Below are 122,500 nucleotides of genomic sequence, written 5' to 3'. Positions count from 1 at the left end.
AGACAATTTTTTATAGCCTTCTTTGCTCATATTTACCACCAAGGGTGCCAATATTAGTGGAGGACACTGTAGCTTTTAATTTAACACAAATGGTATTTTGATTTATTTATTTGATATCGATATACTTGGTCCTTTATGAATTATACTCTCCATTATTCTCTTACAGTATGTCTGTTTCTAGTGTATAGCAGTTAGTTCTTGGTAAAATTGAGGGGAAAAACCAAACAATTTAGAAGTTTCTTAATTGATACAATAAAATAAAAAACAAAATAATAAGAAGTAGAAGAAGAAGAAGAAGAAGAAGAAGAAGAAGAAGAAGAAGAAGAAGCAACACTTTTTGGCCCCAGACTTACAAACGTCTATAAAAATAAATGTCCAGTTATGTTTGATTGCAACATGCAATAACGTGCTTTCCCACTGCGTGTTCCACAGAGCGATGCAGGTGAAGGTGTGGAGGCCTCCGTGGTGTTTGTGGGTGAGTGATTGTAGATTATATTCATTTTATATCCCTTTAACATGTAATGTAAGAAAATCCATCCTTTGTGTGAATTTATTTCATAAGATAGAACACGATCAAGCTGAAATCACAAGATTGTATGCTCCTTGTCCAGAAATTATATGTTACAGCTGAAAAGAAGTTATAAAATATGATTTTAAAGTTTCCTAGTTTTATGTTTTTAATTAAAGGTTAGATTTCTCTCAGTTCAGTGGGAGGTGAAGTTAATTAACTGCAAAGGCATTTTTCCATTTTTTGAACGCATCTTTGTTAAGAGTGGCCATAATTCTGGACCTGAATGTCTTGTGTATATATAGGTTATGAAATAGATGCATGAATTTTTCAGGGACTCTGGACTTCCTGGAAAAGCTGACCATGGCATTTGTCCGCCTGAAGGAAGCCCGAGTTCTCGAGACGTCTCTGGAGACTTCCGTTCCCGTTCGCTTCATCTTTGTGCTGATCGGATCGACCCAAAACGACGTGGACTACCACGAGATCGGACGAGCTATGAGCGCACTTCTGGCAGATAATGTAAGAGTGATTCCAAATGGTTAACCGGTTGAGTATACTGCTTTACTTACGTTACTGCTTCACTGCTACTGATTTCTAACATATCTATACACTCTTAGGTGTTCAAGCAGGCAGCGTTAAAAGCTCAGAACGATAAAGAGCTGAATGATGCATTGACTGACTTCCTGGATTGCAGCGTGGTGATCCCTCCCACAGAGATTCAGGACGAAACCATGCTTGCGCCCATCATTGGCTTCCAGAAGAAGCTCCTGCAGGAGAGACTCCACCCCTCTGAGCCTCAGAGCCACCTCAACCCCAAAGCAGATAGGAGATGTATTGAAATGCTAATGAGCAATACGTAACTTGCTCCTTTTTCATGATTTATCTACTAGGCCACACGATTAGCATAGCTAGGTATCTAATGCTAGTTAGGGTTTTAGAGATTATATGAAACAAATCTACAAATGTCATTATATGTTCCAAATAAGCAAGTAATAATAACGTATCTTTCCACATAGCGTCTATTTCCAAAGTGCCTCCGCCGGAGGATCCGCTGGTGCGCACTGGGATACCGTTCGGAGGACTGATCCGAGATTTGAGAAGACGCTACAAACACTACAAGAGTGACATCACTGACGCCAGGAACGCTCAAGTCCTTGCTGCCGTAATCTTTATTTACTTTGCTGCCCTCTCCCCTGCTATCACCTTCGGCGGTCTGCTAGGTGAGCACGAGTGTGTGTATGTACAGTATGAATGATGTTGGGCATCCAGAGTGTGACAATGTGTTTGCACCATGGGAAATATAACTATGTTACCATTTTGCCCCGCCTCCTGCCTCAGGTGATAAAGTGGATAATATGATGGGCGTCTCGGAGCTCATGCTGTCTACAGCAGTGCAAGGTGTCATTTTCTGCCTCATTTCCGCCCAGCCGGTCCTCGTCATCGGCTTCTCGGGACCGCTGCTGGTTTTCGAAGAGGCCTTCTACGGGGTAACAGTCCCATACGCCCTTACATGTACATACTAGTATTGCGTAACATATTTTAAATATCTGTTTTCACCAGCCTGTATCATCATAAAGATCCATTCAGGCATAGTTTAAATAAGGCAGCGAGGAACGGAACGCCATCATGGACAGTTTTTTGAATGAAACATTTTGTGTGTGTCACGTTTTCCGCCAGTTCTGTAAGTCTCGGGACATCGAGTACATCGTAGGTAGAGTGTGGATCGGGGTGTGGCTCGTTGTCATCGTCTTGCTGATGGTAGCGATAGAGGGCAGCTTCCTGGTGCGCTTCATCTCCCGCTTCACCCAAGAGATCTTCTCCATCCTTATCTCCCTCATCTTCATTTACGAGACCTTCGCCAAACTCGGCAGTGTACAAGACGCTATAATATCCGTTGCTAATGTTTAATGATTCACAATCAGTTAGTAACTGTCATAGCATGATACAAAAATTTTAAAAATAAGAAGAAAATGCAATATAATAGGATGCGCTGGATCAAGTGCTATTTTCTAAGTTGCTGAATAATGAGTGTGGAAGCCATATAGTTAAATCAAACCAAATTTGCAGTGATGTAATGCAATATTTACATTATATATATATATATATATATATATATATATATATATATATATATATATATATATATATATATATATCCTAAAATAGAATTAAAAGACTAATATAATTTAATGAATCATCATTCATTCCTTCATTACCTTACACTGCCTTAATTATGTTATGTGTATGTACAATGTTACTATCACTTATTCATTACTTGTTCATTTTACTAATCTGACTAGTTATACGAGTATTTTAAATGCTACTAGTTGTAGTAATAAGAGTAATAAATAGTACAGAAATATTGCTAATGATGCTAATTAATAATGGCAATATTAATGTTACGTTTAGGAAATAAAAATAAAGCGCTAGTCTAATTAGTCACGTTTGCAACCTTTAAAGAATAAATATATCTATATATGTTTCTAATTACTAATATTAATAAGTAATAATAACAGTAAACATGCTGAAACCGCGCTAACCATAATTACTACTCGAATTAGTCATATTTTTGTTATTGTAATGCTGTGCATGCTATAAAAAAAAGAATTTGCTGTTACAAAGCTTGTATGATACTGTAATTAACGTCCGTAAATCAATAGTAATACTAAAGATATAGAGAATATTAATATATCGTAGTATAGTAGTATTATATTTATAAAATAATACCAGAATTAAAATAACGGCTTTTCTTACTGTCCTATCCTGATAGATTTTCAAGGCCCACCCTCTTAATCTCAACTACGAGCACTTGAACACCTCAGTTGCAGATCCTTGGCATCCCATCGTCATCCATCACACAACTGTAAATAATTCTACAGGCAACATCACCACAGTCACTACAATCCGTTACCGTGCCTACCCCAACACAGCGCTGCTCTCCATGTGCTTGATGTTCGGCTGCTTCTCCATCGCTTACTTCCTGCGCATGTTCAAGAACGGGTACTTCCTGCCTGGCAAGGTTAGGTCCTGGTTCAGGTTTTGGTAGTTATAAAGGCCATTAATTAATATAAAGGGCAATAAATTACAAGTGATTTATTTTTACTTCAGATTTATTTTAGTGTTTTAGTTTCATTTCATTTTTTTTTTCGCCTCTCAGGTCCGCCGTTTGATGGGTGATTTTGGTGTCCCCATTGCTATTTTCCTCATGGTAGCTGTGGATATCAGCATTAATGACACCTACACACAAGTAAGTTTCGTGTGAAAGATACATTCATTCTTATCGATTCATTTTCTTAACGGCAGTTCTGACAGAAAAGCGTCCGCAAATCACAGACTTTTATTCATGTGCTTCTTCAAATATGTTGTCTTTTCTATAGTAACAGCTTGATATGGTGAATCTTTCTGTAAGAACATGTTTACTTAACGTTTAAGGAAGGAGTCTCCAGTGTCAGCGCTTTGTAACAGTCAGAGGTAAAGCTGTAACTTTACGTTTTCTGACACGGCAGAGTTTTCAGGAGAGAGGAGTTTGCTCTTTGAGAGGCTGGTGAGGGAATGACTGTTTGTAGCTACTATAACGTAAGTGAGAATAGGAACTAGATTGTTTCGTGGCTGCTCCACAGCATTAAATGTAACTACAAATGGTAACATGTATGACTCCTTGTTCTTTAAGTAATAAAAAATAATAATAATTGGCAAATTGCTGTGGTATGAGTGACCTTGTGACCTTGATGTTTTGTAGAAACTAGTGGTGCCTAAGGGCTTGCAGGTGTCTAACCCTGCCATGCGAGGTTGGCTCATTAACCCCATGGGCGAGCACAAGCCCTTCCCCACCTGGATGATGTTCGCTTGCGCCGTGCCCGCCATTCTGGTCTTCATCCTCATCTTCCTTGAATCGCAGATCACTACGTTAGTTCCAGTTTTCTATCTAGGGTTCTCATTTACTAAGATCCAAAATAAAGAGGCTAAAATTTTAAATAATTTAAATATTATTTAAATCTGTTGTTTTTATAGTCATGGCAAGTTCAGATCTCAAAGAACTGTTCAGTTGCACACCGAGTGCAATGTGTAAAAATGCATCAAAAAATGCTCAAAATACAATGTGAATGAACATAGGCCTCAGTATGTTCTGTTTAAAATGGTAATCGTAAAGAAAACCTTTTTACAGGCCTGTTAATTACTGTCAGCATCAAAGGTGAGAAAGTACAGGGAATATCAAATTAAGCAACTTTATGCGGGTAATATTAAATCATTATGTTAAGAAACTCTTATTTTGATATACTGAGACATTTAGAAGAACTCAAAAGGTACCGGGTATTTTTTGTTTAAAAAATGCAATCCTCTGTAGACTCTATGAGTAAATTTGCTTGCCGGAATTTTTTGACAATCTGCTAGGGGTTCTTCAAGCTAAATAAAAAACTAGTTAAGTTAGCGTGATGTCAGATCCACCACTTTGCCTCCTATGAACTTGTTCTTATTGTGCTCTGTAGGTTAATTGTTAGTAAACCTGAGAGAAAGATGGTGAAAGGTTCAGGCTTCCATCTGGACCTTCTGATTTTGGTGTGCATGGGAGGGTTCAGTGCTTTCTTCGGAATGCCATGGCTCAGTGCTGCCACAGTTCGCTCTGTAACACACGCCAATGCCCTGACGGTCATGAGCAAAGGGCCCAAACCGGAGATCGAGAAGGTTCTGGAACAGAGGATTAGTGGTGTATTGGTGGCCCTCCTCGTGGGTAGGTCCCTCTTTTAAGAGTTCTATTTTCATGCAGACACAAGTGTAATTTTCTGGCATAACAGGCATACTGATTATGTCCTACGTATGCCAGTTTTCCTTGTTTACACTAAACTCTGCTGGTGCAATGATGTTTTAGAACTGCAGGTGTAGTTCTGTATTTTCCTGTCTTTAAACAATACTGTTTAACATGCCCTCTTCGATTCCTCTTTGGGGAATCATGGGTAAAGACTTGGGTGACATTTAGGGAATCCTTTGGGTCTTTGGGGGCACCTTGGGGGAATTCCTTGGGGGAATCTCTCAGTGGCATTTTGGGGGAAACTTTTGAGGGATTCTTGGAGGAATTGATTGGGGAATCTCTTAGAGGAAGCTTTTCTGGGAATCTTGGGGGAATCCTTGTAGGAATCATGGTAGAATTAGGAGAATCCTGGGGGAATTTCTTAGAGGAATCAAAGGGGAACTTGGATAATTATTTGGTGGAATCTTGGGGGAATCCCTTTGGGGGGAATCTTTCAGGAGAATCTTGGGGGAGTCCCTTGAGGGATTCTTGAGAATCAATTGGGAACATCACTTCTAGGGAATCCCTTGATTGGAACCTCTTTTTGGAATCTTGTGGGAATCCTGGGAGAGTGTCTCATTGGAAACTTGGGGGAATCATTTGTGGAATTGCTCAGTGGAATCTTGGGGGAATCCTGTGGGAATCTTGGGGGAAATCCCTTGAGAGAATCTCTGAGAAATCCATTGGGTGAAACAATGGAGGAATGCCTGCCTCGGGGGAACATTGGGGAATTCTTGGGGGAATCTTTGGGGAATCCTGGGGGAACCTTGAGGAAATCCCTTGGGGGACTCTTAGGGGAATTCCTTGGTGGAATCTTGGGGGAATCACTTGGGGAAATCTCTTGTAATATAAATAAATAAATAAAGTCATTGTGGGAATATTGGGGGAATCTTAGGAAATCTCTTGGGAGATCTTTCTGTGGACTCTTCAGGGAATTCCTTGAAGGAATCATGGGAAGCCCTTGACGTAATCTTGGGAGAATCCCTTGAGGGAATTTTGCGTGAATCTCTCAGTGGATTCTAGGGGGGACTTGAGGGAATTTCTTGTAGGAATCTCTCAGTGGAATCTTGGGGGATTCCTGAGGGAATCTCAAGGCATTCTTGGGGAAATCAAGTTTGGGAATTGAAATTCTTTTGAGGGAATCTTGGGAGAATCCCTTGAGGGGACTGTCTCTGTGATTTGGGGAATCTTGGGGAATTCTGTGGGTGAATTGATGGAATTCTTTGGGGACAATTGGGGGACTCCCTTGGTGGGATCTTGAGAACCCATAAAGGAATCTTGGGGTAATCCTAGGGGGATCCCTCGGGGGACTCTTAAGACAATCACTTGGAGGAATCTTAGAGAAATCCATTGGGAGAATTCCTTGCAGGATTCTTGGGGAATTCTTGGAGGGAGTCCCTTTCTGAAATCTTGGGGAATCCCTTGGTTATATTCCTGATATAACCAAACCCGAGAGTGAAGGAAAATGGACATCGGGTCATTGACATCCTCGATCTCTTCTCTCCTGGGTTACTTAATTAGGTATGTAATGTATATTTTAATAAATTGATCCCTGTTGCTCTTCTGAACTCTTGCCAGGCCTGTCCATCCTCATGGAGCCCATTCTGAAGATGATCCCCATGGCAGCTTTGTTTGGAATCTTCCTCTACATGGGAGTAACATCTCTGAGTGGCATTCAGCTGTGGGATCGCATGCTGCTGCTCCTTATTCCAAAGAAGTACCACCCCAATGAACCGTATGCTCAAAGAGTATGTTTCATTGATAAATAAACCTGGGCCCTTTCAGGAAAACTTCTCAATGTTATGATTATATTGTAAACATAGCATGCTTGGCTATTCAAGATGAGGCATATATTGATATTTCAGTTTTTCTTGCCTCTTTATCACTATAATGTGTGCTGTATATTTACTTGTACCTCTTGTGTTAAGCATGGTAGCTTCTAGATTTCATAACTAGATTTAAATAGAGCCCACACTTAGACAATATATATATACAATGATAGTAAAGTACAATAAATGATCTGCACAATAAGCAAATTATACACTGTTTTTCAATGACGCATTAGCCATTTTACAGGAGTGATGTTTGCTGAAAATGGGCCTGTGTATGCCTATGTAGATATTCCATTAAAAATCAGCTGTTTCCAGCCATGATAGTCATTTACGACATCAATATCTAGATTGTATTTCAGATCAATCTAATGTCATTTTAATTGAAAAAAATAGTCAATTTCTCTCAAAAACAAGGCAATTTCTGAGCGATTACAAACTTTTGAATGGTAGTGTAAATCAATCACTTTCACAGCTCCTGGCATTATGCCATTTTATAAGGCTAATCTTATAAGACCTTTGCTAGAGGTTTAAGCTTTAGCAAAACCCTGACAAGTTTTCTTGAAATAATGTTGTTTCTTCTGTCTCTGGGCATGGTTTCCCATGATGCTTTAGGTGAAGATGAGCAGGATGCATATGTTCACAGGCATCCAGATAGTGTGCCTGGCCGTGCTGTGGATAGTGAAGTCAAGCCTGTTGTCACTCGCCCTGCCCTTCATCCTCATCCTGACCATCCCACTGCGTGTGTTCCTCAGTCGCCGCGTCTTCACCAAGCTCGAGATGAAATGTGTAAGCTACAAATCACATCATCGGCCAACAAAGGACTTATAGTATATACTATAGACTTATGTTATAATGTAGGCAATAGTTACAATATGAATTAAATATGAGAAGCCAGAATTCAACAGCGACATACTAATTCACTGATTCTAATTATTCGAAATTACATGAATTATTATTTAAAACTGTAATACATTTTTTACCTTTAGGAAATCTGGGAATCCACTTATATAAAACTGATATCTTCCTGTTTAATAGGTTCATTTGGTAATTTTTAGGGGGTTATTTTGTGGGGAATGCTCTACATTACTTTTTAAATGGGTTTAATAAAGTGTACTAATTCCTCTCATTTCATTTCTGTCAGCTGGATGCTGATGATGCCAAAGTGACATTTGAGGAGGAGCCCGGCGTGGACGTGTACTCAGAGACTATGATGCCATCGTAAATGTGTTACCCCAATGATGCCAAAGCTACATTCAGTCCCATATTGACTTGTGATATAGAGATGCTTAATGAAAGCAATATGTACAACAAACAAAAAAATAATCCTTGCTAAGACTTTCTCTGTGGCACTCCAAATGTAATTTTAAATATAAAATGACTTTGAGAAATACCTCAGAGAAGAAATTTGTCTTTATGTGTCTATTAGAAAAAAAAACAGACATATGATGTAAAAATCATAACATCAAATTGTGTGCTTTGTGGCAGAAAAGTTTTGGAGTCACTGGTAACCAGCTATCTGATGTATTTTATTGTACATTTCTCTTTATTTAAGAGTAAAATGCACTTCACATTATATTATATAGACCAATAATGGATCAGTATGCTGAACAGTTGTAATATTAACCTTCTGAAGTCGGAAAAATGTAAACGTTTTGCCATAGATTTTATTTTGCTGTATTAAACCACTGTTAAAATGTTTTTAACTCAAATTTTTGGTCTAATTTTTTTTTTCTGCACGATTTCAGCTTTAAGAATTATTTTGCTTTTTTTAATTTAAGATACCGTATTGATTTAAGTGCTTCCACAACATGCCACAAATAAGAAAAAAATTACATTTTTATTTAATAATTAAGAAAACAAGCTAAATTATTATTTTTTTTAATCACATGTAAATTTCGTGTTAGTTATCTATACTAGTTAGTGAATAATGCCATTAGTTAATTTGTACTAAATCAGCTGGGTATCATGTGATCACCATTGTTCCTAAAGACCAATCACTGATCACTATTGCTCCTAAAGACCAATCACTGATCACTATTGCTCCTAAAGACCAATCACTGATCACTATTGCTCCTAAAGACCAATCACTGATCACTATTGCTCCTAAAGACCAATCACTGATCACTATTGTTCCTAAAGACCAATCACTGATCACTATTGCTCCTAAGAAAAGATTTTAGGTCCTAAGATTTTCCTAAGAAAACCATTCAATCCAGTACGGGTCATTTTGACCGCCTTTATGCATTCGTGAAGGTTTTTTTGTTTCATGCATTGTAGGATTAAATATCAAAAATCTAAAAGGTGTGTGTCATACCTAACACCTAGATGAACACTTTAGTTAGTTTTGGGACTGTACGTCATTCCCTCCAAATGCTATTGAGCTTTAAATCATGGTATATTTTGTGTATGAGCCCATGCAGTAATAAAATACATGGCAATTTTTATAAATGATTTAATAGCTTATTTTAATAAATATCAGAAATCTAAAAGGTGTGCATCATACCTGACACCTAGATGAACACTTTAGTTAGTTTTGGGACTGTACGTCATTCCCTCCAAATGCTATTGAGCTTTAAATCATGGTATATTTTGTGTATGAGCCCATGCAGTAATAAAATACATGGCAATTTTTATAAATGATTTAATAGCTTATTTTAATAAATATCAGAAATCTAAAAGGTGTGCATCATACCTGACACCTAGATGAACACTTTACAGTCGGTTATATGACTGTAAGTCATTCCCTTCAAATGCTATTGAAGTTAGAATTGTGTTTAACAATGTCGTATGTAACTTTAGAGACGGTCCCTTAATTTCCGCATATCTGAGAATATCGAACCTCCAACATCACACCGACTTTATTCCAGTTCTGAGATCAAATCCCAGCACTGCTAAGCTTCCACCGCTGAGCCCTTAACCCTTAAATACTCAGTTATTTAATAGAGATCAATGTAAGTCGCCAAATGCCTTAGATGTACACTAATGCAGCCACTCAGTGGTCACGCCCATGGTTCATTCCCGTAAAACGTCTTGGCTCCGCCCATCTTCGATCGACTCTGTGCTAGCAGCAGGATCGATTACTCCGGCCTGAGTGCGGTGGAGAATGGACGGAGTGAGCGCACGCAATGTCGCGATTTAAACCCGCTTTCATAAATCTGTGAAGAAATGCTTTAAGGAGGAATGTTGTGTAGGGGTTGTTTTTTTTTCCTGCGGTGCTTTGAACTCGTCTTTGGGACTGAATGCGCGCGGATTTAGGAGTTAGACATAGTGGATCCTTTTGATCAGATGAGCAGCAGGACTGTGAATAAAAGGCGGCCTTTCTGCAGAAGGTAACAAATAAAAGATGAAAGGCTCGACAATACAACGCTCTGTTTGTGTTGGTGTTGGTGTTGGTGTTTGTGTTTGTGTTTGTGTTGCATGGAGATGTTCAGGGCGGTGTGTGATCTTGTGTGTTTGAAAGCGGGATCTTGCGGTCACGTTTTGATCACAAAAATAAGTGGAAAAAGAGACCATGTTTGTTGCATTTGCAGTGAATGTTGTGGCTCATTGCTGTAGATGATTACATTAAGATTCTGTGTGTGTGTGTGGGCTACGCTATATGTTTTGCTGGCTTTAAAGCTGTTTTAAAGCTGTTTTTTCTGCAGTGTGTGATCAAAGCTTTTGTAGTTGGTGTGTGTGCGTGTGTGTGTCTTTGTTGTAAGAGCTACAGACATAATACTGCTGTCTTACAGGTTTGTGCACATCTCTGTCTTAGTAAGCGTAATGGTGTGTGTGTGTGTGTGTGTGTGTGTGTGTGTGTGTGTGTGTGTTTTCCTTTACATCTATAAGGCGTAATTAGAGGACATTGCTGTCTTGTGCAGTCTTATACATTTCAAGACATTTGCTAACATAATTGTCATATTACGCATATTATAAATCTAATGATGTGTGTGTGTGTGTGTGTGTGTGTGTGTGTGTGTTCCACAGCCCTGTGCTCCAGCATGTAGACGCCTCTTCCTGTAGTCTTCGCCAATGAAAATGGAGGAGACGGCCCTGTCCGGCACGGACAACAGCAAAATGGAGGTGTGTGTTCCACCACACGTGTTTTGCTCACATAAGAGTGTGTGATGTGATGTGATGTTCCACTGGTGCGCACACACGCTCGACCGCCTTGCTGCCGGAGAGAGCGTACACCGCCGGCTCTGGTTATGCCGTCGTACAGAAAGCTGCGATGATGTCGTGCCAGCGTAGAGGATGACGCTCTGGCTGTGACGTCATTTCATGCGGACTTTAAATGGCTTCTTGGCAGCGATTAGATTCCGTGTGTTGACGTGTTTCCTTTACAGGAAGTCAGAGTGACGTCACGGTATGAACGACACGACTCCTTATAGCGTTCCAGACACGCCACACCCACACTGAATCGAATACTTAACAGTGAGTTAGAGAAATACTGATGGAGAATCATGGCGGTGTATTAAAAAGGATGAAACCGCAACGTTCCAGGTTGGTCAAACACTAATCTGGGTTTGAGGCTCACACTTGCACCGTTTATTCTCTACTAAGCGGTGGATGGAAACTTTTTTGAACTGGTTCATTTGTGTAAATTCAGTTATCATGTCTTGTGGACTATACAGGTATATATTGTACAGGTAAAATGCTATTTTTATTATTAACATTTTGCAGATTCTGCAACATGTACATGTTCTAGAGAGCATTTAATTGGATGACACGAGGTTGTGCATAGATATGAGGCATCAATCATTTGGGATCGTTTTCCCAGAAGTGATGAGCGATACGATTTAAATCTAACGATTCGAGCCTCCATGCAGAGCGTCAACGGGATTTCGTCTTCATCCTGGTTAAAGTGGGTGAGAAATCCTCGTCAAACTCTTGACTGGTCTCCTGTCAGGTTTGTTTAGATTGAGAGGGGGTGTGGCATATTATCTCAAATGCTATGGACTGCTTAAAGTACAGTTCCTCTGATTTCCTGCTTCAAATGGAAACACGTCAGCATACGGGATCAAATCACGACTCTCGGGCTGTTTCAGTGGGACTTCAGTGTCATCCTGGGATACTGTAAAGTATATTGAAACATGCTTTGGCGGTTGTAACGGAACGGTACAATGCTGTATGTTTTGCTGCAGGGCATTGCTCAGGAGATCCTCTCCGATCTGGTGGAGGACGCATGTCTGGGGCTTTGCTTCGAAGTTCACCGGGCCGTCAAGCAAGGCTACTTCTTCCTGGACGACACGGACCAGGAGAGCATGAAGGACTTCGGTACTGGCCGATAAATCGATAGATAAATCCATAAAAGTGATGCGTGGAATAGCGAAGGGGCAATTCTTGAAATGATACGATGCCCATAAGGGTTAGTTGGGTTAAAGAGAGAAATATAGAGTGAAAACTTACTACAAAATATTTCCCAGTAGGTTCTTTATTAATCAAGAACCCAGAGACGCCAACATTCACAATTTACCCGTAGCATTTACGATTTTTCTTTTATGATTTACCGATACGGGAAACAGTTGAAAACTACGCTTTTTATCCCGTAGTACGTGCGGTCCGACGTTTCTTCAGTTCCCTGCTCGCAACTTTAGTTCCTACCTTCAATTAGCTCTCATTTACTGTTTGACTCCCAAAAATGGAAGAAAGTAAAACTTATACGATTGGTTTCACCCGTATCCTGTCGTTTAATGTTTTAAATCTCATCGAATGTTTACGGAGACAGTACGAGGAGAAATAAAGCTTGGGATGAAAGTAGCAGAGATTGTTGATACCTCGGGTGAGTGTACATAGCTAGCACGGTTTGCTTGCATTTGCTAATCTGAGAGTGAAGATAGTATGAAGGCGAAGACATTAAGTTTTTTTTTTTTTAATAGGCCACGCCCACTCCTACAGTATAAGTCGCTACATGCAAAATAATAAAAAATACAAGTGTTGAATTGCTTGCTAGAGTGAACGCAGGGTTAGCAGGTACTCTCGACATTTATCTAGGTGAACTTGGACCTCTACGTTTGCTAACCTAATTATTAAGTAGCTGGGATTTTTCACGATCGGTGATGTAAACAAAAAAAAGTGCAACAACTCATTCCTAAAATTCTGCAGTTATTCCGTATTAGTAAGTGGTTCTTATTTATCGTCTTGCGTGACAGAAATCGTGGACCAGCCCGGAGTGGACATCTTCGGCCAGGTTTATAACCAGTGGAAGAATAAGGAGTGTGTGTGTCCCAACTGCAGCCGGAGCATCGCCGCCTCGCGCTTCGCCCCTCACCTAGAGAAGTGCCTGGGCATGGGTCGCAACAGCAGCCGCATCGCCAACCGCAGGTCAGGTGCCTCAACACGCCACAGGATGCAATTATTCGATTCGACACACTCGCTAGCTTTGTTTGCGATGTTCTAGATATAAAAGGTTTACAGACTAATCACAAATTAGTATAGGATTTTTAACAAAGCCAAATCACTTCTTCGTTTGTTTGTTTATTTCTTTCAGATTTTTCCAAACTCATATTTATGTATTTTCTTTACCAGAGTTAAAGAAGGTCAATTTGGGGCACATCATCATCATCATCATCATTCGTTCATTTAATTTACTGAATTAGTTTAAAGATTAGAAATGTAATAATTAAGTTTTACATTTTAAAATTTTGATTTAATAGGAAAATAAAACACGTTTTAATAGTATATTAAATTAGTATAGTTTAGTTTTGTTTGTTTTTTAGAGAGAGAGATATCCAAGATCATTTATAATCACTTAAATCTAAACAAATTTGAGTATAACGAAATTAGCATTCTTTACAACTAAATTGGTTATTGAATTTCCAAACTTAAATCATTTGTAATTTATTTATTTACGTACGTTCTCATTTATCTCCCGAGGTTTGGCTGGGGTTTAGTTAGTAGCCACACTGAGAATAGCAATTAGTATATGCCATTTAATTTTTTTTTTTTTTTTAATGTAAATAATATCTATATATATTTTTGGATTTATTATCTAGTTGTTTTTGCCAAACTAGTTAGTTTAGTCCAACCTTTACTAACTTTTGGTCAAATCTAAGTAGATGTTTTACATGTGTGCAGAATGTGGACACTTTTGGGGGGGGGGGGGGACTCTTATTGTTTAGTGTTGTTTTTGTAACGTAAAAATTAAAAAAAGTTAAAAAAAAAAAAAAAAAAGCTAGACTATTTACAAGTGAAATCAAACAGTTTTTTTTTACTCCCGACAAATCAGGTTGCAAGTTGGAGGCCAAACGTACCGGTGAAACATCAGGAGTGTGTCAAATTTAAAATATATTGTAATGCAGCTACAAATAACGCGACGGTGGCCCCCTAGTGGCACAGGGCGGAAAAACGTCCGTCTGCAGATCGCGAGTTCGCAGTGGCCCGAAGACAAGTGGATCAAATTTGTCCGTGTTCTCTGGGTGGGAGGGGCATGCACAATCCCCTGTCAATCACAGCGACATTAGCCAACCATAGACATCTGTGAGCTCATGTAGGTGGAAGAGTGAATTTGGATAGAAAATTGTATCTTTTGTAAATGAAGATATTCGATGCACCGTCGCATGAATGCCTAGCTTTCAGCCGCATCAGTACCTTTTTCAGAAAGTTAACAAACCGGATCTGACCGTTTTCCTGACTGGTTTGCCCGTCGTTCGCTATGTAATCCTGCTGGAGTGAACGATCTCGTCTCAACTGCGGTCCTCAAGCTGAACACTTCCTGGCTAAGGGCATGGATTATTGATGCACACTTCTCACGTTTCCTCTCCTCCGCCACTCAGGATAGCCAGCGGCAACAACACGAACAAATCCGAGAGCGATCAGGAGGACAACGACGACGTTAACGACAACGACTGGTCCTACGGGGCAGAAAAGAAAGGTGAGGGCCCTGTTTATTAGCCTGCTTATTGGAGCGTTTGGAATTCGCGTAGTCTATAAGCGAACCCGGAAGCCGGCTTACAGATAAAGAAAGGATTAATAACGGATTAAATGACGTACTGGCGCTTAGAACATTTTTTTTACAGATTTACAGTGTATCTAGGTAATATATTAGCTATACAGTAATTCCAGATAACTATTTATTTATTTATTGAATTTTTTACGCTCATTTTAACAACCCAGTGCACCCTGAGGTTTAACGACTAGCTAGCTACGTATCATGACGCTAGCTTTGGATTGCGATGTTTCACGATGCTCCTGAAGACCGACGCCGTTTACATTTCCTTCAAACGACTGTGTAAAGGTCATGTGTTCTGTGGTTTTTTGTTGTTGTTTTTTTTTTTTGAAGAAATGATCTCGAGTTTCATTTAAACCTAAAACTCTTCTTTTGTATTGCAGCCAAGAAGAGAAAGGCAGATAAGGTATTTTTACATTCTTTGAAACGTCCTGTTTTCTATCGGTAAGTTGGTTGTTTTTGTTTTTTCTTTCTGCCGTCACACCCGTAATTTCTAGATTTTTAGACGCGCCACTTGCACAATTTTAGCCTTTTCTAGCGTCTTTTCTTTTATTTATTTTTCTCCCTGGCAGTACCGTACATGATCTTATCATTCAACTCTCTAGCATCCTTTGTAATCTTTTTCTCTTTATAGAAAATTGAACTCACAAATTTTGGAATATTGGAATAAGGTTGTTTTTTGTTTGTTTGTTTGTTTGTTTTTGTTTGTTTGTTCGTTTCACTTCACAGAATCCAAATTCACCAAGACGATCCAAATCGCTAAAACACAAAAACAGTAAGTATCTGTAGATTTACTGAGCTGTAGCTAGTAAAGGTTGGGGGCACTGTGACGGGATGATCTCAGTAATCGTGATGAAGATGTAGAATGTGAAAATACGTCGTGTCATTGTTGATGTGGGAAGTTTTCTGTAAGGAGATTGTTTGTTTGTTTGTTTATTTATTTAACGTCTCTACATGCGCTGTGGTTTCTCTGTAACATGACCAGCTGCGATTTTTGTTGTTGTTGTTGTTGTTGTCTTATTAACTTCAAAAGAAAGGAAAAAAAGAGGCTGGTGAGGGAACGACTGTTTATAGCTGCCATAACATAAGTGAGAACAGGAACGAACTTGTTTCATAGACGTTCCACAACGTTAAATGTAACTTTTTATCAAAAGTATGACGTGTCGTTCTTAAATAAATGCTACATGCGTAGTTGTTTCTACGGAAACGACTTATAGCTAAAACAACGAATGAACTGCAGTGTTAGTTCTTTACACGATGAGGAACACGACACGGATTAAGTAACGTCAGGATTTAACTTTATTTCGGAGTGCGAGTTTTGTTTTTTTGTTTTTTTTAAGTTTTATTTGTTTGGAACGTGACGTTACGTGAGGTCACTTCGAGACGTGCGGAAAATTCTCGACTTTCAACGAAGATACAAAGACTTTTTACACATCGAACGCTTATAATCATCTACTATCGGTAATATTGTTTTATTTATTTATGTCAATATCCTGTCCACGTATCTGTATTGTGTATCGCGAAATCATCTTCACGTATTGTGACATGATCTTTGTGATGATAACTACCGTCGCAACATTTGCTCTTTCTTGTACAATTAACTAAATAATGGAGTATCACAAAGGGGGGGGGGGATCTCGAGTTATATGGACTTACTCTTTAGTGTTTCATTTTTAGTAATAAATCCAGAGTCAATTGAATCTATTGTTTTATTGGGATTTTCTTTAAAAGCCAAAGATCTGTCTTCGTCCTTCAGCTTCGCTGGATCCTAAGCAGCGCCCAGAGTGAAGTTGTCGTTGCCGGGAGATGGGTTTCCACAGCAGCGTTGCCGAGAGCTACCCACGATGCCATTAGGGTTCGACATAAGGATGGAACGAGGAACTAACCCAGCATCGATTCTTCATTCGGTTTACACAACTGTCCTGTCGTGTTTTCGGGGGTTTTAGTTTCCTTTACTTTTCTGGAATATTTGCACAGTAAATCCATGTCCTCGTGTCGATCGTGTAGCTGCGACCCCTCGGCACGAAGGTAAACGTGACGAAACGATCAGCGGAGGAAGTAAGGACACGGGCAGGCAGAAGTAGGCGCATGAAGAGTTGCTGGCGTGCTTTCGGACGGTCCTGCTCCTGCTGCAATGATTCTCAATGAGGAGAAGAAGAGTGATCAAAATCAGTCTTAATGCTGCTTATTTCACCTTTTTTTTTCCTGAGTTTTAATCATATTTTTTGTGCAGAACCAAGATTCAGAACTATACATTGTGCTTGGACTATGAGTAATTATGATCATGTTATTATACCAGGAACAACTGGATTATTATGAACTATATCTGGCGACTTGAAAAACATACATATTCATCTTTGGAGAATGAACGAATTCTCACTTTTCTCCGATTTTTTTTTTTTTTTTCGTTTCTTCTCCCCCTCATCTGTATACTTGATGTTTACAGTGTAAAGGAATTATGTGTCTTGGCTGTGTTGTAACTGTAAATATATTTGATTCATCGGGGAAAATGCTGCTACACTGGCCATGAGCCACATGCTTACAGGCATGTCACACACATAATAAACATGACTCGATACGCCGTGTGTTTGCATCTCTTATGGACGGACTCGGGTACGAACGTGAGCCGAAACATCTTCCGGGAAGTGTAGGAAAAAAAAAAAACTTGGAATAAGTTAAGTAAAAAAAACTAATCACAGTTCTAAATCAATGTGCCGGATCCGGTATAACCATGATAACTGCCACTGGCTAAATAAGGGTATTAATAGTGGTATTAAATAATAAAAATGCTACATTTAACTTTCGTTAGCTGTCTGTTTACCCTGAGCTAATAAATGTAGATATACTTTTGAATTTTAAGGGGTATAAAAAAAAAAATGAAATAATAATAATAATGGCAGGCTACGTAGCAACTATAGCACGTGGGCACAAGGGACAAGTAAGTTAGTTAGTTTATAACTGAATCATTTGAGTCAATAAGAGTCGACTCGTTCAGCTCCCAAACGGCTCCTTTTTTTTGTTTGTTTTTTTTCTAAACCGGAAACAGTTCAATATAGGGACCCGTGATTGTTGCTCTTTGCCTAACAAAAGCTGTAGAAACCGTTTCATCAAATCTTTCTAACTAACAAAGCGTTCCCGAAGGAACGACATAGGGATAGAATCATGCGAACAGAGATCAGTGGGACAAAACTAGTTGAGTTGCTTGTATTCCCTCATTTCTAAGTGTCTTTTGATAAAAAAAACCGTCAGCTAAATTAATAAATGTAAATGTAGTATAATAGTACAAGTCAAAATTTCACCATCTGAAGTGTTTTCCCAAGCCGACGCACATTTATTCGCTACTTTCAATAAAATGTTAAACGCAGATACGCCTTGACACTGAGAGTACGGGTTACTGCAGGTCATAGATTTTGAGGTGTGGATGGGGTCACGTTTGATTTTTACATCTCCTGATTCGGATACGCTGCAGTGCGCCGCACAATCCCAGTCCTCTCGTTAGATGTGCAGAGTGCCTGCGGTTGTGTTTTCTTTGTTATGCACACCGATTCCTAAAAGCATCGTTTGGTGTGTGTATATAAAAACGTGTGTGTATGCTAGCCTCGCACTAACGTGTTTACGTTCCCCAGATTTCAGGGGAACATTTTCCGAACCATCCCTTTACATTTCCACTTGTATTTCACACTGGTCTTCTTCAAGCAACTCAGATTCTGTGCCTCTCCACTCTTCCTCCAGACTCTGGGACCTTGATTTCCAAATGAAATGCAAAATTTACTTTGATAAATGTTTGAGAAAACTTTGCAAAAAAAAAAATCAACTTTTCCACGATATTCTAACCTTTTTGAGATGCACCTGTACACACAGAACAGAATATTGCTAATATTGTGTTTAGACTAGTTCCAATATTAAGTCCAAAATGTGTTTTGAATGCCTCATAGTCTTTCTCCACATCATTACATCATTTTTTAGCTCTAACCAATAAAAGGGCAGCACTGTTTAGGTCACAATAACCGCGCATTATTTATAATATATATGTAGTATACAGTATATTCTTGTACATCATGTATATAGGACACAGCCACTGTTTCATTAAAACTCGATTCACGTAATCGGTTACTTCAAAAGATTCGAGTCACTTAAATGAATCATTGAGTCAGTTGGAGGACGGATCTACCACGCCCACCCGTGCTCGCGCTCTGCTAGTGCGCCGCCATTGGTCGAAACTGTTAAAACGGTTCTTACGAACCAACCATTGCGACAGAAAGTAGGGGGGAGGCGGTTTGACAAGACTCTTCATGGAAAGAAGAGATGACACTCAGAGACTGCTGAGAGCTATCGAAATCAGGAAATTAGGACTTTGTTTTAATATTAAATTTAATACTGGGGCGACTTTTTCTTTTTAGTCGTAGAATTAGGCGAAAATGGCGTCCAGAGCGGCGTTCCCTGCTACACCGGGCGCCCCGGTGATGAATCCCGGGATGAACTCTCCCGGCCACCCGCGGATGGCAGCGATGAATCCGGCCTACCGAGCAATGCCCAACCCGGCTAACCAGTATCCGGTAAACGCCCGTGTTGTTGATGTATTATCCCAAAGTTTTTATTTATTTATTTTTTTTAAAAAACGGCTAATCGTTGTCATTAACGCGATTCTCCGTTTAACTTCGTGTTTTTGTTTAGAAAGTTCCTTAGTTAAAATTGCTAAACTAAATCTCTAACGCCACATATTACTTAACTAAACAACACAAAAGTCATTCAGCAGTAATATTATTATTCCACAGTTCTCAATCCGTGCTGGGAAACAGATATAAACATCCTTTTTAAAAAAAAAAAAAACTTTCGCTTATCTGCACGTCTTCGCTCCAACTTCCGCATTTAAGACGGATTTTCTGTCGAGTCCCAAAGCGGCTCCGTGATCCCTACACAAGTGCACTTACTCGGGCTGTGTAACGATGCTCCCTGCACCCTTCATAGTCCCCTATATAGCCGAAAAAGGAGCCGTTTGGAACACGACCTCGTACATTGGAGAACAATACGTTGATTGAATATGGTACACATTTACAGCAAGCGGAATTTTTTTATGTCATTAAAGTATGAATTTTGACATAAAGTATGTTTTGCAAGTCAATAAAAAAAATTAAACCTTGTTCGTGTGCTGGTTTGTTGGTTTTTTTGGCATCGTGTTATAACCGTTGGGTCACGTGGTATGAAAAAAGGATCACAACAAGAAGAATAAGTCGTTTGGGACAAATATTCACATTTATGCAGATTTTTAACTTCAAACGAAGGCAAATATAATGGTGGAGGCTAACTCAGGTGTAGCATTTTCGATTCTAACAAATGAAATAGGACCTAATAGCTAACAATTAGCGTCATGCATAAATAATGAGCACGTGCCCAATGGAAACCCTTATAGAGTTTGTAATAAGATAATACTTTATTAATCCCCAGATGGAGGAATTAGGGAGGGTTTTAATGGAAACTGTACTGGTCCTTGTGGGTCTCTACTGGTGATTTACTAGCCTTCTATGACACATTTACTTTAAAATATTTCAAAAAACACCTTAGAGGGGGCGTGGCTGTCAGGAGATCTCAGGTGTCTCCTGATGAGTTCTCTTCCTTGTAACTGATCATCCAATGTTGGAGTGGCTAGTAAGCGGAAATGCAATCGAGACGCGTCCGGTGTGAAAAGTCTGAGGTTACTCTATAGCTAAAGAAAGAACATCAGGATACAAGAAGTATGTCTTGGTGTATATGCTTTCTTATGCTCATAGTGTGTGTGTGTGTGTGTGTGTGTGTGTGTGTGTGTACGTAGCGTCCTGGTGTCCCTCCTGGCCGTAACATGCCCATGGGAGGGATGGGTTCCATGGGTTCGCCGATGCCCGGGCCGTCGTACGGCGGCACCATGACCGTTCGTCCCGGCATGCCCCAAACCGCCATGGACCCGGCGCGCAAGAGACTCCTGCAGCAACAGCATCAGCAGCAGGCGGGGGGGATGATGGGACCTCGGAGAGGGTGCGTACCAGCAGCATGTTGATCATACTTGTAGTAAAGTTTTCCCTGTAGAACGCCACCAAACGTAACAGATTAAAAAGCATGACGTCGTTCTGCAAGAAATAATCATTATCAGGACATGCTGTTAGAGGAAACTAATCAACCTCTGGACTGTGAAGGACACTGTTCATCACACCACCCCATCGTGTCTGTATTCACTGCATTGCATGTTGTATATCAAATGTCTTCACGTATCACGTACGATATTTTTGTCTTGTGGTTTTTAGGCTGAAACGGCGCAAAATGGCCGACAAAGTTCTACCCCAGAGGGTAAGTTTTAGCAGCGGCCCGTATCACGTGTGCTTGTGTGTGTGTGTGTGTGTGTTTTGATGGTTTTTTTTGGTTTTTTTTGGCTGTGACATGTGATGAAGATCCGGGACCTGGTTCCTGAGTCTCAGGCCTACATGGACCTTCTGGCATTTGAGAGGAAGCTGGACCAAACCATTGCTCGCAAGCGCATGGAGATCCAGGAGGCCATCAAGAAGCCCATCACGGTAACCAGAACGAGCACACTGTGTGTGTGTGTGTGTGTGTGTGTGTATGTGTGTGTGTATGTGTGGATCAGGATCAAAGTAAGAAAGTGCCGTTCCGTAATTCTAATTGAAACGAGATGTTAAATTATGTTAATAATAAATAATGCTTTACTGACGCATTCGCAAACCTAAGTATTGCGATACATATTGCGTATCGTAGAAACGTGTACGTGATGACGTTTGAACGGTAAGCCGTGTCTCATCTTCTGTCCTGTTTGTTTGTTTGTTTATTTATTTATTTATTTTTTGTCCACTGAAGCAAAAGCGTAAGCTGAGGATCTACATCTCAAACACCTGCACACCTGCCAAACCTGAGGGGGAGGAGTCAGAGAAAGTGGCATCATGGGAGCTCAGAGTGGAGGGCAAACTCCTGGAGGATGTAAGTTACAGAGCTGTTAATATAGAAACGATAACGTATTAGAACGAGCGCGTTGATATAAACCTGTACTGTTCTATTTAGCGGTTAATGCTAAATTGTAAGTCTAGTGTAATTTTAGTCCTTCTGCGGGTTTTATTATTAATTTAACATTAAATCTGAGGTAAATGTTGACGTTCTGGAGACTTCCGTCTCGTTTTTACGCTCACTATGTGATTCCGTTGTTATGTACCAGCTTTCTAAATCGTTATCTTCACTCGTTAGTTGATGCTAAAAGTCATTACAGTGTAATTTTAGTCCTTCTGAGTGTTTTCTCAGTAAATTAACATCAAATCTGAGGTAAATGTTGATGTTCTGGATACTTCCGTCACCGTGTCTTTCCTTTGCTTTGTGCCAGCTTCCTAAATCATTGTCTTCTGTTATTAGAAAGCTTATGCTCAGTATACATATATCCATGTTGCCTAGCAACAGTGTTCTCATGATTTAAGCACTTGAATGGTGAATGCGTTGTGTTTATTGGCTCAGAGTTGTCCCCATGTGTACAAGATGGCTAATTTTAACATCTAACACCAGCGAGATGTGCTAAATAGCTACGCTACAAAAAATTATTATTTCTGCTTTTTTTCGCACTTAAACAGCAAGATTTTTTATTTTTTTTTGCTAATAATGAAGAATGGTAAAAGGTGAGATAACTATCGCAGGGGAGAACGATCATGTCAGAATGGGTGTTGCTCGATGACTCAAGGAGCCAAGTCGCCACGGAGCATCGCGATGTATCCAAATATAGCAGTGCAGTGTCAAACAACGGCTCCTAACATGTCCGAGCTGTTCTTCATCTCTCACCGTGCCCCTCGGACAAACTCTCAGAACCGGACGTGCTGTGGAAATCTCCTAAGACGACGACGCCCTGGCTCGAAGGCTTTAACAGGGGATAAAAAAAAAAGAAAGAAAGAATTGAAACTTTGTGTGAAACACGTGGGCATGAAATGATCACACACACACACACACAGAGCCACCTGAAGGAAAAAATAGAGGAACTGCTCTTCTGTTTACTTCTCTCTCTCTCTCTCTCTCTCTCTCTCTCTCTGCTTCAGTGGTTAAGAAGGCATGAGTGAGTGGTGGAAGCTGAAACGAGGGAAATTGTTGCGCAAGTGCTGGAAGGGGTGTGTGTGTTTAGGCTTAAACAATGCAACATCAGTCCATAGTGTGCTAACCGAGAACATAACTGCCATCTCTCTCTCTCTCTCTCTCTCTCTCTCTCTCTCTCTCTCTCTCTCTCTCACACCCTCCATCCGTAGCCTGGGAAACAGAAAAGAAAGTTTTCTTCCTTCTTCAAAAGTCTGGTCATTGAGCTGGATAAGGAGCTGTATGGTCCAGACAACCACCTGGTGGAGGTAAAGTGATAGAGACACACACACACACACACACACACACACATATATTAAAATATTAAAATTCTGTTTGAAAAAAAAAAAGATGATTAAAATAACGCCGGTGTCCACTGTGTCGCCAAACTCGAGCCAAACACACCCTAGGGTGCCAATACTTTAAATAAATACTTACTACGAATAAACGCACAGTTACAAAGTCTGTAAAATCAATTTAAATATCGGACAAAAATCAAAAATACCAAAGATAAATAAATATTTAAAATATAGAGAGATTTCTTTAAAATAATAATAATAATAATGTGGGTAAATAAATATACAAGAAAATACTGGAGGTAAAATTTAAAAATAAATAAACATCTGGATACATAAATATAAACAATATTGCTATGGGTAAATAAGTATATTTTAATGTTACTGTGGGTAAATAGATTTTTTTTTTTTTTTTAAATAAGTAATATAAATAAATATATGTAGAAAACAAAAGAATATATATGTATATAAATATATAAAAGTGCAGGTAAATGGTGCATCGTGTCACTGATGATCAGGGAAAGGGGAAATTTGCAGGAATGAGGAGGTATTAGGAGATGACGGGAAGCTCGTCAGGGAAGTGTGTTGTTTAAACGTGTTCCTGTTTGCGTCGTCAGTGGCACAGGATGCCCACCACTCAGGAGACGGACGGCTTTCAGGTGAAGCGGCCCGGAGACGTGAGTGTGAAGTGCACACTGTTGCTCATGCTGGACCATCAGGTAACCCGTGCAATGACGCCGATCTGATTTATTGTGTACGCTGTGCCGAAGATTCGGTGCGTATCGGGGTAGTTCTCGTCCTAATGTAATACGTTAACACTGTTCTCTCCGTCTGTGTCGGCGTTGTCGCCCGTCCACCCCCCCCCCCCCCCACACACACAAAAGCCGCCGCAGTACAAACTGGACCCACGGTTAGCACGTCTCCTGGGTGTCCACACGCAGACCCGAGCCAGCATCATGCAGGCGCTCTGGCTCTACATCAAAAACAACAAGCTGCAGGACTGCCACGAGAAAGAATACATCAACTGCAACCGCTACTTCCGACAGGTACGTACGTGTACGTGTGTGCGTGCGTCGAGCACAAGCGGTTAGTTAGCGCACGACTAACACGCCAGCGTCCCGTTTCAGATCTTCACCTGCTCCAGAATGAGGTTCTCAGAGATCCCCATGAAGCTGGCGGGACTCCTGCAGCTCCCGGATCCCATCGTCATCAACCACGTCATCAGGTGCGTACGCGCGCTGCTTTTACCCCCTCGCTGCGTTCGATGAGGCGCAACACAAAATTAAAAAGCCGGTTTCTCGTGGGCAGCGTGGACCCTAACGACCAAAAGAAGACGGCGTGCTTCGACATCGACGTAGAAGTGGACGATCCGCTGAAGAGCCAGATGAGCAGCTTCCTGTCCTCCACCACCAACCAGCAGGAAATCGCAGCCCTGGAGATGAAGGTGGGTGTGCGAGAGTTGGTTAGCTCGGTTTGTCCTGTCATACCGGGACCCTCACAGTTTCCTCACAAAAAGAAGGTTTGTTTTTATTATTTGCTCGCCAGATCCATGAGACCATTGAGTCGATAAACCAGCTGAAAACGCAGCGGGACTTCATGCTGAGCTTCAGCAACAACCCCCAGGACTTCATCCAGGACTGGCTCAAGTCTCAGAGCCGAGACCTCAAGGTACCCACGATCCCCTTCTAAATCTACGGGATCATAAACGTTCTAATCGTACGTTTTCTGGATATCGCACAGGAACGACTAGGAATGTGTATTAAAGGAATAGTTTTGACTCCAACTAAGCCCCACCTCCCGAGAAGTGCGAAGGTATTGTAGCGAAAAGCTGGAAGTGATGACAACTAGTCTCAGAGCACTAGCACAGTCTCTAGCACAAATAATATATATATTTTACACCAAATATGACTTAGCTGATGGACTTGTGTGCGTAATATTGTCGCCATGGTGATAATTATTGTCTCATGGTGTTTGGCTGTAACTGTGTGGTGTTTGGAATGCGCCAAATGTCAATGCCAAGAACTCTGAGTTACTCAGCCGCTGAGCTTGTGAGATCGGGACTGGTTTTCATTAAAAAGTCATTTGGTCCGGCTGAGTGGCGCTGCTACAGTGTGTGTGCGTGTGTGTGTGTGTGCGCGTGTGTGTTGTCTGATCCAGCTGATGACTGACACTGCCGGGAACCCGGAGGAGGAGAGGAGGAGCGAGTTCTACCAGGCTCCCTGGATCCAGGAGGCCGTGGGCCGCTACGTATTCTCCAAGGTACGTGTTCCGACATATCTGATCATCTCGGGCATTAAAAATACGTTCTTGTGGTTACCCCGCCTCCCCGGGCCAGATATTAGCGCATCCCTATACGGCTCCACCCTTTTTCCTTAAAAGGCAAGCCTTGCACTGTTTCCGCAGGCTTGGGAATGTTTTTGTGCAGTTCACCTCGCAGGCAGCAGAGGGCGGCAGAGGCCATGAAAAATTCCAAATGTCTCCTTTAAAAACGTGTTTGTTTTTTGGGGTTTTTTAAAAAAATGTTTTTAATTAAACAATCGACAAAAGTATGGTGTGAGAAACCGCATTTTCCGAAACGTTACAGCTTTTTACCTGTGACCATTTACAAAGCGCTCGCACTGGAGACTCCTTCTGTTAAATAAATAAATCGACTTCTCTTTTGGTGGTTCTCAGGTCCAGCAGAGGAGACAGGAGCTGGAGCAGGTCCTCGGTATCCGCCTCACCTAAACCTCCGAGGAAACGGTTTGGGATGGAGGCGTCGCTGCAAGTCTTCCAATTATTATGCGTCTTTTTTTTTCTGCTTAAAATTTGACGTGGGATTTCCTCAGGTCACGGATTTGTCGCTATTTTCAATTATTTTCCATATTGTTCAGTTCACATCCTAGTGTGTATTTGCCTTTTCTTTGGTATTGCATACCAAATTTGGATTGTGTGTGTGTGTGGCCATTTTGTTTCTAAGCCATAACTGCCTTGTTTCATATTTTTGCCAATGAGATAAAATGGAGGGTGGGAGTTTTATACAGGTGTCTCTGATTGATTTAAGAGACTTAATCCAAAATGTAGTGTTTACATTGTTTGCGTGTGTTTAGCATCACTGTGCCAGACGTAAAAGTCTACATACATTTACATGGACAACAATAGTCCGATATGTACCCGATTAAGACGATACTCTGATTAAGAAACTAGCATGTAAACAGCGATTTTTTTATTACCTTAATCCGATTAAAGTCATACTCGAAGTAAACACAAATGGATTTAAGACGTGTGGAGTATTCCTGTTTTAATCGCATTATCGACGTGCGTTACAGACACGTACACACCTTAATCACACTGTTAACGTCGTGTGGGAGTTTTCACCGCATTTTGCGACAGGACACGTACACACACGGCAGCGCTCAACCGTTTTACGGCAAACAAGAGAGCACGGCCGCGTCCCAAACCGCGTACTTACCTATTATATAGTAGGTGAAATACATGTATCTCAGCTACTATATAGTAGGTAAGTATGTGGTTTGGGACGCAGCCCACGGCTTCAAACCGACGTCTAGTTGCACGTATATTGAAGCGTTCGTAAAAATAAAAACACCCCAAACTGTATACGTTCCCATGACGAAGACGAACTGTATGTCGATACGTGAAATTCTAGACGTCAGACGACGTGGCGTGGGGACGTAATGACGTGTGCAGTTAATTGATCTATGTTCTATAACATGTAAAACGGGAACATGAAAGGAATATTCTAAAAGCGACTCATGTAAACACCTTAATCAGAATATTGTCTTATTCAGAATAAGGTCAATAATTAGATTACTGCTGTCCATGTAAACGTAGTCAGTGAGAGAACACGCACGTGTGTTTTTATAAACAGCAGGTAGGATCGTAAGCCATTTCTAACTGATGTCGGATGGTCTTAAATGTAAAAAGTCCGATTGCTGTTCATCTAAAAGATCAGACGACGTTCCGGATTTACAAATCCGGATCATTCCGATCAGAGAGCTGGATTAGTTTAGCCGGATGTTTATGTCTCTACAGTGTATATAGATAACCGCGTGCCTGGTACGAGCCCTAGGTAGATCGAGACTTGAAACTTGATCACTGATTTGGATAAAGAGAACGGTACGGAAGCCTGGAGAGGACATTTTAAAGGTTTTTTTTTACTCTTGTGCACAATCTTTAGTTTTAACGTGGTACTAAACCAGAGTCAGGAAATCTGCTTCTTTAATTTGAGCTCCGTTTGCTACGTCGGGTTTGAAATCGATACAATCGTTCCCACGTTTTGGTTCATTTTTTATTTTTTGAATAAAGTGCACGTCTTACAGTAATGCACTGGAAACACAACACACGTTACGTCACGTTAAAACCATATCGATTGCACCGTATTCTACGATAAAAATGGCCGCGCTTTTTCGGATCCATCCTCCTGGCCTCAGCCGTGACCAGTTTCTCAGGCCCTGCTCATCCCCATGACTTGATGCTACCACCACCACGCTTCACAGTGCGAGGACGATGTTCTCAGTTTGATGAGCAGCATTGCATTTCTCTCGCCAACTAACCGAAGCCTTCGAATACTTTTCCAGAGCTTCGTCTTGGAGCTGTTTCGCCAGGTCCTTGGCCTTTATGATGCGGTTCGTTTAGGGGAGGGACTCCTCCAGAAACGGGCGTATTTCTACTGAGATCATGTGACACGCTGCCGATCTAACGATGCAGCTCTTTCCAGTAAACATTTCCTGAAAATGTACTGGTATTCTAATAACTTTTTATTTGTAAATAATTTTGTGTAAATCGCTGACACCATCCCAATAAAGTCCATTTCGGTTCTATATAACGTGGAAAAGTTACGGAAAAAAGGGGCAGGGGATGGGGGGTGAAAACTTCTCTCCCTCTCTCCTTCTGCCGAGCCACACACGATTTTATGGAGATACTAGAGATCCTGATCCGTTTCGGATGTCCTACCTCTGGATGGAGCTCAGATCTTCTCCAATTCCAGACTGCTGGGACTACGGCTGCTTCTAAGGCCAAACAGACTTCATATAAATCCATAATGAACTTTTTCACACTATCCGTTGTTACCCAGATGAGGATGGGTTCCCTTCTGAGTCGGGTTCCTCTCAAGGTTTCTTCCTCTTAAAACATCTTAGGGAGTTTTTCCTCACCACCGTCACCACCGGCTCACTCAATTGGGATAAATTCACACCTTTAATATCTGTATACCGTGTTGATATATTTCTGTAAAGCTGCTTTGAGACAATGTCTATTGAGGCTTAGCGGTTAGCACGTTCGCCTCACACCTCTAGGGTTGGGGGTTCGATTCCCACCGTTGCCCTGTGTGTGTGTGTGGAGTTTGCATGTTCTCCCCGTGCTGCGGGGGTTTCCTCCGGGTACTCCGGTTTCCTCCCCCAGTCATGCATGGTAGAATGATTGGCGTGTCTAAAGTGTCCGTAGTGTATGAATGGGTTTCTATGAATGAGTGTGTATGTGATTGTGCCCTGCAATGGATTGGCACCCTGTCCAGGGTGTACCCCGCCTTGTACCCGATGCTCCCTGGGATAGGCTCCAGGTTTCCCCGTGACCCTGAGGCAGGATAAGCGGTATAGAAGAGGGATGGATGGATGGATGAATTGAAGTTATGCACAGCACTGTATATCATACAAGCGAATACGTTAATTAAAGACATCCATCCACAGTGCAGACTTGAGCTGTGTTCTTGTTCGTATGAACCAAAGCGTGGAAATGATCGATTTAATTCGAGGACTCGCACGATGTAATGTTTACACTTAATATGCTTGCGCTTACCAGCTTGTTGCCTTGGTAACAAACCCGACAACGGCGCTTCTCAGCCATATTAAAGCCATACTGTGTGTTTAGTTCAAGCGTGTTTGCTCTAGTTTCAACTTCATACATTCCGTGTGTGTGTGTGTGTGTGTGTATGTATATATATATATATATATATATATATATATATATATATATATATATATATGTATATGTATGTGTGTGTGTGTATAAACTTTGCGTTGTCAAATAGACTCAGGAGGAGAGATGATGATGATCTGAACATGGACGCTTTAAAGGGACGATTTGGGCTAAAATCAAATTACTTTAAATGCAAGTCCAAAGAAATTCGCTGATGTTGAACTAGCAAACTATTTCGTTTATGTAGGTAATATTTATCTACTCCGTCGTGTCAAGGGCGCTAACTCGATATGTCGCTATTTTATATTCAGCTAGTCTAAAGGTACAAGGAGATCAAATCCTCTACATAGCTATTTATATTTAGCTAACACACACACACACACACACACACACACACACAGATAACCTACAGCGAAACAGTTAGTATTATTTAAAACAATGACTTAACATCGTGTTGGTTTTAAGAAGACATTTCCGCAGTAGACGTGGACGACGTGACGAAAACGGTCGTCACGTTACGTTGAATACGTATTTATGCCATTTCCAATAAAACAATTTTTTTAAAAAAAAAAGACAGCTACAGGTTTTGCCCAGTGTTTCGAAAACATTTTAAGTATTCAAGAAATAAATAGTCGGAGATGAAGCTTTGGGGCAAAAATAGTTTTTAATAGTGTTCACGTAGCGAGTTACAAAAGCACCGGAACTTGACGAGAACGACGTTGTGTAGAAAAGGTCATAAGGAAAGCCGCAGGAAGTGGTGCTCAGAAATGACTGCTTCCTGCCGTTCCTATTTGTTCCTTCCTGCTGTATTTTGTATTTTCCAAAATATAAACAAACTAGTCACGTAAACCACAAACGCGTAATCAATGCGTAGCACGAGCACAGTGTGCGACTGCTATTGTTGTTGTTGCTTGTGGGCGTGGCCTGTCCAGGGTCTTTTCATTTCGTTTCGGTCCATCGCTGACATTTTAGCTGTGTGGAAAATGTATTTAAATTTGATTTTTGCCCTGAACAATCCCTTTAAGTTCATAACAGCCATTATTAATATTATTATTATTATTATTATTATTATTATTGCTTTACAAGTATTTTTAAAACCTGTCTGTGGCTTTATTACAGTTAGTATAACTTCCTGTGTTAAACGTGCCATTGTCTTTCAAATAATTTTCCTTTTTTATAACCTGTTTATAATCGAAATATTTCGATTTTTATATGACAAAAAGAGCATGTTCTGTTTTCTAGTTTTTGACTTGTGATCTGTACTTTTTTTAAAATACTTTTTAAAGCGATCTTTTGTATTTTTTCTCTTCCCCTTTTTGTACAATAAAATTGTACAAAGGCATGGCGTTGTCCTTTGTGGATCGTTTTGAAATGACGGTATCGTATCTGGTCAGTGGGATTCCTGCAATACAGTAACAAAATGTGCTATACAGGAGCGAGAGAGAGCACACACACACTTCTCTACATGGATCATATTAAGTGGTGTTGGAGATGTTTGGCCAAACCGGTCGATCCGATGTTACTCATCAGTCTTAGTGTCGGCTCACGTTGTCCTGATGTTTGCTCGGAATAAGCCTCAACAAGCTCGCATCATTCCTCAGCACTGCTGTAAAATAAAATATATATAAATTAACCACAGTCTACAGATACTAATCCAGATAGTGTATGACAGCCATCCTACAAATATGTATAAAAACACGATTTTATTTCCTTTTGAAACAGGAAGTCTGCGTGTTCAAGTGCAGGAATGACTTACACAACAGCCAATAGTGTTTGAGATGTAACACACACACACCCTGACAAATCAAAACAGAGTAGTAGTAGTAACTAACTATGTATAGATAAAAGCGAAGCCCGAAACGAACAATGTTTACTGTGCCTGTAGAGCAAGACACGTCCCTGGGGGCGGGATATACAGTATCTCACAAAAGTGAGTACACCCCTCACATTTTTGTAAATATTTGATTATATCTTTTCATGTGGCAACACGGAAGAAATGACACGTTGCTACAATGTAAAGTGGTGAGTGTACAGCTTGTGTAACAGTGTAAATTTGCTGTCCCCTCAAAATAACTCAACACACAGCCATTAATGTCTAAACCGCTGGCAACAAAAGTGAGTACACCCCTAAGTGAAAATGTCCAAATTGGGCCCAAAGTGTCAATATTTTGTGTGGCCACCATTATTTTCCAGCACTGCCTTAACCCTCTTGGGCACGGAGTTCACCAGAGCTTCACAGGTTGCCACTGGAGTCCTCTTCCACTCCTCCATGACGACATCACGGAGCTGGTGGATGTTAGAGACCTTGTGCTCCTCCACCTTCTGTTTGAGGATGCCCCACAGATGCTCAATAGGGTTTAGGTCTGGAGACATGCTTGGCCAGTCCATCACCTTCACCCTCAGCTTCTTTAGCAAGGTAGTGGTCGTCTTGGAGGTGTGTTTAGGGTCGTTATCATGCTGGAACACTGCATACTGATCATGCTCTGCGTCAGTATGTCACAGTACATGTTGGCATTCATGCTTCCCTCAATGAACTGTAGCTCCCCAGTGCCAGCAGCACTCATGCAGCCCCAGACCATGACACTCCCACCACCATGCTTGACTGTAGGCAAGACACACTTGTCTTTGTACTCCTCACCTGGTTGCCGCCACACACGCTTGACACCATCTGAACCAAATAAGTTTATCTTGGTCTCATCAGACCACAGGACATGGTTCCAGTAATCCATGTCCTTAGTCTGCTTGTCTTCAGCAAACTGTTTGTGGGCTTTCTTGTGCATCATCTTTAGAAGAGGCTTCCTTCTGGGACGACAGCCATGCAGACCAATTCGATGCAGTGTGCGGCGTATGGTCTGAGCACTGACAGGCTGAACCCCCACCCCTTCAACCTCTGCAGCAATGCTGGCAGCACTCATACGTCTATTTCCCAAACACAACCTCTGGATGTGACGCTGAGCACGTGCACTCAACTTCTTTGGTGGACCATGGCGAGGCCTGTTCTGAGTGGAACCTGTCCTGTCAAACCACTGTATGGTCTTGGCCACCGTGCTGCAGCTCAGTGTCAGGGTCTTGGCAATCTTCTTATAGCCTAGGCCATCTTAATGTAGAGCAACAATTCCTTTTTTCAGATCCTCAGAGAGTTCTTTGCCATGAGGTGCCATGTTGAACTTCCAGTGACCAGTATGAGGGAGTGTGAGAGCGATGACACCAAATTTAACACACCTGATCCCCATTCACACCTGAGACCTTGTAACACTAACAAGTCACATGACACCGGGGAGGGAAAATGGCTAATTGGGCCCAATTTGGACATTTTCACTTATGGATGTACTCACTTTTGTTGCCAGCGGTTTAGACATTAATGGCTGTGTGGTGAGTTATTTTGAGGGGACAGCAAATTTACACTGTTACACAAGCTGTACACTCACTACTTTACATTGTAGCAAAGTGTCATTTCTTCAGTGTTGTCACATCAAAAGATCTAATCAAATATTTACAAAAATGTGAGGGGTGTACTCACTTTTGTGAGATACTGTATACGTTATAGACAGCGTTTAATTGGACAAACACAAGAATGGTACACGATGAGTCAGCAAAAATATTTAACGCGTTCCTGGAAGTGACAAAGTATAAAATTACATTTTAAATATTATTTATTAATTTATTTATATATATATATATATATATATATATATATATATATATATATATATATATATATTCTGTCGTGTTGTTATCTTAAAAGAATTTGCAGAGCATATTCGTACTTTCACATCAGCTACTGCACCGAGCTTCATAAATAACCTCGCAGAAACATCAATTAGATTTGGATCACCGTCAGATCCGATAGAACTCGATCAGGCGACTGAATGCTTGGAGTCAACTCTCCGCTACACGCTAGATAGAGTGGCTCCACTGAAAAGGAAAATAATTAGAGTAAAAAAATTAGCACCCTGGTATAACGATCAAACGCAAACCTTAAAACAGACAACTCGACAATTAGAACGTAAATGGCGTCAAACCAAACTGGTGATATTCCAAACAGCCTGGAAGGAGAGCCTCCTGAAATATAGAAAATCTCTTAGCAATGCTAGAAAAATCTATCTCTCCACCTTAATAGGAGACAACAAAAACAATTCTAGATTCCTTTTCAACACGGTAGCAAAATTAACTAGGAATAAAACCACTACAGAGAGAAACACTCAATCATTACATAGCAGTGAAGATTTCATGAAATTTTTCATCGATAAGGTTGAAAATATTAGATGTGAAATTCAGGCTATTAAATTAAAACCAGACAGTGTTGTATCAAACCCATTAGATGATAATGTAGCAATATCAGATCAATGTTTAGAGTGTTTTACTCCCCTTAGAGAGACCGAACTAGCTTCATTAATCTCTTCAGCCAATTCATCAACTTGCATACTAGATCCCGTACCTACATGTTTCTTTAAACAGATTTGTCCTGGAGTAATTGAACCACTTTTAAATATAATAAGTTCTTCCCTTAGCACTGGCTATGTACCTAAATCACTTAAATTAGCAGTTATTAAACCCCTGTTAAAAAAACCTGACCTTGACCCCTCTCAACTGTCCAGCTATAGACCTATATCAAATCTCCCCTTCATCTCTAAGATTTTAGAAAAGGTTGTACACAGCAGCTCTGCTCATACTTACATAGGAACAACATTCATGAAATGTATCAGTCAGGATTTAGACCTCATCATAGCACAGAGACAGCGTTAGTTAAAGTAGTAAATGACCTACTACTGACCTCTGATCAGGGTTGTGTCTCATTGCTTGTGTTACTCGACCTTAGTGGAGCTTTTGATACTATAGATCACACTATTCTCCTTGATAGACTAGAAAACGTTGTTGGCATTAAGGGAACAGTCCTCTCCTGGCTCAGGTCTTATCTGACCGATCGTTATCAGGTCGTAGATGTAAATGGAGACGTCTCCACGCATACCGAGGTTACCTTTGGAGTTCCACAGGGTTCTGTTTTAGGCCCACTGCTTTTTACATTATATATGTTACCTCTAGGTCAAATTATTCGTAAACATGGAATTATCTTCCACTGTTATGCTGATGATACACAGCTGTATGTTTAAGCGAAGCCAGAGGACAGACAGCAGCTTAGTAAAGTTGAGGATTGTGTAAAGGACATTAGACGTTGGATGTTTATTAACTTCCTCTTACTTAATTCTGATAAGACAGAAGTACTTGTATTAGGACCACGTGTAGCTAGAAATAATCTTTCTGATCTCACAGTAACTCTGGATGGACTTTCTGTGTCATCATGTGCAGCAGTAAAAGACATTGGTGTAATTATTGACTCCAGTCTATCATTCGATGCTCATGTAGATAATATTACTAGGATAGCCTTCTCTCATCTCAGAAATATTTCTATGATAAGAAATATATTGTCACTACATGATGCAGAAATATTAGTTCATGCTTTCGTCACCTCTAGATTAGATTACTGTAATGCCTTATTGTCTGGATGTTCCAGCAGGAGCATAAACAAACTCCAGTTAGTCCAGAATGCAGCTGCTAGAGTCCTAACTAGAACCAGAAGATACGACCACATCACCCCAATCTTATCCACACTGCACTGGCTCCCAGTGAAATCTCACATGGATTATAAAATACTATTATTGACCTATAAAGCACTAAACGGTCTTGCGCCACGGTACCTAAGCGACCTTTTGGTTTTCTATGATCCGCCACGCCTACTTAGATCAAAAGATGCAGGCTATTTGACGGTACCTTGAATAGTGAAGGCTACAGCAGGGGGGAGAGCTTTCTCTTATAGAGCCCCACAGTTATGGAACAGTCTTCCAATTAGTGTTCGGGACTCAGACACAGTCTCAGTGTTTAAGTCTAGGCTTAAAACGTATTTGTTTACTCAAGCCTACCCTGACTAGACTTTCTGTTACGCTAAGCACAGTCCTAATAATCTTTTCTCTCCCTCTCTCCTTCTGCCGAGCCACACACGATTTTATGGAGATACTAGAGATCCCGATCCTCTCTGCTCTCCGGACCTGCCTGATCCGTTTCGGATGTCCTACCTCTGGATGGAGCTCAAATCTTCTCCAATTCCAGACTGCTGGGACTGCGGCTGCTAAACAGACTACATATAAATCAATAATGAACTTTTTCACACTATCCGTTGTTACCCAGATGAGGATGGGTTCCCTTCTGAGTCTGGTTCCTCTCAAGGTTTCTTCCTCTTAAAACATCTTAGGGAGTTTTTCCTCACCACCGTCGCCACTCAGTGGCTTGCTCAGTTGGGATAAATTCGCACCTTTAATATCTGTATACCGTGTTAATATTTCTGTAAAGCTGCTTTGAGACAATGTCTATTGTAAAAAGCGCTATACAAATAAAACTGAATTGAATTGAATATTTTTCCTCATTTACTTATTTAAATAATACGTTTTAGATGTTGTAGTTTCTTTCTTTATTTTGTTTATTTATTTATTTATTTATTTATTAGCTATTATTAACAACATTTAGATATCTTTTTTTTAAACAAGAATCCAATCCAACAACGGCAGCGACCGGAAATACGTAATAATCCAGCGGAAATTGTCATAAGTTTTCAAGATGGCACTAGACGGAATCAACCATGTAAGTTGTGAATCCCCTGAATGAAACAAATCGCAGATGCGTTTTACTAATGTATGTGTTAGTTTGCATTATATTTACTTAAAAGACGTTTCGCTAGATGTCCGGTGTTGTGTAGAAGAAGGAGAAAATGTCGGATTTTTATGTTTTTTTTATTTTTTAAACATTTTCCTTAGATCGAATTCAGTTTGCTGTCTCATTGTTATTACTAGCTGAAAGCGGTTCTTTCCCCGCCTGTATTCTGATTTATCCCGCCTTTTCTACTGGGATTGGATAGTTTTTCATGTCGTTTTCTCTGACTGGTCAGCTACTTCTGTGCACGACCTACGTAGCCAATCCTAGCCCAGGAGGCGGGACTTGTTTTAATACGGGTAGGAAGTCTAGAACGGTTTGCTTGCTAACGTTAGAAAAATGCTAGTACTGAGTGTCGGCGTTCAGATTGTTGTTTTTAATTCCTGAATAATTTCATTTAGAGGAGGAAACGAATCGCGTTCGTAATTTTATTGTTGTAGTTTTATAAATAAATGTAGTTGTACTGCCACTGTTAGCTTTTTAACGTTTGAGCTGTTTTAGCTAGCCGGAGCTTGGAGCTTTTCACACGAGATAATATGCAGAACGAGTTGTTGATTTGATTCTTTTTTTCTTGCTCTGTATTTCTCTCTTAGATGGAGTTGGAGGACAGTAAAGGAGGCTCAGGTCTCCGGCAGTATTACCTGTCCAAAATCGAGGAGTTACAGGTAAGACTAGCAGTGTGTGTCATTCTCGCACGAGTCGACTCTTTGAGTCGGAACTTTTCCGTGAGCCGACTCGCTCATTTGCGCCATGTGTTTTGAGCATGTTTGTTTTTTTCTACTTTTGTTGCTACTGTAATCAATTTCTTTTTACACTGTTGTCGTCTAATTCAATCAAAATCCTTCCATTTTTACCATCTACTCTTTTCTTTAGCATGAATATTTGAAAGAGTCGGCCCGTATTGGTGAGCCGAGCCAAAATCATCCGACTCACTGTAAAGATCCAGAACTCCTCCGTGTCCTTATTTGAATTCTAGCTGCTCTCATTAGTTTACCAGATTAAGTGATAATTCATTGCACAACTTTAACCATGACGGGTTAAGGAGGCGATTAAACATCTCCTTTATCCAGTGTAACAAACAAAATCATCAAATCTTGCTGGTTTTTGTGTTGTTTTATTTGTCTGTAGCTGACCGTGAACGAGAAGAGCCAGAATCTCCGGCGTCTGCAGGCCCAGAGGAACGAGCTCAATGCTAAAGGTAGCACCCATCATCGCTAGTGTTTACAGCGTCTTTGTTCAGGCCACCGTGTTTGATTAAAGTGTGTACGCTACGTGGACCAGGAGCCGTCAGAGGTGGCGCTTGTCGTACTGCTTTCCTCTGTGTTGATCATAAATTTATTTTGGGTGGAAGTTTGATCACTCTAGATGGTTGTATGCGGTCGATATTATTAAATAAGCTTGTGCGTGCGGTTCCTGGTCAGTATGAGGTTTTAATGTCTCTGTGCAGTGCGTCTGCTTCGTGAGGAGCTGCAGCTGCTGCAGGAACAGGGCTCGTACGTGGGCGAGGTGGTCCGAGCCATGGACAAGAAGAAAGTGCTGGTGAAGGTGAGTTTACACGCGTTGAGCTAACGAGACACAGCACCAGGGAAATGTTTTCGACATTTTTAAATGACTCATAGTGGTATATGTGACTCGGTTTGTTGAAACGGTGCCTCTGATGTCTGTAGGTTCACCCCGAGGGGAAATTCGTGGTGGACGTGGATAAGAACATCGACATTAACGACGTGAGTGTTAGGGATCAATCGAGTTGCTCTGTCCTGTCCTTGTTTTTGCGATGATTCGACGTGTGAAATTTGAACCGTCCAATGCAGGTGACCCCGAACTGCCGGGTAGCGCTGCGTAACGACAGCTACACACTGCACAAGATCCTCCCCAACAAGGTGGACCCTCTGGTGTCGCTCATGATGGTTGAGAAGGTACTTTTAAATTCCTGTGTGTGTGTGTGTGAGATGTGTATGTGTGATGTGTATGTGTGATGTGTAATGTGTAAAAACATTTTTTGTCTGACCTATAGGTGCCTGACTCTACCTATGAGATGATCGGTGGTCTGGACAAGCAGATCAAAGAGATCAAGGAGGTGATCGAGCTGCCCGTCAAGCACCCAGAGCTCTTCGAGGCCCTCGGAATCGCACAGCCGAAGGTGGGTGGGGCCAAAAATCCCGCTACTCAGTTTTCCGTCTGAAGTTCTCAACGTTTTGCTCACTCACAATGTGTTGACCTGTAGGGGGTGCTGCTGTACGGCCCTCCCGGTACCGGGAAGACGCTGCTGGCCCGAGCCGTGGCTCACCACACCGACTGCACCTTCATCCGCGTGTCCGGCTCCGAGCTCGTGCAGAAGTTCATCGGAGAGGGTGAGGACCGAGCACGCCTTTAAATCGCTGTGCTAGATTCTCCTTGCCTATAACGGTCTTTTCTGGCTGTCTTGCAGGCGCGCGAATGGTGCGTGAGCTCTTCGTGATGGCACGTGAGCATGCGCCATCCATCATCTTCATGGACGAGATCGACTCCATCGGCTCCTCGCGTCTCGAGGGAGGCTCCGGCGGAGACAGCGAGGTGCAGCGCACCATGCTCGAGCTCCTCAACCAGCTCGACGGCTTCGAGGCCACCAAGAACATCAAGGTGCGTGAACAAGACCCATCACTGCGAGAACCCTTTTTATTCGTTAGTTTTGGTGCAGTGAGACTTCTAGACCTGTCTGTGACCAATTAAGAATCTGTCAGATGTTTGGGTGCTACATTGAAATGTGATAGTTCCTAAGACTCTTGTGTCCTGCAGGTCATCATGGCCACCAACCGCATAGACATCCTCGACTCGGCTCTGCTCCGGCCCGGACGCATCGACCGGAAGATCGAGTTCCCTCCTCCCAACGAGGAGGTCTTGTGATTATTATCCTAAACCGTGAATAGATGTTTGGCTGATGGTTGTTGTCTTAGTGCGTGTAGCAGCATACAGGCACAGCGCTCAATGTCCTCTTCCTTGACAGGCCCGTCTGGACATCCTGAAGATCCATTCGCGCAAAATGAATCTGACGCGTGGCATCAACCTTCGCAAAATCGCTGAGCTCATGCCAGGGGCATCGGGTGCTGAGGTTAAGGTAAGGTCAGCAGCAAGACTGGAAAATATAGTGCTACGGTAATGGTATGAAGAATATGATCCATTTCTATGACTACGGGCCTCTTCCTGTGGCTCCACCTTAAACTTGACCATGACTACTGGCCTCTTCCTGTGGCTCCGCCCTAAACTTGACCACGACTACTGGCCTCTTCCTTTGGCTCCGCCTTAAACCTGACCATGACTACTGGCCTCTTCCTGTGGCTCCGCTCTAAACCTGACCGTGACTCCATCCCAACTGTTACCATGACAACTGGCCCCACCTTCATCCTAAACGTCCTGTCACCCTGTGTGAACCCTGACCTCAAACCTAGCGTCACTGTCTTGCTCCCTATTTTTGTGATTTACCAGTAAATTGCTACATTTTTGCCGCTGCACGTCGTGTGTCATCGCTAAATTCTTTCACGTAGGGCGTTTGTACAGAAGCCGGCATGTACGCCCTGCGAGAGAGGAGGGTCCACGTCACCCAGGAAGATTTCGAGATGGCTGTCGCGAAGGTACGCTCGTTTTCATTTGTAGTCGGGACAAAAACTTTAGTACATTTTTAGTGGCTTTCTAAAGGCTGCTTGCAGTATTCCGCATCATACAGAAGTTCTGTAGTAAATTCTCGGTCATCGTCTACGTACACATAAAAAGAATTAAACTGTGATTACACTCTTCTTCGTCAACAGGTGATGCAGAAGGACAGCGAGAAGAACATGTCTATCAAGAAGCTCTGGAAGTAGAGCCTATATTGCCTCCCCTGAATTGTATTGGGGGTTTTTTTTTCCTCCTTTGGTTTATAAATGTGCCCTGAATTTATTTTAAATAAACGGTATCTCCTGTTCAGATTCATGCCTCGTCTGTTTTATATGATGCATGACACGCATAATTTATTATTTATTTATTTACTTACTTACTTACTTGTATCCAATTGCAGACAAAGTGAGAATGTAATCCTAGCGTGTAACAGCAGTTTGGATGGTGTTCTTTTTTTAATTAAATCCTTAAAACGTACATTTTTGGCATCAAAAAGGAGTAGGTCTTTCTCCTGGTGATCTCCTGCACCACAGCCTTTCAGGTCATGGTGATGTCGGACTCTCTTATTGGTGGATGGATACATATTTGGTATCTGATACCTCCAACATCATCACCAGTTCCTTTGGTGCTGTCTTGGGGTCGAATCCCTGAGAGTTAATTTGTGGCTCTTTCCTGAATGACTTTTAATACTTCTATCTATACAATTGTTTGTACAGATGTTTCTGGTACGTTCAGTTGTTTAGAAATTGCTCCTAAGGATGAACCAAACTCTTCCCCCTCCCTGAGGTCTTGGATTTTCACCTGGTTTCAAAAGCCCTGGCTCTAAATATTTTCAAGGCACTAACATGAAACGAAGCACGATTTGCTTCCTCACGTTAGATCTTCCATTTTTGTTCTCATGATTTTCCAAATGAGTAAATCGAACATCTGGATGAAGATCTGACTTCACAGGACTTCACCTGTAGGCTCCACAAGACGTAATGCCATCAGTCCTGATGCCATCACCAGGTCCTACAGACCTTTTGCCATGTTCTCATGTCTCCAACATAATTTCATGACCTCTCGTCTTATGGATGTGTAGATTCACCAAGAACTTTAAGAACACCAAGAAGCTAACCAATATTAACATGCAGGTAGAAACGTCATGGAACCACGTGACTGGTGCGCCATGCGATCTCAGACTAATCGTTAGAAAGGTAAGAGAGAAGAGTTGCAGGACGACCTGAAAGCAGCAGGAGCAGCAGTTACACACACGGTTGAGATTAATGTGACGGCATGCTGCTGCAGGAAGTGATGTCATTTTTTTTTCTTTTTTTTTACATGCACATAATAAATGGGGTAAATTTTCTATATTTGTCCAATCAAAATAAATTATATATATATATATATATATACATACATACATACATACATTTTGTTGTAATTAATTTAATTATTAATTTATTGTCTTCATTTTTAGTTTGTTTTTTCATTGTTCATTCATTCATTTCTGACATTTACTTGTCCTCCCTATCTAAAAAAATAATAAATTACCTTAATCTTTGGAGAAAAGTTCAAATTCTTTGCGTTATATATTAGTTTATTCGTGAAGATGTTAAAATTTTACATACGTGAACAATTCCGTAATTGTTTTATATATATTTTTATAGGGAAAAAAAAAGTGCCTAATTTTTGTGTAACTGAATCTGTTTTTTAATCATTTACTACCCTGGTCTCGTTTCAGAGCGTTCTGTTATTGTTGACTTATTACTGGAGCGAAAACAAGCTTTCTTATAATTATTAACCCGTCGTTACGGCCTTGAGTGTCCTCGTAAGGAATGTTGTTCTGTCTTTTCTACTTGAACTCGTCCTCGTGTCCGGCACGTCATCTTGTCTTGCGTCTCCTTCAGCTTTTCCAGGCAGTAAACCTTTGTTACGTCAGCGACCTGCTCAAAGTCCTTATGTACTGTTTTACCGTCGCATTGGGACACCTCGGATACTGTAGGCGCAGTCTGAGGAAGTTCTTCGAACGTATTTCGACTTCATTTCGATTCGTTTGTAAGTATTCGCTATTATGTTTCGTATATCAACACGCTCGTGCGTTTAGATAATTAGTGTCAAGTCCAATGGACCATGATTACGGTTAAGTTTACAGTGTAACGGCCCAGGAAAAGGTAGCTGTGAAAGGTTTTTTCATCTGTAAAGATGTATTTTGTGTGTGAAACATTTACGATAGAATTCGAAGCGGTAATTCTACTCTAAAGTGGCGTTTTCCGGGACAGACTTGACAGGTTGTCGAGCAGTCTCGAGACATTCCTGTCTCTTGACGCACCTCGAACCTGATGAACTTCTACTGGGGGGAAAAGAAAAACAAAAAGCGTCGTCATAGACGCTGAGGTGCCAATACTAACGACTGATCTGAGGATGTTAATTTATATAGGGTTTAATTTATATAGTTTTGTATAGCGAACTTTAAACAATCTTCTTTTTAAAAGCTTTGTTGTTTCCTTTTCATAGACCAGCAACAGGAAAGATGGAGATTGATTACTACTATTTAAAGTAAGTTTATTAACGTCTCAAACTCTTTTTATTTATTTATTTATTTATTTATTTATTTAAAATGCTGAAATGTTGTTGCTTGGAATGTAATAGTTTATTTTGAATAATAGCTAGACTAAACATTCTTTCATTAGGCATTTAATTAGACATCTTAAGTTTGGTAGAAAGTGACATTTGTGGTAACGACAAAGACCAAAAACACCGGCGATATGTCGCAAAACCTGACGAAATTAACGTTTTTCTTTACGGCGAAAATCAGCTTCATCGGTAAAATAACAGCCACAGTCGACAACGGCTCGAAAAATAAGTCGGAATTATACTCGAGGAAACGTTTAAAAGAGCGTTTTAAAACGTTTAAAAGAAAGGTTTTTTTTTTTTTTTTCAACGTACTCGAGTTTTTAATAGTAAAAATAAATCAATTGTTTCAACTGAAATTTGAAGTCAGGACTTTAAAAAAAAAAAAAAGAAAAAAAGAAGAAAGAAAGAAAAGTTAGCTACAAAAGCAGTAAAAGTTAAAGGTTAGAGCTAAGGTTCGTATTTTTTATTACAATGTTTTATGATCGCGTTTTGGTTTTTTTTGCTTTTTAATAAATGTAAATTTTATTTCATGGAGAGTGCTTAAATGGCACAACGTATTAAACATAAAAGTTTTGGTGTCAGTGTTCACGAGTACCAAAAAAACGTTTACGCGTACTCGGTACTCTACGGCAGAATGGTTTGTTTTAGTTTTTTTAATGGAAATGTAATTGAGTAAGAGTATTATATCCAGGTTAAGCGGAGTAACATTATGCAGTTAGTTCGTTAGAAAGACATTTATATAGCGCTTTTACATTGTATTCTCAACCAGCACTAGGATGATGAGACGCAGACATAGTGCTCCAGAACTCCCAGCACACACCAGCTATTAGTGGAGAGGAGAGAGTGATGAAGCCAGTTCAGAGATGGAGAGTATTAGGGGATGATAGAGAAGGGTCAGTGGGGGAATTTGGGCAGGACACCGGGGTTATACCTCTACTCTTTTACCATAAGTGTTCTGGGATTTTTAATGGCCACAGAGAGTCAGGACCTCGGTTTAACGTCTCATCCGAAAGACAGTGCTGTTTTTACAGTATAGTGTCCACACAGGGTGAGCGCCCCCTGCTGGCCTTCCAGCAGCAACCTTAGTTTTCCTCCAGGAGGTCTCCCATCCAGGTACTGCCCAGTCTCAACCCTGCTTAGCTTCAGTGGGAAACCAGACAACAACTGCAGGGATTTCTGAACCATGTGTAAAGTACGTAATGTAGTGTAATGTGATGCGATGTTTATTTGCCACAACACACAGGATCTTCTTAACGCCATTCCTGGGGGTCTCCGTGGCTATTCTCATGACGAAATTCTGCTGTAAGTGTCGGTGCTTCAGCCGTTCGGGTGGGAGCGAGCTGCAGAGTTATTCCCCCTCCATCTACGTCATTCCCTTTCCTGTTAACGACGATAACGTCGACGAAGGTTCGCTGTCGTCTGTGGCGGCGTTCGAACCCCCTGCGTACGACTCCATCGCCCCCGGCAACCCTCCACCACCGTATTCAGAGGTAAACTCCTACCACACACACGAGTCCAACAAAGCTAAGACACTGTATCGCGCTAGCAAGTTACTATTCACAACAATCAGTACCAGAGAGTGGCTGTGAGGAAAGGCGGAGCCAAACCTCCCCCCCTCCAGAAATATTCATTGAAAAACGTTAATAAACATGAGTAACATTGTTAGAACGGCGTGTTTTGTAACGTATTAAAGCTATTTCAATTTCACACAAAATTTGTAGATTTCGTAGCAAAAAAAACATTTTTTATTTCTTTTCTTTTTTTTTTTAAAGTCGCATGAAAATCTACAGCGGCTAAAATCTGTCGGTTACAATATTGCTTATGCTAATTCTTACGCACTTTCGTACAATAGCGGTTACGCTACTTCATATACATTTTCATATGATTTTGCTTTACGCTAATTTTTACAAATCTCCGTACAATATTGCTCAGGCCGTTTCTTACGTACTTTCATACAATAGTCTGTTCATTCTTTACGCATTTTTACAGTAGTTTAATTCTAACGCACTTTCATACAGTATTGTTTGTTCATTCTTACACGTTCTTTACAATATTGCTTATGCCAACTCTGACGCACTTTCACTCAATATTGTTTATGCAAATTTTGACTTGTTTTTGTCAACACGTTTTTGTATAATATTGTTTACGTTAATTCTTACCCATTTTCGTACTATATTGCTTATGCAAAACATTTTTGTACCATATTGTTTGTAATGCTAATTCCTATTGCTAAAATATTTTTGCTTTGTTTGTTGAAAGGAAGCTGTAATGAGGATCACGGACGTTTTTTTTTGTTTGTTTTGCAGTGGAAAATAAGCGTTCCTGACGAGGAGCTGCCGGCGTATACTGAAATCGTGGAGGAGCCGTCGTTAATTCTACCTCCACAGACGCGACACACCTAACAGACACTGAATACATACTGACAAACACAAAAGCCAGGACCAACTCCCAGATAGACAGATTTATAGTTATTATCTGTCGATAACGTGAAGTTTACAATTATTATACAAGGGCTTGATGATCCATAGTCCATGAGTTCAGTACAGTGGAGTGGAGTGTGTCCCTTGTCCTACTGTGTGTGTGTGTGTGTGTGTGTGTGTGTGTGTGTGTGTGTGTGTGTGTGTGTGTGTGTGTGAATACACTGTGAAAAGACAATACTAATGCACTTTACCAGTTGTTAAACCTCCGCCTCTGGTGGGCGGGGTTTGAGATTGACGTGTGGCGTAACTCGCTCTGGAGCTCGTTATTAAACTTCTATAAACATTCTGGAGATTTAAACTTTCCTGGGGAAGTCTATTTAATTTAGGAATCAGGAAAAAGTTTTTAATTTTTAAGTGTTTATTTTTGTTTCTTTCCTTTTTTTTTCCTTCTTTCTGTCTTTTATCGCTCGAGCTTTTTCTTTCTTTCTTTCACTGTTTCGTTTCCTTTACTTCTTTCGTTCTTTCTTTCACTGTTTGTCTGTCCTTTTTTCTTTGTTTCTTTTATTCTTTCTTTCTTTCCTTATTTATTTCACTGCTTGTTCTTTCTTTCGCTGTTTTTGTCTTTCACTTGTTCCCTTTCTTCTGTTTTTCTTTCACACTTTCTTTTAATCTTTCACTGTTTTGGTCTGTCCTTTCTTTCTTTCCATTTCTCTTAATGCTTCATTCTTTTGTTATTTATTTCACTGTTTGTTTTTCTTTCTTTCGCTGTTTTTGTCTTTCACTTGTTCCTGTCTTTCATTCCTTGATTTTCTTTTTCTTTCAGTTTTTGTCTGTCCTTCTTTCTTTCTATTTCTCTTAATGCTTCTTTCTTTCGTTATTTATTTCACAGCTTGTTCTTCTTTCTTTCACTCATTCCTTTTTCTCCCTTTTATTCTATTTCTTTCTCTTTCACTTGTTCTTTTCATTTTTTTCTGTCCCTCTTTCGCTTATTTTCCCTTTCTGACTTTCTTTCTTTCCCTGTAGATTTTTTTTTTTTTTTACCTTCGCTTTCACTGTACCTTTCTTTCTTTCTGACTCTTTTTTGTTTTTCCCATGAGCACGCTGTGTTTCCTTCAGGAAGTGCCTCTCTAATAAACTGTGTTAAATATCATTACCACACACACACACACACACACACACGTCTCTCTTTCACCCACAGATGAATCAGTCATTATGGGGTTTGATCAGGTTTATTAGACAGACGACTGTGATTAGTGATCAGTGAGACCCGATCCGAGCCGAATCAGAACCGAACTTCAATCGGGTTGTTTTAGGGAAGTCTCTGTGTAACAGGACACTTATTGCTGATTTATTTCCAGGACGTTGTGTTATAGTACGAGCTCGTAATTATTTACAGTCGGCATGACGTCGATTTAAAGCACAACATGTACAGGAATATTCCCCTCTTTCTCTTCTTCCACCGCCATAAACCATATAAACCAACATCTACAGTTCACACAGAGTCTGTACAAATATACACCGCTGTTCAGTCTCCATTAACACACACACACACACACACATTTAAACTACATCTCAGCTCCATCACTTCTTTAGGAATTTAATAGGAACGGTTTTTATATAATATAATAAATAAATAAACTTTGAAGGCGCAGTTTAATTTGGTCATGGTCTGTGCTGTTTGTATTTTATTCTATATTATTGAACTGAATTATACTTAGACTAAATTCTTCCCATCTGACCTGCACGTCTAATCTTCCTCCTCATCTGCTCCTGCTTCAGAAATCACGTCAATCATCATTAAAAGGTTTAATCCCATCCTGGACACTATTTATTTATTTGTTTGTTTACTTTTCTTTCGAATCGCTAGAAATACAAAGCAATAGTGTAGTTACAGTGTCCGGTTGTAACAGTATTACTGGAATAAGGGTATATGTGTAATATATATATATATATAAGCATGTAGTTCTCTTCCCAACCATCAAGACCTTCTCAAACACGTTCGACCTAGGCCAGAGTGTGACCTTTAACCCTATTCTGAGGAACGTTATGGTTCTGTTGCGTTCCAGAGCCTTCAATAGATTCAAATGGACGTATCCACACCTTTTTCCACCGTGTTTTCTCCGGACTGTCTGTGAGCTGAATGCGAAAACTTCCTTCCGATGGTCTTCTCATGCCCCGGATTCAGGACGTCTTCGAGTCCCTGTACGGCGCGGCGGTCTTCACCGACGTAGACCTGCGTAGCGGATGTTGGCGGATCGGCATGGATGACTCCAGAAAACCGCTTTTGCGACTAAGAAGGGTTAATCCGAGTTCCTGTGCTTCTTACTCTTTGGACTTAAGAGCGCTGCTGCTACCTTCTATAAACCTTCTATATGACTTAAGGTACTGGAAGATCCTCGTCGTCATTTACTCTAAGGACGTCCATAAAAGATTTTCAGAGATCTAAAATGGCTGCTCAGGAAGTTGGACTCAACCTGAAGACGTACATGCTAAATATACCTTTTATATATATATATAAAAATATTATAAACATATACTCGTCTTGGTCACGTCATTTGGATCAAGGGGGTCTTTTGACTGTTTTCCTTTCGAGTCCGCCATTTTCTTATAATCGCAATTACGGTCACGGCTGATGCGTTCACAAAAAGAAAAAAAAAGGCGGGGCTCGTAAATGATAAAATGTAAAACTTCACCCACGAGTACAGTCTCGTATGGTTTTACCGTTTAAGGGAAAAAGTAAACCTGCACAATTAGTAAGATCGTATTAGGTGAATGAATGAATGTCCCTGGACATTGCGGCAGTGTAAAATTGTAGGATGTAGTAAGATATAGGATTGGTTCAATTGTTATAATCGCACAAGCCTGGCATGCGTGACTGAATGAGTGAGTGGTCATCTTTAAATTCTAGGTAAACACAGGTGAGGGTTAATTTACTGCATGGCCACTAGAGGGCGCATAGCACGTGTTGGTAAATACGCACCAAAAACCAAAAAAAAAAAAAAAAACGTGGTGGGTTTTTTGGTAGCATTTAAAACAGGTTTGTTTAGGAGCTGCTCACATTTCACCACACTCTCGTATAAACACATGGAATCTTAACGAGGCTCAGAAAACCCAGCTCACAGGAACCCACTGGTGCTCGGCGCTCAGTCTCTCTAGCGCCACCTTCAGGCTGCGATACGCGGCGTCCAGGTTATCGTTGACGATGGTGAGGTCGAAGTAGTGACCGTAAGCTCTCTGGATCCTCTCGCTCTCCTCCACCGTCCTCTTCAGCTCGCAGTCCTGCACGCACACACACACACACACACACACGCACACACACACACACACACACACGTATAAACACACATCCAAACATAAAAACACTGGATTTCATCATTCCTTGAGATTATTATCGTTTAATTTTTTTTTTTTTTGCAAAACGCACAGTGAGCTGTTTGGTGACGACTCTGGCCTCGATCGCAGATCTGTTCATGTCCTTGAGCACTTCGAAGTCAGGGGCTTCAATGAACACGACGTAGGGCAGGAACTCCGCTGTCCGCAGCACTTTGAGAGCCTGAAATAATAGAAATCCGTCGAATATTTACAGTGCTCATATAAAAAAAATAATAATAAATAAAAAGTCACCCTTAGTGGTTTAAAAACTCCAAGTGCTTTTACTTCCTGTTGAAATTATTTCACCTGCGGGTTGACGTCCAGGATGCAGACCTTTCCGGACTCGATGACCTCGTGGATGGAGTTGATCTTGGTGCCGTACAGGTTACCGTCGTACTCGCCGTGCTCCAGGAAGCGGCCGCTCTTGATGTCCGCCTCCATCTCGCTGCGCGACATGAACAGGTACATCTGTCCCTCCTTCTCGTCCACTTTGGGCTTACGGGACGTGTCTACGGGGCAGGATTACGTATTAGTAGTCGTACAGCACAGCGGGAGGGGGGAGGGAGGTGGATTGGGAAACGGCTACTGGACTGTACTCATATCTTACAGGGTGTCGTTGTGCCGTAGCGATGAGGTTGTGACATCAGCAGCTTGTTTTTCAGGTTCCGCCGTCCGACTCCCTGGGCGCCGATCAGCACCAGGGTCTTTCTCCGGAACGGCGGCACTTTCGCCACTTCCTCGTAGATCAGCAGCTCGTGTCGGTCAAACTCTGACACACAGAGACAGAGAGAGAAAGGAATCGTGTTAAAACCTACAAAATATTTCAGGGTTCTAGTGAACTGAGTTGAATTTGCACCTCACTGAGGTGTCGAATGATTTAAAACCGTCACTTTAAGTCTTGTTTAAGGCATTAAAAAGTTCAAAACCACTCTCAAGCAGTTGAAAGCCACTGGGTATCGGGAAAACAGCCACAACGTGACCTAAAACTCAACCGGAAAGGAGAAAAGGATGAAAGATTAACTCTATAGCACTATAATCAACAATATCGACAATAAACAAAATGAGAAAAAACAATTAATCGAGTTTAATTAACCAAGCAAGCCAATTAAATAGCGCACAAGTCAAGATATCTTACATCGCACATTTCCAAAGCACAAAGTTGTGTCAGAAATATTAATAAAAAGATAAATACAAGCAGATCGATACAATTTTAACACAATGAAGAATGCAGATTACACACACACACACACACACACACCACAAATTAAGAAGAAGAAAAAAAAAGTCTCATGCACAAGGAACCAACTTGGTTGAAATGAGTTAGAATTTCTTCATGCTGTTGGTGCATGTTGCATTTGAGACAAGGACAGTTTGGACTGGGAAGATGGTTCTTGAGTGGGGGGTTTTGCACCAGGTGAGATGGGCTTGGACTGAGGGGAACAGTAGGTATGGTTTATGACTGGGGAACTGCTTGGAGGGAAGGTTTTAGATGGAGAGAAGGGTTTGGGTTAAGGGGATTGGTTTGGACAGGTGGAATGGTTCGGACTTGGAGGGACAGGATGGACTGGGGATGATTTTGGAATGGGGTACAGTTTTAGATTTGGGGACAGTTTTGGACGAGGAAAGGGTTTGGACTGGGGACAGTTGTGGACTGGGGATGGTTTAGGGCTAGGGAGGGGTTCGAACTGGGGGCCAGTTTGGACTGTTGGATGGTCTTAGAATTGGGGATGATTTTGGAATAGGGGATGGTTCTAGACTGAGGAAGGGTTTAGACTGGGGATCATTTTGGACTGGTGGATGTTTTTAAACTAAGGGACTATTTTGGACTTGGGGTGGATTTTGGACTGGGGTATTGAGTGGACTAAGTGAAAGATTGAACTGAAGGACAATTTTGTACTGGGAGTGCTTTTACACTGGGGATGGTTTTGAACTAGGGGAAGGTTCCGGACTGGTAAAAGGTTTTAGGCTGGGGAAGCAATTTTGGCATAAAGGATGGGGTGAGTTTGGAATGGGGGAACATTTCAGACAAGGAAAGGGGACTGGTTTGGACAGATGGAATGGTTTGGACTTGGAGGGACAGGATGGACTTTGGCTGGGGTACAGTTTTAGATTGGGGGACGGTTTTGGACTGAAGGGAGGTTTTGGACTAGGAAAGGGTTTGGACTGGAGATGGTTTAGGACTAGGGAGGGGTTTAGACTGGGGATGGTTTTAGACTGGGGGACAGTCTGAACTGTCGGATGGTTTCAGACCTGGGGGACAGTCTGGACTGTCGGATGGTTTTAGACTGGGGGACAGTCTGAACTGTCGGATGGTTTCAGACCTGGGGATGGATCTAGACTGAGGAAGGATTTAGACTGGGGATCATTTTGGACTGGTGAATGGTTTTGGATCGAGGGACTATTTAGACTTGGTTTTGCACTGGGTTGATTTTGGACTTGGGTGTTTTGTACACTAAGTGACAGTTTGAACTGAGGGACAGTTTTGGACTGGGAGTGCTTTTACACTGGGGATGTTTTTAAACTAGGGGAAGGTTCCGGACTGGTGAAAGGTTTTGTACTGGAGATGGTTTTGGACTGGGGGATAGTTTTAGACCAGGAAGGCAGTTTTGGCGTAATGGATGGGGGCGAGTTTGGAATGGGGACCGTTTCTGACGAGGAAAGGTTTTGGATTGGGGGTGGTTTTACACTGGAAGATGGTTTTGGACTTGGAAAGGGTTTGCATTCAGGGATGCTGGAGGCAGGAGAGTCACATTGCCACAAAAGAACAGGAGGGAAAGAGGGAGAGGAGAAAGGATGCAGTGTTACCTGCATTCTTGGTGGTCAGGTACATCATTCTCTTCTTCTTCTTCCCACCCATGCCTGCACACAGAGGTCCTGCAGACATCAGCACACAACCCGGTAACACACACACGTCCACCATAACAACACTACAGGACATACACACTTGTGTTTTGTTTTATTTTTTTTTTCCTCGAGACTCATGGCTATTCGGGGCCAAGAGTGCAGTCCAATTGGTGGAGTGTGAACCTGGGAGTGGCCCAGAGAGCCAGTTCCTGCTCCTCTTGAAAAGTGTGGTCTGGGGGTTCTCTTCCGCAGAACATGGTGCAGATCTTTCCACACTCGGAGCCATATACCGAGTAACACGATCGGCTCCGTTTGTCACGCTACTTCCTGTTTCGACTTTCAGACGTTCTTATTCTGATTATTACAATGTTTCATGTATTAAAGAACGATACATCATACTTTTCATCCATGTATAAGTATGTTAATGAAATATAAGTATAAGTATGTTCTGAAACGTCTTTGTCTCACTTACGTTATAGCAGCTATGCATCTGAAAACTTACAAACTGAAGCTGTCGAGTGGAATTTAAGATTTTAAGAGCAAATAAGGACAATTCAAGACTCGTTCAGGCGTTTAACTGGTCAATTGTAATTTCACATTCATTCAGACATTCAGTTATTTAGATGTCCACTAGGGGGTGATGTTTGCTTTCGAGCAGTACAACAACAACAACAAAATTATGTCATGCCAAATGCACCTGTTATATTAAGAAATATCTTAAGAAAGAAGAACAGTCAGCAGATTTTTTTAAAATCTTTTTTTGTTTGTTTTCTTTTTCATTTTAGTAACCGCACAGAGTGAGCGTTAGAGCTGGGGAAACACTACACTGTAGAAAAGAGAAGGTTCGCCAGGACCAGGGCTGCGAATTTGTGTTCTAGAAGATCAGCCTGGTCTGGTGTGTGCTCCTACCTGCCGTGTTTAGCTCCAGGTCTCTCTTTACGAACGCTTTTCTCTTCTCCTCAAGCAGCTGGCTGGGGATGAGACCCGCGCTGCCGCCCTCCAGGTGACACGCCTGCGGCACAGACAGGGCCGAGATGTGGCTTCAGGAATTAAACCACCTCCCCCCACACACACCCACCCCCCCAACACATACACACCATTAACATTCATGACTTCTACTAAATCCTATGACTTGCACCCACCTGCCACCAGTTCGGGTCATCCTGGTTGAAGATCTGCAGGATTTCGCCGCTGTGGAACCGAAGTCCAGCCTCCTTGCAGGGGATCAGATTATCGTGAGCGGGGTCGTAATCGAAGTGGCATTTCACGAACGCCTGATGGTGCGGAAACACACACGGTTCAGATCAGTACTCAGCCGGGATGCTTTTATTTACCTCGGTCTGTTCGGAACTAAATTCTGGATTCTGATTGGCCAGCGGATCTGACAGCAGTGCAGATGCAAATCACAAGTTTATATTCACTATTAATGCGCACGTTATCGTAAACACCGCAACACACGTCAGTAACGTTATCTCTACTTTAGATCGTGTCGGAGTGTGTGAGTCAGCATTCACACTCACACACTAAACATATTTAACACACGGGGGATCTGTGAGAGTGTGTGTGTGTGTGTGTGTGTGTGTGTATGTGTCGGTCGGATAGAAACACACACACACACTGAGTGAGTCTGGTGACATTTCTTACACAAGGTCCATACAGAGCATTAAAAAAATAAATAAAAAAAAGGAAAGTGTTCAGGCGGAACAAAGGGTCAGAATGGGGGGGGGGGGCCTAAACTGTGTCACCGTGGCAACCCAGTGGCCATGAAGCACTACAGCATAAACATGTAGGAAAATTACTGTTCGTTCTCCTCTCTCTTTCTCTCTCTCTCTCGGTTTTTCTCCTGGACGAGCAGCAAGTCATTCCTCGTGTTTCAGTAATATATAAAAATATAACGATGATTAAAATCCACACACGACGGGCTGAGTGGTGTCGTGCAGGTTAATAATACCGCCATGTGATTGATTATGTGCCTAGAAAATCATATCCTGAAGAGTTTTATTCCTCTTATACAACAGCAATTGTCCAACGATGATGACTTTTCATGTATTTTTTTTGTCCATTTGTAGTTACAGCCGATGTTGTTCTCCCTTGCAGCTCTAAACAAACGGTTTAGCTGTTACTATGGCGACGGTAACGTATTGGAACGAGCGCATTAATATAAACCGGTGATTTATAGTGGCGCTACTGCTGTTAACCCGACAGGAACCCGACAGGAACCGGCCTGGGCCGTGCGGAACATGGGCAGGAGGTCAGGATGACAGGAAGTGTGACTCAGGTGAGCACAGATGGGGCAGCCACATGGGGGAGGAGAAACGCAGACGTGGCCTAGATTTCCATCATACAGGACACGGGTCCAGGAAATCTTCATAAAACGGACCGAGCTGTTAGAGCGGTTCTTTAACCCCACACACACACACGGCGCACGCACGCGCACACACACACACATATATACACATACAAGGGACATGTGATTGCAGCAGGATGGGGGTGAATACTTATGTAATCACAACATTTTATATTGTAGCATTGTAACACAACAAAGTGTGAACAGGTTCAACGTGGGGGTGAATATTTATGCTCGGCACTGTTTTAAAGTCGTAAAACAGTCACGAAGTGCCTCCAGCTCACAGCTTACCGGGCCCACCCCCTGCTCATTAATATTCATTAAGCAGACCTTAATTATTATTCACGAGTTGACTCCATTTTGCATGTGCTCTTTGAAATCAGTCGTTCCTGCTTTAAATCGACGCAGAAATATACCGATTTATTTATATATCGATCATTATTGAATGCCACGGAGCTACAAGATGTCCACAACGCAGTCCGTCAATCCCATCTTTAAGATGAGCCCCACCCACTGCTGGAACAGAGCCGCTCGGTCCCGCCCATTTTACATAAAAGGCGACGAAGCTATAGATGGTTTGAAACAGAGGGGGCGGAGTCAGTCGGAGACTAGGTAAAAGCTCGTCATCGGAATTGCGAAGTAACTAAAGTATATAACGTATAAATGTGTGTGTGTGTGTGTGTGTGTGTGTGTGTTGCTGACCTGGCGGGGTGTGTGCGGTTCCTGGTAACTGGGCAGGATCTTAAGCACGACACTGCCGCTGGCCTCCTTTAGCATGTCCTGCAGCACTTTGGGGTCGCTGCCCACCTCCTTCCCGTTGACCTCTTTGATGATGTCACCGACGTGCAGGAGGCCCTGCTGATCGATCATACCGCCATGCAGGATGCGTGCGATCACCAGCTCTCCGCCCTCCACGCGGAACGTCACGCCCTGGGCACCAAATACGACTTGCTGAGCAGGCCGATATCGACTACACTTAACAGGCGGTCGTGAAGTATCAGCTTGTATCACGGCACTCTTAAACGCTCTATTCTGATTGGTCAGGAGGATTCATTTCCTAACAGCAGCTCTAATTTTTGTTCTAATACGTTACTCTTATTCACAGGGAATTGTATGGTAGATGCTAAAACACTCCAGGTTGACGTGGATTAATTTCCTACAACAACACGACACGCTCAGTTTAGAATCAGTTTAGAAGCCCAGGTCTTACCAGATGTTCTCCGGAGACTTTGCGTATGCCGACCATCCTGACAGCATCGGGAGGGACGGGCTGGTTGTTGAAGGCAGGGTCCATGAAGACACAGGGGCTGGGTGGTGGAGTCTCGTAGCTTTTGGAGGCTACAGAGTCGTGCGTTTCCAGCAGGGACTGGGAACCAATGAGAAAATAACTTGGTCTTTTCTTACGGTTTTGCCCGGCTGTGACGGACGTGACCTTTTGTGTTTGTGTGTATACCTGAAAGTGTGGCTCACTGAGTATGCGGGCAAGTTCATGTGCTGCCTGGCTTTGTTGGGTGAGCGGTGTGAGATCTTTCAGGATGTCCTGCACCAGTTCCACGTTGTTCTCCCTCACTGCCTCCAGCTTCGGCTCCTCGAACTGCTCGTGGGCCTGTTCCACATTAAAACGTCAACACAAATTAAATACGAGAAACTTCCAAAAACGTGCGACGCAGACAGATGGAGGATTCATAACCTCAAAGAAAAGAGATGACTGCAATTTATACACGTGGGAGACAAGAAATTTAAACCAATACAAAAGAAATTGGGATTGGGATTGGCAGGAAAGAGGGGAACGGTGGGTAAATCATGGGACTCAGGATGGAACGGAAGGTAAAAGGTGGGGCAGAGTTAAAGGTGGGATGGGGTAAAGGAAGGGATTGGGGTGGGACTGGCATTAAGGGTAGGATGGGTTAAAATGTGAAATGGGGTAAAGTGTGGGGTACAGTAAAAGAAAGGATGAAGTGGGGTTGAGCTGAAGGGAGGGATTGGGGTAAGACTGATATAAAAGGTCGGACTGGGAATAAAAGGTGAGACTGGTGTAATGGTTAGGACTGGGGATAAAAGTTAGGATGGAGAAAATTGGTGGGATTGGGGTGAATCTGGTGTAAAGGGTACGCCAGGTCATAAGGCTGAGAAGGAGTCAAAGGCGGGACAGAGACGAAGGTGGAATGACGTGAAGGGAGGGAATGGAGTCAGACTGATGTAAAGGGTAAGGACTGGGGGTTGGAAATAATAAATGCATTCCTTACATTTGAGGCATAATTTGTATAATCTTGAAAAAAACCAAAACAACCAACGACCACAAAATTATCATTAAACCCGTCATGGTTTTCCAGAAAGTCCTCCTGAGGACTCTAAAGAGTGCGAACTGCACCTTCTGCTTCTCTTTTATCCAGTCTCTATTTTCTTTACACCCATGTGAGTTTCCATGTAATTGGTTCCTAACAACCACAGTCAAGGAAAAATGGTCGAAATGTCTTTGTGTTTTGTGAGTGCACCTTCCCCCCCCCCGACATCATACCTTTTCAAATGGGACATAATGCGCTGACAATCATAAAGTAGGTCAGGCCAAAGTAAGAGCATGTCAAAAAAACAATGATCCAGCAGACATGAGGTGAGATAACGCTTCTCAGTAGAGGGTATGCACTGACGTCACTTCCCCGTGCGAAACATCCAGCAAAATGGCTGGTTTTAATAGAGGAAGCTGCGAAAACGCTAGTATACCTAACGATCATCAGCTTTAATTAATTAATTAATCGGCTCCAATACCTTTACCTACTAAATGCTAAGGCTGAATGCGAAGGTTAGGACTGGTGACATGAAGTGTTTTATTTCCTAACATTATGACCTATATATATTATATATATATATATATACACATATATATAAAAACAACAACAAAGAAACACAAATCTATCATTACGTCTGTCAAAAGGGCTTTTCATAAAGCTCCCCTGACGTTCAGTGGCATCTAAAGAAGGACGATGCCTCCTGCTTGTCTTTTATCTAGTCTCTTTTCTTTACACCATTGTGAGTTTCCCTCGTGATCGTTCTCTAACAATCACAGTAAAGGAAATTTCATCAAAAGGTTTTTGTGGGGTTTTTTGAGTGCACGCTTTTTTCCCCAAAATGGTCCGAAAGGGACACGGTGCATTGTCCATCAGGAAGGAGGTCAGGCCAAGGTAAGAGCATGTCTTGCTGTAGAATTGAGGTCAGGAACAGAAGGAAAACAACATCCTTGAGACAGAATAGAGGAAGAGGAGGAGGAAGGTTTAAGGTAGAGACACTGGATGCTGCAGCATCATGCTAACTAAAAGCCAGATCCGGACTCGCTCGCTCGCTCATCTGGATTCACAGACTGCATTTGCAGGAAGTCCCACTGGGAGATATTCTCAAGCTTGGGCTCTCTTTACACGCCACGCATTTATATTCCAATCTTTTCTCTCTTCCAGTCGAGACGAAGCACCAGAAACACCAGTTATGATTCAGCATACATGTTTCCCTTACCGTACCATTTAGGAATCGATCCTAAAGTCCCCCGAAACCCATCGTTTGTGAAATACTGGTCTTGAGAATGCAATCTCACTCGCTTCGTTTCACTTTCCAGTACCAGCTTGCTATGGGTATCAGGCTTGCTACGGGATCCTGGAGCACTTTGAATAAGTGGGCGGGGCAAATCTTGGGTAAGGTGCACGTGAGATTCCTTCTCATCAGATACTAAAAGGCACTAAGCGAGCGGTAATGCACTTAAAGCTGTACACACAACAAGCGTTTACATTTTTTTGTCATCGTGAAAAATCCCATATAAACAATTGGGACTTGTGAGCGATATCTGATTGGTCCATTTTTAAAGAGGCAGGCCAGGTAAAATAAATAAATAAATAAAAATGATATTATAATTAAATACTGTCTAAAGCTGTACTTCCTGTTTTTCTTTCACTTTAATGCACTTTTAATCACTGAGTTTAAACCACGCCCACATAGAGGCCTAATACAACACTGAGGTTCGAGATGATCGGTAGGACATGCTGAAACTCCACGTTGAAAATAAATGTGAATTTAGATTATAGCTTAAATCTCAGCCCTGAAATCTTCACGCGACTGTCGAACGCCATCGTCCGTCCACCTGACGAGGGAAGATGATGTGAAAACAGCAATACCTGGACTTCTGGAAGATTAGCGTGGAACAGAAATACAACATTGCTCACCACAGGACTCTCCATGATGCCCTTCAGGAAGATGAGGTCCAGATCGTTGGCCATGGTGGAGCCGGTGCTGTCGCTCAGTGTGTCCAGGACGCTGTGCATCGCTGGAGAGGAAAACAGAGGGGAAGTCGGAGAACAATCAAACACACTACGGCTATAAATAAATAAATAAATAAATAAATAGAAACTCAAGGAAAGCTTTTCCATGGAAAATTAGATTCATTACACACCAACCCACTTCAGCCTTCCTGTCTAACACGGAGATAAAAATAATTCTAGGATTTTTCACTCTGGTGGAACTGAAGTGGTTTGTGAAACACGGTTAATATATTTCTCTTAGTAAGAGAACAGAATTTAAGCTGTAGCATCGTGACACTGCTCGCACACCAGTGTCCCTCGGCTCATTAAAACGCATGTTAATTAACGCTAACTAAATCAGGCGTATTAAGAAAAAGGAGTTCTCCATGTTCTCATCTGTAGCTAAACTGAACCGCCTGAAAGACCAAAAGCAGCAGTGGAGAGAACTTTGATGCTCTCGTGCCTTCCTGTAGAGTGTGCGTGCGTCCGTCATGTCGAGTGACGTGTGAATGGGGAGGGATTTGGAGGATGACACGTGAGTGCGCCGTGTTGAAGCTCACAGCTGCTACATAATTGGATTTAATTACGCAATCCACTCGTCTTCCTCTCACTCGCATCCTCTCCCGTGTTGTCTCTGATTGCTGCTCTGTCTGGTGCGTCCCTGGCTTTCTCGCGCTGGCACGAATCAGTGAGCCCGCTTTTCATTTGAACTGAACAGATGTGTTCGGCGTTGAAAAGGCAAGATTAAAATAAACACGTGCGGTTCTTCATAAAATACCGAGCTTTCGGAGATTACGGATTCATGCTGATCTTTTCCTTCACGGAGCACTAGACACGATTACGTGCCAGCGATGAGTTTTATACCACGATGGGGTCTTTTCTTATATTGAAACACCTCCAAATGTAGAGCCCGTGAACCATCTCACCAATAAGAGTCAACTGTTTCTGCTCCCAAACACGGCTATGAGAAACTAGCACAAGCATTGAAAACGCCCATTTCCACCATCAGGGCTATAATTAAGAAGTTCCAGTCAACTGGAAATGTTATGAATCGACCTGGAATTGGACGTGTGTCTGTATCGTCTCAACGCACTGTGAAGAGGACGGTTCGAGTGGATAAAAAATCTCCAAGGATCATAGCTGGAGAACTGCAGAAGTTAGTTAACGTCTTGGGGTCAAAAAGTCTCCAAAACTACAATCTGAAGTCACCTACATCAGAAAAAAGCCTCTACTCTCATCCAAAACAAACTCGAGCGTCTTCAGTGTGCAGACACTACTGGAACTTCAAATGGGATCGGGTTCTATGGTCAGATGAAACCAAAATAGAGCTTTTTGGTAATAAACACCAGAGGTGGTTTTGGAGCACACAGAGAGGTAGCCGTATGGAAAAGTACCTCATGCCCACGGTTAAATATGGAGGAGGATCTTTAATGTTTTGGGACTGTTTTTCTGCCAGAGGACCTGGACATTTTGTTAGGATACATGGCATCATGGACTCCATCAAATATCAACTGATATTAAATGAAAACCTGACTGCCTCTGACAGAAAGCTTCAAATGGGCCGTGGATGGATCTTCCAGCAGGACGATGATCCAAAACATACATCAAAATCAACACAGAAATGTTTTACTGACCACAAAATCAAGGTCCTGCCATGACCATCCCAGTCCCCTGACCTGAACCCCATAGAACACCTGTGGGGTGAACTGAAGAGGAGAGTCCACCAGCGTGGACCTCGAAATGTGAAGGATCTGGAGAGGTTCTGTATGGAGGAACGGTCTCAGATCCCTCACCATGTATTCTCCAACCTCATCAGGCGTTATAGGAGAAGACTCAGAGCTGTTATCTTGGCAAAGGGAGCTAGCACAAAGTACTGACTAAAAGGGTGCCAATATTTATTGCACACCTGTATTTAACAATTTTTTTTTTGGATAAACCTGTGTTGTGTCTGCGATTGTTTGATATCCATGAGAGAAAGGTATTTTTGTGAATTTTTTGAACAAATGGTGAAACAATAAAGACAATTTTTCACAGCCTTCTTTGCTCATATTTACCACCAAGGGTGCCAATATTAATGGAGAGCACTGTAGCTTTGTGATTTAAAATTCTTACTTTGTTAATTTATTATTATTATTATATTTTTTAAATTGCCAGACCTGCTCATGCATACATAATGCTTTCAGGCATGTAATTAATACATTCCAGGTAGATTATGAAGGGGTTTTATGTGCTCGTGCAAACACGCACACACACACACACACACACACACACACACACACACACACAGTACAATCCAGGGTGAAAAGAAGGCTGATAAAGAGCCACGACAGGAAGCGGCTTAGCACATTCCCCTTCACTAATTAACACACAGAACATGCTGGAGAGATGAACAGCAGCCAAGCAGAGCAGGTAAATAATCTGCTTTCTCTTCTCACACATCCTCTACCAACCCATTCAATCACGCCTCACACATCACACGTAAACAAACATACACACAGATGCAAACTAGCACACACACACTTACTGCACTGTCAATCACTTTTGTAGGTGTTCAGTTACAGAAACGAGTTACTTCCTGTCCTTGACAATGTTCTAGCAGCTGGAGACGCCTTCCAAAAACGTTAAATATCTCTTACTGATGAAGAAGCCCTGATTGTGTACAAACACAGACTTGCGTTCTCCATCAGGTACTGACATTCCAGTGCGTGTGCACTTCGATAAAAGAAAATCCTACAATGTTGTCTGAAAAACGTTCAGAGAGCAGGTTTTTAGGGAAACACCTTGGCAAGACACTAAAGGAAACAGGAAACTTGAGCAGAATGCGTGACCTGGTGATACTTTTGTTGGCGCATCTACAAGCATGTGGCTTCATTTCCTCATAACCTCCTTCGTGACGATGAAAACTTTCTTTAATCTTGGTGCAACAGCCACAAGAACCGAAAAATCCTTCATTCTGAAAATGCTAAACTGAGGAGTGAATTTTAATTCGTTAACTACGACACAAACATGAGTGGCTTCACGACATGGTTCACAACAGCCAATAGCATTCGAGACACCAGGACAATATCCTAGATGCAGATTTTTGCATTTTACGTTTACAGCATTTGGAAGACGCAGTTATCCAGAGGGACCTACAATCATCTCATTTATAGAACTGAGCAGTTGAGGGTTAAGGGCCTTGCTCGAGGGCCCAACAGTGGCTTGGCAGTGCTGGGATTTGATCTCACGACCTTCTAATCGGAAGTTCAACTTTGTAACCACAGAGATACCATGGCTCCGTCAGATGGCGACTGAGAGCCACAGGGTCGTCCCCGGAATACATCTGATTACTGCAAGAAATTCCAAAATGAGAGCGACAACTTGTTCAGGATACCTAATAATAACTGGTGGTAGGAGGGGAAACCTTTGGGGTAGGTAGGGTGCATGGTTTGGGGACTATCGAATGCCATTCAGCACCCAGGACCCAGGAAATAAAGCGGCAACTGATAGTCCTCAATCCCCGAATCTTTTACTTCGTTCTCATCCACATATCTGTTCATTAAAAACTCTTTATAAGAACTTTAAACGCCATTTGGACTAAGGGAGAGAGTGATACCCAGTGCCAGGATATTTTATGAGATACTGGAAAGAACAGAAATCAAAACTTTGGATCTTGTGATGAAATGAATATAGTTCCCAGAGGTACAGTATACCTAAAAGTGAGGTCTATGGTTTGCCGAAGTTGGAGTGGAAGAACTCAGGTGGCCTGCACAGAGCTCTGACCTCAACTCCACTAAACAGCTTTGGGATGAACTGGAATACCAACTACGCCCAAGGTCTCCTGGGTCACATATGGGTGTGGTGGTCAGGTGTCTACAAACTTTTGGCCAAATAGTGTACATACTGTATGGTTAGATAGAAAGGTACTTGATTTCAAAAGGTTGAGGAAAATATGACTGGAGGAAATATTACAGGCCATGGTCAAGCTGCCTTTGAACAACTTTTCCAAATATGATGCCACTGATGCCTGAAAGAATTCTGCTTTGGTCACATCACAGTGACTACATTCGGACCACGCACCTGCACACCAGTTTTGATGGGTCGAGTAATCAGACCACCAGCGAAACATGTTTCGTCGCCCAACACAAGATGGGAAAGTAATTTTAAAAAAGGCAGGAAGATGTTTTCCTGCTTTCCTGGATGATCTATCTAGTCAGACCAGCAGCGAGCCAACTCTAGAAGATCTGTGTGGAATGTCGGGACAGGGTCTTCTTCCTTTCAACCTCAACACGGGCAGTTCCAGGTTTTCCAATGCAGAAATGATATAAATCATGTACAATTGGGAAACAGCTCACAAACACAACTATCTAGGATTTGAACATTGATGATACCAGAGTTATCCATAGCCAGGAGACCAAAAGGAAGGGCAGGAAGTTCTACAGTCCATTCAGGATGAGGTTCCTGCCTACTTTACTGAAATGTTTCGCTTGCTGCATATTGTTTTGACGCAACTGAAGGCAAGGCAATGGTTCCATTTGATTCGATCTGTTGCACATGGTGGCCATTAATAACCCTAGGCAGATGGTTATAAGAAGCCAGTCAATGGGTCATGCAAGAAGATCAAGAACAAATGGAAGATGCTTCTCAGGTTTGGTGAGCTGCTTCCCCGTTGTGGACAGCCTGAGATTTTTTATGGCCTTTTAAGAGACGCAGTCCTGATGTGTAGTGGGATGTGTTTAAGGAACAAGAAGGTTTGCCGTGGTCGTCTTGCAAAACACAAGGGGTGTCATGTCATATATAGGTCAAGTAAGTAGACAATATGATTTGTGTATTTCTTTTCTTCATTCCAAGATTCTAGGCAACACAACTGATGTGGCGAGCCTCACCGGATGCTGTGCTGGTGCAGACGAATGTAGAGAGGCTTATTTCTGCCTTCCAAATGTCAAGACACTGGGGATTTCAGAGGTCCAGAATTTCGATGAGAAAAGGAGGGTGAAATGTTCCAGACATGATGATTGCCCTTATGACCACTGGGCTACCGCTCTACACATGCACCCTACCTCAATGCCCCTGAATGTTTTGTAAGCATTTTGTACATTATAGGTACATTACAAATTTGAATTACAAATCACAGCGTTGTCGACAAGTCAAAAACTGTTTCAGGACACACAGGCTACAAATGATATTTCCAGCTTCAGTCTTTTTTAAGCTACACTAATCACACTGTTAATTCAATTCAATAAAATTTTATTTATAAAGCGCTTTTTACAATGGTCAATGTCTCAAAGCAGCTTTACAGAAACATATAAACACAGGATAGAGATTTTAAGTGTGTGAATTTATCCCTATTGAGCGAGACGGTGGCGACGGTGGTGAGGAAAAACTCGAGATGATATGAGGAAGAAACCTTGAGAGGAACCGGACTCAGAAGGGAACCCGTCCTCATCTGGGTGACGACGGATAGTGTGAAAGTAAAAGAAAGTTCATTATGGTTTTATACGAAGTCTGTTTTGTTTAACTAGTCCACTGTTCAAAGGAGACCCGAGTGTAAAACTGCATGTGGTAATTGCAGTCCCCGGGCCTTTGAAGCAACCCTAGTCCCAGCAACCACAGCGAGAACGTCCATCTGGAATTGGAGTTGATGAGAGCTCCATCCAGAGTTATGGCATCCGAACGGATCAGGCAGGTCCGGAGAGCAGAAAGGATCAGGATCACTAGCATTAATAGCGAAAGTCAATCAGAAAGCGCCTTAATGCTTAATGATGGACGAAGGATGTGATGTCTACAGCAGAGCTGTTGTTTTTTTGCGTTTTTACGCAATGTTTAACTCTAGCCTCGGTCCGAAAACTCTAGCCTCGGATCCTCGTGTCTGGATCTGACTCTTTGAGCCAACTGATCTGACGCTAAACTAGCTGAGTGAGATAATAATGATAATGAGTCTTTTATTAGTCACATGTACATTACAGCACAGTGAAACTCTTCTTTTTGCATATCCAACCACGTTCAGAAGTTGGATTCAGAGCGCATGCTCAGCCATGACACAGCGCCCCCCGGAGCAGAAAGGGTTACGGGCCTCGCTCAAGGGCAGCGCTTGGGCTTGAACCCCCGACCTTCCGATCAGTGACCCAGAGCCTTAACCGTCAAGCCACCACTGCCCCTGAACAGATAAGATGGTGATACGCAACCCGCGGCTCTCATAGCGCTCGTTCTCAGTGTGCTGGTTTGTTTCTCCACAGCGGCGACACGTGAATGTATTAGTCTACTAGTCTACACAACCCATGTTATACATTATAATGCTCTTCCTATGCAATGTTAAATTCTCCTTTTATTAACCTCACGTTCCACGTCACTGTCCACAGAATAACATACCGTTCTTTGAAACCTGTAGCCTCCCCCTTCCCCCATCACCCACCACCAAAGTGATGAAACACTCCAGAGAAAACTTTGTGATGGTTATCTCTACGTCACGCACCTTCACCACGGACTTATAACCGGTGTATACGACTCGCTATAAGCTTACACAGCCTTTCCACAGACCTTAATTATAGACCGTAGATCTTCACCTTAGACCTTAATTACAGACTGACACCCTCGCTCGCTCTAGACTTTTGTTAAAGACCTTTACAATATACAGTGGTGCTTAAAAGTTTGTGAACCCCTAGAATTTTCTATATAGCTGCATAAATATGACCTAAAATATCATCAGACTTTCTCAAAAAGTCCTAAGAGTAGATAAAGAGAACCCAATTAAATAAATGAGACAAAATTATTATACTTGGTCATTTATTCATTGAGGAAAAATCTCTGCGAGTGGCAAAAGTATGTGCACGTCTAGGATTAGCAGTTTAATTTGAAGGTGAGATTAGACTCGGGTGATTTCAATCAGTGGGATGACGATCAGGTGAAACAACTCGTGTGAAAATAAGATGCAATGAAGAGGTGAAATTTTAGCCACGGTTTAGCCTCTAAAGTCTTGCCATAACACGATTTTTCCAAAAGACGCCGTGACAAACCTCATTAGGATGAAATAAAAGAAAGAAAATTCCTTTGAAAGTTCCGTTCAGTCAGAAACGCAACAACCGTCACGCCGAGTAATTATCCCGAAGGCCATTCATATATTTCTGCTTAATACATAATTTAACAGTGTGGTGAAATATGTACGAGGTGCATGAGTATGCTTTCTTCTTTCTTCTGCTTGACGTGCTGCTAATACGAGCATTTCCTGTGCGTTTAGTCGTCTCAGACGGGAACGTTTTATTTTAAAGCGATTCCACTGCTATTACGTTTATAAATATGGAAGAAAAGGTTCAAAAAGACATTCTGAAACACAGGTAAAGGTTTTCGGCGTTAACGCGTGAATCCGCGTTGACGCGCGAGTCGTCGACCCGGTCACCCGAACACATCTACCCCAATGTAATACATACATAACGGACCGGTTTCCACAAGTCACATGTTTGGCTATTTTCTAAAGATCACGGGAAGAAGAAAAGAAAGTTGTCCCATTGTTTTTTTTCCCCTTTCATTTGTGTAACATTCAGTGATATCGCCTGACGAGGTCATTTGTGCAACACAATTCACGTGAACATGAATTATTAATGATACAACGTCATCGTAAATAAATCCATAGTCTATTAGCGTGGACGCTAGTTAACCGCACACATTGTCTGTAAATCCATACGTTTTTAAAAAAATAAATCAACGCTGCAGTCCATCAAAAAGAAGCAGCTTTGATTGTTTTCCGAGCTACGGTTAACAAAATGGTGAAACGCCGTACGTTTTCTTCGAATTCAGCGTGAAAATTATTATTATTATTATTATTTCTTATCAAAAGTTTAATCGTTGAGTGTCGAGCTTTAAAAACGGTGCCCACGATTCTGCAAGCGCAGAAACGAACGCAGAATCGCGGAAACGGCGCAATTTTCCACGCAAAGGAGCGTGCGAATTTTCTAAATTACTACAGGATCGGGCTGAGACGCGTCATGTCACGTCAAAGCCAGCCCTCTTCGATTCACGTGCGTCGAACGTGAGTACAGCTAAACGCTCTCGTTTACCGACAAACATCGCTGCGAAAGGCCGTGCGAAAGTTTTTTTTTTTTTTTAACGTTGCACAAATTTATTTTTTTATTTTTAAATGATCCGTATGAACGTGGACGGGCCTCGGAAAATAACACACACACACACACACACTTTCTCTACACTCAGGAAGCTTCATCAGGTACTTGTCTGTCACTTTTTTACCCCCCCCCCATTTCTTCTTTCTTCACTTAAAACCCAGAGCTGGTAAACATTACCATTATATACACAATACTTAATATTTAACGACATAAAAATACTCAGAGCGACATTAACGCCAGTATTACGCCAAACAATGTCTTCATCGTAATCGTATACCCGAGTTCCCTTTCTTCTCCCTTTCTCTCTCACTCTCTCTCTCTCTCTCTCTCTCTCTCTCTCTCACCCTCACCTCCTGGGCTCCTGAGAGAGTTAAGAGAGCCAGCCTCCTCCAGAGACAGCCTGTTAAAGAGACTCCCAGCCATGCTTCCTCCGTCGCTCTCGCCTTCTCTGCCTCGCGCTCGCTCTCCTCCTCCCGTTCCCTCACTTTTTTTCACCTCTCTGACGTCAGCCACGCTTGCCGGCAGCCCTTCCCTTCCTGAATTCCCTCCTCTCGCAGTCTCTCGGTCTTCCTCTCCTCATTAGTTCCCGTCACCTGCTTCTCAGCTCGATCCTTCTTGACAATAGCTGGGAGGGTTTGGAAGAAAACGAGGCTCCTCTGTGTCAGCTCTCTCTTGTAGCTCACAGCTTCGTTTCAGTATTTTTTTTTTTTTAAATCTCAGAAGCTGGGTTTATCACAAAGCACCTCTGATGCTTCTGCTGGGAATTCCAGATCTTTTCAGATCAAGACTCGGCTCCCAAAAACGACTCCTCGCTATTTCGTCACAAACCAAACTGGACAGAGTTTGTGACTAGTAACTAGATATCTCCAAAATGTGTTTCGGTATTATAAGCGCACATTGAACCGTGAAGATGCTGTAAAACGTCAATCGTTACTCTGCGAACCTGAAGCTCCAGAGATCCCAAACTGGATTCACGACTCCTCCAAAACTTCTTCGGAAATACAGGCGAATTCCTCTCTCATTTCTCTTTATTCGATTGTTTTCAAACAAATATACAACGTTAAAATCCCCTCTCCCCATATGACTCATTCCGAGCTTAACAATGTCTGCTAATTTCAAACGTTTATTTCTAGAAAGAAGCAAAAACGATCCGCTTTTAAGCTGGAAATTAGTAAATAGGTCTTTAATGTTCTTGTATTTGTTATGAAAGAATCTCACGATGAGAAATATCAGATAAGTTTTCCTATAATCAAGATTTTTTTTGTCCATTTTCAGCCATTTAACCAGAAGTGGGCGTGGCATAAACATTTGTTTTTGGGTTGTTGTTTTTTTTAACTGGGAAACAAAATGGCAGCTGGAAGGAAAAAAAGAAAGAAAGAAAGAAAGAAAGAAAGAGAGGTAATATTTTCAACTAAATAGCACATTATATACTGTATTTAACGCCGGTATGATTTTTTTTTAAGTAAGATTTTCTTTTAATAACACTGAAGAACAATGAAAAACCTTCTCAATGAGCATACAAGTCAAATTTAACATTTAAAAAAATAATAATTGGACTCAATTCATTTGTATGAGACCGCGACAGTGAAATGCTTCCCTGTCTTTGCACTGTATCCATGACTAGAGCGAACGAATCGCTGTGAGAAGATCACGTTTCCGGAGAAATCCGCCACCTGTGCTTAGACCTGGAGCTCTGCAACAACCCGAGAACTATCAACAAATGTATTTGTATCTGTTTAGAACAGATAAATCATGATCCCTGGGCCACGGACATCACCGTGGCCCTGAGCACTCGCTGAAGATGAATGAATTCGTGCCTGTGATCAGGTCAGATGTTGAAATGAGGTTTCCATGGAAGCGTTTTTGACTAGACGACACGGCCAGAGTAACGGGATTGCCTTTAATCTATAATAGAAGAAGAGGGACCAAAAAAACCTGATTCATATAGACTCAACATTCGCCTAAAAGAATCCGAATCAGAATTGACTCATTTCGTGACTCGTCTTCCTCCTGAGGGGGCTTGTCGGTGCAGCTGAGATCCAGGAGACAGTGTAGCGTAATGACTCCTCAGAGGAAGCAGAGGAGAAAAATGAGGAGTGATAGTTCTCTCTCCACTTCCCCCGAAGCCATCCTGAGGAAACTGATCTTAATCTGAGGAAAGGAATCGCTGTCGATTCATCGCCGCTTGAATCCAACCGTTTAAATTAGGTGCAAACGAGAGGAAAAGAGTAAAGCCAAGAGCAAAAGTCTGACATGTCGAGCGCTTATTGCTAATCCTGCCTTCGTTAGGACAGCGAGATTTCTGTACCGATCCGAGTCTGAGGTCTGGAGTTCAAACACAAAAAAAAGCAAATCCTGAACCAAAAACCTTTGATCTTCAGGGTAATATCGATCATGTAAAAGAATGACCTCAGAAGAAAGAGCCACACACTTTCTTTCTGCTTCACCGTAGAGACGAGGACACAATAACTGTTCCATAATTCCATGCCATTAGCAATCAGGATTCAGGCCTGATACTAATCTGCGTTTTTCCCTCTCCCTTACCTTGCTTCGTAAACCAGGAAATGGCTTAATGCAATGTGTTGGCAGAAAGCTCTGAAGCAAGCGTACGCGTCCAGGGATTTATTAGAGAGAGAAAGATGGGGGGGCAAAAAAAACAAAACAGGAGGCTCACCTGAGTCAGAGCTGGATGATGCAACAGGCATGGCTGGTATCTTGGGACTTCTGGGCTTTCTAAGATAAGGAGAGTTAGAGGGTTAGGGTTAGGAGAGAGAGAGAGAGAGAGAGAGAGCGAGAGAGAGAGAGCTAGAGGGAGGGAGGAGAACGAAACACAGACACCAAGCATTTAATAATAATTGTAGAGTTCATAATTGACGAAATAATCGGAAAACGTTAATAATCGTTAGTTAGGAATAAAAGCGCCGTTAATGTACTATCAGTTATTAATTCATTATCAGTTACTAATGTATTATCAGTTATTAATGTATTATCAGTTATTAATTCATTATCAGTCATTAATGTATTATCAGTTATTAATGTATTATCAGTTATTAATTCATTATCAGTCATTAATGTATTATCAGTTATTAATTCATTATCAGTTACTAATGTATTATCAGTTATTAATTCATTATCAGTTACTAATGTATTATCAGTTATTAATGTATTATCAGTTATTAATTCATTATCAGTCATTAATGTATTATCAGTCATTAATGTATTATCAGTTATTAATTCATTATCAGTTACTAATGTATTATCAGTTATTAATTCATTATCAGTTACTAATGTATTATCAGTTATTAATGTATTATCAGTTATTAATTCATTATCAGTCATTAATGTATTATCAGTCATTAATGTATTATCAGTCATTAATGCATTATCAGTCATTAATTCATTATCAGTCATTAATGTATTATCAGTCATTAATGCATTATCAGTCATTAATGTATTATCAGTTATTAATGCATTATCAGTCATTAATGTATTATCAGTCATTAATGTATTATCAGTCATTAATGTATTATCAGTTATTAATGCATTATCAGTTATTAATTCATTATCAGTCATTAATGTATTATCAGTCATTAATGCATTATCAGTTATTAATTCATTATCAGTCATTAATGTATTATCAGTCATTAATGTATTATCAGTTATTAATTCATTATCAGTCATTAATGTATTATCAGTCATTAATGCATTATCAGTCATTAATGTATTCAGTCATTAATGTATTATCAGTTATTAATTCATTATCAGTCATTAATGTATTATCAGTCATTAATGTATTATCAGTTATTAATTCATTATCAGTCATTAATGTATTATCAGTCATTAATGTATTATCAGTCGTTAATGTATTATCAGTTATTAATGCATTATCAGTCATTAATGTATTATCAGTCATTAATGCATTATCAGTTATTAATTCATTATCAGTCATTAATGTATTATCAGTCATTAATGTATTATCAGTTATTAATTCATTATCAGTCATTAATGTATTATCAGTCATTAATGTATTATCAGTTATTAATTCATTATCAGTTATTAATTCATTATCAGTCATTAATGTATTATCAGTCATTAATGTATTATCAGTCATTAATGTATTATCAGTTATTAATTCATTATCAGTCATTAATGTATTATCAATTAATGTATTATCAGTTATTAATGTATTATCAGTCATTAATGCATTATCAGTCATCAATGTATTATCAGTCATCAATGCATTATCAGTCATCAATGCATTATCAGTCATTAATGTATTATCAGTCATTAATGTATTATCAGTTATTAATGTATTATCAGTCATTAATGTATTATCAGTCATCAATGTATTATCAGTCATCAATGCATTATCAGTCATCAATGTATTATCAGTTATTAATTCATTATCAGTCATTAATGTATTACCAGTTATTAATGCATTATCAGTCATTAATGTATTATCAGTTATTAATTCATTATCAGTCATTAATGTATTATCAGTCATTAATGCATTATCAGTCATTAATGTATTATCAGTCATCAATGCATTATCAGTCATCAATGCATTATCAGTCATTAATGTATTATCAGTCATTAATGTATTATCAGTTATTAATGTATTATCAGTCATCAATGTATTATCAGTCATCAATGCATTATCAGTCATTAATGTATTATCAGTCATTAATGTATTATCAGTTATTAATGTATTATCAGTCATTAATGCATTATCAGTCATCAATGCATTATCAGTCATCAATGTATTATCAGTTATTAATTCATTATCAGTCATTAATGTATTATCAGTCATTAATGCATTATCAGTCATTAATGTATTCAGTCATTAATGTATTATCAGTTATTAATTCATTATCAGTCATTAATGTATTATCAGTCATTAATGTATTATCAGTTATTAATTCATTATCAGTCATTAATGTATTATCAGTCATTAATGTATTATCAGTCGTTAATGTATTATCAGTTATTAATGCATTATCAGTCATTAATGTATTATCAGTTATTAATTCATTATCAGTCATTAATGTATTATCAGTCATTAATGCATTATCAGTTATTAATTCATTATCAGTCATTAATGTATTATCAGTCATTAATGTATTATCAGTTATTAATTCATTATCAGTTATTAATTCATTATCAGTCATTAATGTATTATCAGTCATTAATGTATTATCAGTCATTAATGTATTATCAGTTATTAATTCATTATCAGTCATTAATGTATTATCAATTAATGTATTATCAGTTATTAATGTATTATCAGTCATTAATGCATTATCAGTCATCAATGTATTATCAGTCATCAATGCATTATCAGTCATTAATGTATTATCAGTCATTAATGTATTATCAGTTATTAATGTATTATCAGTCATCAATGTATTATCAGTCATCAATGCATTATCAGTCATTAATGTATTATCAGTCATTAATGTATTATCAGTCATTAATGTATTACCAGTTATTAATGTATTATCAGTCATTAATGTATTATCAGTCATTAATGCATTATCAGTCATTAATGTATTATCAGTTATTAATTCATTATCAGTCATTAATGCATTATCAGTCATTAATGCATTATCAGTCATTAATGCATTATCAGTTATTAATGCATTATCAGTTATTAATTCATTATCAGTCATTAATGTATTATCAGTCATTAATGCATTATCAGTCATTAATGTATTATCAGTCATTAATGTATTATCAGTTATTAATGCATTATCAGTCATTAATGTATTATCAGTCATTAATGTATTATCAGACAGGACGCAAGAATTGAGGTGAGGATCAAATATTACATGGGAGTTTCTGGGTATGTAAAACACTAAAAACGCACTGCACAATGACATCATAGCTAGTAAAATATCTTCAGTATAGGAAAATTCAACTCCTAACTACAATATAAAACCATTAAGCCAATTTCTAGACATGTTTACTCATTTCAAGCATAAAAAGCATTTTTATTCTATTGGCAGATTCAATAAAATTCAATAAAAATGTTTACTTGTTTATATATTTGGGGGGGGGGGGGATTTTGGTGTACATTGGCAAATGGCAACACTGTACAACAATATCAATAGGCGTATTGAATATTGAATCATTTTTCTTTACATACGCTGGTGTTTAGAGAATTTTTGGAGAATTCTGGCACTTTTCTTTTGTTAACTGGAATTTTCTATTTCACAAACTTGTCTGTGCTTACTGTCTTTCCATCTCTAGCTCACTATTATCAGATGAGACCAAAATAGAACTTTTTGGTTTAAATGAGAAGTGTTATGTTTGGAGAAAGGAAAACACTGCATTCCAGCATAAGAACCTTATCCCATCTGTGAAACATGGTGGTGGTAGTGTCATGGTTTGGGTCTGTTTTGCTGCATCTGGACCAGGACGACTCGCCATCACTGATGGAACAATGAATTGTGAATGATACCAGCCAACTCTAAAGGAAAATATCAGGACATCTGTTCATGATCTGAATCTGAAGAGAAAGTGGGTCATGCAGCAAGACAACGATCCTAAACACACGAGTCGTTCTACCAAAGAACAGTTAAAGAAGAATAAAGTTAATGTTCTGGAACGGCCGAGTCAACGTCCTGACCTTAATCCAGTAGAAATGTTGTGGAAGAACCTGAAGCAGGCAGTTCATGTGAGGAAACCCACCAACATCCCAGAGTTGAAGCTGTTCTGTACTGAGGAACGGGATAAAACTCCTCCGAGACGATCTGCAGGACTGATCAACAGTTACCCCAAACGTTTATCTGCAGTTATTACTGCACAAGGAGTCACACCACATACTGAAAGTAAAGGTGCACATACTTTTACCCCTCACAGATATGTAATACTGGATCATTTTCCTCAATAAATAAATGACCGAGTATAATATTTCTGTCTCGTTTGTTTAATTGCGTTCGTTTTAGGTCACATTTCTGCAGAAATCTAGAAAATTCTTCCAGCAACACAGCATGCGATCATTAAGAACATTTGTGGAACAGTCTGAACACTACAGTCGCTGCTGTAAGGCAGTAAAGGGACTCCTAAGGGAACCGTTCACAGACCACAAAGGCCGTAGTTATGCGTGATTGACACAAACACAGCAGCTAATTATAACGGAGGAAGTTTCTTTCAGGAAATTGATTTTTAAATAAATAAATAAATAAATAAAATGTCCGGGCTGAATGATATCATCCCTGAAAGACCGAGACGGTAATCTGATGCAAGCAGAATGAAGTACAGGAGCGAAACAGCAGCATCTCCCAACTGATTCATACAAATGAAGTCTTGCCTTAATTGACAGAGCGCCGAACGCTCGTCCGTGCTGCAGACAGAAATAACCAGAAATCCATAAAAAAAAAAAAGAACACGCATGAGCAGAAAATGATCAACATTACAGCGATGCGTCGGTGCAGCGCTCGATCAATATCCTATCTGCAGCGCTGTAAGGGTTCTGAGTGAAACGCAATTCAGCTCTGAATCGACCTGGCTGCAGGAAGTGACCCAAAAATGCAGCGTTTTAGGACATCAGATGCTAAACATAGAAATGCCATGTTCTACAGTTACAGAATAGAAAAGATGGGTGCGATACACAAAATATTTGAACATTTATCGTTATATAATTATCTAATCATTTATTTAGTGCCAATTCTGTACTCAAGTAATTGCTGTGATTAGGGGGCCAAGCACTGTAGGTGTATAGGCACCCTATTGAAATTGTATGTTTTCTCTTCATCATTATTATTAATATTAGTAGTACTAGTACGAGTAGTAGTAGTTTTATACTTCTTATGAAAGTTTATGGTATCCTATAGAACGCTTCAAAGGCTTTTTATGCTACCGAACCAGCAGTTTTGGTGGCCACTCAAGCCCTCTAGGCCAATTTTGGACATATCTTTAGAATAATAATGCCGCAGCACAATGTTATTCACTTTCCTACAAATCTTGCCTAAATCGTCCCCCGATTCGGATTCGGATCGCGGCATCGAGAGACCAACCTGAACGGATTATCTAGATACAGGACGGTTCGTGTGTACAAAATTTGTCGCCAAACAGGCAGTGAAGAGATTTTGCTTTTAAATTCTGTATTTGTTCTTGGGAACAAGTGCTGGTGGGTCCCAAAGGCTTCCTTCTGGGTTTCCTCCATTGCTAAGGGGTGGGGCCAAAAAGGTGCTTGGCCCCCTTAATCGCTACTTGCAAACAATTTCAGGTTTTCTGTACGTTGTCTTTTTACCTACATAATTTTTTTTTTAAGTGCTTCAGTTTTTTGTCCCCCCCCCCCCCCACGCCCCGCCCCGCCCCGCCCCACTGTAGTTCTTAGTAGAAAAAATATCGGTTGTGTATTGAGATCAGCTGATACTCAAGGTTTCAGTATCGGTATCAGACGATAAAAAGTGGCACCATGCCATGCCTTAAGAGTGCTTTCACACCTATTATCCAAATCAGAGATAAATCAATTCTTTGGTTTGATTCACTTCCTGTAGCGAGTCGATTCAGAGTCGAATTTCAGAGTCGGGTTCATTTGGAATTGGATCGAGACCACCTCGCTCAGATGGACCGGAGTGTGTGGGTGTGTGTGTGGGTGTGTGTGTGTGCGCATTATTGTGTGTGTCATTTTTCTGTGTTCTACTTAAAATAGCTCATATTTTAAGTTACGACATGAACCACTCCTTAAACACTCATCTCTCACACACACTGTATGAAAATATACACTCTGCAAATATATATAATTACACTCAGAGAGGGTGTGTGTGTGATGCTCTAAATGGGCAAGTCCTTAAACTCATCATCTCACACACACACACACACACACACACACACACACACACACACACATCCGAAGGCGCACAACATTAATTACAGCTCACATCAGCTTCCTGACTGAAGTGTGAACACACACAGAACCATAAATACAGACCGGAGAAGAGCTTTTAAACACTGACTTGTGTGTGTGTGTGTGTGTGTGTGTGTGTGTGAGAGAGAGAGACAGAGAGAGAGTGAGAGAGAGAGAGAGCGAGAGAGAGAGAGATGGACAGATTCAGCCACTAAAATCTCAATAAGGGATGTTATGATTTGATTACACGGCCACAATGATGATAATTAGAAATTGATTCATTTTTCTCAGTAAACTCAATTCATGACTCGTTTTTTTTTTCCGTCCAACAGAATGGCTTGCTGCTTTAAAAGACTCACAAACAAAACGTTATCCCGTACTCCACTTCGAGTCTTTAAGATCTCATCTTCTATTCTCAGTCACCGAAAGCCCGAGTTTCAGTCCACATAAACAACAACTTTTTTTCCCCTTCCCTAAACGTCTCCTGAGTCGCTTCATAAATGATTCGCTGGTTCCAGTTTGATGTGAATAAAGTAGATAATGCAGACACAACACACACTCTCTCACTCTCTGGGTCTCTATTTCAGTCTCTTTGTCTCCGTGTCTCTCTCGGATCGATCGTCTCCGGTGTGGTTGCTGTGAAATCAGACTTCCTGTTGCGTGCCCAGAAATCACCACACCACCAAACACAGCTGTGTGTGTGTGTGTGATTATAGAGAAGACATGTGTGTGTGTGATTACAGCGTGGGCATGTGGTGCTATGTGTTTGAATTAGGACAGCTAGTTATTCGCATTCCCTCTGTTTATCATCGCAGAGACACACGTAGAAGTTCGACCAAATCTCTTTCCTATAAAGTGTTCAGGACCCGAGATACGAGGTGCTAGCTAAACCCGTCAGATACACCACACTTCCTTCTTAGTCTAGAAGATGCTGCTTCCAGATTAGCAGCGTCTTCTCATGAATATTCCGTTAATTAATCCAGTTGTGGCCTGCTGGACCAATCAGGGCAGTCGGTCTTGAGTATAAAGAAAGCCTTATCGTTCATTGTTGAAAATAGACCACGTTTCTTTGCTTTGTGAGACTCATTCTGAGTCGTTTTGTTTTCGTAAATGATTCAGGAACTTCGTTAAGTGCCAGAACCCTTTGTAGATTGACCTCAGCTGTTTCCACGACGTGACGTCACGTAGTGTCAGTATTCCCGAAGTGCACTAAACACCGAATGAAACGTCCTAAGAATAGCCTCCTGCTCTCCCACGAGTCCACTTCCTCATTATATCACAGGGGAAACGGCTGTATCCAAGACAACCATAGCAGCAACCCCCCCCACCCCCCCCACACCCCAACCTGCCCCATCCACCCCATCCACGTTCTTCTCCCTCTTTTCGCCATGGCAACTAGAGAAAGGGAATCAAATAATTATAAGTCAGCCTTATTATTTAACAGCAGAGGGGTTAAAACTCATCCTGCTTTCATTAACGTCCCAAGTACTTACGCTACTTTGTTAAATTAACCCGACGTGACGCGAAGATCGTTTAATAATTCATTAAAAGGTAATCATTTCTCCGATATCGCGCTCTTCACGCTCAAGGTCGACACCCGATTCAAATAAATTCAGTTACCTTTATGCTAATTCTGACCCCGATTGGTCCCGCAGGCTACAGCTGGATTAATTATTCGCCTGTGCTCATGAATATTAAAGCGAAGAAGCTGTTACTACGGAACGTCAAAAAGCTTTGCAGCTTCACAGCTTCAAGTTAATTCAACCCGTGTGCATCAATTAGCCTCCACTCTTGGGGTCAGCTGAGGAGAGAATTTTTAATTACCCTGATTTTTTTTTTCTTTCATGCTTGAGTGCACTGCTTCATCTCTAAAATGAAAAGAAAGGGGAAGAAAAAAAAAAAAAAGCTGTAAAATTTCCTGAGTCACGTTTATCAGTAGCCAAATCATACCCAAAAGGCAGATAACATTCAAAATAACACTTACAGGGCGGTCCAAAATAGGCACTGTTTACTTATTTCCCCTCAGACCATGGAGGTTTCCAAGGAAACGACCCTGAAGGTGCCAGGTGGGGTAATGTTTATAAAAGAGAGGGCAAGAGGGGAATGCAAAGGATTGACACGCACTCGCTGTCTCTTCACTTCAGAGTTAATATAATATACACCGATCAGCCTGAACATTAAAACCACCTGCCTAATATTGTGGGGGTTCCCCCTCGTTTTGTGCCTCCAAAACAGCTCTGACTCGTCGAGGCATGGACTCGACAAGACCTCTGAAGGTGTGCTGTGGTATCTGGCACCAAGACGTTAGCAGCAGATCTTTTATGTCCTGAAAGTTGCCATGTGTGGTCTCTGTGGATCGGACTTGTTTGTCCAGAACATCCCACAGACGTTTGATCGGATCGAGATCTGGGGAATTTGGAGGGCGAGTCAACACCGTGAAGTCTTTGTCATGTTCCTCAAACCGTTCCTGAACAATGTTTTGCAGTGTGTCAGGGAGCGTTATCCTGCTGAGAGATGCCAGACGGGCTAGCCTTCGCTCAACACATGGATCAATGTGTCTTGGGCGTCCATGACCCTGTCGCCGGGTGTCCTTCATTGGTCCACTTTTGGTAGGTACTAACCACTGCATACCGGGAACACCCAACAAGACCTGCTGTTTTGGAGATACTCCGACCCAGTCGTCTAACCATCACAATTTTTGTCAAAGTTGCTCAGATCCTTACGCTTGCCCATTTTTCCTGCTTCCAACACATCAACTTCGAGAACTGACTGTTCACCTGCTGCCTAATACAGTATATCCCACCGCTCGACAGGTGACACTGTAACGAGATAATCAATGTTATGTTTTGATGTATTAGCTGATTGGTGTATATATCAGACGTGACTAATAAAAAATGTTCTATTTTACGTGACAAAAAAGGTCTACTTGACATAATAAAGAGCCCAAATAAAAACGATTGCATTTAGTCATCAAGACTCCATAAGAACTGTAGCTGAACAATTGGGGTCCTTGTCAAGTATTACACAAAACGCCGCAAATACTCTTGGTGCTAGTTTCGAGTCCGACCTTAAATTTGACAAGCAGGTAAACTCAGCCGTAAGAGAAGAGAACAACTGCCAAATGAAAATATATCTTAGCATTTAATGATCTGGAGACTGTTAATCACGCTTTCATTTCCTCTCGAGTTGATTATTGCAGGAACGTCTACGTGGGACTCAACAGCCCTGTCAGTCAACCCTGTCCCGTCATTAGAAAGTCAGGCGCGCTTCTGCTTGGAGCTTGCTGCGGAAAAAAACAAAACAGTTTATATCCAAGTTTCACGTTTCTTCAGTGGATTATTTCACCTGGATACTACAGATTTATAGCTAAGCTGATGCTAATCATAAAGACTGTCCTTATTCGCAATATTCTCATACTGAACATCCTGTAAACACTCTCAGTTCTCCACGTTTGTAGCCTACACTGTCCATCCATCCATCCATCCATCTTCTGTACCGCTTACTCCTTTTCAGGGTCGCGGGGAACCTGGAGCCTATCCCAGGGAGCATGGGGCACAAGGCGGGGTACACCCTGGACAGGGTGCCAATCCATCACAGGGCACAATCACATACACATTCACACACTCATTCATACACTACGGACACTTTAGACACGTCAATCATCCTACCATGCATGTCTTTGGACTGGGGGAGGAAACCGGAGTACCCGGAGGAAACCCCCGCAGCACGGGGAAAACATGCAAACTCCACACACACAGGGCCACGGTGGGAATCGAACCCCCGACCCTGGAGGTGTGAGGCGAACGTGCTAGCCTACACTGTAATAATTAGTAATCTGGTGTGACCCAGTAGAACAAAACAGGATCCATTTTGAGTCTCAGGGTTGCTTCCTCATGGCTTCTCAGGGAGTTTTTCCCTCACCGCAGGCTTGTTCGGCAGCAATCTAAATCTAGCTACATCTGGATTTCTTGAGGCAGTGGATGTTGTGAAAAGTGCTGTATGAATACACACCAGCTTCCGGATAGAAAATGACCTGAAAACTGGCCTTTTTTTTTCTTGACTTGATTAATAGCTCTGTCTAATTCTCCTCACAGTCAGAAAACCAGAAAGCTCTGACGTCCTACAAGGAACTGAATATCAGCATGTTATATCGTGTTCCTGAAAGAAAACTGGTACAAATATAATCGTGTTTGTGAACAGAAGGTTAATTAGCAGAGTGATGCTCTTGGATGGGATCTGTGATCGCCTAGACAACAGGCCACGCCCCCTGACAACCACCGCATACTACCGTGTATGTCCTATGACCTATTGCGGAGGGTCTTGGGACCAGACGTGGATAGTGTAATACGGTTGCATGTTGATTTCAGATGTAATAAAAGATTTCTTTTTTTTAAATCATTATAAAGCCTCACCGTAGCGTTTATAGATGCGCGCGACCTACCCGTATTGCTGATGTGATCCAGTGTGAGATTACGTCCAGATTGGAGACTGCTTTCCAACACAACCGCCCGCTGACAAACCTTCCTAAGCCGTAAAATATAACTGTAAATACAGTAAGAGCCTGGTGTTAATAGAAAGAAAGAAATACACAGGTAATTTTTTTTATCAAGAAAAACGACGCTCCAATCAGCTCCCACTGATTCCTGGGTGATCCATTCGGTCAGCGCGCTGCTGGGTTCTTAAAGCGGAAACGCACCGAGTGGTGGGGCCCACCTGCGCCACTTCTGCAGCCTCTAGCGTCACGCTCACGTGTGTTGCCGTTTTAAACAGCACTGCATACAAAAAAATAACCCGCAGCGTGTAGTGTAGCGTTTAATTAAAGCGTTTTCAGATAAACGCTCCAAAATGTCATATTGTTATTCTCTATTTATTTGTTGTTGTTGTTTTTTTTTTTTAAAGAAGAAGAAATAAATTCGTTTCTACCTTGGGTCCGTTTAAACAGCTGAAATAATACAGCTATAAATGAGTGGTCGTCAACGTTCTTCCTGGAGATCTACCTTCCTGCAGGTTTCATCTCAAAACACAATCTAACACCTGTTTTAGTTGCTCAAGAACTTCTTAAGGCGATGATTAGATGGTCAGGTGGACAAGATTATGGTTGGAGCTCAAGTCTTCAGGAAGGTACATCTACAGGAACAGGGTGGGTGAGAACTGCTCTAGACAGTTCCAGTTTGCAGTGAATCAGATTGTTGTATAGTGCATCTTTATTGGTCACATGTACATTACAGCACAGTGAAATGTTAGGAGGTTGGGCTCTGAGCACAGGGTCAGCGACGATGCGGCACCCCTGGAGCAGAGAGGGATAAGGGCCCAACAGTGGCAGCTGGGCAGTACTGGGGCTTGAACCCCAGACCTTCCGATCAGTAATCCAGAGCCTTAACCGTCAAGCCACCACCATAATTTGCTCATAGTATTTTCGTATATTCCTATAAATTATGTATATCAGTCGCATCACCAGTAAACCACCAGATCGAGTCACTATCAGAGACCAGGAGGCTTCTGTAGGACACTTTGAATCCCATGAGTAAGGAACAAAAACACACCGAGCATGCTGTTATGGGAAAATAATCAACGACGGGGTGCTGCGATGAAAGCCGGGTTAGTGCTACAACCTTGAAGATGAGTCTTTTCCTATAACAGCACGTTCTACGGTGTTTCACTCCTCATACCGTAGCAGTGTGCCAGCGTTAACGTTGAGGAAAACAAGTTCGTTCCCATTATCACAAGTTCTCTCGTCAGGCTTATGTTAATGATAATGAGTCTTTATTGGTCACATATACAGTAGAGCACAGTGAAATTGTTTTCTTCACATACCCCATCCTGTCAGGAAGCTCAGGTCAGAGCGCAGGGTAGCCATGATACAGCACCCCTGGAGCAGAGAGGGTTAAGGACCTAAGGATCAAGGGTTCAACAGTGGCAGCTTGGCAGTGCTGGGGCTTGAACCCCAGTATCCCAGAGCCTTAACCGCTAAGCCACCACTGCACCATGTTACTGAGAAACCACACGGCATTAGGGGATTCCTCTGTCCTAAAATCATTCCCGTGTCAGAAAATCGATTAAACTGTTGTTATAAAACCCCGACAGTGGAGACTCCTTAAAGGAAGCCTGACCATATCAACGCTCACACATTTTTAGTCTGTTTATGTGGAGCGCTCAGTCTGCTGTACATGTCCCTGTGAAAAGCCACTTAAAACTGTTGAATTAGCTCAGATGGTTCAAACATAAACACTTGACATCTATATCTAGCTATGTAGCACACTTGTACACTTGAACAGATTTGGTATTTAGTGTTTATTTTACGACGTAAACTTTATTCACTAGCCAGGTCGCAAACTAATGTTGGACCAATGTTAACCCAAGATCAACCATTTGGTTGGGTGCCAATGTTGGCCCAACGTAATTTTGTCCGTCAGGCCGATTTTAGGCCGTCAAAATTTCGGCCATGTTTAAATCCACCGTGCCAACACTGGCCCGATATAATATTGTCCACTGGGTCAATGGTGGACCAAGAGATTTTCAGCCTCTTTAACTCCACCTTGCCCAACGTTGGCAGGGTTATGAAATGTGCTCCTTTTGCCAACAGTGCCACCCAAAATAGACATTGGGCCAATGTCAAATATCTCGCCAGGTTTTTTGTTGCTACATTTGTGTACATTGATGACTAACACTTAGCAAAGTTCCTAAGGTAAATGCTGTTCTATTCTTTAGACATTTTAGTAACCCAAAATTCAGCCTCCAGAAAGCCGAGCAGAGCGCTTAACAAACAATTACCACCTCGATTGATTGTGACTGAAAGTAAATTACAATTAAATATCAAACTTTTGTTTACAAGTATTATTTTGATATAGAATATCATGAAGGGGTTTTATTTTGTTACTAGGGCCAAAGGGGGGGACAAAAAAAGTTAAGCACCTCAGTGTTCAACTTTAGGTCATGGCTGTTTTAGAGCATTTTATGCTAGTTGATGAAACGCTTAGGTTAGCCGGAATGCTAACGTTGCATATGGAAAACTAAAAGAAATAATAATAAATTTAAAAAAAAAAAAAAAAACCCCACTTTATTTCAGTTAGCAGTCTTTGCTAAGTGTAACTACATGGAATCTTAAGTCATATAGAGTCATTTCTAAGTAATTTACCAACATATCTGAGGAAAATGTTGATATTTCTGACAGTTTTGTCTCAATACTAGCGAGCTGGTTTATTAGCTGCTCTGTTTAGCTAGTTTGTGCTCAACGTCCAAGTTCGTATGCCTAAAATGGCGTCTAATACTTAAAGAAAATTAGCACACAGAACAGAATTTTATCTGGGTCTGTATATAAACAGTTCGTTAAATCCTCAGTAAGAAGTTTGTAAGAAAGGGAAATTGTGTTTAGAAAGGAATACTCGGCAGATTTGTAAACTCGAACAGTGAGTACTGTATATGTGTGTGTGTGTGCTTGGAGTCCCAGCGGTGTGGAATTAAATAAATAAAACTGTTCTAATATCGCCATCTAGTCGCTAAAGAGTGTAATGGCACTCAGAGTGGTCAGGAAAGCTTTCAACAAGTCTTTTGTTTATGTTAATCATGATCATTTATTGATCTGACCTCAAGCTCCTGTGAGTCTGATGAGTAATACGTGATTAGTTTTCATGAAGTCAAAGCCCATTTTAAACATTTAGTCATTCTTTATTATTCGCAATTGGGTGAGTAACAAATTATTTACAATTGTCGCTCCACAGAAAACTTTTTAAAACAGACGGATACAGATACACAGAGAGAGAGAGAGAGAGAGGGAGAGACAGAGAGAGATGTGCCAATATTTTGATGCTACTTTGGCTGTTTGGTATAACCTCCGGAGAGACGGCGGAGAGAGAAACGGGATGAAGAAGGATGACAAACGAGGAATGCAGTGAGAGACGACTACCAGGTCAAACCGTCATCCATTCTGTCCATTCTGGAAGAAACAGGGCGTGAGAGTCAGACTCTGTGTGCGACACTAATAATCAACATCAACATCATACGTTTATTATCCGTCTCTCACCGCGGCCTCACGTCCTGTTCCTCATCACCGAAGAGCAGCTCGGCCATCTCTACCTGAGGAGAGGATCTCTTCCCATATCTGAGAGAGAGAGAGAGAGAGAGAGAGAGAGAGAATTAAGGAAAAACAGAATGAGAGGAGAGTAAAAGCGAGAGAGTAAGGGAGAGAGACAGATGGGGGAAAACATAATAATGGATGAAAAGAGAGAGGGGAGAAGAATGAAAAGAGAAAAGGAAAAAAATGAAATGAATGAGAGAGTGAGAGAGAGAAGTAAGGAGACAGGACGAGAGGAGAATAAGAGCCAGCGAGAAAGGTAGAGAGACAGAGTGAGAGTAAGGGACAGGGATATAGAGAAAGGACGGAAGAAGAGAGAAAGAAAAAAATTGGGAGATGGAAGAGAAGGAAAGAAAGAGGCATGAGAGAGAGAGAAGGAAAGAATGTGAAAGCAAGAAAAAACATAACAGAAGGAAAGAGTGAGGAAACGGAATGAAAAGAACAAAAAGAAAATGAGAGTGAGGGAGAGAGAAAGAAATAGAATAGAAGGGAAAAAAAACGAAAAAAAAAACGTGAAGAGGGGGGAAAGGATTTTTTTTTTTTTTAAAGAAATTTTAAGAATTAAATGTAAACGTGAAGAAATGTACAGGAAAAGAGAATGAAAAGAAAGAGGAAAAAATAATAAATATCTGCCTTACAGGTCAGAGCATCAAAAGACAATAGCTCAATGGTAAATGTGTGTGTGTGTGTGTGTGTGTGTGTGTGTGTGTGTGTGTGTGTGTAAAACTGATAAATACAACAAGTTAAGCCCACTTAATAGCTTAGCGAGGTTAGAAGTGTGTGAAGGAGAGTAAATGAGGCTGAAGTGTGTATACACTACTCTCATTCTTTTACACGTTTCTATAGTAACAGGGACATTGATACGGTGGTGCCGTTTTCTTTAAGCGTAACAGGAAGTGTGTTTATGTCAGGAAGGAGTCTCCAGCGTCAGCGTTTTGTAAAGGCGGTGGAAGACGAATAAAACTGACAGGGATGTGCTGTTGTAAGAAAACAGAGATCCGGTAGAGATCCGGCACCGCTCTGGCAGAACAGAAGCGGCCCAAATTTAGGCCAAATGGAACTCGTTGATTGGGTGATGAATACAAATCTATATGTAATGTGTAATAATGGTGTAACAGCTCACCTCTGCCTGGTGATCAGGTTGATGTAGTGGCGCAGCGCCGTGTGATACTTGGCCAGTTCCTCGGGTCCCGCGTCTCCCGCCGGAGGTTCGGGTTTGGGCGGGTATGCCTCCGCCACACACACCAGGACACACAGCACCATGGCTACGGGCGCCAAACAAGACTTCATCGTGTCAGCTGAGTCTGAGAGGGACACAGTAATGAGGACGATCATGGACAGTGGAATGGAATTAGTGGCTGTTCACAGTAAACACGCCAGGTGTTCATTTCACCCTGCAACAGTCTACAGTCGCTGGGTTCTACGAAACGTCAGCGTTTTATCAACACAGGAAAAATTCCCCGGAAGGATCCGATTTATCGACGCAGTTTGAATGAAAATGTAAATGACCGAGTGGCTATGCCGATTTTTTTTCCCCCCCTCTCAAAGTATTAACGTGTCGTTCGTGAAAGACTCTCCTACATATAAGCAATTACTCATTCATTCACTCGTTTATCGTCTGTAACCGAGTCACCGGTCGTCACATTTATTTATTTTTTAAAATGCCAATGAACCGATTGAGAGCCAAAAGAATCGACTTTCACCGGGTGAGGCGAGTCAAATGATAAAACAGTGAATTCCCGTCACAGAATTACACGGCTATCAAGGACTAAGTTTTAGCTCAGATTTTAGATCTTCAACAGGACAGTAAAATAAATAAATAAATAAATAAAAGGCTATTTAAATTTAAGGTGCGTGAAAAAAAATTACGAGTTTTTTTTTTTTTTGTAGTGAAAATTATTTATACTTTTAGATTATTGTGCTTTACATTAAAACGCATTCAATTCCAGCGGCCGGTCACAATTAAGTCTTCTAATGACTATAACTGACACTGGAGACTCCTTCCGTAAAAAATGTTACATAAACAACCGGCTTACAGAAAACGTCGCCGTGGAAATTAGTTACCGTAGAAACGATAACGTAGAGCTGCTGTTAGAGAAAACGAAGCGCCGAAAGCCGTAACCTTGTCGAGTCCTGTGACAGAAATTCGATGAATAAAGAATAATATTTTTTTTTTAAAAAAAAAAGAGGGATAGGTTGACTCACTGTGTAGTGGACGTGGAGGGTCGGAGCAGAGGTGCAGCTCAAACGTAGCTCTCGTGTCTCGTGTCTGCCGTCTCGAACGCTGCTGCTTATATACAGGCAGGGAGGGAAGGGAACGAGGGAACACTCCACCCTCTCCAAGTCAACAATGGGGGGAGGAAAATCACGCACGAACACAAATGACACTGAAACATTGACAAATTTTATAAGCATTAAAAGAAAAGGGGTCATGCTGGGGCAATTCCAACAGAGGGGAAATACATTACTTACATTAAGACTGAAATGACTTTGTGAAGGTCTAGAGCTTCAGTTAAGAGTTTATTTCCACAAAAATAAAAATAAAAAGTACAAAAAAAAAAAGATCTGATTCCCTTCTTTATGTCTGGAGGTCTTGGAAAGCTTTTAAATAGTGTGAAAGTGTAGATTGTCTTCACTTTCGTTAAGTTAAATTCTTTATTTAGGGGTCAGATTTTTTATTTATAAAATATATATATATATATATTTCCCTTTTTGACATTTGGATTGTTTTCGTTAATCTCATTTATTTTAAAAATGTATTTTCTTTTTTTTTTTTTTTAAAGAATTTATTTAGTAAATATGATTCTCTTGACTGTGGTCAAGCATTGCACATAAATAAATGCATTAACTGTGTGTTTACACACTGTGTGATGCACATTTCAGATCAAGGGGTCGGATTTGTTTTTTTTTTTAAAGACTGATTTACGTTTTAATGGGGGTAAAAAAGATCAAGTGTTGACATTTGAACTGTTTTTGAAGAAATGTTTACATTATACATTAATACTAATCCATAAGAAGTTAAGGTATATATATACACACCGTGGTTAATATGAAGCAAACAAGGCTCTGCTCTCATGGATATCAAACAATTGCGAACACAAACACAGGTTTATTAAAAAAATATACATCTTTGTTAAATATAGGTGTGCAACAAATATTGGCACGATTTTAGTCGATACTTTGTGCTAGCTCCCTTTACCAAGATAACAGCTCTGAGTCTTCTCCTATAACGCCTGATGAGGTTGGAGAATACATGGCGAGGGATCTGAGACCGTTCCTCCATACAGAACCTCTCCAGATCCTTCACATTTCAGGTCCACGCTGGTGGACTCTCCTCTTCAGTTCACCCCACAGGTTTTGTATGGGGTTCAGGTCAGGGGACTGGGATGGTCATGGCAGGACCTTGATTTTGTGGTCAGTAAACCATGTTTGTGTTGATTTTGATGATGTTTTGGATCATTGTCCTGCTGGAAGATCCAACCACGGCCCATTTGAAGCTTTCTGGCAGAGGCAGTCAGGTTTTCATTTAATATCTGTTGGTATTTGATAGAGTCCATGATGCCATGTATCCTAACAAAATGTCCAGGTCCTCTGGCAGAAAAACAGCCCCAAAACATTAAAGATCCTCCACCATATTTAACCGTGGACATGAGGTACTTTTCCATATGGCTACCTCTCTGTGTGCTCCAAAACCACCTCTGGTGTTTATTACCAAAAAGCTCTATTCTGGTTTCATCTGGCCACAGAACCCGATCCCATTTGAAGTTCCAGTAGTGTCTGGCACACTGAAGACGCTCGAGTTTGTTTTTGGATGAGAGTAGAGGATTTTTTCTTGAAACCCTTCCAAACAGCTTGTGGTGATGTAGGTGACTTCAGATTGTAGTTTTGGAGACTTTCTGATCCCAAGACACAACTAACTTCTGCAGTTCTCCAGCTGTGATCCTTGGAGATGTTTTATCCACTCGAACCGTCCTCTTCACAGTGCGTTGAGACGATATAGACACACGTCCAATTCCAGGTCGATTCATAACATTTCCAGTTGACTGGAACTTCTTAATTATTGCCCTGATGGTGGAAATGGGCGTTTTCAATGCTTGTGCTATTTTCTTATAGACACTTCCCATTGTGTGAAGCTCAACAACCTTTTGCTGCACATCACAGCTATATTCCTCATTCTTACCCATTGTTATGAATGACTAAGGGAATTAGGCCTGTGTGTTACCTCATATTTATACCCCTGTGAATCAGGAAGTCATGGCTGAACAATTTCCTGTTCCTAGTCACCAAAAATAATCAACAGGAATATACTTCAAATCTATTTTTCTCATATGAATTCATGGGGGTGCCAATAACTGTCACACCCCTATATTTAATAAAAGATATATATATATTTTTTGATAAACCTGTGTTTGTGTTCACAATTGTTTGATATACATGAAAGCAGAGTATTTTTGTGCTTCTTTTTTTTTAACAAAAACAACATTATTTAAACAAAAAAATGTTTATGATCTGATCCGTGAGGAGAATTGATTTCACTTTTGCATGGTTTTGGAGGCAATTGTGCATCTTGTTTTTTTAAACTTAAATTTCCGAGTCGTCCTGCATGATAAAAGAAGAATTTTCCCTTCAGCGGTGTTGCGTTCAAGACGCACTTCATACTGACGTTGAAAAGGTTTCTATATCGTCATTCATTTCAGGAGAAGTGAGACAAATCAACAATAGTGTCTCGCCTTAAACCAAACCAAACCATAATTCCAGTCACACCACATCATACATCACGATATCGTCTGGTGGAGAGCGTGGTAGTTTCCCCCCCATGATGGCGATTCCCCAAACGCTTTCAAAAAGCTGTTTCCAAATGTTTCACGCATTCTCTCTAGTAGAAATATGAAGCAATTGAAGATCCTAGCTGCAGGCCTAACGTCTCGGCAGCTCGTACGAGATTGGAGCCGTTACTTATTTTGATGGATTTGTGGTAAAAGCACGTAGTTCTAAAGTTGCGTATGATCTGAAACGCCTTGGTGATGATGCTTTGGAGCGACCTGTAGCAATACTCGTTCTAAACACCCTGCGTCATCCGTCTTTCCTTTCCATCTTCCTAGTAAAACCAATAATTCATCCCTGTCCACATAGACTGTCGTGTTCATACGTCAGGAAAAAGAAGGACGGCGCCAGCAATGTTGACAGTGCGATCTGGCTTCTTTCATGTTTCAGATGTATCGAGCCTTGAAGTGGCTTCCCAGAGCTTGGAAAACACACTGATACATCCACCATTAATAGTCCAAATCGGTCCAATCCGCCCCTGTACTGGCCCACCAATTAATGTGGAATGAAAAACACTTGGCTGCAATGCAATAACGCAACGACTCCAAAATTAACCTAAGCTTTAACAAAACCCAATGCTGGAAACCCTAAAATGGAAATTTCACGCCCGGACCCTGAGTGGAATGCGACGTCGATAGTCTTAACACAATATCAACAGTGTAAAGCTTTGAAAAAGTTAGCGTATTGAATATCAGTTGACCTTTCTATACTTTGTGCAACACAGCACTGTACACCTCCACAGCTGACACAAACAGCCCTAAAATAAACATTTGCTCAGCTCTTGCAGCTTCCTCCAGCGCCACAGCCGTCACCGATAAAAGTCAACCGATGCGCAGTAGATGATGATCCTCCACTTCAGCCGATTGGCGTGGGTAAACACGGAGAAAGCCAGCAGAGATAAGAGCTAACGCAAACCCTCATGCTACGCTAAGTGTGTGTGGGGAGGCGGGGAGGGATAATGCACTCCTAAAAGGATGACTGCTGGAGCGTTTTGTTTGCTAAGTAAACGTCCTAGTGAAGCAGAGAAGTCTCCAAGACTTAACTTTTCTATTTTTTTTCTTTTTTTCAAATCTGTCCCAGAATGATTCCGATATGCGTTCGAAATCGTCAACAAATCGATCATTTTATCATAACACTTCAGAGAACGTTTAACCTAGAGCTTTGAATCGAACGTCAACAAGCGCTCTTGAGGTCCTCGTTCACGGCTCCGTACAATTGGGTGGAGGTCAAAACAATACAAAACAAAAAACGAGAGTCGTGCGCATGAGCGATTCATTTGCGCGAGCACTGAGCACCGAGCCACGCGCTCGTCCAGGTTCTACACTCAAGATGCCACTCACACCTACACCGTAACACCTTAACGAAACCTCGGTACGACACGAAGTTGTTCGTCGCAAGCAGTGGCTGCGTGAAAACGAAAGATCGGGACGATATCAGCCGATCGTCGAAAACGAACGCTGTTTAAACCAAGGAAACGTGAAAGGATGTCCATGACGTCTGTGAGCGATTAGTCCTAAGCAGTCCTAATATCTGTATCTACTGGAACCACTATTGATTCCTGTCTAATTACAACAGCATTTATGCCAAGTAGCTCGTCAGGAGGGAAATCGATTCCCTGTCCATCGCTGCGAGCCAAGAATCTCCGAAAGAAAGACAAACGGTTCGATTAGGGGGAAAAGAACTCTTTCTTCTTCTGGGAAATAAAACGCACGTCTGCAATAAAGGTGTATAAAAACGCACGATTTGGGCGTCGACGCACCTTTATCGATATATTACAGGGTTTTTGACATAGCGGAGGTCCTGCAGGAGTGGAGCCGGACACGAGTGATTGATAGTTTTCATTAGGGATCTTCTCGAGGTTAAACTCGAGAAGAAAAGGAAACGTCGATTGTCGGCTACGTACGGCGTAGGAATTTAGCTGCAGGGGGGACACAAGATGACCAATGTTAGGACGCTTAAATAAACGTTTTCGCTCGTCGACCGCTTCCGAAGGGATTAACGGTCGTGATTTGTCGCTCAGCAGCGCGAACATAAAACCGGAGAGAGAGCACCACGTCAATCTTCCAGACGGAACGTCTTCGCCCACTTTAAAACCCTCTCACTAATGGTACGAGCCGCTCCGTGCTCACTCGGACGAGACTTAAACTCGGCGTATCTTTATGGGCACCAACACGCGTGCCGTCTAATGGCTAATGTGAGCAGAGTGCTTCAGAGGCCTGTTTGCTCTGGTGTGTGGGAGCGGAAGAAACGCTGATACGGATCGAGTAAAGAGCGCAGGCTCGAACGGAAGGACGGCGGTAATAAAATATTCCAAATCAATAAAAAGCCCCATTTTTAAAAAATAAACAAATCAATATATCACGAATAAGGAAAGCTTATTAACCGAGGGGGGAAAAGTTCTATTGGTACAGACTCCTAAATACGACCGGGGAAAGGACGACATGACGTTTCTTCATCCTCAATTCCTTAGGAAAGCTCCTCTTTCTGCAGCTATACAAGTTCTGCAGCTTTTAAGGAGAAGTCAGGAACACATAGGTGCGAGACGAGGTCCGAGATCTTCAACGCTCCTTGAGGAACGTGCTTGTGAACCTTTACGTCTTCACGTCACGCTTTTCCATAACGAAAGCCATTAATCAAACATCAACGAGGTGTCGGCGACTGATCCCGACGGGACTGCCATTTTCCCATCGATTCGAGATCTCATTAAACGCTAGCGATGGAGACCTGTTTTAACGAGGTACGGCTTTAGGGTTACAATAAACGGCATCTTAAACTCCAGCTCAGACATACCGACGAAAGGAATAGAACTGGGAACGGATAACGACCAGACGTTGGGAAGCAGATGCAAGGTCATTAACGAGACCCTTTAGAAGCAACGATCCTCACGTTAGGCTCACGGTGACGTAAATCTTGTCGCATTCGCGTTTTCACCAGCACTTTTGTCCTCCGTGTTGGATTTTTGTAGCTCGACACCGATTGATCATGAGTTTCTAAAAACAAGCAAAAAGTGTTGGCAGGTGCGATTTTTTTAAAAAGGGTCCGTGTTCATCCTGGCGTTAGGCGTGAAAGCCTTACGTTGAATATACGATGTACTAGATACAGGGTTGAAGAACCCTGGATCTGTTCGATTCCGATTAAGCTCGTCTTCCTCTTTATTAAAAGCTGTGCATGTTTAGAGCTGGCTCCAGAACGAGATCAGAGTATCCTCCTCAACCCCTGAGCAATGATGGGAAGCACCCAGCCCTGGTTTCTCTCTCTCTCACCATCCTCAAGCAGTCCTGAGCGATCACGTCAGCTCGGATCGAACGAAACGAGGTGATGTTGATCGGCGAGCCTGTCCGCGGGCCGGTTTCCCAACGCCAGCACATCCTTATCCATAATTACACTCGTACGTCTCGAGCCAAGCGGCGGAGCGTGGGGTCTGAGCTTTTTACTCCATCTTGCTTGGAAGGAGTTCTGTAAAGGCACGAGCCAGTGCTCGTATTGGTAAAGAACTTCAGTTGAAAATAAAGCTGTAAACAGAACAGAGATACCATTTGGATCTTTTCATTCGAGTCAGTTCAATTAAATGACTCGTACAGATTCGTTCACGTCGATCGTTACTTTTTAAGTGTGCTACACCCAGGCCGACACGGATTATTACTGTGTGAACTGCAAAGCTCCTGCTTGCACCAAACACTGACCCTCTGAACACGAAAGGAATGAAACTCGGCCATGACCCACTGAATTCTTTCGATCGTGGCTGCAATTCGTTCAGCGGATCCGTGACTGACTCAGTGAATCCTTTCAGTCATGGGCAAAATTTGCTTCTCTCTCTCGCTCTCTGTGTCGAGATCTAACTCGGTGAACCCTTTATAATCATGGCGGAGATTTGAGACCCGATCGAGAGTCGCTCCTCTTTCTATCGACGAGTGAATGTTTGACTCCGCAAATCTTTTTTTGGTCACGACAGGGATTCTCCCCTCTCTCTCTCTCTCTCTCATTCATAAAGTCAGTGAACCGAAATGATTCGTTGTGTCATGGCCAGGAATCGCTCCTCTCAAGTTCAAGGGGTTATTGCTTGAATCTCATCCACGATCATAAGGATTTAGCGAGTCAAAAAACCAAGCCACTGAACAAGAGAGAGATTCTTAGACTTGTAAAATGATTCGCTAACCTGTTGACTGGGAAAGGATTCAGAGTCAAACCCTGACACGCAACGAACGAGAGCGGATCAAATCTCGGCCACGACCGAGAGGATTCACTGAACGAGAGTCTCAAGTCTTGATTCAAAGGATTCAGCGAATCAAACACCAACATAAGGAGCAAATCTTCGCCAGACCTCAAACGATTCAGAGTCGAATACTGATCTGTTGAATAAGAGTGGAGCGAATCTTGGTCAAAAACTGAACACTGACAGATAAACATAAACCTACAAAAAAATAAATCTCTTCGATATTCATGAAGTCGGTCACGAGTACGTATGGAAACGTAATCTTTTTGAGTCCATGTTTCGATTGATCTTAGTGACTACTTAAAAAAAAACAAAAAACCTTGAACCAATCACAAATGGAACGTCTGAAACAGAAACTGGTAGCTTCGTGTTTAATAACCTGCACTTACAACTTTCTTTTTTTAAACAATAACCAAACTAAAATATACTACAAAGTATTTTAAATCAAAAACACAACTTTTCACATTTTAAACGTGAATAAACAGTGACATGAATAACTAAACCACAAGAAATGATCAGATTAGATTAGACTACAACAAATAAAGGACAAAAGTCCAGAAGTCAACCAAACTACAGCAAACATTATTGTTATTGTGTCTCCATACATCTTTCCAAAAACATTTATGTCCTTAAAATAAAAACGTGCAGGAAGGATTATTCAGATTTCGCCAACAACGTATCCACCATCTTGGGCAGGAAGCAATCGAGAAAATGGAAGAAGTCGTGAAAATGTCCGGCGGGATCGTCGGTCGCTTTGAACTTGAGCACGGCTTTCGTGCACTCGTCACCGCCCGTCACGACGGCATCCACCCTGAACTCCAGTTTCTCCTCGGGGTTCGAGTCGTTCTCGATGATGTACTGCGTCACCCTGCTCTCGATGCTGCTGCAGCCCCCTTCAGGCTTGGAGGTCTCGTCGCTCGTTTTCAGTAACACTCTCCGGATCTTCCTTCGGCCGGCCCACACCGGGTGTCTCTGGGTCCAGTTCCAGTGAGCCACCTCTGCTGAGGGTTCCAGTCTCATCCGCTTTCCCTCGGGTGAGGAGGAAGAAGAGGATGGACCTTCCTCTATGGACAGGGGTCTCTTCATTCCAGAGTGAACTATGGGATGATGGCTAGAACTATCAAGATTATTGTTCACTTCCTCGTTTTTGGTATCTCCTTGGGCGCTGGTTAGATCTTGATTGATCTCGACCTGGTCTGAAGGCGTACACTTGAGAATGTCGTTGAACACCACCTCCAAGGACGAGCAGACCTTCTTGAACCAAAGGACTCGGAAGGTCTCTCCTGCCGAACTCAGCTCTGTACGGAAAGACTGAGTCAAAATGGCCGCCCTGAACGGGATGTTGATCTCCGGGAATTTTTCCAGGGCTTCCTGCGAGCTGGACAGACCCTCAAGACGTGGCGCAAAAAGCTTTACTATCCCCCAGGACTTGCCCTTGGACGACTTGCGCTGGTACTGCAGGCTCCGGCAGTACTTCTCCGCGTCGCAGAATTCCCTGCGGAGATTCTTGTGTGTTCGCTCGGTAAGGTTGCCGGCTACGTTATGGTGGAGTTCGAACGGGTCCAGGATGTTCACGGGTCCCAGTTTAGTACGTGCCGTTGTTTTCTGTCTGCTGGCGTCGGAGCTCTCTGCGGGATCAGGCATGTCGTCTCTGCTCAGAAACTCCGCGATAGGAAGAACGCGCCCGGCTCTCAGAGACACCACAGATCCAGGAAAATCAAACTTGGAATAGTAGGTAAAGAAACCGAAAAGCAAGGTGCCTGACAGGGAGAAAGCGGAAATAAGATCATTAGAACCTGGGAAAGAACCGGCGAACGTGCATAAAAGATCAACCTTGGGGGACCAGAGTAGGAGTGCGTGTGTGTGAGACACCCATTCCCACTCAGACTGATCCTATCTGCTCATGGAGAAAGTTTGACCTACACTCTATGAACAAAAGTATGTACACCCCTGACCATCACACCCATATGTGGTTCTTCCCCAAACTGTTGCGCACAATTCTACAGAACGTCGTTGTTCGCTGTAGCATTATAATTTCCCTTCACTGGAACCAAGAGGCCCCAAACACTGTTCCAGCATCACACAAAGTACACAAAGCGAGCTCCATGAAGACCTGGTGTGTTAAGGTTGGAGTAAAAGAACTCAAGTGTCCTGCACAGAGCCCTGACCTCAACACCACTGAAGGGGTTTGGGATGAACTGGAGCCTCCTCACCTGACATCAGCGCCTGACCTCAACCTCACTAACGCTCTTGTATCTGAATGAACACAAATCCCCACAGCCACAGCTCCAGAGTCTAGCAGAAATCCTTCAAAGAAGAGTGGAGCACATTATAACAACAAAAGGGGAATAAATCTGGACTGGGATGTTCAACAGGCACATATGGGTGTGATGGTCAGGTGTACACATGCTGTTGCCGGAATATAGTGCATCTCACCGACTCCTGAACGAGTTCTGACCAATCCCGCCCACTCCCAAAGGAGTTCTGACCAATCCCACCCACTCCCAAACTAACTCTGAGCAATTCCACCCGTTTCCAAAGAAATTCTGTCCGACTCCACACACTCCTGAAGGAACTGTTCATACAACAAGAAGTGCGCTGCTCATAAATTCCACCAACAAAGTTTTTCTGACCAATCCCACCCACTCCCTAACTAATTCTGACCAATTCCACCTGCTCTCAAACTAATTCTGACCAATCCCACCCACTCCACAGAAAGTTTATTAATCTCACCCACTCCCATGGAAGTCTGACCAATCCTGCCTGCTCCGGAAGTTATTATTTTTGTGTGTACCTGCCCCTGATATTTTCTAAATGGATTTAGTTGGCTCTACTAACCAAAATATAAAACCAACTGGTAATTTACACTACGGCGACCCTGACCAGGATAAAACCCGCTGCATGCTATGTGCTCCAACATGAATGAAAATGGCCTTTCTTTGTCTTTCTTTTGCTGCACGACTCTAGATCAGAGGGTTATCGTTATCGCTTCAAAATGAAATCCTTCGGCTACGAGATACGAGCACCGATCACTGAGGTTCTGCTCCTGGATTTAAATGTCATCTTTGAAATTTACTGATTAAAAAAAAAACTGCTTTTATTTTTGAAACTGTGTCGTGCTGGTTCATCTGCAACGTACGTTTTAATGAATACTTACACAGGTCGTCTGTGTTTTTACTAGGAGGCACGCTGATCGGCTGACTGGGGAAGGTGCAGTCCCATCCGTCAATGACGCACTCCTCCTCCTCACCTACGCACACCAAGTCAGAAAAACGATCAGAGTTTTTTCTTTATCTGCAAAGAGTTAGAGAACTGTCCAACTATAAATAAGGAGCGCCAGTCAATCAATCAATCAAATAAGAACTACTCGACTGACCATGGCTTAATAGCCATGACCTTCAAGCTGTACACTTCCTGGTTTTTCCAGGACGCGTCGGAACCGTGACTCATTTAAAAGCCCTAACCTCGTTTATTCTCACTGCAGGACTTCATTTCTTCCATTCTGCTTAAGGACAACTCGTGTCGTGGGGTATTTAAAGATGGCGAACATCCAGATGTATTCTGATAGCTTTTAAAACATATAGAAAATATGACAGTCTATAAAACGGCACTTTTTATTATCCAGCACATGCTATTATTTTATGTATCGCGCTCCCTGTGTGCGGAACTCCTGAACAGCGTTACCCGATTACCCCCGTGGGGGGGGGGGGTGTTAGGTGTACATACATGCCATGTGCTTGAGCTGCTCCACAGTCGGCAGTACAGGTGGACTGACGGTCTGCAGGTAGAATAGGACCAGCAGCGTCAGCGCGTAGTTATTCAACAGTGGCCCACCGCCAGACGGGTTCCCTGTGTGAGAAAGCGAATTCACACACCAGCGACAAACGAAGACAAAGAAGAGAAAAAAAAACCCCCACAAAAAACAAAAACAAAACACATTATATATTCCATCAATAAAATCTGGATGAACGGATCCAATTCATCCAGTGGCCTCATTTAAATATATGCAGATTTAAAACTACGCATGTATAAAATCTGTAATAATAAGAATGTTTCACTTTCACGTATTTAAACCTTCCCAAAATTGTGGTATTTTTACTCTGTTGCCTTTCTTTGTTTTTATTATTATAAGAAATGTCATTTTTTATCTATTTATATCATTATTATTATTAATCTACACCACAGAAAGCCTGGCTCTTATGAACACCACGTGGATGTATATTTTTGCTAAAAATAAAATGTAAAAAAACCCAAAACAAACACGTTATTACAGGTCACAAATCAGGGTAAAGCGATACAGTCCGTGACTGGATGCTAAAGCTGTGCTGTGCTGCCATCTTCTGGTCACGATGGGTAAATAAATAAAGAAATCAGGAGTAAAGGCCAGGGGGACATTTTAATAAAACCTGTCTGATTCATGATGAAAAGATTAATCAGGTGTGGGGGTGTGTGTGTGTGTGTGTGTGTGTGTGTGTGGTAATTCAGTACCTGCGAGTTGTTTCTGCTTGGCCCAGAAACGTACGGAATAAACCAGAGGACGCACTCTGGAGTCCAGCCCCGAGCACAGCTGCAGGAAGCGCGTGTTTCTGACCGCCAGCCTGTCGGCAGCGACCAGGCGTCAGAAATGATTCCTCTTTATACGTGTAATCGAGTGAGATTATTGTTCTTATCGCTGTACCTGTTGTTGATGGTGATGTCCCCCTGCAGACTGAGCTGCCGATGGCTGAACTTGACCACAGGGAGGCGTGCGCTGCTCACTGTTTGGACCTTATGCACTCCGGGCACGCACTTCCTCAGAACGGCCGCCACCAGCTCCAGCAGCTCGGCCGGCGTCGCCGTGGTCAGGTCAATGTCAGACAGGATGGAGTCTTCCGGCTGGCCGTCTTCCGACTGGTTCTCGGCCGTCTGCTGGTCAGCGAGAGAACGTTACCGTGAACGTTAACAGGAAAGCAGAACATTTCGCTCTTTATTCTTTTAAGGTTTTGTTAACTCTTTTTTTTTTTTTTAAACTGCTATTATCCTTTTACTATTTGAACTATTAAAATTAAAGGGGCGGCTGTGACTCGGGTGGTAGAGCGGGTTGTCCATTAATCGTAGGGTTGGCGGTTCGATTCCCGACCCGCGTGACTCCACATGCCGAAGTGTCCTTGGGTAAGACACTGAACCCCGAGTTGCTCCCGGTGGCAAGTTAGCGCCTTGCATGACAGCTCTGCTACCACTGGTGTGTGTGTGTGTGTGTGTGTGTGTGTGTGTGTGTGTGTGTGTGTGTGTGAGAATGGGTGAATGAGACACAGTGTAAAGCGCTTTGGATAAAAGTGCTATATAAGTGCACCATTTAAATTCCTTTGATGTTTTTATTTTCTTTATGATTTTAACTCCTTTATAAGCCCCTTCTCTTTTTTTTTCTTTACATGATTTAAATTCCCTTTTCACCCACTTCACTCATTTATTTAGCTTCTTTCCTTTTAAAATCGGTTATATACCCAACGCCTCTGATTTTCTCAAAAGGTTTTCTTGCCTTTTCTCCCGTAGACAGCTCGCTGGTCTTTGTGCTAGTTTATCCTTTTATTTATTTATTTATTTATTTATTAAACAACACAAACAGTCTTCACAGGTGAAACCCGGGGCTCAAACCGAGAGCAGACGTTCAGAGCTATTAATTCTGAAAACAATCGATCTAACAGGACACACTCCTATCGGTCACGTGTTCCGATATTTTTGATCGCTGGTTTTAAAACGGTCACAGACCTGCTCGGACATCCTGGTGCGATTCTGGAAGGCTCTGGTGTTCTCCAGGTCCAAGACGAGATCGAGGTCACACGAATGGATACCGAACGTGTTCACCGAGGAGCCGAAAGGTACAATCTGACAATCTGAATAAGAAATAAACAAATAAATAAATAAGACCCGTGGTGAGCAGACGGGTTAGCTGGACACGGATTTCACTCGAGCGTCACATGTTTACATTTCTACATGCAACAAACAACATGAATCAGTGGTTTGGATTCTGACCTGGGAGGAACTCGATGAAGACCTCCTGCAGGAGCTGGACTAGGAGCTGCCTGGCTTTACTATCGTTCTCACTCAGCTGGAACATCTCCACCATTTTGTGCATCTGCTCGTTTACCTGAGCGCGGGAAAATGGAGCTCGGTGATCAGGTGTGTCTGTGTGGGATGGAAATGCAGAGGGGTAGGAAGCACTTACTGAAGACACGAGGCAGAGCTCGTGGCTGAGCTTCTCCAAGCTGATGTGAGGTTTGGTCCGGTCGTGTTTCCCCTTGCTGGCCAACTTGAACTCCTTCCTCTCTCGAGGTTTCACGCGGAGCTTCAGTCCATCCAGACTGTGCTGCAGCTGAGCCAACGCTGCCTCGGTGCTCGCAGTCTCGGCAAACTCCACGATGGCATACAGACTCTGCACAGGAACACACACACACGGGGTTCCTCAGGGTTCAGCACTGAGACCAGTTCATAATCACGACCTGGTAATATCTTTAGCACCTACACACCGATATTAAAGACTTCATAACCTGCAGCATTACAAAAGCGGTTCCTCAGGTGGTGTTCGGGTTAAATCTCTCACACAGACCTGCTCCTTGTCCATGATGACCTCGGCCACGGGTCCGAACTGCTGGAAATATTCGGCCAGCTCGCTCGTGGACGTGTCGCGCTTGAAGCCGCTGACGTAGACGCTGTTCTCCTCCTGAGCCTTCCTCTTCGCCCGCAGCTTGCACAGGTGCTGGTGCTTCCTCCCCTTCATGTGGCCTTCTAAACTTGGCTCTGTGTCACACCAAACATTCGGACAAAAAGAAACGCTCAGCGAGGACAGACAGACAGGTCTGAGAATGGGGTTGGGTTTTTTTTTGTGATTTTTGGATAGAGAGACAGACAGGTTAGTTAGATAGACATACAGACAGACAGGCATGTTAAACAGACAGACAGGTAAGACAGGCAGGCAAACACAGGTTAGACAGACAGAGACAGGTTAGAGATTTGACAGGCAGGTAGGTTAGACAGAGAGACAGACAGACAGGTTAGACAGGCAGAGAGGCATGTTATATAAACAGAGACAGACAGACAGGTTAGACAGGCAGAGAGACAGACAGGCAGGCAAACACAGGTTAGACAGAAAACAGACAAACAGGTTAGACAGAAAACAGACAAACAGGTTAGACAGACAGTCATGTAGGTTAGACAAAGACAGGTTAGACAGACAGACAGTTTAGACAGATTTGACACATGTTTGGCAGAGAGACAGGTAAGACAGACAGAGAGAGAAGGCGTTATGTTGGAGAGACAGACAGGTTAGTTAGAATGTCAGGAAGGTAGGTTACACAGACAGGTTAGTTAGAATGTCAGGTAGGTTGGTCAGACAGACAGACAGCTACAGAAATGACGGTATGACCTACAGCTACAAAAAAAAAGTCAAACTAAAGACAAAAACACTCGCGCCTCACGTATGCGAGTCAACACTCGCCTAAAAGAACTGACTTAAAGAACCGACTCCTTAGTGAACAGTTTAGCTGCAACTGAAACTTTATCAACTTTGTCCAAGCAAATAAAGCAGGTTTATTTCAGGTTTATCGTCAGGTTACAGCTGATGACCTGAACACTAAGAGGAATGTGTAAAATTGAGGTTTCTCCATCTTATTAGCCCTCATGCTCGCTGCAGCCATTACTGACAACAACGTGCTGAAAACGTATCCAATAAACATTAGCCAAGCTAACGTAGCGCGCGCTCGCTAATCAGACACGCTACACTAAATGAACTCGCGCTCTTTGAGAAATGATTTTAACACGTACCGTTAGGGATTTTAACATCACATAATTTACAATAGAATCCTTTCGGTACTGTTTGGATGTCGGGATCAGTCTCCATTGTGCTTCACGGACAAAATAAGGAAAATAAATAAATAAATAAACCAAATCTCCCTCCAAGTCGGTTTTCTTCCTCCTTCTCCAGCGTTCTTCTTCTTCTTCTTCGACTTAATGGCGGTTGACTTGACGGAACACTACCGCCACCCAGAGGGCTGGAGCGCCGAGTATCGCCGTGGAAACATCTTTTAACTTCGTGATGAATTGCTATATTTTAATTTATTTATTTATATTAATTATGTTAGCCATACCTAGAGTTTACACACCAAAATAATTTCGGCTAAACACCACCACCACCATGATGACGTAAAGATGCTCGTTTGTGGTGTTTAATGAAACCCTCCTCCACACTAAAATGGATGACACTCATTTTCCAATCCTCAGACTGTTTATTATCAGGATTTTTTTTGGTCAAGTTACAAATACAAACAATGCTTAAAATATGTAGATTATTTAAAAAAAGCAAAGCATATGATGGACACAAGTACATAAAAGGAACTCCCCCGACTACAAAGGAGCGGGGAAAATATGCATTAATGCCCCAAATGTTTTGAGCTTTAAAAAAATAAATCTGAAAATATTTTTTGTTAAACAATTACAAGAATTGTATAAAAATAAAAAATAAAAAAAAACACCCCCCCAAGTCGGTACAAAAGTCACCACGATAATTAAACGGTCTCGATATATAAAACCCCCTAACACTAGCGAATTATTTACATCATCTCAACAGCGGTGCTTTATTTCCTTCTCGTCCGTCTCGCAGGAGCAGAAGCGACGTCCGTCTCGGCTTTCTTCTCACCTCTGGTTCCTCGGCGAGTGGTTCTCTCTGCAAGAAAGGCACGACGCAGACATTTTGTTTAGCGATCGACGTACAAAACACAGACAGGATGATGTATTTACCGGCACGGTCGGGTTTCAAAACCTTTCGAATTTAAACACTCATGGAACCTTGTCCTTTAAAACACCATAGAATCCCAAATGTTTAACCTTTCTTTAAAAGATTCGTAGAAGAAGTGGAGAAAACTCACCCGAGATGGGATCCTCAGCCTGAGGTGGAACATCTTCCGGAGCTGCTTTTCTCCGACCTCTGACGGGTTTTTCTTCATTCTTAGGAGCTCCTTCTGCTTCCACTACAGAAGTTTCTTCTGCCTCCTTTGCAGCCGTCCTCCTCCCTCTGCCTGGTGCAGCTGCTGAATCTGTTTGAGCTTCTGCACCTGCTCCTTTGCCCCTTTTCTTCTTCGGTAAGGACTCCGTATCTGGAATTTTGTCACCTTCAACCTCCAGGTCCCTCCTTTTCTGCCCCCTTTTCTGCCTGGCAGCTACTTCTAACCCTACTGAAGCGGCCGCTCTTCCTCTCCTGACTGGTTGGATGCTTTCTTCAGCAGCTGGCTTCTCCTTTTCCGGTTCTTCTTGTTCCTTTGCCCCTCTGCCTTTGCGCCCTTTGACTGACGGATGTACCAACTGCTTAGTCTCTGCATCGTCTTTGGCTGCTGGTTCATTTTTCTTCCTGGACATCTTCTGTTGAGGCTCTTCCTCAGCTGCTGCTTCTTCAGCTTCTCTGACCGAGGTGTCCTTGGTGGAGACCTTGGCTTTCTTGGCGATTCTCCCTCTTCCTCTCTTAGCTGCTGCCTTAGAGTCTGCCTCTGAAAGTGGCGTTTCTTCAGTCGCAGACCCTGGTACCTTTGTTTCATTGCTGGTCACTTCGATTGGTCCCACCACTGATGTGGAACCTTCTGAGACTTCCTCTGGCTCAGATTTTGTCACTGCTTTTCTACCACGGCTAGGCTTGACAACTGGAGGAGCTTCGACAGTAGCTCCGCGACGCCCTCTTTTAACCAGCGCGTCTGGTTCATCCTTGACAGCAGCTGTGCGCTTTCCTCTGGATGACCTGGCTGCAGGGGCCTCCAACTGCTGGATGGTTTCTGAGTCCTGAGAATCATCTAAAACCTGAGCTTTGGGCTGTTTTGTCCTCCTGCCTCCTCTGACGTTTTTCATCGCTGGTTCTTCCGCCACAGCAGCTGCTGCACTGGTTTCCGTAGAAGGACCATTAGCTCCGTCCTCTACCTGCGGCTTTACCTGCTTGTTTCCAGCACCTCGGCCAGACCTGACTGCTGGAGCTTCTGGTTTAGGCTCAGCTTCAACTGCAGGAGGTTCAACGTTGGATTCATCGGCCGCTCCCTGGTTGATCAAAGCCCCTGGATTCGCGCTCCTTCCTCGTCTAGACTTCACAACAGGCATTCGAGTGCGCTCTTCAGGCGGCACCTCAGGATCCAAAGTGGGTTTAGAGGTGTCCTCAGCTTGTGGAGTTTCCTTCTTTGCTGCCCTGCCTCTCCTCGGTTTTGAGTTGGCTTGAACAGTTTCTGCTGCCGATTGATCTTCTGTAATCGCTGGTAATTTGGGCTCGATGACGACGACGGCATCCAAGCTCTTAACGTCCGACTCCATGACAGTCAGGGTGGGTTCACAAGACTCCTCCAATTGCGAGGTCTTCAGCATTTCCTTCTTTGTCAGCCTGCCTCTCCTGGTTTTCACGGCGGATTTGATTTTAGAACTCTCTAGTACGACGGCTTCTACCTCTGCTACGGCGTCTGAGGATTCCTCAACTTCTGCAGCCGTTGTTGGTTCCTTCTTTGTTGTCCTGCCTCTCCTTGCTCTGGTGTTGGACTTAACAGGAGGCTCGGTCTCTTCTGACGGCTGAAGTTCAGCACTCTCCGACGCCACCCCAACCTCCTCAACCGAGGCTTCCGGCTTTCGTGGATTCTCCGGTTCGTGTTTTTCTTTCCTTCCTCTCTTGGTTCTAGCAGGAGCCGGTGTCTTCACGGAGTCTTCCACCTCTGCGGAAGCAGTCAAGTCAACAACAGGACTGACATCTCGTTCGGCTTTCCTTCCTCTCCTGGGTTTAAGTGCCTCTGCAGAGGCACGAGCTGGTTTCTGAGCCTCGGCTTGCTCCTTGGGGATTTTTCCTCTGGTATATTTTCTATCAGGAGTTTGTACAGGAACGTCCTCGAGGTGGTCAACGGCTGACTTGCCTCTCCTTACTCGCACACAAGGAACAGACTTTGCAGAACCAGCGCTGGTTTCCTCCTCAGATCCTGCAACCGTACCAGACAGAGAATCCGAATCCACCTGACGTTCTTGACTCTTCTGGGATCTCCGTGCAGTTCTTACTTGAGCACCAAGCCTGGTCTTTTTATCAGGTGAGGATCTGTTCGACTGCTCCTCTTGCTCGGGAGAAGCTACAGACGCTTCCACCTCCTGGCAAGAAGTTTCTCCTTCTTCCGTCTCAATCTGTAGACCAACAGCTGCTTCTCCATCATTTTTCACATCTTCGACCGGGCAGATATTTTCCTTCTCTTCAGATTCCTCACTGGCATCTTTTAAAAAGAATAGATTCACCCGTTAAAAATTTAAAACATATATACACACACACTTCCACGTAAACGTTTCAAACGAGAACTGAAGAATTGTCCGTGCGAAGACGGCTCAGCGTTAACTCACCTTCCAAAAGCAAAACACCAGAACTCATGGACTTGAACTCTGCATCCATGGTGGAACCCAGCACCGCTTCATCTCTTTTCTGCTTGGGAGTCTTCATCAAATGATCAATTCCAAAGTCATTTTCCACTGGCTCCCCTTTCTCCTTGGGGGTCTGAAGCAAGCGCTTCACACCAACCAGATCTTCAACCAGTTGGCTCTTCTGCTTTGGAGTTTTCATCATCTGCTGAACTCCCATCAGATCTTCCTCAACTGGCTGTTTCTTCTGCTTAGGAGTTTTCATCATCTGCTGAACAACTGTCAGATCTTCCTCAACCAGCTGTTTCTTCTGCTGGGGAGTTTTAATAATCTCCTGAACTCCCATCAGATCTTCCTCAACCGGCTGTTTCTTCTGCTGGGGAGTTTTCATCATCTCCAGAACTCCAGTCAGATCTTCCTCAACTGGCTGTTTCTTCTGCTGGGGAGTTTTAATAATCTCCTGAACTCCCGTCAGATCTTCCTCAATTGGCTGTTTCTTCTGCTTAGGAGTTTTCATCATCTGCTGAATGCCTAAGTCTTCTTGAACCAGCTGTTTCTTCTGCTGGGGAGTTTTCATCATCTCCTGAACTCCCGTCAGATCTTCCTCAATTGGCTGTTTCTTCTGCTTAGGAGTTTTCATCATCTGCTGAATGCCTAAGTCTTCTTGAACCAGCTGTTTCTTCTGCTGGGGAGTTTTCGTCATCTCCTGAACTCCCGTCAGATCTTCCTCAACTGGCTGTTTCTTCTGCTGGGGAGTTTTCGTCATCTCCAGAACTCCCGTCAGATCTTCCTCAACTGGCTGTTTCTTCTGCTGGGGAGTTTTCATCATCTCCTGAACTCCCGTCAGATCTTCCTCTACCGGCTGTTTCTTCTGCTGGGGAGTTTGCATCATCTCCTGAACTCCTGTCAGATCTTCCTCAACCTGCTGTTTCTTCTGCCTGGGAGTCTTCATCAATCGTTTTACTCCAGTAAAGTCCTCCTCTCGCTCAGTCTTATCCTTCGGGGTCTTGACAAGTCTCTTCAAGGCTACAGCACACACTACAGGACTGTTTATAACTTTTGGAGTCTTCGTCAACTTCTTTACCCCAGCCATGTCGTCTTCTAAGAGAGTTCCCTTTCGTACAGGGGTATCGAGGAGTTCTTTAACGCCTTCCAAACTCTCTTCCTGGGGTGGATACGGCTCTTTGGGCGTCTTGAGTAACTTGCCTCGAAGGTCTTCTACAGGCTCGGCTTTCTGCTTAGGCGTTCTCATGAGTCGTTTGACTCCTGTTAGACATTCTGCCTGTTCTGGTTTGCGTTGTGGTGTTTGGACTGGCGTGGCTTTCTTGTTCTTGGGTTGACCTTCACTGGACATATCTAATGCCACGGATACGTCGGATGGAGGAAGGGCAGCCGAGTCATCCTTTTCTTCAATTACGCTTCCGCCTTGGTCGTCCTGGAGGAGTCTGGTTACAGCTTCAGCGTTGTAGCGCGCAGGTCCGGCACTGGAAGCGACGCTCATAGGAGACACCACCATTTCACCTGGACACGAATATGCAATGAGTTTATTCTTGAGAATTGGCGATACCAAACTTATGAGAGACCAACGCTTACCAGATTCCTCAGGAGTATTCATTACTGACGTTTCAGTCATTTCAACACCAAGCGGTGTTGCTGGACACTCGCTAGGCTTTATAAAAGCACTCTTCCGTCTACTGTTAGCCGGAGTTTTGAAGATATCGGATAGCCCTGCAAACAAGCCGAGAGTTTAAAGATTAATAATAACGATAATAATAAATCTATTGTATACGAGTCGAGCGCTCAATTTAAAACAAAAAGTCAGCACACCGGTAAGATCTTCATCCATTTTCATATCCTTTTTAAACAGGGCGACGTTGCATACTACTTTAGGGGCAGCACCAACAAGTCGAGTAGATCGTAAGTAGGCTTTGCCTACGACTATACTGGCTGGAGAATCCGCATGTCCGGTACTCGTGTGATCTTTCAGTCGGTGTGCAGGCGTCTGCAAAAGGAGGAGAAGACGTATCCTCAAACAATTAAAAAGAACCCAAAATCCTCAATAACTGCAAAACAATGCAACAGAATTTACCTTGGGTTTATTCGCTTTAGCGTGCTTGACTGCCGTTCTCTTGGTTGTCGTTTTCTTAGCGTCTCCTTCCATTTGAGGTCTGGCCTGTCCAAACTTCACGATGTCGGCCCAAGAACTGACGACTTAAAACAGGAACAAAAGAAAGCGTATTAAAATACTCGCGTGGAGCAACAAGATGAAGAATACCGTAGCTTTTGAAAAACGCACGCACGTCGACCGTACCTTTTAAATTAGCACGTGAAGCTCCGCTGCGCCGTGATCGCACAACATCGAGCGCGCTCTTCAGCACGCTCTTCCGAGCCGACGCCTTCATGCTGCTCCTTCTCAGCGTGGCCCTCGGGGTTGCACGTACCCGAGGCGCTTCTTCTACATGTACAGGTTCTTCCTTCGTTTCTTTCTGAGGATCAGGGATGGGCGACGGGGTGCTGATTCGGGAAACCGAAAATCGCCCATGCATCGTAGGGGTCTTGAGAAGGGACTCTTCGCTAGAAGATCGCAACTTCGCAGAAGCGTTGGAGAGCCTCCTTGAGGATGCTGGAGTTGATGGGTTTGAAGGAGGTGGAGGGGTCTTGGAATTTTTAGGAGACGGGGTTTTAGCCTTTGGACTTGGAGACTTCTTGGCAGGGGAAGGAGTCTTCTTCAGAGTCTTGGCAGGGGAAGGAGTCTTCTTCACAGTCTTGGCAGGGGAAGGAGTCTTCTTCACAGTCTTGGCAGGGGAAGGAGTCTTCTTCAGAGTCTTGGCAGGGGAAGGAGTCTTCTTCAGAGTCTTGGCGGGGGAAGGAGTCTTCTTCAGAGTCTTGGCAGGGGAAGGAGTCTTCTTCAGAGTCTTGGCAGGGGAAGGAGTCTTCTTCAGAGTCTTGGCAGGGGAAGGAGTCTTCTTCAGAGTCTTGGCAGGGGAAGCTGCCCGTTTAGGTGAAGCGCTCCTGGCAGGGCTCTCTGCAAGATCCTCTTCAAGCTGGTAACCCTACAGACAAGAGAAGCACGGGCACTTTAAAAACTGAACGAGAACACTCGAACTAAACAACACTCAAACGAGCGCCCTTTTCTAGTCTTACCATCAGGCCAATGGTGGAGGCTCGTCTGAGTAGAGAGTGAGATTTCTGAGAGAACCCCAAGCTGCGTCTCCAAGGGGTTGCCCCTCGGCGTAGGGGGGAATCAGGCGGTAAACGTTTGTCGAACAGTTCAGGGCTCAGCTGTCCGCCAAAGGACACCCGTTTTCTCTTGGCTGCAGGAAGGGGCAGGTCGTCACGTTTGTGCTTCTTACTGGACTTCTGGTCGTTACCTGCAGAACACCAAGCGGATTCGGTTATAAGTGCGCAAGGGGCTGTGTGGTAAAATAGGGATTTTGGTTGTTTCCCCCCGCGTTCTGCCAGCTATGATTTTCTCGTTAGCAACATCAGTACCTCTGAAGGTCGAAGAATTGGTGTTATTATTATTATTATTATTATTATTATAACAACAACACTAACCTGTGTCATCAGAAGTGGGCGTGGCTACAACCTCCTGCGACACGTCCTGGACTTGAAAGCGTTTTCCTGCACTTGCTCGCGGAGATGTCCTGGTGGCCTGTTTCACTTTGGCCTCTTCGGCCTCTGTTGGTTCTGAGGGATTCTGGGTAGTGGTCCGGTTCTCCGGGGTTTGAGAAGCGCTGCTCCTTCTGGCTCTCGGAGACTTGGTACTCGGACTCTCGAAGGCGATTTGCTGGGCCACCTGGTCAGTGGTGAACTTCTGTGGCGTCGTCTGGGGGGTTTTCTTCTGAGGTACGGGCGTCCCGACGCCCTCCGAGCACCTCTTCTGTTCTCCCTGAACAACAGGCGTGGCCGTCTTCACCTGAGCAGGCAGGTTCTCTGCTCGAGCGGTTGAGGATCTTCTCTTCTTCTGCGCCGACTTCGGCGTCGCCGGCTTCTCATTCTCGCTTGAAACCTTCTCGAGTTCCTGTTTCGAGAGAGGGGTATTGGACACACTGGCAGATTTCCACACGGGTTTGGTGGACAGATCTCGCTTGACCATGTTGTAAAGGTCAGAGAAGGGAGACAAGGTGCTGTCTGTGCTCGCAGTGCTCTGATCTCCAACACTCTGGCCCGGACAGGCAGGCAGGTTGGAGCCATCTTTCAAGCAGGTGTCTGGAAAAAGATCCAAATTAAAACCGAGACAAAGGACAAACCACAGTGATGCCTGATCTTCTCATGATCACCACAAGAGCTCACCTTTGGCATGCTCTGACTTCTTTTTCTCCGTACTTCCGGGTGTGCTCTTCACCTGCTGGTCTTGCAGGACCTGGAAAACCAACACAGCCATTTTGTAACATAGAAAACTAGCCAGCTAACACACACACACCAACACTTTATTCTTTATTTATTTATTCCCATCTCAAACACGAGAAGCATCATCAGGCATCACCCATGTAAACCCCTCACCTTGACAGTTTCTCCTTTACCGGGTGTGGATAAGTGCTTTTTCTTCGGAGTCTGCGCAGGCGGATACTCGAACCTGCACAGCACGAGGTCAAATTAATACAGACACAGAGAGAAATAAATAAAAATAATAAAAACACAGATTTCTACATGAACGATGACGTACCTGAAAGAACGATCGATAATTGTGATTAGATCTCCGTGCTTCAAACGCTCGGACTGCTGCAGAGTCTCACCGTTGATGAGAGTCGGATTCACCGAGCTCAGGTTGGTCAAAATAAGCTTAAAAAAAAGAAAGAAAGAAAAAATGATTATTAACTCTGATCAATTAGTGTAAATCTACTTAAAAAAACGTTCCACACAGAAAAACCCATGGCTCTAAAACTGGGCAGATCTCACGTTTTAGTTCGGATTGTGGTTGTTCGCTTGTGTATCTACCTTGGTTGTTATGGCAACAACACAGCCGTAAACTTTGAGAGTCTCGTTAAGAGTTCGTTTTCTCTTCGTGTTCATGCACTCGAGTCGAATCACATCACAACAACATGAGTCCTTTTAACCTCTCAAATAAATAAATAAATAGCTGGACACATTTACGATTCGTTTAGATCCCTGAATCGGATTTGAAACATAACCTCCTGGAACTCAGCTCTTCGTTACCTCTTTGTTCTCGTTGAGCTCGATTCTGCATTGTTCTTTGGACACCTGTGGCATCTGGATCCGGATATCGCAGTCGAGCTTCCTTTAAAATAACAAACAAGGAAAAAGGTCTCAGTTTGGAGTTTCACACCTTATATAAGAAAGCTCGCAGACTCGGCTTTAAGACCGGCCGCGATTCCGAAACGAATCCAGACAAAACTAGGGCAAACGTAACATAAAACACGGAGGAGTGCGTGTGTTTCTACAGCAACTCATGGTTTAGCGCGCGCCATGGCTACGAGGTGCTCTGTCACCGTTTAGTCTCCATTTTCAGCTCACTGTGAGCGTTGCCTTTTATGGCGTTCTGTGCTAAATGTTATCATAAGATTAATAAACAAGTGACTATTAGATATTAAAACGATTTCTGTGAAAGCATAATTATTGCCCTGAATTACTTTTGGACTTTATTTGGACACTTTGAGAGTACTGTCCAGTAGAAAAACACTGTAATAAGCCTGTAATAAGGCCACGTGGTGTCTAAGCCAACGCTGATTGGCTAGGAGCAATGTCTGACGTCACAGAGAGGAATAAAAAAATTTTTTTAACCCGTTTGAGTTTAAACAGTAGTAATGGGCATCCCGGTTCTTTCCAGTGAGTCAAATCATTCGACTCATCGCATCAATAAGAGTCGACTCACAAATTGCCGGGGTTTTTTTCCGTTCTAAACCCAAAACAAACGCTATCTTGACATGTAATCATTAAATAAAACAGCTAAGAACTATACTTTGTTAGCAAACAAAATAATCACGCTGCGTTCGTTTGATAAATTACGCAAACGGATCCTCTGTATCGGTTGGGAGGCAATTATTATTAATAATAATAATAATAATAATAATAATAATATGATGACGACTCACACTGAAACAGCTCAGACGTTTAAAATAGGTTTCCATGGAAACAGAAATACTTCGTGCGTTACTTTCATGACCTAAAAAACCTCCCACAGCTCGTGTACAGTATGCGAGTCGACTATTAACGTTCGCTTAAAAGAGCCGAATCATGGAGTCGACTCGTTTGCAAACGACACATGGCTATTAAAACCGCGGCACAAGACTAGGATAGACACGTGCATATACAGACAACACACGCGAACATGTAAACAAGCACGTTAACATTATATGGTTATGATAACATTCAGTAAATTAAAAAAATATAATATATATATATATATATATATATTTATTACTGACCTCCCGAACAGACAGGACGCTGTGAGCGGAAACTCGGTTCCATCCGTCCCGTTTCTCTTTATCACCACGATTTTACCGAGCAAAGGCATTTTCCTTACTTACCTGATGGGTAGAAAAGGTGAAGGAAAGAATAAAAAACACACAATTGTACAAAACCATAATTTTATCCTCATAGTCTGACTTAACCTTCTAACTCGAGGATGCATTAAACTCCTAGCCCGCTAACATGTGCTGCTCCGAGTCTCTCAAAACGGATCTAGCCAATGTCAAAAATAAAAAAAATTTTAAAAAAATTAATTTATATAATTTTGATAAGATATTAGTGATATACTAATAACAACGCGCACTTTCAAGCACAGGTTTTCCGACAAATCCCGCCTCTTCGCTACGGATTGGCTAGCACTTCATACGGACACGGAAACTGTCCAATGAATGGACGCTCGCGAGATTAACCAACCAATCCCGATGCAAAGTGTGAGAGCTGTCGGAAAACAGCTAGAAACCAAAAAACCCTACGCTTGAAGCTTGATAGCGAATTCTGTATATCACAAGAGAAAAAACACACGCACAAACACTCTACAACGAGGATTGCATACAAACGCATTACCTGAGTTAAAAAACAAATCTTCAAGTTGAAACCTATTCCATCGATAACTTAAAAACGCGACCTACACAAACACCGAGGCGACATTAGCCTCGGCTAACGCTGACTGGTTTACTCTGACGAGTGCACACCGTGTGCCGGGGCTCAGCGCACGATCCATATCACTCCGCCAAAACAACAAACAACGTAGCTACACCTACGTCTTTTAATCATACTTAAAACACAACGCAGATACATACGATGTAATGTTATACATATTTAAATATTCGACTCAAACCGTGCGCGGGTTGTGTACTAGTGCGAGGAACTATTTTGTTTCTTTCATGCAGGCGGAAGAACACCGCGTAGCTAATAACGACTACGGGTTTGAATAGAGTTCGAAATTCCGCGCGAAGACCGCTGATTGGTCGGCGCACGAAGCGATGGAAAAGGCTGCAGCCAATAGAAAGCGTTTAAACCGCGTTTGAATGACAGTGTTGCAGACCAGTTAGAAAGTAGAACTTGTTTTACTGTTTATCATCTGACTTTGATTAATTAAACAAACAATACTACATAGAATTGATACGAATATGAATTTAACTTGGGGCTTCTCGGTAACGCGAAAAGCAGCAATTTTTTTGTCTTATGAACTTCAAAAAAGAGATGTTTGTGAAGAAACAACGGTTTATAGCTGCTATAGTGCAGAGAATTTACAGGAACTTACTTGTTCCAGAGATGTTCCACAACATTAAAAGTAATTATTTTGTTATATGAAAATAATCCATGATTCGGCGTGGTGTTACATCCTGACACGAAGAAACACCAATGTCATGTTTATATGTGAACTTTTATTACTATTATAATTTTAAAACAACTACACTATACTTCATGAGAGCTCTGTTTGCTGCTCATATACATGACTAGCTTTATGTTCTTTATGCTAATTAATCAGGAGTAAAATATCCTGTAAAATAATAGTAATAATTAGGTAGTATTTGACTTGCTGGATACAGTAGATAGCTGCCCTTTATGTTAGCTACAGGAAGTGATGCTAGTCAAACTTTAGGAAAGAAAACAGGACTACAATTAGCAACATTTGTAAATGGACATTATGAATTTTTTACTGCAAGATGGCACCTTGGCAAATGGCATTAACATTTGATCAAGGCCCCCCTTTTGCAAGATGTTTTTAAAACACATTAAAAATAGACTTCTGAATATATCCCCATTTTTTAAATTAATAATTACATCTTACATCTTTACATTACATTAGGAATTGATTGTGTGTGTGTGTTTGTCTGAGAGTGAGAAAGAGAAAACATACTAGTGGGAGGGATGGGCACACCAAATTGTTGAGGCGCCCCCTGGCGGCCCCCACTTTGAAAACCACTGCACTATGGGAAGGCCAGTGGAGGAAGTGTGATGCTCTGGGCAATGTTCTGCTGAGAAACTATGGAAGTATAATAGTGCCAAAAGTCCTCAAGGCAAAATGGCATGTTGAATTACATAAATTGAATAAAAACATATCGCAATAACAATACTTGGATTTTTCTGCCCAGCAATTTGACACAAATTGAAAAGAAAAAAAAAGCCCAGCAATATCAATGCTTGAATTAGTTTCCTCTGCAATTCATTGGGTGTGTATATTTTGATTGAAAACAAAATTCCAGCATTAAAAATTCAATGCACACATATTCACCTTCCTAAAATACGAGTTCAGGTGTTCAAATACCACCGTCATTATTCGTCAGGTAATATTTCAACACATTATTTTTCAACCTCACAAATTCAGGCTGCAAAAATCCAGGTCTTAAAATTCAAGTCTTCACAACCGGGTCTCACAGGAAGAGCAATGGATTACCGATACTACTGTAACATGTTACTCTGGGCCGCCCCCTAGTGGTGGGATTGTGCAGACAAGCCACAGGAGAAGATGAACCTAGGGGACTGGTATAAAGTTGGCTTGACATTGGACGTTCGGTATTCGCAGATCTGCGCAAATTCAGGGAGCGTCTCTAAAGTCACATATTGGTATACATGTACAGTTCTTTGCTAGGCCTGACGATCTGTTGATGTGACCGTATCATCTCAGTTTTCTCTTTTTGACCGTCGTGAGGTCATCGTATGATCCAATAGCCGGGCTGATTCTTCGTTAGTGATGTGCCGGGTATGGGAAATTCCAAAGAGTTTTCTGTAGCACCTCATCTCCAAGCTTTGCATTGTTCTCTGTAATTCTGTTGTGAGGGTCCATGTTTCACAAGCGGGGAAATAAAAAAGAGAGAGAGAAAAATTGAGATGGCGAATGAGCGCAATAATCTCATTTTTGTTCCAAGACTGATGTTTCTGTCTTTCCAGATGGGCTTAAGGCACGTCAATGCCGCAGATGTTTGAGCTATCCTGGCGAGAACTTCATCCGAGACGATCGCTCCTAGGATTTTGAAGCTCTGCGCCGTTTCAAGCTCAGTGTTGATGCCGTTGATGATGTTGGCCATCACTTTCATTTTCCATTCTGTAGGCTCGAGAGGTTGTGTCAAGCCTTTCTACCAAGCTGGCCAGTTCTTCTTCACCTCCAGCTAGCCCATCAATATCATCTGCAAGACGACCTAGTGATTGTGCTGCCTCCTATGCTGATGGTCTCCTCATGGTTTGCCAGGGCGTCCATCATGATGCGCTCCAGGAAGATGGTGAAGAGAGTGGGAGAGAGTAGGCACCCTTGATGCAGTCCTATCATCATCCTGAACCAGCTTCCAATGGCTCCATTTTGGAGGACTGCACCGGGGGTCTTGTCATTCAGGTGTTTGATGACTCTGAGCAGGTTCTGGTCAGATGTCCGTTTTGCGGGTGGCTGTAAAGTTCGGATCAGTACTCCATCCACAATTCTTTCACAATCCGATCAGCCTTCTTGCTGTTGTTTTTGTTCAGACTATTTTCTATTTCCTTTGGCACGTACCACCTACCAAAACATGGTTGTAGACCAAGTACACCTCTTCATAGCAACGGTATTCCCTAAAGGAAAGGGACAAACACGAAACTATATTACACCACTAGTAGGTGCTGAAGTGTCATATTCAAGGCAGTACAAACATCATGAAATACAGAAAAGCTAGCTAGGTTCCTTTTTTCTCTAAGCAGACCCTCGGAGCAACCTCTATCCCGTATAACGCGGTATAATCAGATGTACGATTAGAAGTGTTGTGTTGTGAGGAACAAATTATACAGAGACAGATCTTTTTTTATCTTCAACCAGTTTTATCTCATTCATCTGTGCACAATTTACGTGAGTGTAAATAACATTTTTTCGACATTTTCGTTTCCATGAAAAACTGCATCATCATCATCATCACGACCAGTCTGAAATAAAGCAACAACTCTCTCTCTCTCTCTCTCTGTATCCCGCCACCCCCGGTTTCCCTAACGGCCATAAAAAGAGAGAGAGAAAAAAATCAGTGAAGAAATACAGCTACACTCCAAGTCCATGGTTTTTTTTGTTGTTGTTCTTCCACAATCATTCCTGGGTTCCCCTCTCTCTATAGTTATATATATATTTTTTCTTTTTTTTTTTGTAAAAAAAAAAAAATTAACCCAAAAAAACAGCCTTGGAAGTTAGGCCAAGTCCATCGTTCATTCGTCGTGGTGATGTCCAGGCCTGAGATGTTGGAGGAAGAAAGTGAAGAAAAAAAAAAAACGCAAAAAAAACAAAAAAAGTCCACACTGAGTTCTGAGTTCTTCGCTCTCGTTCGCTTTTTTCGTGTCTTTTCTCTCCTCCGTCTGTCTGATGAGTCTTTACAGCAGCGGAGAGAGAGAAGGGGTGAGCGAGAGAGAGAGAGGCAGGAAGCGGTGGACGACCGAGCCCCTGCAGCAGTTAGTGGGCGGAGCTAAGAGGAAGAGGAGGATATAGGGTGTGTGTGTGTGTCAGGGCGATTGAGTGGATGGGCTGCTGTGGGCGGAGCTGGGCGAGGGCGAGGGACTACAGCTGCCCGAGGGGGCGGGGTTTGACCGTGAGCTGGCTCCTCCCCCTGTGCTCTCCAACCCCTCCGAGTTCTCCAGCATCTCCTGGATGAGAGGAGGCATCGAGCCAGGGATCTCCATCTTCAGCGTGATCACTCGCTCCGCTCCTGAGAGAGAGAGAAAGAGAGAGAGAGAACGCTAAACATATAAAGAAAGCTAAAAACAGAAGAAGAATAAAACACTTTGTGTGTGTGAGAGAAAAAAGAGAGAGAGAGAGAAAAAAAGAGCGAGACACACACACACACACACACACACAAACCCACCCTTGGCGCTGATGCTCCGCAGGTCTGTGATCTTCATCAGCATCTTGGGGAACATGTGGGGTTTGTGTGGCCTCCTCTTCCTCACATAGAGTTTCAGAGCCTCCAACAGCGGCTCCTGCAGCACGTCCACCTTATCGGCCTCCTCCAGATCCTGACGATCTGCTTACACACACACACACACACACTCACAAAATAAACCACAGGAAATCTTGTCCAACACACAATGTGTTCCTAAAGAGCAGGTCACTGAGCTGCCACTAGGTGGTGCTGAGAGTCCATGAATTGTTTTTATTCCCCTCTCTCTCTCTGTGTGTGTGTGTGTGTGTTCTCACCCCCACACAGCAGGCAGATGGCGCTGAGCAGGCCCGTCTCTGCGTCGTCCATCTCGAGCGGTAGCAGCTGGTTGGCGAAGGCGAACACCAGGTCCGTGAGCGGCCCGAAGCCGGCGTTGTGCATCTGCGTGCGGTTCAGCGTCAAACCGTCCGAGAACGTCATGGTGTCCTGCTCAGGTGTGTAGCGCGTGCAGATGCGAAGAATCTACGACAACAGGGGCAGCTTTAGCGCCAAAACAAGACCGTACGTCATGCTACGTCATGCTAATAATAAACACGTATTATTAGATGTTACAGCTGATAACCGCTACACGCATCTCACCAGGATGTCGAGGCAGGCGGCTTTGAGCAGCGTGATCTGGTCGGCGATGGAGAGCGTGGTGAAGCCGGGAAGCTGCTTAGCGAACTCCACCGTCTTGATGATGCACTTGGTGGAGAGCTCGCTGAATTTATCCCACAGATCCACGTCTAGCGAGACACGTCGCTCTGAACTGTTACTCTGTACACACACACACACACACACACACACGTCGGAAAACTTCAAGCTACAGCTTTACCTCTGACTGACACTGGAGACTCCTTCCATAAATGTTTAAAAAAAAATCTACTTACTTAATATTAACCTGGGATTTGCAGCTGTGCTACTGTCAGAGCTGCTGTTATAGAAAATGAATCAACACCCTCTGACCAATCAGAATCCAGCATTCAACAGCACTGTGGTTTATTATTTACTCACTCTTTTCTAATGCTGAACTTTCAGTACTATTGGATGATAAACACTAACACATACACACACACACGCACCGTTGTGTATTTGCCGAGCTGACAGAGCGAGGGGAAAGTGTCCTGGTGCGCTTTCCTCACACGCTCGATCATCAGCTCTGTGTCGGCGCTCAACACGCCGCTCTCCACGCACTCCACCTTCTTCTCCTCCTTCTTCTTCTTGTTCCTGTCGTTCCGCACCGCTACAGACACAGAAACAGAACGACGTTAGCCTTAATTCCTCTCGCAGGTCCTGTCACTTTAGCTCGTGTTAGCTAGCTAACTGGCCAATTACCAGTAGGCAAACATCCTGTCAGAAATCACTTTCGTTCATGGTCGCTAGCTAGCATGGATCTACAAATCCTCTCATAAATCTTGCTACTTTAGCCCATATCAGCTAGCTAGCTGTTTAGCTCTGTTTAGCTGTTATGATTGAAACAAATATGAGGTAAACATGCTCAATCTTGTCACTTTTGCTCACATTAGCTAGCTAAATAATTATAAATCCCTTTTTCCCCCTGAGTATGAGGTAAAAATCCTCTCAGAAATCCAGTCAGGTATGCTCATGCGAGCTAGCTAGCTGTTTAGCACTGAATGAACATGATCCTTGTTTGAATGAGATAGAAATACTCTCACGTCAGTTAGCTAGCACTGAACGATTATGACTGGAAAAAAAAGAGGTTAACATCCTCAATCTAGTCATTTTTGCTTACATTAGCTAGCTAAATAATTATAAATCCTTTTTTTTTTTTTTGAGTACGAGGTAAAAATCCTCAGAAATCCGGTCATTTCAGCTCACCTTTTTTTTTTTTTCTTTTTTGAGTACGCGCTGTTTATCACTGAATGAATATGAACCTTCGAACCTATAAACCTCCGAATGAGGTAAAAAACTCTCAGAAATGCTGGCTATCCTTAAATAATTATGAAATCTTTTGTCTATGAGGTACAAATCCTCCCCAAAAAAAATCACATCACCTTTGCTTAGGCTAGCTAGCTGTTTTTTTTTTGTTTGTTTTTTTAAATATGAGGTAAAAATCCTCACAGAATTCCTGTCAGGTTTGCTCACATTAGCTAGCTAAATAATTATAAATCCTTTTTTTTTCTGAGTATGAGGTAAAAATTCTCTCAAAAAATCACGTCACCTTTGCTTAGGCTAGCTAGCTGTTTAGCACTGAATGATTATGAAACTTTCCTGAATATGAGGTAAAAATCCTCTCAAGTATCCTGTCACTTTAGATCGCCTCAGGTAGCTAGCGTCGAACGATTGTAAACTTTATAGAATATGAGGTAAAAATCCTCAAGTATCCTGTCACTTTAGATCGCCTCGGCTAGCTAGCGTCAAACGATTGTAATCTTTACAGAATATGAGGTAAAAATCCTCAAGTATCCTGTCACTTTACATCGCCCCGGCTAGCTAGCGTCAAACGATTGTAATCTTTATAGAATATGAGGTAAATATCCTCAAGTATCCTGTCACTTTAGATCGCCTCAGGTAGCTAGCGTCGAACGATTGTAAACTTTATAGAATATGAGGTAAAAATCCTCAAGTATCCTGTCACTTTACATCGCCCCGGCTAGCTAGCGTCAAACGATTGTAATCTTTACAGAATATGAGGTAAAAATCCTCAAGTATCCTGTCACTTTACATCGCCCCGGCTAGCTAGCGTCAAACGATTGTAATCTTTATAGAATATGAGGTAAATATCCTCAAGTATCCTGTCACTTTAGATCGCCTCAGGTAGCTAGCGTCGAACGATTGTAAACTTTATAGAATATGAGGTAAAAATCCTCAAGTATCCTGTCACTTTAGATCGCCTCGGCTAGCTAGCGTCGAACGATTGTAATCTTTACAGAATATGAGGTAAAAATCCTCAAGTATCCTGTCACTTTACATCGCCCCGGCTAGCTAGCGTCGAACGATTGTAATCTTTATAGAATATGAGGTAAAAATCCTCATAGATTTAATCACTTTTGCTGACACTGGCTAACTGGTTGTTTATCATTAAATAATTATAAAGATTTTTTCTGAGTATGAGGTAAAAATCCTCTCAGAAATCTTGTCAGCTTGTGGTAGCTATCTGTGTGTGTGCGTGCAAGTTTAGTCGATTTTGTGATTTATCACCGTTGTGTGTGAGAATAATTCGCCACACACACACACAACTACGCAAATCTGCAACTGTCACATGCTGTGCGTGTCGTTCCATTATTCTTTTTCCAATCTCTGTGAACGTTAATGCTCTGTCCCTCGCTCTCTCTCTCTCTCCGTCTTTGTGCCTCCGGAGAGGTGAAATTAATTCCTAAATAAAAGCGGGCCGTGCTTAACGGTGCCACGTTAGCTGCACTGACAGATCGGCGCGCTGCACACACACGGTTTAATGAAGCCATTAAAGAACTATTAGCGTGCCCGCTTCATCAGTCACACACAAGATCCTGCAGGGGAAATGAGAGTGTGTGTGTGTGTGTTCTCATCTTGGCATTCAATAGGTAAAACTACATTGAGGACTCAAGGAATGAGGAAGAAGAAAATAAGGATCGGGTACACGCCTAACTTTTGGAGTTATAAACCTATGAAAGAGACAAAAATTCTGGTCCCCAGTAAATGCAATATGATGTAGAGAAGACCTCAAATATTTAAAAATACACAAAACCTGGTCCCCGTGAGGAGGAATGAACTGAAGAATAGGGAAGATTCAGGCATGTGTGTGTGTGTGTGATGTTATTGGAACAGATGAAATACCTGCATTATGAGGACTTGAGATGTTATGGAAGCAAAAACTCCCCATAGCACTCAAACATAGGGAATATGATGCAGTGTGTGTATAATCACTGTTACAGGGACCGGTTAAAAATCTACTCTATGGGGACTTGAGATTCTACTGAGGTAAAAAAAATTCACTAAAGCACTGAAAATCAGGGGTGTGTGTGTGTGTGTTCGTTCATAAACATTTACATAGTGGAGACTTAAACTGGTAAAACACATTTAAACCCTGGCCCTCATAAGAAAATTGGAAAAAAAAAAAAAACCCAAAAACAAAACAGGAATATGATTCTGTGTGTGTGTGTGTGTGTGTGTGTGTGTGTGTGTGTGTGTGTGTGTGTGTGTAGCTGTCTGTCTCTCGCGGCTGTAATTCGACGGGAGAAAATTAAAGCTCTGGCAGCTCGTCTGTCACACGAACGAAATTCAACGGAAAGATAAAAACGTCAACGTTCCTCTCCTCCTCCTCTTTCCCGCATCCCTCCATCATCCCTCCCGGAGATGAGCTCCAGCTGTAATGGGACTGAGGGAGTGTGTGAGAGGAACTGGGAACTGATTTGTTTGTGCATAACATAAACCGGTGTGTGTGTGTGTGTGTGTGTGTGTCTGTGTGTGTGTGTGAGATAGACTGTCTGCCTGATGTAGTCATGTTTCAAATACTTGCTTCCTACCTAGCCTAACCGAGCACCAAAAAAAAAAATCTAATGCTAATCTCCGTGAAGTTCACGGTTCACGTACCGCGCTTATGTCTGGTCGGAACAGTGCTACTTTCACGGTTTATCAGGAATGTGCTATGCATTCGTTGCTATGGAAATGCCCACAAAACCTGAAAACCTCTCCGTTAGATAGCTAAGCTACAATATTTGCCATTATGTTATCGATACTAATCGGTCCGCACAGGATTTCATGAATTTCATGGACATTTTCTTTTTTCGGAAAACTACTCGAATTGGCGAAATCGCACTCGCGCTAAATTGTTCTGTGTGTTTGTTTCGCGCCGATGTTTGTTGGTAAGCGAAAGCTTTTAGCTGTACTCATTTTCGTACACGGCTTCGGCTGAACGCGCGTCGTGACGACGTCACGTAATTTTTTTTTTTTTTAATTCGCAAATTCGTCTGAATATTCTGGATGTCGTTTCTGCGATCTTAAAACCCTTAAGGAGGGACAGAGTAGAATTTTATTTTATTATTTTTTTTACCTTTGTGAACGTTTTGTGTTGCGTTTGTTTATAATGTGACATCACACGCGCTAGTAAGGCGGAGCTTTCTGGGAATGAGGTGGCAAGCTTGCAATTACTACAATTCGGACTTCTACCAAAGAGTACAAGGTTATACAGGAGGCGAGTCTCCGCTAGGTGGCGAGTGAGTGCAGCTGCTGTAGATTTCAGTAATCTGGCAATGATTGATCACCCTATTCACTCCTAAAGAGTGCTGGACACACACACACACACACACACATCTGCGAGTGTATAATAGAAGAGAATAGGATAAACTGCTGTGAGGCTCTGGGTGTGTGTGTGTGTGTGTGTGTGCTCTGTTCTCTCGCCTCTCCCAATTAACTTCTCAAGTCTGACACTAGCAGACAGAATTGAAAGAATGTGTGATCACACACCCACAGGGAAAACCCTGGTGTGTGTGTGTGTGTGTGTGTGTGTGTGTGTTCACGTATATGCCTTAGTGTATGCCATCAACACACACAAACTGACTGCTACTGTTGTACTTCCGGTGTGTCTCGTTGTCAGTATTAGGCTGCTAGGTCTGCTAGCTTATTGTCATTTATGACAGTATTGATATATATATCTATAAAATGATATGATATGGTCGTACTGTTGAAGGTTCAAAGATTGGAGGTGTACAGACAACACCACAAGAGGATTTGACGTGTTCATCCTGCCTGGTAATTGCCTGGTCAGAGTCACAGTGGTAATATTTATTTTAAACAGAACCAACTTAGAAAATTATTTTTTAAATATAACCGTGCGAACGGTTATATTCGCATAAAAAAAAAAGGGAAAAAAAAGTGGGAACTCTGAAAGTGTTTCCAAACTGAATTCGGATATAACCTGTGACTCAAAGAGGGAAGAAGAAAAAACAAAAAAACAAAGGAAACGCCTCCTCCTTATATATATACATATATACACACACACAAGCATTAGCTTTAGAGCGTTCAACAAACATATATTCGTTTATTAAATCTTGAACCTTTCCTTTTTTAGGAAGACACGGACACGGACGTTCGGAGCGCCGGACCCGTAAGCGTCGTGAGTGACGACGACGACAGCGGCGGCGAAGCCGAAGCAGATTTGAAGAGGTTTGTGGAGCAGGTACTCACACTCCTTGGACATGCCGACTTCCAGACACTTCTGCAGGCGGCAGTACTGGCAGCGGTTCCGCGTCACCTTGTTGATGATGCAGCTCTTTTCCCGGTGACACGTGTACACCATGTTCTTCTGGATGCTCCTGCGGAAAAACCCCTGCGGAGAGGGAAAAAAACAACTGTAATGTGTAGCTTTGATTATGAACCGATTGTTCCTGCATAATAAGTGATTTAGTGTGAGCACTAAATTTAAAAACGAAGAAAGATACAGATAGAAGGAGAGTAGTGTGTGTGTGTGTGTGCGTTTTACAAGATCAGTGTCAGACAGCTACTGGCAGACGGGCTGAAGGATGAATCACGTTTGGGTGCTCTTCTCGCTCTCACACACACACACACACACACACACCTTGCTTGGCTATAGTAACACACGGCTTAAGAAGCAGTAATGGAACAAATCTCTTGGCACGCATTGTGCATACCTACCACACACACACACACACACACACACACACACCTCCGTATCAAGCTCGTATAAATAACACACTAATCAGCCCTCTCCTGAGTTCTGCTGACACAAAATACTCCCTCAAAATTTTCGGAATAATTCCGCATTAAAAACAAATAAACAAACAAACAAACAAACAAATAATTCTATCAAATAAAATGTAAATGTGTGTATTCTAAAAGTCAACATTTGCAAGCTGTCTTTCGCTGTCTTTCTGTTTCTCTCTCTCTGAAGCTTTGCTTTTGTTTTCAGTTTCTAGAAACGTCTGAACTTGGAGGAGGGGGGAGGGGGGAGGGGAATTCTTTTTCGTTCATCACCAGGAAGCTTAATTAAGTTTAGCTTTTTAATGCACACAAAAATAACAATACATTTACATATATATACACATACAGACGTAATCACAAGCTGGATCCATAATCGTTATTATTATTAACTATTTGTTTTTATTTCTATGCAAATTATTACTTCGTGTATAAAAAATAAATAAATTCTCAATCTGAACTTTGGAAGTGTTTTTATTCTAGGAGTATATAAGCCGATTTTTAATTAGTTCTAAATTAGAACGGTTCGAGCTTCGATTTGAGCGACCGACAAAGTTCAGAGCGTCGGGAATCTTACGAAAGGACAAATGAGACGACGTGACACCTTACAACAGCGAGCGGTATCACGGGGGGGCCAAGCACCGATGACGCATAACAGCAAGCACAGTTTTACGTGAAAAGATGAGTGTGTGTGTGTGTGTGTGCGAGCGAGAGTGTGTGTTACTTTACCTTGCAGCCTTCGCAGGCACTGACGCCGTAGTGGTAGCCGGAGGATTTGTCCTGGCAGACGAAGCAGGGTTTGTAGACTCTCGGTGGCGGCGGAGGAGACGGCGGACTGGGGACAATTTCCTCTGAGCTCGTGCTCTGCGTCTCCACGGCTGGATGTTAAAAGAGGGAAAGGAAGAGGGGGGGAGAAAAAAAAAACGAAAGACAAATAACCGGTGAACGGATTTTTAGGCGACAAAAGTAGGAAGCGTTTTATTCCTCTTATACCACAGCGGTTTTCCAACCCGTACAAATTTTTCACTTTTTATCCGTTTCGATTTACATTCCAAGTTGCGGAACATGCAGCGCTCTTGTTTTCGTTCTCTCGATGTTAATAATAATTAGGGATGCACCGAATGTTCGGCAACCGAAATTATTATAAGTGAAAAGGCCGAATAAATTTGACTGAACAATGACGTGTTTGACGACGCGACCAAATAGCCTAGCGACCAGAGTGAGACGCGCGAATGTCACGACCTCCACTTCCGGCAGTGCGCCCCGAGAGATGAGGGGGCGTGCGCATGCACGAGCTACGTGCACGAGTGCTCAGCGGGCGCATGCTCTTTGGATGTTGACAACCGTGACATTGTTTACTGTGGACACGTGCGTTTGTTTAGTTTCTGTTCCGGAGTATTCCGTCACGTCGCGAGACGTAAGGGAGTAGAGTACGGAAGCAGGTAAAGACGTATTTATTTAAGGGCAGGCAGACAAATCCAAATCGTATTCCAATAAAGGGTCGGGCGATCGGCAAACAGGCATAAACGGGGCAAAGCAGGAATCAGAGTC

At 42.3% G+C, this 122,500-nt stretch overlaps 9 protein-coding genes and 1 long non-coding RNA gene across 28 annotated transcripts in view; 5 read left to right on the top strand and 5 right to left on the bottom strand.

Moving 5' to 3' along the window:
• Positions 1–8,829, top strand: part of slc4a1b (solute carrier family 4 member 1b (Diego blood group)) — a 13,658-nt gene extending 4,829 nt beyond the window's left edge. Inside the window, exons 5-17 of one of the 2 annotated variants that reach the window (XM_053640650.1) lie at positions 433–475; positions 843–1,027; positions 1,126–1,339; positions 1,525–1,728; positions 1,847–1,995; positions 2,186–2,290; positions 3,279–3,527; positions 3,666–3,755; positions 4,248–4,414; positions 4,996–5,237; positions 6,873–7,042; positions 7,739–7,912; positions 8,268–8,829. In XM_053640650.1, coding sequence (XP_053496625.1) covers positions 433–475; positions 843–1,027; positions 1,126–1,339; positions 1,525–1,728; positions 1,847–1,995; positions 2,186–2,290; positions 3,279–3,527; positions 3,666–3,755; positions 4,248–4,414; positions 4,996–5,237; positions 6,873–7,042; positions 7,739–7,912; positions 8,268–8,348 — 2,073 coding nt within the window. In that variant the 3' untranslated portion in view covers positions 8,349–8,829. Of the gene's footprint in view, positions 1–432; positions 476–842; positions 1,028–1,125; positions 1,340–1,524; positions 1,729–1,846; positions 1,996–2,185; positions 2,381–3,278; positions 3,528–3,665; positions 3,756–4,247; positions 4,415–4,995; positions 5,238–6,872; positions 7,043–7,738; positions 7,913–8,267 lie in introns of both variants that reach the window. The other variant, XM_053640649.1, reaches the window with a different exon arrangement.
• Positions 8,830–9,817: 988 nt separating this feature from the next.
• atxn7l3b (ataxin 7 like 3b) lies at positions 9,818–17,929 on the top strand. Of its 12 annotated transcripts, none has more exons than XM_053640668.1 (9): positions 10,119–10,455; positions 11,093–11,188; positions 12,250–12,382; positions 13,258–13,429; positions 14,881–14,978; positions 15,437–15,459; positions 15,783–15,828; positions 16,087–16,137; positions 16,810–17,929. In XM_053640668.1, exons 2-8 carry the CDS (start codon positions 11,138–11,140, stop codon positions 16,107–16,109), a joined length of 546 nt encoding a protein of 181 aa, XP_053496643.1. In that variant the 5' UTR covers positions 10,119–10,455; positions 11,093–11,137; the 3' UTR covers positions 16,110–16,137; positions 16,810–17,929. The 12 variants fall into 12 exon arrangements, 11 of the variants coding, with proteins under 11 accessions (XP_053496634.1, XP_053496637.1, XP_053496642.1 ...); XM_053640669.1 differs by having other exon boundaries at positions 16,785–16,825; XM_053640659.1 differs by lacking the exons at positions 10,119–10,455; positions 16,087–16,137 and adding an exon at positions 9,818–10,077 and having other exon boundaries at positions 16,785–17,928.
• An 80-nt stretch (positions 17,930–18,009) lies between these two features.
• smarcd2 (SWI/SNF related, matrix associated, actin dependent regulator of chromatin, subfamily d, member 2) lies at positions 18,010–30,707 on the top strand. Its single transcript, XM_053640655.1, has 13 exons — positions 18,010–19,609; positions 20,863–21,062; positions 21,329–21,371; positions 21,473–21,595; positions 21,894–22,013; positions 23,309–23,404; positions 24,049–24,150; positions 24,316–24,477; positions 24,559–24,656; positions 24,740–24,875; positions 24,977–25,099; positions 25,589–25,690; positions 26,105–30,707. The coding sequence occupies exons 1-13, from the start codon at positions 19,472–19,474 to the stop codon at positions 26,156–26,158; spliced, it is 1,497 nt and encodes a 498-aa protein (XP_053496630.1). The 5' UTR covers positions 18,010–19,471; the 3' UTR covers positions 26,159–30,707.
• A 5,223-nt stretch (positions 30,708–35,930) lies between these two features.
• psmc5 (proteasome 26S subunit, ATPase 5) lies at positions 35,931–46,374 on the top strand. 2 transcript variants are annotated; one of them, XM_053640656.1, is made up of 16 exons: positions 35,931–35,977; positions 36,640–36,711; positions 37,175–37,244; positions 37,494–37,591; positions 37,714–37,770; positions 37,858–37,962; positions 38,061–38,186; positions 38,271–38,397; positions 38,475–38,665; positions 38,822–38,920; positions 39,030–39,140; positions 39,568–39,654; positions 39,829–41,713; positions 42,173–42,214; positions 43,536–43,782; positions 44,599–46,374. In XM_053640656.1, exons 1-13 carry the CDS (start codon positions 35,954–35,956, stop codon positions 39,880–39,882), a joined length of 1,221 nt encoding a protein of 406 aa, XP_053496631.1. In that variant the 5' UTR covers positions 35,931–35,953; the 3' UTR covers positions 39,883–41,713; positions 42,173–42,214; positions 43,536–43,782; positions 44,599–46,374. The 2 variants fall into 2 exon arrangements, with proteins under 2 accessions (XP_053496631.1, XP_053496632.1); XM_053640657.1 differs by lacking the exon at positions 35,931–35,977 and adding an exon at positions 36,076–36,464.
• Positions 45,382–79,142, bottom strand: mpp2b (MAGUK p55 scaffold protein 2b). Of its 4 annotated transcripts, XM_053640653.1 has the most exons (13): positions 78,944–79,142; positions 68,323–68,381; positions 57,481–57,581; positions 54,729–54,881; positions 54,486–54,641; positions 53,978–54,205; positions 52,071–52,202; positions 51,838–51,940; positions 50,890–50,958; positions 48,692–48,853; positions 48,391–48,593; positions 48,137–48,265; positions 45,382–47,991 (listed from the first exon to the last, which is right to left on the bottom strand). In XM_053640653.1, exons 2-13 carry the CDS (start codon positions 68,351–68,353, stop codon positions 47,815–47,817), a joined length of 1,644 nt encoding a protein of 547 aa, XP_053496628.1. In that variant the 5' UTR covers positions 68,354–68,381; positions 78,944–79,142; the 3' UTR covers positions 45,382–47,814. The 4 variants fall into 4 exon arrangements, with proteins under 4 accessions (XP_053496628.1, XP_053496626.1, XP_053496627.1 ...); XM_053640651.1 differs by lacking the exons at positions 68,323–68,381; positions 78,944–79,142 and adding an exon at positions 65,999–66,310; XM_053640652.1 differs by lacking the exons at positions 68,323–68,381; positions 78,944–79,142 and adding an exon at positions 65,999–66,307 and having other exon boundaries at positions 50,890–50,943.
• Positions 52,396–54,118, top strand: LOC128617519 (uncharacterized). Its single transcript, XR_008387576.1, has 3 exons — positions 52,396–52,868; positions 52,998–53,206; positions 54,014–54,118. It is a non-coding gene; the product is annotated as an uncharacterized LOC128617519 (long non-coding RNA).
• Positions 79,143–82,115: 2,973 nt separating the features above from the next.
• On the bottom strand, positions 82,116–86,153 carry pyyb (peptide YYb). Its single transcript, XM_053640065.1, has 4 exons — positions 84,779–86,153; positions 83,697–83,877; positions 82,523–82,600; positions 82,116–82,435 (listed from the first exon to the last, which is right to left on the bottom strand). Exons 2-4 carry the CDS (start codon positions 83,861–83,863, stop codon positions 82,402–82,404), a joined length of 279 nt encoding a protein of 92 aa, XP_053496040.1. The 5' UTR covers positions 83,864–83,877; positions 84,779–86,153; the 3' UTR covers positions 82,116–82,401.
• Positions 86,154–91,966: 5,813 nt separating this feature from the next.
• On the bottom strand, positions 91,967–99,575 carry tut1 (terminal uridylyl transferase 1, U6 snRNA-specific). Of its 2 annotated transcripts, none has more exons than XM_053640063.1 (10): positions 99,411–99,575; positions 98,197–98,387; positions 97,816–98,022; positions 97,623–97,737; positions 97,359–97,483; positions 96,289–96,518; positions 96,099–96,208; positions 95,337–95,459; positions 94,768–94,860; positions 91,967–93,370 (listed from the first exon to the last, which is right to left on the bottom strand). In XM_053640063.1, exons 1-10 carry the CDS (start codon positions 99,484–99,486, stop codon positions 92,265–92,267), a joined length of 2,376 nt encoding a protein of 791 aa, XP_053496038.1. In that variant the 5' UTR covers positions 99,487–99,575; the 3' UTR covers positions 91,967–92,264. The 2 variants fall into 2 exon arrangements, with proteins under 2 accessions (XP_053496038.1, XP_053496039.1); XM_053640064.1 differs by having other exon boundaries at positions 96,289–96,515.
• A 259-nt stretch (positions 99,576–99,834) lies between these two features.
• mki67 (marker of proliferation Ki-67) lies at positions 99,835–110,422 on the bottom strand. Its single transcript, XM_053640613.1, has 15 exons — positions 109,992–110,422; positions 109,385–109,486; positions 108,156–108,237; positions 107,665–107,780; positions 107,502–107,574; positions 107,292–107,361; positions 106,554–107,207; positions 106,140–106,366; positions 105,307–106,048; positions 105,085–105,206; positions 104,823–104,997; positions 104,589–104,723; positions 102,981–104,516; positions 100,511–102,856; positions 99,835–100,308 (listed from the first exon to the last, which is right to left on the bottom strand). The coding sequence occupies exons 2-15, from the start codon at positions 109,471–109,473 to the stop codon at positions 100,220–100,222; spliced, it is 6,456 nt and encodes a 2,151-aa protein (XP_053496588.1). The 5' UTR covers positions 109,474–109,486; positions 109,992–110,422; the 3' UTR covers positions 99,835–100,219.
• Positions 110,423–113,499: 3,077 nt separating this feature from the next.
• Positions 113,500–122,500, bottom strand: part of raraa (retinoic acid receptor, alpha a) — a 35,415-nt gene continuing 26,414 nt past the window's right edge. For both annotated transcript variants that reach the window (XM_053640614.1, XM_053640616.1), the window contains exons 2-8: positions 121,679–121,827; positions 120,419–120,560; positions 115,375–115,535; positions 114,893–115,069; positions 114,571–114,775; positions 114,239–114,397; positions 113,500–114,082 (exon numbers count right to left, since the gene is read on the bottom strand). In XM_053640614.1, coding sequence (XP_053496589.1) covers positions 113,880–114,082; positions 114,239–114,397; positions 114,571–114,775; positions 114,893–115,069; positions 115,375–115,535; positions 120,419–120,560; positions 121,679–121,827 — 1,196 coding nt within the window. In that variant the 3' untranslated portion in view covers positions 113,500–113,879. The remainder of the gene's footprint in view (positions 114,083–114,238; positions 114,398–114,570; positions 114,776–114,892; positions 115,070–115,374; positions 115,536–120,418; positions 120,561–121,678; positions 121,828–122,500) is intronic.

Source organism: Ictalurus furcatus, chromosome 13 (genome assembly GCF_023375685.1).
Source record: "Ictalurus furcatus strain D&B chromosome 13, Billie_1.0, whole genome shotgun sequence".
NCBI classification, from domain to species: domain Eukaryota; kingdom Metazoa; phylum Chordata; class Actinopteri; order Siluriformes; family Ictaluridae; genus Ictalurus; species Ictalurus furcatus.
The sequence above is the reverse complement of the archived record's forward strand: the minus strand, read 5'-3'. Positions and strand labels throughout refer to the sequence as shown.

Excerpts from the sequence above, each read along its gene's own strand:
- atxn7l3b (XM_053640659.1), top strand. The coding sequence starts at position 11,138 with ATGAAAATGGAGGAGACGGCCCTGTCCGGCACGGACAACAGCAAAATG. Across the intron at positions 12,383-13,257 it reads GGAGAGCATGAAGGACTTCG|AAATCGTGGACCAGCCCGGA; the intron begins GTACTGGCCGAT and ends CTTGCGTGACAG. Across the intron at positions 15,829-16,784 it reads ATCGCTAAAACACAAAAACA|CCAAAGATCTGTCTTCGTCC; the intron begins GTAAGTATCTGT and ends TTTCTTTAAAAG.
- smarcd2 (XM_053640655.1), top strand. The coding sequence starts at position 19,472 with ATGGCGTCCAGAGCGGCGTTCCCTGCTACACCGGGCGCCCCGGTGATG. Across the intron at positions 22,014-23,308 it reads AGGGCAAACTCCTGGAGGAT|CCTGGGAAACAGAAAAGAAA; the intron begins GTAAGTTACAGA and ends CTCCATCCGTAG. Across the intron at positions 24,478-24,558 it reads GCAACCGCTACTTCCGACAG|ATCTTCACCTGCTCCAGAAT; the intron begins GTACGTACGTGT and ends GTCCCGTTTCAG.
- psmc5 (XM_053640656.1), top strand. The coding sequence starts at position 35,954 with ATGGCACTAGACGGAATCAACCAT. Across the intron at positions 35,978-36,639 it reads CACTAGACGGAATCAACCAT|ATGGAGTTGGAGGACAGTAA; the intron begins GTAAGTTGTGAA and ends TTTCTCTCTTAG. Across the intron at positions 37,963-38,060 it reads CGCTCATGATGGTTGAGAAG|GTGCCTGACTCTACCTATGA; the intron begins GTACTTTTAAAT and ends TCTGACCTATAG.
- mpp2b (XM_053640651.1), bottom strand. The coding sequence starts at position 66,071 with ATGGCTGGGAGTCTCTTTAACAGGCTGTCTCTGGAGGAGGCTGGCTCT. Across the intron at positions 57,582-65,998 it reads CTCTCTCAGGAGCCCAGGAG|CGATGCACAGCGTCCTGGAC; the intron begins GTGAGGGTGAGA and ends TTTCCTCTCCAG. Across the intron at positions 48,266-48,390 it reads TCCTGGACGTCAACCCGCAG|GCTCTCAAAGTGCTGCGGAC; the intron begins GTGAAATAATTT and ends CTATTATTTCAG.
- pyyb (XM_053640065.1), bottom strand. The coding sequence starts at position 83,863 with ATGAAGTCTTGTTTGGCGCCCGTAGCCATGGTGCTGTGTGTCCTGGTG. Across the intron at positions 82,601-83,696 it reads AACCTGATCACCAGGCAGAG|ATATGGGAAGAGATCCTCTC; the intron begins GTGAGCTGTTAC and ends TCTCTCTCTCAG. Across the intron at positions 82,436-82,522 it reads GAACAGGACGTGAGGCCGCG|AATGGACAGAATGGATGACG; the intron begins GTGAGAGACGGA and ends TGTTTCTTCCAG.
- tut1 (XM_053640063.1), bottom strand. The coding sequence starts at position 99,486 with ATGGAGACTGATCCCGACATCCAAACAGTACCGAAAGGATTCTATTGT. Across the intron at positions 97,484-97,622 it reads CTTCATCGAGTTCCTCCCAG|ATTGTCAGATTGTACCTTTC; the intron begins GTCAGAATCCAA and ends TTTCTTATTCAG. Across the intron at positions 93,371-94,767 it reads TAAAAACACAGACGACCTGT|GCACCTTGCTTTTCGGTTTC; the intron begins GTAAGTATTCAT and ends TCTCCCTGTCAG.
- mki67 (XM_053640613.1), bottom strand. The coding sequence starts at position 109,473 with ATGCCTTTGCTCGGTAAAATCGTGGTGATAAAGAGAAACGGGACGGAT. Across the intron at positions 107,208-107,291 it reads GAAGTCAGAGCATGCCAAAG|ACACCTGCTTGAAAGATGGC; the intron begins GTGAGCTCTTGT and ends ATCTTTTTCCAG. Across the intron at positions 106,367-106,553 it reads GCCCACTTCTGATGACACAG|GTAACGACCAGAAGTCCAGT; the intron begins GTTAGTGTTGTT and ends GGTGTTCTGCAG.